The sequence below is a fragment of the Ciconia boyciana genome, chromosome 6 (genome assembly GCF_034638445.1).
Source record: "Ciconia boyciana chromosome 6, ASM3463844v1, whole genome shotgun sequence".
NCBI classification, from domain to species: Eukaryota; Metazoa; Chordata; class Aves; order Ciconiiformes; family Ciconiidae; genus Ciconia; species Ciconia boyciana.
The window spans coordinates 32541762-32685940 of record NC_132939.1 but is presented as its reverse complement, the minus strand read 5'-3'; the positions used below and the strand labels follow the sequence as shown (position 1 = coordinate 32685940).

At 43.2% G+C, this 144179-nt stretch overlaps 2 protein-coding genes across 3 annotated transcripts; one reads left to right on the top strand and one right to left on the bottom strand.

Moving 5' to 3' along the window:
• The first annotated feature begins 18141 nt into the window (after positions 1–18141).
• TTC9 (tetratricopeptide repeat domain 9) lies at positions 18142–54182 on the top strand. Its single transcript, XM_072865551.1, has 3 exons — positions 18142–18623; positions 42591–42773; positions 47922–54182. Exons 1-3 carry the CDS (start codon positions 18260–18262, stop codon positions 47999–48001), a joined length of 627 nt encoding a protein of 208 aa, XP_072721652.1. The 5' UTR covers positions 18142–18259; the 3' UTR covers positions 48002–54182.
• Positions 54183–80071: 25889 nt separating this feature from the next.
• MAP3K9 (mitogen-activated protein kinase kinase kinase 9) lies at positions 80072–143817 on the bottom strand. 2 transcript variants are annotated; one of them, XM_072865442.1, is made up of 11 exons: positions 143300–143817; positions 137308–137721; positions 114888–115068; positions 107183–107331; positions 103468–103643; positions 100728–100968; positions 99432–99554; positions 98492–98645; positions 93595–93707; positions 92113–92928; positions 80072–90860 (listed from the first exon to the last, which is right to left on the bottom strand). In XM_072865442.1, the coding sequence occupies exons 1-11, from the start codon at positions 143598–143600 to the stop codon at positions 90379–90381; spliced, it is 3150 nt and encodes a 1049-aa protein (XP_072721543.1). In that variant the 5' UTR covers positions 143601–143817; the 3' UTR covers positions 80072–90378. The 2 variants fall into 2 exon arrangements, with proteins under 2 accessions (XP_072721543.1, XP_072721544.1); XM_072865443.1 differs by lacking the exons at positions 114888–115068; positions 137308–137721.
• Positions 143818–144179: the final 362 nt, after the last annotated feature.

The following is a 144179-nucleotide window of genomic DNA, read 5'->3' as shown; positions in this document are numbered from 1 at the left end:
GGCATGGCATGGCATGGGATGGAATGGCATAGGATGGGATGGCATGGCATGGGATGGCATGGCATGGAATGGGATGGCATGGCATGGCATGGAATGGCATAGGATGGGATGGCATGGCATGGGATGGCATGGGACAGGAGAACGTCCCTCATCCCAGCACGCAGTCTCTGGCCATGAAGCGAAGGCTTGCGCTGCCCCAGCCTCCCGCCACAACCGCAAGGTGACCTGCTCTTCACGGCAGAATGACAGCATTAGTGATGAAAACTAAATGCATTTTTAATGCTAATTCTGAGCTGTTTGTTCAAAAACAGAGATACAGGCGTTCTATAATTGTTTTCACCTCATCTTGGCCCTCTGGTAATTGCCGGTCACGTTCAAAGTGAGAGAAAGGTGGGCTGCAGGTTCCTGCTGAGCATCGCACCCATCCTGGTCGAGTTGGCTGGGGTAGCCCGGATTTCGATGGCCATGTGGGAATAATATGGGATGTTTGAGACACAACCGTGCAGTCGAAACACTGCATGGTTCCTGTCCTGAGGTGCGGATTACAGGTGGAGAGTAATGAAAGCTATCAGGTAAAATGAGGAATTTATGCACACTGCTTTTAATGTCAAAGAAAGGCACCTTAAGCAATGAATATTTAGATATATTCATTCCATTTGTGTGTTTTAAAAATGCATAAAATACTTGGATAAAAACTGGCAACTTTTCATGCCCTAGTGTTTGGATGTCATTTAGTGTCACCAGCCCCCCCAGTGTAATTATTTTTATGTATTTCTCTGGTCAGAGCTAATGAGGAATCTCATCCTCCTATGCCCCCTCTGCTAGGCACTACACATAGATACACCAAAAGAGACTGCCCCTAATTTACAATGTTCGTTGTCTCCAGTGGGTGCAGGACTGGTAGCGCTGAGCACTCCAGTCATGTTACGGGTACAGTGGGGACACTACCAAGGACTACCAAGGACTTCTATAGTCTCAAATAAACACACCTAAATTGAGAAGTCTACATCTACAAATGGAAGGAAAACCATCTCTGTGCACATCTCTAGCAGTCCATGGAGACAGAACAAATAAACTAGCTAAACGCTGTCAGGTGAAAAGTATAGTGTATTTACCCTTATCATTATACTCTGGGCAGTTTCCAAAACATATTAGAGGCTCCTGAACAAGGAGATCATCACAGCGCTTTGGATTCTGCCAACCTGCGTTTGAACTCGCAGATTAATAGTAAAAAGCTCCAAGTCCCATTCCGTGTTCTGGGCAAATCTAGTTCTGCAGTGAAGCACAAGGGAGATTTAAATTCCTATGCTAATGCAAAATTGCTGGGCTTGAATTACTTATGAAACGAGCGATTTGCTACTGGTTTTATAGTAAATAGGCATGGGAAAATGTTCTTTTAAATGCTTATCTTCTGGCTTTGGGGAAAGACATCAAAAAATGAACAAACCAATGATAGAAAATTATGGGCAATACAAGGAAAATGCTGAAATCACAAAATTGTAAAGGAGGGAAAGGGAAGGTTTCAGTGGGCTACTATGAGTGCATCCCCTTTATTTTGTTTTACCATTTTTGCTGGTGGAATTTCCTTCTTTCCACCCTGAAAACAATGATGATGTTACCAGTACCTTCAGATGGCACTACACATGCAGTCATTTACAGAATAGCTTCCAGTAGGCCTCAAAAGCCATCGTTGAATTGTGCTTTAGAAATCCATAGCATGGCCAAATTGCAAAATTCTGGTTTTTAAATCCTTAATCAGGCACTTTTGCTGACTTCAAAGTCTGTTAATTTCTCCTTTTGGTCAGTGCATCTGCCTGTACTTTTCCTTTTCCTGAGATGCTGTTTTCTGCACAGTTTTTATAAATACCACTAATCACATGCATTGACTCTAGAAAAAAAATAGCCAGGCTTGTGTGCTCTTTTTTTCTCCTGGAAAAATGCCATGGGGAAGATCTAGCTAAAGTGGCTGCAATGATGGCTGCAGCTGGTGTTCTCTTCAAAACTGGGTCCCCCCTCGTTGCTCTCAGTTCTGGGCTGCAAAGAGCAGAGAAGCTGGGGGAGAGTGAGAAAAGTGATGCTCCTGGCATCCTCAGAGCATTTTAATACATCTCATAGTGCTCTATTAGTCACCTGTTCGAAGGGATGCGGAAAAAAAAGATAAAACCTTGCTAACAGTCTAAAAGCTTCCTGAAAACAATTAATCTCCCAATAAACCCCAAAAGGCTATCTGTCAAGAAGTTAATAAAGACAAAATGTCAGGATGCCAATGGCTGCTGACAACTGCGGGCAGGAGGGGAAATGAGCTCCCAAGCAACGAAGCACCAGCTATGCCTTCTCACGCGTGATCACATATTAAAACCACACTGAAGCTCCGGATGCTGGCTTTTGTGTTTCTGCAGGCATCTCTGGTCTTAGCATCTCTGCTGCCGCACTGGCATTATCAACGCAAAAGGCCACGACAGAGAAGGATGCAACAAGTCCAATCTGCAGGTGTTGGATCACCCAGAGAGGACTGGCGGGAGAAGTAGAAGCTGCCCCGTGTCCCGAGAGCCGCGTGGCTCAGACGCAGAGCGATGTCCAGGAAGAGGCAGATCGAGCTGTCAGGTAGCCCTGGAGCACGGCATCCATCCCGCACGGCTCTACTTGTCTGCATTTGTTTGCTGGATTGGGAGTCAGCCGGTGTTTTATTTCCACACAGTTTCCAAAGGGCAGATGATCAGGAGCCTGGAGCAGAGCCCCGGCCCCGCTCGCTGCCAATGAGCAGGCAGTGAGTGACCGCTTACAGCCAGGGCTTGCCTGGGAGAGGGAAGGGCAGGAAAGCAAAGCAATCACCTCCCCATGCATCCCCTGTATTGCACATGCCTAATAATCTAATAATCCCAATCTCCCGACCGCACTACAGACTTAGCGTTTGTAGAATACCTCTCGGTAAGCTTTGAATGCCCTCATTTTACCGTGCGTTATAAACCCTAATGTGGCCAAATTGCAAAGTCCTTGATTTTTATGCCCTTAGTCAGGCACTTGGCTTATCTGAAAGAAGGTTTTAATAAAATAAGAGTCTATCTGATGAATGAAATCAGGATTTGCTTTCCTGGTTTACTGTATTTTCTATTAAAAAACAGGGCTTTGGTCTGGCAGTGAGCCCTTTGCTACCCAGTGGGAGGATGCAAAACGTGGACAGGCTGGCCAGATCAGGAAACAAAAAGAAACGCTTAATTTCATTTTTTTCAAGATTGGAGAGAGCTGCAAAATCCAACAAGCAGCATTGGTGGCAGAACATGAACGAAACCTCTAAAAACCTCTCTGCTTGAACAACCCCAGGCCTTATCATGCTTAAAATAAAGGGGTTTATTTCATTTCAGTGAAGAATTTTTGTCTCTGCTCTGTCCATTTAGTCACATACCTTTTTTTTCTGCACTTTCTGTCTACCTAAAACAGATTTCCTCACCTACTATGCAATCTTAATGTTCTCACTCTGTCACTGTCTCAGGCACGTAAATGGCCAGGCAGGTCCTTGATTGGATCCCTTCTTCCCCGCTCTCCTTTCACATTATTTTTTCCTACCGGTGGTTGCCTGGTAACCCTAACACCTCTGCTTCCTTCCTAGGAATTTTATGTGTTCTCTCCAACAGGTACCGATAAAAACTCATTATTTCCATCCTGACTGCTATGTCCCTTCTTCATCTGTGCCTCCGCACTACGCAATGTTGAAGGCAGACAAGTCACCCAAGCATTGACCCGAGGCTAGCTATCCCCCCGCATAGCCAGGGCTGCTCATCCCTGGGCCCAGAGAGAGAGAGAGAGAATTAACGCTAACGACTGAGCTAACCTAAGGTGGGGAACTTGGTGCATTTGCTGCTAGGCCTGTGAAAAATGAGCTATAGCAAAGTGTTCCTTCTCTGCCGGGTAACACTGCATTACTGAAGGTTACTTGCGAGGTAATTGGACACTGTTTTGGGCAGAGGAAAGTTCCAGTTTGGTAGGGGTGGCATGAGTTTATGGGGGCCTTTCAGCTCAACAGCTACATGGGGCTTTTGCCTGCTTAGTCTGCACAAGGTATTTTCAGAGAGGGGATTTACTCGGTCACTGCAAGTGTGGCTGAGAAGGTATGTGTTCCTCTTTCTTTCCATTCAGAAGCTGCCGCAGAGGGCATCACTACAGGCTTCACCTTGTTGCCCTATAGCCTCTAAGCTACAAGGTCCTCTACATGGTAGGAAACTAGTAGTGAATCAGTGCTCAGCATGGGCTCTGGGAACCAATACAAGTGCATAAGTCTGCTCAAATAGTTCTGGACTGCAATTTGCAGAGGAATCCCATTCTCAGGAGCATCCATCCCTTCTCCTGCAGGACCAGCAAAATTCCTATCACAGGCTGCATTAAAAAATGATGGGTTTTCCTCCCCAAATACAGATTATCTCATCTTTGGCTTCAGTATGGTGCCAAAGAAGTAAGGTTGATCCCTTGGGTATCAGAAAAATATCAGCCCATCATGCTGGTGCTGCACTCTCCATCATCAGAGACTGAGATTAGTCTTGCTCTGCCTCTTCACAGAAACTTAAAGAGGCTGTACTTGTGACCCTGCCCTCACAATGTACAAAGCTGGAAGCAATCTAGCTTGGCAAGAGGACGCTTCCCAGTACATCTTGCATGTGAGAGAAATCTCCATCTGGGGATGGGATATTCTCTCAACCAGATCAGCCAAGAGTGGGCCAGTTGCGAGTATTTTACATCAGACTTTGATAGGAAAGAGTAGGTTAAATTAATTGAGCCCACATCACAGAGATTCAGCATGTGCTTCAAACAAGTGACAAACCTGCACTGATACCAGAGCTTCATCTGTATAATTGAAAGTGCCACAGCACCTCTCTGCTTTGCAGATCATACTGAAGTGAGTAGGTATGTGGCAACTAGCAGAATGTGCTGGGATAGTTACACATCCAGCAAAGAACTAGTCATGTTTTTCTGTCGGTACAATGGAGAGTGGAGCAAGGACACTTAGAGATTAACAAGCAAAAGATCTTACGTGATCAGTCCCCCCACTCCCCTCTCCCCAGTGTTTTAAATATCCCCTTTGTTGAACAGGAAAAAAATCAGGATAGCAAGGCAGGAGATACACGAATATAGCTGACCTACTGGAGAGAAGCCAAAACAGCAAAGCCAGGCATGTGTTTCTGGGGCTCCACTGGGACTCAGAAGCTATCATGATCCAGTGATAAATAATGATAATAGGAACATCAGGAGGTGAATACAGACAAGCTATATGTCCTACAAATCTGTCAAAAATTAACATTTACCATCAGCAATACACCACATGACTGACCTTCATAGCTTGATTCAATGCCATGTAGACTGTTGTCTGAGGGAACAGAAAGTAAGGCAGGGCAACGAGCACCCTCCATCAATAGGGCTGTTTCTCCAGGACAGGCTTCCCCAGTACAGGACAATCAGCAGCAAAGTGTTTCATTCACATATTGAGCACTGTATCTGTAAAAAATTGCATCTGTAAGAAATTGCATTTCTGCCCAGCAGAAAATGCCTTTACATAATCAGCCTGCGCTCCGTACTGACAAAGGACACCATGAGCCTTACCAAGCTATACGGTCTCGTTCACCCAGCCCCAAAATATATCATTAAGCCTTGTTTAGTCTCTGCCGCTTTATCAAATCTCTCAATCATGTTAAATTTTTGTTTTTATTCCAAGTTGTAACAAGATTTGGATTTAAGGAAGGTTGAGCTAAATGAGTTTCCTTCCCTTTGTAAATCCACTATCAGAGCTGTGGCAAAAGTAATATCCTTCAGACTTAAGCTCCAGGTTGACTGGAGCATCTTTTCCATCCATGTTATCCATCTATGCAACTCAGGATGGTTGTTCCTTCCTAAAAGGGAAAGGTGCATGGAAAGGAACATTTTATGGCTTCTGACTTACTAGTCTTTGAGACGAAACCTTGGATTCCATTCTGGGCAGAATAACTGGTCATTTCAAACTGTATCTCAGGTGAGTAGGAAGGATACAGTAGCTGTAGCTTGAATTTTTGTATTGCTCATGGGTTTTCTACTTTGTCGTCCACAGTGGATTTTATGGCAGATCAAATGTCTCCTCTGTCTTTGAACATTTACAATAGTGGACATGGAAAGCTGTATTCATCACACATTTCTCTCTCTGTATGACTCTCATTTGTTAAGATTCATATGTCTACCTATGTTTTATAGTTATTATTTATCAGATTTATCAGTATATTTTAAAATCTCTTTCAGTCTGTCTACAGGAAAAATACAGAATATACTAAATGTTGTAATTTCTTGGTTTTCACCCCAAAGATCTCGGGCCCGTCAGGTCAGGAGACATTGACTTTCCCATTTGTGAATAATATGTTTCTGAAGCCTGACTACCTTTTACTGCTGATGGAGTGGAAGTGACTATATACCGCATTTGTTTTCCAGATACTAGCCATATCGTATCCCATACGAATTTTCAATGCAACAGCTTGTCTCAATGACATCCAGAATCTAATTCTTTTTAGGAGCTGCGTTTCTCATTTCTGTAACCCTGAGACCTCAGTCAGTTGAGCAGATAAACACTGGATTTATGAGTGCAAGGGTATGTCAGAATACCACCTCTCAAACAGGAGAAAAAGAATCATCTATGAAGCTACAAAGACGTTGCTGCTTATCCAGTCTGTCTACACAAATCAACCTTTTCATAAAATATTTGCTGCGATAAAGAAGTGACCTACTTGCTTTCAATCTACAGAAGACTGTGTTACACAATGATCTGATTTGTAACGTGAGCATGACGCTAAGCGATTGTATCAACTCCTATATCCTTAATGCAGCTCAAATATCTCATTTCAACATCTGTCCTAATTGTAAAGCACTCTTAATGCATATGGTAAATATTTAGAAGCAAGTTTCTAAGTACTTTGTCCATGCCTGTCATCTCTTCATTCCCCCATTCACTAGTAAAATGCTAAAAACACATCATACCTTGATAAGGTGGCTTCATATATACACTGATACTGGCCCTAATCCCCAACCCCCTGTAAGAGCTGCGGCTGAGAAGCCTCATCCCAGCAGGCGGTGCGGGACACGTCAGAGGGGCTGGGTCCTTGGGAGAAGGGGGAGAGACTCGGGAGAGAGGTGGGAAGGTAATTCAGCTGAGATGCACAAAGGTGTTGCTAAGAGGTTGGACTTTAACCTCGGGCCCCTGTCACCTGTCCTGGATCACGCTCCCAAAGGTGACTGCCCTGCCATGCCACAGGAGTCAGTCTCTGAAATCAGCAGCTTTGAGAGCTCTGTGCTGCTCGTGAGCGTGTGTTCACCCATTTTGAGTTATCAGCTGATGGGTTTGTGGCAGTCTCCTGTTCTCATGCGTACTTATCTACAGAGGGTAGATTACCTACTTATCTACCTAAGAATCATTTGAGTAAACTGTGTGGCTTACATGGAGCCCTTCACATTTAGTAATGTAAGATATACATATGAGTTACTGTAGGAAGAACCTTAAACACAAAGAAGAAAGAATAATAAACTAAAGCAAATACTAAATGGGTTAGCAAGTAAACAACACAAGGACAATTGCGACATACCCCATTACTCCCAACAGACTGGCCCAATTCCCAGCATCCCCAAAGCCTCCCAATACAGAATAAGCAATCTTGCTAATAAGGTCAAGCATATCTTATTCTTCTAACTGCTCTGTATTTTTCAGTACTGGTATTTCTAAGCCTAGCACTGTGATGAGAATGGTCAAATAATTGTGCAACGCCATAAAGAAAGGCAACAGCCCAGTGAGAGATTTTTCTAGGCTGATCCTCATGAGAAAACTGTCCTTAATTGAAAACCAATGGACTAAGAATGAAATGAAATCTGGATACTGAAGTCAGTGGGTAGTTGATGGGAGATGCAATCAGGGAAGCAAACAGAGGCATGGTGAATGAGTAATTTCATAAATCTATATTAATACAGATATTTTCATTTTAGAGGAAAACTGCCCATTTTCTTTCTGTTCAGTCAGTGTAGATTTGGTTAATATAAATTATGAGAATAATGAGGCCACAAAAAGCCTGGTTTCAGATTAATTCCTTATACACTGCACCTGACTTTGGCATGAGAAAATCCTAGAGAGCTGCAAAGTCTGTTATCTACTGTAGATTTGGCAGGTTTGCAGACAGGCTCTCAGAAAGTCTGTCCCATATGCCCATGTACTTCACTGGTATATGCACAGACCTCTGAATTTATGCAACAGGAATTTTGCAAGTCCATCTTTTATAGAAGGGATGTCTTACTGACTTTAGCTGGACCAGATCAAGCCCCTACAACTTTTTGTCCCTGTTTAGAAAATGAGTTTCCTCCTTAACCACCTTTCTCCACTGTGCCCATCTCGGTAAGTTTGGTTACTCATCTGGGAATAGTATCTCCTTTTTTTATTTGTAGAGATCCACGCCTTTGGAGTCTTGACTACAATCCACCTCTGGTACAATCTGGAAAACAATCAATGCATGTCACTTCACAGGTTTGTCTGAAGAAAACAGTGAGTCAGGGCTCAGACAAATTCTGCTTGCTATTCCTGTCACAAGGGATTACTAAAAAAAGGCTGGCCATTTTTTAAATTAATTTAGGATTAAATCGGCTTCTCCAGAGAACAGTCATCTGGATACCAAATACTACCTGTAGGATGATGACAGATAAAAGAGGTTTGCCCATTTTGCCTGTTTATGCCTCAACATGGATTTTTCACTCCCACCGATGTTTAGCCTTGCTTCCTCACTCCTGTGCTGCCGTGGCCTCTGTTTGTCCCTGCTCTAGAATCCGGATTTGTACAGGTGTTCCAGCCACCAGCTCATCTTTCTAGAAGTTGCACCAGCTCCATCTTCAAACACACATTGCTTCCCCACTGAAGTGCAAAGGTACTGTTTTTATTGTAGTATTTTCCATTTTCTTCCTCATCCACGAACCTCCTTTTAGTTCATCTTTTCCTCTTTCTACTCTGTCTTTGTTCTTTCATATTCTCACTACCTCTGATTTCAAAGCTCCTGTTCAGCTCCTTCTCTGGAGCATCCATCTGATGTTCTCTAGACCACTGATTCTCCATTTTTCAAATCCCTGCTAGAAATAGATTTTCTCCTTTCCCTAGCTAGTATTTAACTGCTATCTGCCTTGAAACCACGCAGTATTTTATAGAAACATTGGGTTGGAATAAAAAATTACTTCCATCCTCCACACCCAACATTAATCAGGACTATATCTCTGTTTTTAGTAAATACTGTATATTGTATATACTAAAGTTTTTAAATAAGCTGTTATGAAGGAGGAAACATATTATTGATGTATCAAGACAGGAAGCTTATAGCTGCCATCCAAGACAAAGGAATTCCCAGCTTTAGATGCTCAGAGCAGCAATTTCCCGTAGTTGTCCGACAACATGTGCTATATTTTTTAATGATTTTCATACTCTGATCCTCTAAGGCAAGTGCAGGGTAGGGAAAGAGGATCATGAATATAGCTTACGATAGCTCTCTTTTTTGAGACATTTGGAAACATTGCATTGAAACTACCTTTTTAACCTGGTGTATTCTGATGACATATATTTTATATTGCCCTAACAGTCATATACAAAGTATTTCAAACTTTGCGTCATTTAACCTTGTATTACCTGAGGGACACAACTTGTACAAGATACTTTCTCCAGAGCAAAACTGACCCATGTAACAGCTTGCCTACATTTTAGATGTCCTAATTTAGAAATAGCCCAAATAGAGCTGCATGAGAGTAATGCTGAAAATTATACTTTTAATGGCAACTGTTTATTTTAAGAACCAAAGTCTTTGGATTGTATTCCCATTGCTGCTGATTTAGCTAAGGACTCTAATTCCTGTCTGTGTAAGTACACATGCACGTATACGTATACAGGACACGCATTTTTGCATTCACCAAGGACACTTCATCAAAAGCCTTCACATATTGCCTGTCAATGATGTTTGGGAGCCAAGCCATCAGGCCAAGGAACATTTCACTGTCACACAAAATGCAGAAGTGAATTAAGAAAAGGCCCAAGGCAGGCAGCAACAACGAAGAAATCTTGAAACATTAGAGAAAACTCAAATGCCAAGACAGCAGCCAAAATCTCCTCAACACCAGGAAGCCTTCCTTTCCTGAGCTGCCAGGACACTCCTGCTCAGGGCTAAGAAATTACTGTGACAGCTGTGCACAGACAAGTGGGCCATAAAGGCTCTTTGGACTCTCCTCAGGGCGATCTTGTTAATACAAGCTGTGCACAACAGCTTATGGGGAAAGAAATACCTTTTCAAAGAGTATAACAATGCAACAAGAGTATGTTGCAGGAACCATTAAATAAATTTTCTGCAGTGAAATCCTCAGTGAGCGTCGATTAAATAGTGATAGTGCTAACCTCTACGTGTCCGCACTTGGGACCTTACATTTGCAACATCACGTGGCCCTTCTAAATGAGTTTGAAAGGCTTTCATAGATCAAGGTCCATTAGAATTTCTCTTCTCTTTGCAGGATGAAGCAATGATGTTTCCTCACTTAAGGTTCACTTAAGCTCCTGGTATACATAGAGTTATACTGATACCACACCGTACTGGCCACCTTCCATCACTGCAGTGTCCTGGGAGATGAGGTCTGGCCTGGAAAGCTGCCTGGATGGGGAACAGAACCATTTTTATAACAAAAGAAGAAAGCCAAGAACCTCACATGTGAACTGCAGGCCTGATGCTACTAGGATCACGAACAGATCGTAAGCCTGTGACCATGCTGCCTGGGGCTTTGCACTCACCAGACCTCACAAATTTGTTTCTAGCAAATCTGGGATTGCACCTCCTCAGGAAAACCCCACATGTTGCAGGATGATGAATGTTGGGTATGCAGCAAGAAGCATTCCTCTTTCAGAGCTTTTCTCCCTTTTTCTGCTTTCTTGTGAGCAGATCACCCATACATGTGGTAAATGACCTTAAAGATCTCCAGTTTCCACTGCAGCTTTCACTCAAGTGGTTTCACTCAAGCACTTCTTTAGGTACAAGAATCCCCATGCTCAAAAATGGATCTGTCTCTAGGATGAAGTGAGCCATCTGCTTAGCTGTGCACTGCAGCACCCTCAGCATGTGAGGAGAGAGAGAAAAGCAAGCAGAATAACTATATCCAACTGGAAAAGCAACTGCGAATGCATTTACACTGAAATTTGACCCAGGCCCTGCAGCTTACACTTCAAACTCAATAACAGCACAAGCGTATTAAAGGTCAGGAGCATAAAACACCTTCATCTCACCTCTCTTCCAAAGATAGCATAGCTAACTGAGCTGCAGGGCCTGCCAGTCTGCCGACAGAGTGGCTAAGTACTCTCTTAGGGGAGAGTACCATTTACTGCATCATCAGCCACACTTCCTGAAATAGGCTGTTTCTCCTTGGAGGCCACTCATCTGATCACCATCTACAACTTGCAGGGACTTTTGAGACCAGGCAGGAAAACAGTAGAAACTTTCCCTCTGATGTCAGCCCAGTCCGGTACGTCTAGCACAGCAAGAGCCTTCCCAGGGGCCTGGGTTTGGTACTCATCAGGCATGACAAAGTTGGTAGGCATTGAATCTTCACCTTAGCAAAGATTGCCCCATGACATAAGACAATAAAAACGGATGCCACGTGTGAGATAATTCATGTAAGCCCTGGTTTTCAAAGACGTCGCCAAACTAGGAACTTTCCAGACAACTCTGCTTGTTGTGAAATCTTAACTCCTTCGCACGTCACTGGAACAGATATTAAAAAGGCAGCCGCTTCCCTAGCAGGTCTGCTTGCTCTGTAAAATTAGTGCTTACAGTTTTCCTCTTTCAGTTCAGCTGTAAGAAGGGTTGGGAATAGCTGTGCCTCGCACTATCTGGCTGTCACGCAAAGCAAGCAATTAGAAGCACAAGCGTCCCCATTTGCTCCCACGCTTCATTTTTAATCTCATAAACAGAGATGGATCCACAAAACTGAGGGAGAGACCTTTTTTCAAGCTTAGGGGTAGTTAGATGCACATTTGATGTGTGTCTATATGTTACCATGAAAGAATTCAGCTGAATGAGATTTACAGCCGTATGCGTGAGTTCAACCCAGGGGTGCTGGTGTCAGTTATGTAGGTAATGGGCAAATAATGACAAATATGCACTTATCCTGGAGTGCAATTGCAACCACTGCTTGATCCTGAAGGTGTAAGCACGATGTAAAGACTAGGTAACAGTCCTAATGTGGACACATAAACTGAGCAGGCTTTACTGCTGGTGGTCACTGGATGGCGTTTCTCTTCTGAGTGCCAGCAATTCAAGATTTATGGGGAGTTAGTGCATTTTAGGATTCTTTTTATGTTGTTCAGTAATTCAATTTCCAGTTACACTCACCTACTGTCTGATTAGACTCAAACCCAAGTGACTTACTGCACACCTGTACAGATCTGAACACCAAGTGTCACCTGGTCCACTCTTGGAGTTAAGTGATCTTTACTGACCTTGAACTACTTGCCATTTACCTGGGCAGTAAGAGGATGCCAGACACGAGCAGCCCTGCAGTAACTGCTTCTGTGCAGTCTCCTGTTCCCCACTAATGCTGCACAATATGCACTCTTTCAGCGTTACAGGAATGAGTGTCTTCACCTGCGTGAAGGGTCAGAGCAGGCACCCTGCCAGTCGTGGTGGAGCAGCTGATGCACAGTAACTCGAGCCCATACTGCCGTGGCACAGCATTAAGCAGTTCTGCAGGTCTCCTTGGGGCAGTGGTAACCGGGACGATAGAGCGAGGGTCTGCTTCCTTAGGGTCTCAGTAAAAGCATTGTTCTCAAGTCAGATCTAGGTCACTGCGAACTCAAAAACCTCACACCGTGCTCCTTTGCCTGGTGTAGATGTGCCTTCAGAATTAGGACAGCCTTGGATGCTGGTAGATAAGATAGAGGAAAAATGAGGGCTGAAAGATACAGGAGTGCCTACTTTGCAGTTCTCAGTATCCGCCTGACAAGAAAGATGTGGGTGGGGTTTTTTCCAAATCTACTCTTTTCACACACAACAGAGGAATCAACCTCGCTGCTCTTCAGTCCAGCCTGAGTAAAGTGCAAGAGCTTTCCCAGAACACTGGGGTTCACTTGAGAGATTATAGCTGCAGCCTGCAGATGGGCTGTCAACCAATGATTTTAAGACATTAAAAGTGTTTTTCAAACTTTGTTGGCAGCATTCCCTTCCAGTGTGACTGTTCTGCAAATCAGAGTACTCATTTTTAATTAAAGTGAAAAAGAAACACTGGGAATTATGATAAATGGTTTTGATTTGGCCTGTCTTGGGTCCTTTAGCCTCCATGGCTAAGCCTCTTAGTTAGCAATTTGTTATCATCTTTATGAAAAAGAGAGAAATAATTCAGTATGTTAAAAACAGAATTTGGAACAGTCATTTTCATTCTGAACAGCTGTTCTGTTTAACCATCTACCTCTTAATATTCTTTATCAGCAAACATTTCTGTGACAAAGATACTGCTCATATACACGCGCAAGGAATGGCTTGTCATGGAGACGCTCTTATTTGATTGCAAACGTTTCTGTTCACCATTCTTCCTTGATTGTATACTATTCCTGGGAAATTCATTGTAGTCCTGATTAACCATTCTCAACCAGGCAATCAGCAGGCACCAAACAGCCCAGCAGGATCGACTGACCGATCACACAACCCAGACTGTGGACGAAAACCCATGCACAATACTAAGTGAAGTGTGTTGCATTTGATGAACATTTGTAAACAAAGGATCTCTCGTGCTAAAAGAAATGGTTGACTGCAACAAATGATATGGAGAGATCAAAGGAATTTGTACCAAGGTGGCAACCTTTTCTTGCATGTGATTTTATTTCCCTTTCCTCTCTTCCTTGGCTATAACTACATAAGACAATCTCGCAAGCAAAGCATATCAGAGGCTTCTCTGCTTTTGTTTTCCCAGGTCTTTCAGAAGCTGTGTCTCTTCTTTTCCCTGTACATGAACTAAAGGCTGTGGTGCAGAGCTTTACATACGATTTGGAAATAAATAATGGATGATTGACTAAGCTGGTGACAGACTGTAGCAGCAGCAGCTGTGTATGCTGGAAGCCTGCTGCAGCTTGGGACTTCTCTTTCCAGCTGAATGGAGGCAGTGAGGAGTCTTCTCTCCCGTTCACAAGAGCTTGACACCATTTTCATCACAGTCTGGTTTTGGCCCATTTAGAAAGGGGTGAGGCTTCTGGTTTGCCTCTGTAAGTATTCATAAAGGACTTGATGAAACAATTCTCACATGGCCAACAGCCCCATCAACACCACTGAATGCACAAGGAGAGCGGGACTGAGGCCTTACAGCCTGCACTGCTTTCCAAATTGATACCTGTTTTTGAATATATACAGACTTGAGTCTTCATAGCAGCCCTTAAAGTTTCAATTTGTAAAAATCTCACCCAACGGCATAAAAGCTACAGCGAATTCACATCCAGCTAGAAAAATGCATCACCAGAGCCCAAGTGCCCAGCCTCCTTAGCTCTCCTCAGAAGCCTTTCCAGTTTCCTTATAGCACTGTCCTCAAATACGAGGAATCTGTTCCACATCTGTCTGTAAATTAATCATCCCATTGGGCAGACACAAATGATCGCAGCTAGAGGAATGTCTGAAGATCTCACAGATATGTGTCCAATATCTGTCTCAATATTTATGGTTTCACCCAAGAACACATCTCCCCACCATGAACAGGACCCCACAAAGACAATTTTCTTCAGGCAAGCTGTGAGCAGGAAATTATGGTTTAGTGAGTCACAGATCCTAAAATATTATAATAATAATAACAATAACAACAACAACAACAACAACAATAATAATAATAAAGCAATGCAAGTGTATGGTTTTGGAATGTGCTAAGGAAATCTCAGTGTGGAGGAGGAGAGACAGGCACACCCAGGCAGTTTTAGACACTCACGGCACCTAGGGGCATCCAGACAGACAGGCATGCCCCATCTATTACAGCATGAGACAGACAAGCACGTTCTGCTTCTATGGACAAAAAACCTCACCGTTGGACAAAAGACAGGCACGACAGCTAATACGGACCAATACCATGACCTCACCTCATGGCATACAGATAATGACTGCAAACTGGCTTCATTTTATCTGAATGTATGCCTTATTTCACAGTCCAGTGTACCTATATATTATATAAACCTACTCTTTCTGATGCTTTCAGGTTCCTGTCAGGTTTTCAAGCTGGATATCATTAGAGGTGTTGACCATCTGCAAGGCTGTATGGGGAGTCTAGTGGGCCCCTGGCAGCTGAAATCTAGATCTGGACATCACATCATCTGTTAAATGAAACGTGAGGTATCTCTCAAGTATAAATCTTGTCTCACTTGGAAAGGTGATAGTTTCTCCTGTTTTCCCTCAAGCACCACGTTCCCCTTGAAAAAGAAACAAACAAAAGCAGTCCCTTACAAGAACGCTCAATGTGGTGACCCTATGACTGACATTGTGATGTTTTCTAAGTATTTCAGTGCAGCCAACACATTATGTAGCTCCTCTCTAGGAGGAAGGAGCTGATGGGCTAAACTGACCTTTGCCAGCCATCCTGCACAAATCTTATGGCAGCTTTAAATTCTCTGGCTGAGGGATCCAGCTCTCAGCTGAGGGATACTGTTTGGTATCAACATAGAGTCTAAGTTGGCCAACAAACAGCAATCATTCAGACACTTCTGTTATCGTCTATTCTCGGATTTACACAGTTGTGACATTCTTCTTCATATTCACCAGCAATCTGTCAGGAAGAGAGCTTGGACATTTCTGGAAGAACTACAAGACAGAAAACTCATTTGGGTGCTTTAGGCAACATTTGGGACTAAGCCACAGTTTGGTATATTCAGTATAGTTCATAATGTGAGGAGCACCCAGTTTTGTCAATATTTTGTGACCTTTTCTGACCACATCTGCACCCATATTGGCAGTGACCACTGCCAGACTCTTCTGTAGGAAAACTTCAGCTTCGCATAGCTTGTTTCAGGCATCCACTGTTGACCAGTAACAAAAGGAAGAAATCTCAAAGATTTCCTTAAGGCTAATGCATAGGGGGGGAGAGAAGGAAAAGTCACCCATGTCTCAGTGCCCCTATACTATGTATGTCCATGGGCTCAGGCAAACTCTGAAAGAGGGAGGCAACATGAACTCCCAATGTCACTTTGCCGCACCGCCCTCCAAGAAACCAGTCACTTCTTCGATTGCTTCTGCAGCTGCTCAGATCTGAAGAATTAAACCTCTGTGGCAATCTCCTTTCCCCTGGCAAAGTCAGCGTTCCAGCACAAGAGACATACATTGTCCTTGTGAATTCTCCTGAACAGCAATCAATAATGGTACGACAAAACCTCTGAAGTTACTAAAACTCACTTTGTGCAATATGACTAGCAGACAGATTAAAAAATGACCCAGCAGAAATTTTCCTTCCTTAATTTTTAGGTTCCACACATCAATTCCACTCTAGCTACTGTGACTAATATCCACCACCACCACACCCGCCTGCCCAGGGTTTCCTGATTCTAGATCACACATACTTTGAGCAAGATTTGTAAGTAACTTATCTTATTCTTGTCTTGAGGTACCTGAAAATGCTGAGCATCCATTTTCATAAAGTACAATTTTGTGAAGATGTGTCTAGTAAGCACCTGGAAATCAAAGCACTTGAAATCATGTAATCATTGCTGAATATCTTAGCTCTAATTTCTCTCATGCAACTGTTTTCAAAATTATACTTTTATCACAAGCATGATGCTATTTGCTTCTCCTTGAGGCTCTGGCTCTTGGATTCAAGTGCGTAGACGTATGTCTCTAGCACCCTGTGACCACCACCTCGGCAAGGTCCAGCAACCCAGCAGCAGCAGACTCACATTACCAATGCATAAAGCCCAACTTATTAGCCCTGCTAACAAGGAATTTTCCAGGCACCAGTTCCAGTCCTGCATTAATATCTTTGCATGGAGCTGTGCTGCACAGCTATCCCAGTTTGCCCAGCACTGCCCCACCACAGGCCATCACACTAGGCTGGACATACCTCAAAGAGAAACCTAAGTCTCCATTTTAAAATGTCTTCCTGGTTGCAGAGGGAAGCTTGAACACATTGTACCACAGCTGCAGCTTTACCATGTAAGAGTTACATGGGTAATGAAAAGATGCCTCCCAATATGTTACTGAGAAAAAAATCTCACTATATTTTCATGCATCCTCTAATTTTTAAGCATGAGGTATGACCTACAGAATATACCGGCACAGCAATGCACCCAAAATACATCAAACTGCTCTAATACACAATGCAGACATGGTGTTTGGCCTAACAAAGCAAAGCCTGGTGCTGAGAGCAGTTTTTCCGCTGTTTGTCTGCACAGGGAGAGCCACTCCCACTGATACCCCCAAACCGGGGAACGCTCCAGCCATCAGTGAGCACCGACCCATTTTTCAGCAGCACATGGGGAAACCTGATTCAGGAAAGTCAAAGTCCCCGAGTGGCTGATGCCTGGGCAGTTGCTGGGCCTTGGCTTTTGATGCAGAGGACACAGCAGGCTTGTTTGCCCGGCACTCGTTTGCCCAGCGATACGGAGTACACACACCAAAACGCCTTGAGGGACCATGAGCCGGTGTAGGTGGCGGATGGCCGCTGGTGGGATCTGGGAGAGGCGAGCGAGAAGGGAAACTGGGGAGAGGAGGGGAAAGGAGGAGCTGGGACCCCGGCCGGCAGCCAGGGACGTGAGACCCTAAGGTGCGGGAGGGCAAGGCACGGGAAGGGGACGCGACTCGGCAACGAGGGGCCGCAGGGAGCCCAGCGTGAGGGGGAGCGGGAGGGCAGGTGGGGGGCCGGTGGGGATGGCCAGCTCGGGGAGCAGAGGGGCCGGGCACGGACTCGCGCCTTGCCGGGCCAGCGCGGAGGGCAGCGAGCGCGGCCGCTGCTCCCCCGCCCCTCGGCTTCGCCCTCGCCCTCGCCGCCCCTCGCTGCGCCGCGCCGCGCTGGGCGGGGGTCGCGGCGGGGCGGGGGGCGGCGGTGCCCGCGGCGGGCGGCTGGCGGCGGGGGCGGGCGGAGGCGGGCGCCCCGCGGGCTGCGGGGCGGGGGAGGAGGAGCGGCGGCCGCCGGAGGATGGGAGCGAGCGGCGGAGCCGGGGAGCGGCGCGGGGGCAAGGCCGGGAGCGCGGCGGCGGGCGCCGCGGCATCGCCCGCGTAGGGCGGCGCGGGAGCCGGGCGGCGCCGCGGCCATGGAGAGGGCGAGCCCGGCGGCGGGGAAGCTGAACGCCGGCGGCCGCGGGGCGGGCGATGGGCACGGCCCCGCGGGGGGCGCCCAGCCGCGGGCGGCGGCGGGCGGCGCGGAGCCGGGGGAGCTCATCGGGCGGGCCCTGGATTTCAAGAGCGAAGGGGCGCAGTGCTACAAGGACAAGAAATTCCGGGAGGCCATCGGCAAGTACCACCGCGCCCTGCTGGAGCTCAAGGCGCTGCTGCTGCTGCTGAGCCAGGAGCCGGCCGGGCAGCGCCCTCCCGCCGCTGCCGCCGCCGCCGGGCTCAGCGAGGAGCAGCGGCAGGCGGTGGAGGCCATCGAGGTTGACTGCTACAACAGCCTGGCAGGTCAGCGGGGCCGCGGGGCGTGGGGCGGCGGGGTCCCCCCACCCTCGCCGCGCACACCTCCCTTCCCCTCCGCAGAGTAGCCCTGCCTCACTTCTCTGCTCGTTTAATCGCCTTTCCTTCCGTTGTCTTCCATTTTTAATTTTGTTCGCACGGTTGGCACAGAAGCGCTGCCGGTGCGCGGCTCGGCGCCCGGCTGCCTCGGGTAGCGCTGGGGAGGGGGCGCACGGCCAGGCCGCTCCTTGCGCGGGGGCTCCTCTGCAGCCCCGCGGCCCCCCAGCCCTTCCCCGGGCTGCTCCAGCCGCCACGGGGTGAGCCCCGGGTCCTCTTCCCCTGGGAGACAGGTGAAAAGGCAGCGGTGCGTACGTGGGATGCTCGGACTTGAGAAATCCCGGCTGGGGAAGCGGCCAGGATCGCACGCTGCGTTTTTCCCTCAGCCCGAGATGTCCTTCGGTCCCCTCGCCACGGCTCCAGTTCTGGTGCCGGTAATTAACAGTATTACAGAGAGGGAGACTCCTTCTACCACATTTGATGTAAGGAAAGGGAAGGGTTTGGGCGCTGCGGCAATAGCTCCAAATAGTACTAGATATAAAAAGAATTTTTTGGCCTCTTAGCAATGAAAGTTGAACGCAAATACAGGACTGGCTTTTCGCTAGCCGCCAGTCACCACTGTGCTCAGTAGACATTTGATCATCACTCCCTTTGCTCCCTGCCATCTGTTTGGAAGTGCTGCAGGAAGATGGAGGGGAGGGATGGGGGGTTTAACTACTTTGTGGTCTGATTCTGAAGTCCTTACAGAGACAGAACTCCTCTTGACTTCAAGGAGCTTTACCCAAGCCAGAACTGCAGGAGCAGAGGTTATTTTTCGTCCCTAGCAGCGCATGGATTTTTCCTTTCCAAGCCTGAAAGCATCTCTAAAACAAAAACTTCTGCCTAGGTACATGCAGGGAAGTGAGTGTTCATAACCTGAACAAGGGGCACAGAATGACAACATTAATAAAGCTCTGCTATCTTCCAGAAGGATGAAGGGTCACTCATTACCCTTTACATTTTGGGGGGGAAAGCTGGCGAAAATCAGGACCTTAGTGTGTCGGCTGTCACCATCATTTGGCTTTTAGCTTTCTAAACAGAGTTGATTAGCTTTGTTTCCTGTCGTCTAGTGCTAAAAAAGATGCAGGATAAAGCAAATGGTTTGAAACACCAAGCCAGAATCTCCTCTTGTCTTAAATCCCTGCCAATCTGTTATACTCGATATGCCTTTTGGGATGTAATGGGGGGCACAATTTAGCCTCCTTTCATCACGTTTTCAAATACTCTTTCTTCAAAAGCCTGTTGAAATCACATAGAGGGAGAGGCAGGTGAGATTCCAGAGCGATACCATAATTGCACAGCTGTAATTTTGTCTCTCTCCAAATTTCTGTTCACAGGTTTATTAAAATCCATTGTATTTGGCAAGGATCATTTAGATTGGCAGGGTTATACAAAGAGCCCATAATACTCTGAACAATATAGCTCGGTGAGTTCCTGAGCCTGAAAAAGTACTCAGGAAATATCTCTGCTAGATACAAATGAGACGTGGTAGGTAGAAGGTAAATGAAGTGGGAGAGAGGGATGCAGTTTGCTTCTGTGGCGCTTTCTGCTGAGTATACAAGTTCCACTCGCTAGAAATGGGTCTGCTCCTGCTGACAGAGTTGTCCTGCATAACGGTCATTGTCCAGCTCATTTATTTACTGTTTTGGGGTTTTGTGGGGAATTTTTTTCACTGTTGGTTGTATTTGATCTCGTCAGTGGCAGCAATCAGTGGGAGAGAGAAACGTGCTCCATCTTTAACCTAGATTTGAACAGATTTTTTTCCTAAATTTAACCAGTGTGAACACAGGAGGAGATGAGTATAATTAACCCTGGAGTTGCAAGCAGTGCTTTTCCTGGGATAACCCCGCAGTGGGTCAAGGTGTCATTTTGCACAGCTGGTTGTCACATGTTTTCGGTAGATGGCACGCACAGAGCAGAGAACAGCATTTGTCTTGGAAATGCGTAGCTTTGCATGTGTCTGCTGGGCTGTCTGCAAGCAATTTTAAAGAAATTCCCTGCATGTTGGAGAGGGGAGTGTGCAGTTAAACTGGAATTGCAGTGTTGCTACTCCTAGCTGTCGCAGAGCTCCCATTCTAGCAGGGGGAATGGTGAATTCGTGTCTGAAGGGAAGGGAAGAGTGGGGAGGGACTTTCCCCAGAACTGTCATAATAATTAGTATACCTTTCTAATAGCAACTTCAAGAGGTGCAGCAGTGGGACTTTATTTTCTAAGTGTGGTGCAGCATAAGTCACCAGTTTCTTTACACAGTGAGCTCCAGCAGAAGCACCAGCGCATACTGTGAGAGTTGAAGTCAGTGTTATTTGACACGGGGAGGAGAGGAGATGCAGAGAGTTTTGCTTCTGAGCGCTGAATGGGGGCCTAGAGCTGTTTTTAAGATAAATAAATCTGCATAGTGCAGAGAGCATAACAGCAGTACATCTTAATTCTAGAGAAGGCAGTTTTTCACTTAGCTCTGATTTATACCCGGTAGCATTAGCAGCTGTCATCTGAGTGTCCTTATTATCAAGTTCTTTTAGCACCTCCGCTTACTCTCTAAGCTTAGCATTTAAGAAGCCCACCTTGCTTTTGCACTGTCATTTTTCATGTGGCCACCACACATCCACCTGTCAGAGATGTTTTGCATCACACATATAGATGCACGCACACACAATTACTTGTTTAGATGCAGCATACCAGTCAGAAGAGAGCATCAACTATAGATAAATATGCACTTTGCCAAATAAGCAGGTGAGAAATATACACCCAAAGGGGATTTGGGGCAATCTCATGGGTGAAGGCTTGGGTTGGTTGTTTTTTTTTTAATCTGACTGGTTACATGAGTAAGGAAGAACATGTGGGCAAAGACTAAACTGTTGTCAGTGCCTGTATTGCCTTGCAGAATGTAAATTTAGGCACAGACGTGCACACAGATTCTTGTTTAGCTCCGCTTCTTTTGTAGAGCACCTTCAAGAGGCAATTCTCATCCTGCGAGGTGGGGTGGTCAACTCTTGTATTTAATCAGAGCCCCACAATATTCAGTGTGTTTTCTGAAGTTCCCGGTTGTTGGAGCTGTGTGGCACCCCAACAACCTAAACTATTAGCCTGTTTCAAACGATCCCAAATCTGCTGGTTTTTAAATTCTTGTGATTTTTTTATATTTTAAATCGGCCTAGGATTTTCACTGCTTGCCATTGACAGTGCTGCTCACATTTCTTTCACTAAGCTACTAGCTGGGCTTCAGTTTAAGCTCCAAGAGTTTTGCCTTAAAGGGACTCCCCCTCACAGCTGCAAAAGCCAGTGCTGCCGCGTTCTTGCACGGGCCTGCCGATACCCCTTCATTTTACCACAAGCCTCTCTGTTAAATGTCACCAGATGCAAGAGCAGCAGCATGGTCGAGGATCCCAGAAGTTGCTAGGGTAGGCAAAGAAAAAGCCTCCCAACAGCATAGGGCCTCGTGGAATGAATGCAGGGCTGTAAGGCAAACAGTCCGTCCTTTATGACTCACTGACGGTCTCTGACCTTGAGGAAGTCACTTGACATCTTTTTGCCTCTCTCAGCCCAATTGAAAAATAAAGAACAGGGACCACAATCTCATCCTGATGGTGCATTCAACTGAGTTTCCCCCAAGTCAGTGGTTTGTGCTCTTTTAAAAACAGGTGAATGTATGAAGAATGCCTGCAGAAAAGCAAACTGGCCAAATATCCCTCAGGTCTCAGTCTCCTTTCCACTCCTATAGCATCTTTGATCTAGAAGAAGCTTAAATGCTTTACGTACTGCATGCAGGCAGGGATAATTTACCTACTACAAATGCAACCATGACTCTCATTAAATGCAATGATAATTTTATTCCAGCACTACTGCCTAAAAGTTTACAGGATCAAAAGGACTGCAGAGAGAAACAAGTCCTAGTCGTTCCAAAGCAGAAAAATGCTAAGGGTAAGCATAGTTTTAAGCTGTTCTGGTGAGGGAATGTTGCAGTGCGATAAGCAAACCTTTGTTGGTTTTCCTAAGCACGCAGAAATGCTAGAGCTAATCCTAGCAGGAGGAATGGAACCAGTGAGACAACTGGGGACGAGGAGTGGGGCTGGGCAATCTGGGTTTCTTCGTCCCTCTCTGTGCTAACCAGCTGCATTATCTTCACCAAATCTTCTCATTCTTCGAACTTCAGTTTATCCATCTGTGTTTATGACCTCTTGGGAGTACAGGAAGGCTTTGTTAATTACATGAATGTAAATTAAGTGCAATGCATTTATATACCTGTTCAGGTATGTTTAGTTTAGTATAGGAGTCTCGGCAGGAGAGCACACATACCTGCCCAGAGTATTACAAAATGTAGCCATCCAAGATACGCCTCAGCCTGGATAATGAGGTTGGGCCTCCTACACTGGCAGAAATGTGCACTGGTACCATTCATGACTGAGAAGGTCATAGCGACAGTGCCACAAAACATGGCACTGCCAGCAGTGTAGGAACCTCCTAGCACCCTTGGGCTCCAGACTGGGGTGTGGGTACTACTCCCAACCATCACCAGTTGCACAGATGCTGGTGAGTAGTCCCACTGAGAAATCCAAGTAAAAATATTTATAATACTTAGTCCAAGTAAAAATATAACTAAACATGAGAAAAGCTGGTAAAACTTGTCTCCACTGACCACCCACTAGGACTCCTCACAAGGAGTCTTTGCTAAAATCCCATCCCAGTATATAGCCGTTAACAAGTACAGACTCTACCAGGACACATGGTGCTGTGGGTGTTAAAGCAGTCTCGGATTGTTGCTTGATGCGAAGCTTTTTTTATGTGCTGCATCAACAAAAAACACCCTCTGTAAGGGTGCCATGCAATGGGAAAGAGAGACAGCAGCAAACAGAGCAGGATGTGGTCTGCACTTTCACTGATTGAGGTGGGAGTTTCCCGACACTCTTGGTTTAGATACGTGTAACCCAGCCAGAGTGCATGGGAATATCTTGTTTTACAGGCCTGATGCAATTACTGCTCCAGGTAGGTGCAATTGCAGCAGAGAATAAACACAGATGACTGTGTGTGATTTTTTTAGTGATAGGCCCAAACCCTGACATGCGTTTAAGAAAGAAGTGGGATTTGAAGCCATTGTCTGAATTACTCTTTAGAAATAACTCTGTATTTACCTATTCCCTTTTATTTTGGAGGACAAAATTCTCCCTGTTCAGGGAGGAGTTTCTTGCGCATTGAGAGGATGGTATGGAAATACATCCAGATGCTGGGGGGCAGAAGGGAGGAAGAGAAAGGATGGCAAGCTGCCTCCAAACTTGGTTTAAATTATAGAAGGAAGACAACTGTTTATTAATGTTGTTTTCAGCTTACTCAGGCGACCATACCAGTGACTAATACTGAGGGTTAGAAATGCTTTGAAAAAGAATCAATATTAACTATCATTAACTAGAAAGTTGTTACTAATGGCTGCTCAGGAATCTGTCTCCTTTTGTTCATTCCTGCACTGCATCTTGGATGGGAAACAGTAAGCTTAGGACATTGATAGATGAATGCAGGTAAATCTTCTCATGGTGGCGTGGAGCGTTGCTATTCTGTCCTCTTTAACAAAGGTTGTAGAGTCAGTGCGGTTTCTGGAAGCTTTGCTGGAATTGCTGAAGGTAGCTTCAGCTGGGGCACACTCACTTGTGTGAGGCTGGGAGGTGGTGGTAGGACACTGTAGCTTGCCCTGTTCTTATGCGCTTGCCTAGGCGTTAGCAGCCATTCAAGGTGGGGTTGGGGTAGAAAGTCTGTCTCAGTATAGCCATTCAGAGTTTAGGACACTGCTAGAAACAGTACTAAGACAATTCGTGGAAATTAATTAGGCGCAGTCACGTTTTCTCTCTGTGATAACCCATGGCAGAAGTGACAGCTGGGAGCAATGATCTTTAGCTGTCAGAGCTTGATGTGCCAGAGCTCATCTGTTACTATCCATAGGCAGTAGCTAACGTCATGTTCTTTACTTCAAAATCCACTCCATTCTCCCCACTCTCCAAAATTCTTGACATGCCATTGCCCTGGGGCTCATAGGCTGGATAGCACCATCTGCTTCTCCTTGGCTTTGTCCCGTGTACCCAGTTTTCCCATCACATTTCTCAGCTCAGGACTCAGAGCTGCTTACGCAGTCCGTGCCTTTCCCCCTTTGAATTCCTCTACTCACTCTCCCAATTGCAATGCAGCCATGTCAGATTTTTTGACCTCCCAGACAAAGATTTGTCCCTTTCCAGGCTTCCCCCATCTCTGTTCTGCCAGTGAGGTCCTCTCATCCCCTTTGTTCTCATACTCTGCCTTACAGCACCTTGGAGCACCTGATTCCTTTGAGCTGATTTTGCCTGCAGTATGTTAGGTCAGGCTGGACCTTCTCTCCCTTCCTGGCTCTTCTCAAGGCCCATCTCTGCTGTGACACCTACAAGAAGCCAGTCATTTGGTGCTGGTTACCTATTTATGTATAACAAGGAGGAGCACCTCTCCACAACAGTGTGTACATGTGCAAGCATGTGACTATATTCCGTATCTTCACACCCTTTGTCATTCACCTTTATAGATTCACCAACTCTTCTGATCAGGGGCATGAATTTTAACACATGCTTGTCCTGTGTAGCCATGATCACAACTTTGCCTGTCACAGCAGCATGTCCTCATCTTTAAAGCCCTAGGTTGTGTAAATCACCACCCCAGAATGGTTCTGCAACAGCCTCCCGACAGGAGTCAGGGGAAAAAGCAGTCTCGTGCTGTTTGCAACTCTAGCAGTTGTGGATCTGTTTGCCAAAGAACCCAGAAATGCCTGATAAGTCCTGTGTCTCAAGCTCCTGACTTAATCATGACATCTCAGTCCTATTCACTCATATGTACCATCAACAAGGCAGGAGCTGCAACTCTGTAGATGTCCCTAGGTGGAGAGAACAACCGTCCTTAGGCTGCTGCATAAGCTTTTCAGGATGCAGAACACCGATTATTGGTTGCAAGGCTACAGCATTTTTCCTTCTCCAATACATCCACATCTGACAAGTCAAATCCCTGCCCTACTGAAGCGAATACTTTTCTCTCCACTGCTCAGTATTCCCTTTCTTTCTTTAGTAGTAGCACTGTCCATTGCGTTTACTTGCTGCCAGTTTAGGGGGCTGTCATGTAGATTGTTCTGCATCAATGGCAACTCCTTTCATATCAGTGGCAGGCAGCAAAACTCTGCTCATCTAGCTGTCGATCTAGTTGCCTGGGAGCTGCTGGAAAGGAGCAGCTGGGTCAGCCAGCAAAGAGCCACCAAACGAGTGTTCCTCAAATTTTGATTCCAAAGCTCTTGTGATGCCCTGATTACAACTGTCAGTTTTCACACCTCTGGTGTTACTCTGGCCTGGCCACATCAGCTCATTTCCTACTTGAGGAAACTCAACTGAGGTATCTACCTTGCTATAAGTCACCTTACTCTGTAAAGCAAGAGGGTTCAGGGCCCTCTTGGTAGAACCTAATCAGGCAGTGGTGGAAATTTGCTACTGGTCTGATGCGTCTGTAAGGCTTAGCCTAACATGCAAAGACTGATTTCAGATCAGCCCAGTTGGATGCTGATTATCTTAGGTCTTTTCCAACTTGAAAGACTTAGCTCTTGACTCCAGGCAGCAGAGCTGTTTACTTCTATCTGAAGCAGATGGAGGGGATAATACAAAACAAGCAGTGGGGTATCTTTGCCCTGCACATTCCCCAGAGTAGTGTGTAGGAGAGGAAATTTACTCCTGGAAGCAAATTAAAAGCAGAGGAAATGTCTGGGACTTGAAAATTTATGTCAGACCTTTAGTGCTTCCTTTGGCCATTCCTGGGCTGATGTGACTAACAAACTTCTACCTCCGGTGTGCTGTGTTATCCCTACAGTCACCATCTAATCTACAAATTCACCCTGATATGAAAAGCATCTTTATGATATAAATAATGATCTTTCAACCAACTGCGGGGAAGAAGCTGTGAGAATTCGCATTCTTCTGCTCCACTCCTGCTCCCAGAGAGGAAGAGGGCAGAAAGATTTGTTTCATTCACTCTTTCAGAGAATAAATGTGCCCTATGGAATGGCCGTAGCCTCTCCCGAACAGGAGCTGCCCAGGGAGGTCATCACCCCACCCAGTTGATCTTGCAGAAGCAGAACGATGAGAGGAGGAGTCTGTTATGATGCTCTGGAAGACCATCATAAGTCAGCCCTAGCCACTGCTCTGCAAAGGCACCTTTTTTCTTGTCTAGTGCTTCAAAAGAACCAAATCAGAATCTCTGCCCCATGTCTGTAGCTATGATTCTCTCATCAAACAGTGTGGTGCAAAGTTAAGCCTCAACTCCTTTAGTCACCATATTTTTTTAATACTAGCATAATTCAAATCCTAGATTACTGTCCTCTCAAATGCTTTGCAGTGATTAATTGCTTAAGACACGGTAGTGCGTTCAATTTGCAAGGAAACCAGAGCAGCATAAGATCATCACCTATATTGGAAGTACAAATAAAATGTATTCATTTTCCTTTACACATTCTCTAACTACTGTGATGGAGCTCAAACTGAGGCAGCTCAGGAGCTTTGCTCATGGGGTGGGGGGGTAAATTAAATTAATAGATTAATACAAAATAATTTTTAAAACCCAGGGCTGATTAACTTAGAATACAGTGCCAGAAGGTATCATGGAGTTAAAGAACGTAATAAGGTTAGAAAAGAAGGCTTAGACACATAACTAATCAGAACATTCACTGCTGTATTAGATAGGATAAAAACTGTAAAGCAAATATTACATTTTCATGCTTGAGAACCACTGCTAACTGGTTTGGATTTACAAATAAACTTCTCTGAGATTTTCATTTCCCTGTCCATGGCTATGTCACATAAATGACTCAGTCATCCTGTGATCAGCTAGCATATTCACATCCTTTTCCTCTTTGGTTGTTTCCAGCTCATGAGCTCACAGATTCTACCAGAAATTCCTATTAGTCCCAAAGAGCATGGTCTTACATTTTGTATTATCGACTTCCATCCCAAATAAATTTACTGCTGTCCACCAGGTCATGTAGTTCTTTTTATATTACATTGTCGTCCTCATCCCTTTTAACAGTACCCTCCAACTTCACACTGTCTGTAGGGCACTCCTACTTTTACATCAGGGGCATTAACAAAAACACTAAACAAGCTCAATTCTGAAATTAATTCCTGAGGTATTCTACTAGTGATCTCTAATTACAGACCAATATGCCTGTCAGCAGAACCCATTTCAGCTTCTTTACCCACCACATAATTCTTATACTGTATCTTCATCTTCCCTAGCTTAACCGAAAAGGCACAGTCAAGACAGAGAATTGTGTTACTGGCCTGATCCAGTACAATGATTTGGGTGTTCCTGGTGCCTGAAAACAAGTTTCCTACTTGGGGTGGACGTTACCCTCCACATGTTCCAAATCAGACATGCACTCCTACCTCGTTCCTCCACTGCCAGCAACGCATTGCACAGACGTAGTTTATGAGGGGTTTGGGAATGATCTGAGATCTTTACCTGAAGTGCTTTGCCACAGTTTATATTAAAAAGAAGGCATCTTATTAGAGGGCTGGTTTATATGCTCCTGCACAGTTCAAACGCTGACTTTCTCAAGCAAATAACATACTGAATCATCCCTCTGGTCTTTAGTTTATTCGTTTTCAGCCTGATTTCCAAAGGAAATGAGTCATAAGCAAGTATGTTTTCTGTGGTCTGCCTGTCAGTCCCCTCTCAATAACTTTCAAACCTGTTGGCCAGCTAGATTTGATGGAGAGACAGATGTCTCAATGGTACTAAGTTTATACGGTATAAATGGAGAGCAGGGAACAGGCAAGGACACTAGAGGCCCAACTACACGAAAGGGTGACGCTTAAGCCCACTTTACATCGTCTGTCAAAGCTCAGCCAGGTGACGCAGCCTGACACAGCCAGGGTTAGTTGGCTCTGTTGCTGACAAACCACACTTCTGTGTAAGTTTTTGTGCATTTTTAAGGAAAATAAGGTTTCAAGAGCTTCGTTTTATACCCCTCTCTCTCAGCAGTTAGTTAGAAAACAGTTGACTCGGGCATCCTCTGCCTCTTTGATTCTGTCAGTTGTTCTCCTCTCCATCCCTCCCACAGAGGCCATAAAGGTTTCTCTGTTTCAGAACATCATTAAAACGGAAAGGCTTTGGGCTACACTGGACCTGGATAAAACATGTGAATGGGTTATTATTTTAATGAAGGAAATGTTCCTTCCCATTTGGCCTCTCCATCTTGCCAGATGAGTCTTTTCAGCTAGGGAGGGTTCAAGGAAAAACCAAAAGCATTTCAGTCCCTATCAATTATACATGGCATGAATACAGAAGGAGGTGGCCCCAGAGACAGCCTGCTCTCCACCCCTTAGTGGACTCTGCAATTGTCAGCTCTTTCACGTGTCCTGGGAGGGGAACTGTGAGCCACCACAGGGCACAGCACACAGATGTCACGCAGCCACGTCATCCTGCCCTGTTTGTGGTACAGGATAAAGTGCTAGCTTTCATCCCAAATTGCACATGCTGCAGTAAGCCAGGCTTGAGGCAATCGTGGTATGCACGACTGTCAGTGACTTAATTCGAGAGCCTTCGAGCTGTTCCAGCTGCATTTCACAGTACTGCTGTCAGTTGTTTGAACCACTATGAGCAAAGGATGCTTTACCCTTCAGTAGAGAAGGCAGCTTGAAATCCATCACTTCCTCCAAAGCGTCTCCCGACTTACAGAAATCCCCTCCTTGTCTCCGATGGGTTTGAAAAAAACCCAACCATCATTCCATTAAGACCTTAATTTCACTGTGTAATATACTCTGGTAAGAATCATAAAATATTTGATAGCACTTGCTAGAGTTGGACTGCTGTTGAACTCCAGGCACTTACCAGATGGTTGTCACCATCTGATGTTGCGGATCTCTGATAAAATTCTGTGTACTTTTCCCTTGTGAAAACGACTCAAGAGACCAGATTCCTCCAGCGGGTGTCAATAGCAACAGGAGGCCAGAGGAGGAAAGGGTACAATGTAGAGAAGGTGCCACAGTGAGAGAGTAAAGCAACACAAAGTGAACAAAAGCAAACAGCAAGGAAGGGGCAGTGGAATAAATAGCAACTGGAACAGCAGATCTGAAGGCCAAACATACCTGAAGTCATATTGACTGAACTAGACTGGACTAGATGAGTACTGATTTTAAAAGATAAAGGCAGGTCAAAGATTACTAGATAAATATAAAGTCAGAGAGGAGGAAACCTCCAGGGGATTTGACCTGGCAGATCAACAATAACAGCCTTGGCAAAAACAAACAGAAGGGACTTCCATCTCTTCTAACATGGCTGCAGGAGGAGCTAGTATATATGGATATATGGATCAATCAAAATTGATCTAGTAGTTAAAAGCTGACTGAAGCTCTTGCTCTACCAGTGCTTTTCTAGGACTTCACTCCTATCTCTCCTGGCTGGGAGAATCAAAGGCATGGAGATTACAAGATGCAATATGAAGATCATCTCCACCTTAAGCTCTTTATTTTGGTAGAATAAAGATTTGCTGGTACACAGCTGGGGGCAGATTTTGGCTTCAGAAAACAATTCTTGTTTGCTTGACATCTAGGTTTTAACTACTTCTTTAATATTACTGTAGCTAAGAATTTTCAGTAAGCCTCTGGTTTTGATTTGAAGGACCAGTAACTACAGGAACTGGCAGGTCAAAATACTCTTTCAAAACAGAAGCTATGAGGATCAGATGAAAAGTTTGCTGAAATTCCCTGCTTCTCAAAGCTTTGGCCCTTTGAAGGAAAACTGCAGTATTACATTACTGGATTTGTGATGAAAAATAACCATAAATCACCACAAACTTGCCTTAAAGTAGCTTAAGAATCATTTAGAAATAACGAACACTTCTAAGGAACTGCGCTCTTGAAAATTAGAAAAGTCTGAAATATGGGAACATAAACACGCAGCAAAGGCAGAAATCATTCATGCTTGCTCTTACTTAAGTGCTTACATATTCACACGTCTGGCTAGGATGTTGCTCTGACATCCTCCAGCAGGACCTTCTGATAGGAATTAGCACTAAATGGCAGCCATCAAGGAGAACTGAGAACCGTTCATGCTCTGAGTGTTAACAGGACAATCAGTAACGGGACTGCAGAGCTGAACAGCAATTCAAGAGTCTTCTATCCATACCCGTGCCTGGTACAAGGGTACAGATAAGACATATCCCAGGTAACATTTGCTTAAGCTGTTCTTAAACACTTCCAAAACTAGGATCCTTCACAACTTCCCCAAGCAGTCTCTTTCAATGCTTCGCTGTCTTCATTGCTAGAAAGTTCTTCCTAGCTGAAATGTGAGCCCTCTTACGTCCCGAGTACAAGAAGAACAGATTGTATCCTGGTTATACCCTTCTTTGCATTACAGGGTTGGTTTGTTGTTTTTTTGCTTTTTACCTATATGAACACTGTTAGCCTGTCTTCCCTCACGGTCTTCTTGAGGGCTTATGTTCTGTCTTCTCTGGACCACTTGTTATTGTCAGGGTCCTCCTGTGGATTACCTCCACATTTTCTTTCAAGATTGGCATCCAAAATGAGACATAGTACCCTCACATGTCTTGCAAACTGCTTCTTTTCATACATGCTGGTGTGCATTTTTCTTCATTAACAGTATAGCCTTGTTGACTTTAGCTGGTGATCCACTTCACTCCCCAGATCCTTTTCAGCAGCGTTGCTCTCCAACCAACTGTTCCCCTGCTGTACTTACACAGTGGGTTTTTTCCTGCCTAATTGTAGGACCTTTTACTTGACCCTGTCGAATTGCATCTTATTTTTATCAGGACACCACCAGTTTGTGGGGATCCCTTGGAATTCTACCCTGTCTTCCGACATACACCAACTCCTCACATCTTGGTGTTATCTGCAAATTGATGAGGCAGTCTGCAGTCTGTCATTTAGGTCTTTATTGACAATACCAAATACCATGGAGCCTAGGACAGATCAGTGCAGAACCCTACTTAATATTGTCTTTCACTCTGTTAACAGAGTTAAGTCTGTTAATTTAGACTGTTCTCCTTCAATTTGCTTAAGAAAATGTCAGTAGAATTTGTCATTTGACGAGTGTAAAAGCCAAGATATGTAACAACTACTGTTTCTCCTTTATCTTCAAGATTGATCACCCTATCACAGACTGAAGTTAAACTGATTTGTTCTGACAGCTCACATTAGCTGTTACTTATCTCCTTGTTATTAACCCTGTGCACTCCAAGGGATGGCAATAGGCAGAGTCCTAGGGTTGGGCTGCCAGCCACGAAAAGCCTGACACACAGGCTCAGCAGCTCCTTTCAGAACTGCTAGATGCCTCTTAATGTGCATGATGGTGGAAGCATCAGTGTATTTATTTCAGTCACTACTACTGTCTCTCTCTCCTGGAAAAGCTAATTGGAACTGTGAAGTCAGGGTCTTTCTTCTGGAAGAGTTATGAAGGATGCAAGAGCAGCAGAGAACTGAAGAAGACCATGCTATGTATTGGAGGAAGGCATGGCCAAGAAGGCAGGATGGGAAGAAGGGGAAGGCGGCTTGGAAGAGGTGGCTCTCCGGGCTCTCCAAACATTTATGTATCCACACCTCATTTAGCACTAATCCCTCCCTACAGAGAGAGACAACCTGTCATACAGTTTGGATTTTAATTTTCCACATGTTTCCCTGCAAGCAGAAACATACGGGCATATTTAGGCCTTTTTGGTACCTGGAGAGGAATAAATGAGAGCCACTGGCTGGAAAGTTGTGCTGTCATTCTGATACTCCCTTTTCATCCCATTAAGGTTGTCCGGGAACTAGGAGTCAGCTGATCAGATCATTGCCAGACATTATCAAGCTGTCTATAATTAGCTTTTTATTGGTGAGAAGCCATAAAATCCTCTTTGTTTGCAAGCTTGGACTATAGAGAAAGAAGAGAAATATTTCATGGAAGAGATTGTTTGGAAACTGTGGATCCTAATTAGTGTCTCAGCCTTGTAGTGAAACTGCATGCAGCATTTGTCTGAAAAAAAGATGCTTGAAACATCCTCTATTGAGGAATGCTGGGTTGCATTCTTGAAAGGCACAGCACACATGGAGCTCATTGCAGATATGGATGCTTTACCACCTCTGCTCTGTTCCCTTGGTGTAGGCTTCTTACATTCCCGCATGTTATATGTCTCCTTTTAGTGCCAATCCAGATTGAAAATTTAATGCATGTTAAAACATAGGTTAAAAATTGGGCTGTGCCATCCGTATGTAACCTGTGCAATCTGCACACTCAGGATCAATAACTTCAATTTCAGAGAAATTTGGATAAGCATTCCAGTAGTCCAGATCTTTTTATGCTGTACATTAAAATTATGGTAGTTTAAGTCCAAGGTGACTTTTATTCTAAGATAACCTTTTACATTTTCAGCATCATTTTATGAAACATTTTACGTGATTCATTTTAGAAGTTAATTACAGTTTAAATTACTAACATATGGCTGAAATTTTCACTGTTGTGTAGTAATGGTATCCCCTTTAATTCCTCAAGTGGACACCATAAGCTCCATGTGCTTGTTGTAAACACCATTTACACAGACTTCAGCATGCAGAGATTAGTGATACATCCATTAGTGACATGGTTAGAAGATCACTGTCTATTCCAAGACAAACATTTTTCCTTTTTTTACCTCCTGTTCTTTTTTGGTATATCCCAATAATTTTTCTTCCCAAACACTTAAATCAAACCAAAACTTATCACTATCACGTTTTCTCTTTTCTGAGGAAGAGCATCACCATGAAGGATGCCACTTCTGAAGTAACCAAATTATGAGACTCTCCTAGTCTGCCCTATTATTTTGAGTCTTAAAGAGATATGAGAACAAAGCCTGTTCAATGATATATAAAGGTCTTAATCAAGTGTCTGAATAAAACCCTGAAGCAGTCATATCAAAGCATCAATCATGTGTTTTCCAAAATAGAACCAGAGCAAGAATATGTACCATCTTCCTGCGATTTAAACAGATTTTAAGTGAGCTGCTGACTGCTATACTTAGGGCGAGATCATATCAGAAAGCAAAGTATTTTGCAGAGTTTAATTGTTATTTCTGGGAATGACACTGTCAGTTTGTGAAATACACATTTGAGTTTGTAGTGGTTGGAGTACAGCGCACTTACTCAAGAGTAATAATCCACATAGGCTGTTAAACTCCGGTGGTGGAGTCAAGAATAAATACAGTAAAGAGGAAATATCCACTTCAGGTTTAAGCAGTAATGGGTTTAGCTACTTCTCTCTGCTTTACAACTGAACAAATCAATACAGGCTGGTTTTTTTTTAAACCACTGGTTGGAACAGTCTCATTAGCCTTGCCCACCTCGCAGTAAACTCTTCAGTGAAAGGGGGCCAAATGCACTAATACATCTTTGGAAGGCAAATCTAATATCCCCTAGATTTTCAGTCTAAGGAGTGGAAAGCAAAGGTCATTTGGATTCAGACCCTTTTGCATGGGTATACGAGAGTGGTTCGACCACATGACTTACTGTTAGCTCTTGCATAGGGCACCTGCTCCAGTCTCCAGGGGATGTTTGCAAGGGCTAGCTTTAAGCATTGCAGGTTAGTATCCCTTGGTGAGTATACTCAGCAGAGGAGAAGATGATTCTGAGTAGGAATGTGATTGTGGTTAAGTGATCTGCTAGAGGAGCTGCTTTCATACACACCTAGGGAGACTAGTTTCCTCTACTTGGATTTCCCTGCTGTAAATGCTCCTCTTGGTCCTCAGGCTAGCTGCACTGTGTCTCTGTGTCCTTAGCACCTTGTCCCAAACTCTTAACTCCACTTCTCCCCCAGATTTTGCCTCCTCAATAGACCTCAACTCCCCACTCGTACACCCCTTTCACCACCCCAACAGTTCTGTGCCTCTGTCCCCATGTGCGTTTCAGCCCCGGTCTCCTCCCCTTGCAAACATCTGTCTCCCTGTTGTTCTAAGACAACCCCTCTCAGCTTGGTTTCCACTTTCTCCTTTTCTTTCTTCCTGTGACCAGTGAGCCAATAAGAGAATTTTCTTGCTCTTTAAGTTTACAAATACCTGCTTTTTCCTAGATCGGATTGTGCCCAGGGTGGACCAAATATTCAATGGATTTGGGTACCAAATTGTAAGGCATCTCTACTGAGTACTATATGCAGTATTATAGTGGTTTTATTTTCATAAGGTTATCAGTTGGCCAGCTATAGATTACCCCGGGCATAACAGAAGGCACCTGCTTGACACAAGTGATATCTGCCAGATTTCAGTTTGCAAAGCCAAACAATGAGAGGGCATGAGACAAATCCGAAGAGACAATCACCAGAGATCTTTAACAAGGGAAAAATAAGATATGTTTCCCTAGCCTGTTTTTCAAAAATACCTGAACAGTCTTGGCTGGCATTTTCCAGAAGCAGACATCAAAGGCAGACATTGCACATGGATTATTTTAGTCCAAAAACTTAAAAGACCAACAAAGTTATAAGCAGCTGACTGTCTCCTACAGTGGAAGGCACAAGGCAATCTTAAAAATAGGCAGCACTACCTGCTTACCTGGGTGATTGTCCTGGTTTCAGCTGGGATAGAGTTAATTTTCTTCCTAGTATCTGGTATAGTGCTGTGTTTTGGATTTAGTATGAGAATAATGTAATAATGAGAAAACACACTGATGTTTTAGTTGTTGCTAAGTAGTGCTTACACTAAGTCAAGGACTTTACTGTGTTACGTAACACCTCACTTGCAGTATATGCTCCCTGTTGTGCTGCTTATCATCTCTGGGGGCTGGATTGGGGTTATCATCTTGCTGTACTTTGTAGCACTGGTTTATGATATGATAAAATGGCTGGTCGTGAGATTAAGCTGGTATTTGTACTCAGCATTGCCGTCATCTCCATACTTCGGGAGCCATCTCTTAGAAACTGTTAATCATTACACTTCTTACCTTTTCTCCTCGGAGAGCCAATTTACAGGGGAGACATCTTCCTTCACCTTCCCCTTCTCCTCCAGGCTAGTTACAACAGCTCTTGAGAATTTTGAATGTCCTTAGGATGTTCAAACTGGCATGTTCCTCTTGCTCCTACTCCTGAATGTGTTTCAGGTCTTGTTTAAAGTTAAACAACTATTTAAGAATACCACCCAGAGATCTACCCAAGCCTGGATAGTTATGAGTGGCAGGGTGTGTGGGATAGTATGGGCAAGTACCTAGGGCAGTGGGCACCTCCAGTGTTTTGGAACTTCACCCCTGAACAAGTGCAGAATCCTGAAAAACTACTAAAGTATTTAGAAAAAGTATGCTGTCACCCTGGCAGCTCCAGAGAGACACAAATCACTGCAACGTGCTGGGGCCTGGCCCATGCCTACCGAGCCCTGCTCAACACTATTCGGAACCCTCAAGGGGAAGAGAAGGTCTCTGGATCTGACGACAAAATGACAGGCACTGCGGCTACTCCAACCCTGGCGACAGGCACTGTGGCTGAACCAGAGAACCAACCCGTGCTGATATCAGCCGCCCCTATACACAAGAAGAAATCTTGGAAGCGAAAGTCAGCTCGTTTAGTAAGGGATGATGACAAAGCAGGGCCATCATGAGAGGAGGAAGAACTCATAAACGAGATGGTAACCACCTAATCCCTATCCATGAGCGAGCTATGAGATATACGAAAGGACTTCAGCCGTCTTCCAGGTGAGCACATGGTCACCTGGCTGCTCCCATGCTGGGATAACGGGGCCAGTAGCCTGGAATTAGAGGGTAGGGAAGCCAAGCAGATGAGATCCCTTTCTAAGGAAGGGGGCATTGACAAAGCAATTGGAAGAGGGGCACAATCCGTCAGCCTCTGGAGGTGACTTCTGTCAGGCGTGAAGGATCAAGGAAGATGTTCCCAGGCAAGTGGACCACCATGGAGAGAGATATCCAGTATTTGAGGGAATTAGCTGTGCTGGAGGTGATTTATGATGACCTGAACAATGAGCAGTTACCCAAAGATCCAGATGAAGTCTGGCGCACACAACCCATGTGGCGGAAGTTTGTACAAATCATTGTATGCCAACTCATTGGCAATACTGACCTTGAAAGATGGAGAGGACCCAACAGTGGATTAATTGCCTGGCCAGCTCTGGCAATACAAAGAAAGTATTTCTTCCTCCCTCATGTAGGCTGTAGAGAAACTGTCCTGGGAGGTCCAGCAACTCGAAGAGTATAGGTCCTACTCTTCACCTGTATGGACCAGTATCTCACATATTAGGAGTAAGCGTTCCTCTGCGCAAGAGAGAGGATATAGAGGGTACACACCATGGGGCACCCTGTGGTTTTACCTGCATGACCATGGAGAGGACATGAGGAAGTGGGATGGAAAATCTGTCTCGACCCTAGAGGCACGGGTATGTGAGTTACAAGGAAAAACAATTACACAAGGGGGTTCTTCCAGGAAAATTGCTGCTCCAGTTTCCAGTGAGCAGTTCCCCAGACAGAGTAGAAGAGCTGATCTCACTTATGATCTTAATGAAGGGACTCCTGACTCATATTTACAAGAAATGAGTAACGAATACTATGACCAAGACTAGAGGGGCCCTGCCTCCAGCCAGGTGGAGGAAGGGGACAACTGGGTTTACTGGACTGTGTGGATTCGATGGCCTGGCACATGAGACCCACAGGAGTATAAGGCTCTAGTAGATGCCGGTGCAGTGTACCCTAATGCCATCAAGCTATAAAGGGGCAGAACCCACCTGTATTTCTGGGGTGACAGGGGGATCCCAACAGCTGACTGTATTGGAGGCCGAAGTGAGCCTAACCGGGAATGAGTGGCAGAAGCACCCCACTGTGACTGGCCCGGAGGCTCTGTGCATCCTTGGCATAGACTGCCTCAGGAGAGGGTATTTCAAGGACCCGAAAGGGTACCGGTGGGCTTTTGGTATAGCTGCCTTGGAGACAGAGGAAATTAACAGCTGTCCACCTTGCCCGGTCTCTCAAAGGACCCTTCTGTTGTGGGGTTGCTGAGGGTCAAAGAACAACAGGTGCCGATCACCACTACGACGGTGCATCAGCAGCAATATTGCACCAAGACTCCCTGATTCCCATCCATAAACTGATTCATCGACTGGAGAGCCAAGAAGTGATCAGCAAGACTCGCTCACCCTTTAACAGGCCCATACAGCCAGTGTGAAAGTCTAATGGAGGGTGGAGACTAACAGTAGGCTATCGTGGCCTGAATGAAGTCACGCCGCTGCTGAGTGCTGCTGTGCCGGACATGCTAGAACTTTGATACGAACTGGAGTCAAAGGCAGCCAAGTGGTATGCCACAACTAATATCGCTAATGCATTTTTCTCAATCCCTTTGGCAGCAGAGTGCTTTTTTTGGTTTTTTTTGCAGCAAACTGCAAACAAGACAGGAGTTTGTGAAATATGAACTCGCAACCCAAGATATTCCTGTAGGGCAAGGGCATTTTCATCTCCCAGAACAACAGCAAATGGAATTCCTGTTATGACTAACACAATGCGCTGAGCCCAAGGAACATGCCACGGGGTAGGGATATGCTAACGTTGTTTGCACAGTAATTTGGCTCACTCTCTTAAGTGTTCTGTAACATGGATAGGTCTTGAGCCTTGCCTACAGTGGGAATTTAGCCATAGTATAAACTGTGTCTGGAGGATTGTTTTGGCATGCAGATTTACCCTTTGGTGAAAATGGCCAGGTAGGCAAGGCTCTTGATATTGTTGTTCAAAATCTCCATATTAAAACCTTTACATCCTACTTCCAGACTTAGTTCTTAGCTCAGCCAAAATTAGAAGCCAGAAGTTTGGGCTATTTGCATAATCTACAGAGGTATTCACACGGAAGAGGTTTCTCTGGTAAGATGCTAACTGACAGCACTTTCAGTTGAACTTCACTTTGAGGGCTCAGAGAACAGCTATACAAGTGAGGAAAGCTGAAAAATATGGGGGGGTTTAGTAAGAGACTCCAGGCACTTCTTTATGCAGACTTTTAAAGAGAAGATGAAGGAGTGACTTGATCAGAGTCTCAGAGTACCAATGCAACAAGCAAATACAAGCTTTTCAGGGTAGCAAAGGTGTGGCTAGTAATTGCACCAGTGGCTAGTAATTGCAGCTAAACAAAACATCAGTATAGAAATGTAGTGATGTTTCTTAAGCAATGGAAGTAATTAACCTTTGGGAGAAAAGGGCTGTCATGGATCCTTTCTCACTGGCACCTGTCAAGCCTGGATATCTTCCTGAAAGATACTCTGGAATTCAAAATTAATTCAGGGTGCAATAAAGTAGAATCCAAAACCTTCAACTGCCAGGATTTTAGTTACATTGCTAACCACAGCTACTGGTAAAGGTTAAAGGTGTAGATGTATTTTGGCTTTACAGGTGCTTTAATCTTTGTTTTGCCTAACCTCGTGTTGAGCAGGGCCACACAAATTAGCTCTAACAGTACAGTTATCTTCTGGTACCACATCTGTACTGCATCTCTCAAGTTGTTGCAACTCATGGAACTGCTGGCATAGATTGAGTCCTGAAATTAAAACTTAGAAATCTAGGCTTTACACTCCTCTTATGAGGAAACCCAGCCAACCTATTTCCTTGCTTAAACATCAGCAGTCAGTTGGGAAGCGTGATGGACAGGGCCCCTCCATTGGAGCTAATAGCATTAACCTTCTCCCCCTCCCCATAGCACAATTCACCCAGTAGTTTCAAAATGACTTATTTTACAGCAGACAGGGAGTCTTCATCACCATGTGACATACAAGGTTTTAAAAATTGAGTTAACTTACTGCTTAAGCTGACTCAATAAATCAGCTGCCAAATTGAGAATGATAACCAATGTCGCAGGCTGCGGGGAAGCGGGACACCCTACATTCTGAGCTGGAGAGATGTAGCCACCGGATGCTGTATTACAATGGCAACGAGACCTGCAGGGAATGGGTGACTGTAGGTTTGCATCTGCAAGTAAAGGCCACTCTTCTAATTGCCAAAGAGCTACTGGAGATGGTGCTGTGCAGGATCAAGCCCATTCAGTTTCAGGAAGGCAGAAGGAGGAGGAGGAGCTGGAAAAATCTCTCGATTCGGTCTTTTTGAGTGAGCCCTGTTCCTCAGAAGGATTCACTGGGGGCCTATTATGAACGGAGAAGGAGGGTGATGAGGTGTTTCATGTGGTAAACAAGGACTCCCAGCTAGAGATGCACATATCTGTTTAGGAAAGCAACACGTTTTCAAAACAATCCTCCCTTGACTGAATTAGGTAGGAAGCACAAGGATTCCATGTCTCTTCCATTTCTGAAAGCTGCATTACTAACAGCCTCAATATTTGCATGGAATCACGGTCCATTAAGATCATTTCAGTCCACCAAGAACCGAAAGCACGCACCTCTAAATATAAGGGAGATACTCCCTCCAGGTTCATTTCCAACAGCCACTTCCAATGCTGGCTCTCCAAATGGCCAGCTCTTCCAGCAGAACTGTTTCCTGCACATCCATCTGCTCGCTTTGTTCAGGCAAACATGCGCCTCTCCTGCTAGCCGCGTGGTACTGACTTCTCGCTGCTGCGTGCACGGTTAGCGGGGATGCCCTGCAGAATCTTCACTGGAAGTGTGAGTCCCAGAGAGAACCCAGCTGGATATCTGGAAGCCGGTTTGGGTTTATGAATTTAGCAGGATGTGGGAGACTTTTTCTTTTCTTTTAAACCAATCCATGAAGCAAGTCCAATAGGGAATTACTGAGTTAATATACATGAATAGACTGCCTGTCATTTTTCACAGAGTCTTTTCTATGACTCCAACTGGAAATACCAAGTAGTAAATGAACAGAGAGACTGAAATCCACCCCCCCCCTAGTTGCTCTGAAAGGCAGTTTCACAGAACATGAAAGGCTGGATCAGATTGGCAGCGTGCAGAAAGCTACTGCCACTGCTGTACGTGCTACTGCTCAGCAGATAAACAAAGCAATCCCATTTCCAGGGCTGTGAAGCCAGCAGTAAATTTACACAGCCATCTTTTTAATAGCTTTGAAAAATAAAGGAAAACAAGGCACAGTCATTTCAAGCTCCATTAGAAACAGAGTGAGAAAAATCAATGTTTGACAAATAGGAAGGGACAAATTCTGGATAAGGAAATGCTGCTAAGCTTGTAGAAACGTACGTGTTTTTTAACTGGAAATCAAATAGCGAGCGACCAGATACCTTTGAAATACCTATGCACTTTAATAGCAGGAGCTGTTAAAATACGTTGAGAGTTCATCATTAAAGCAAATGGGACAAAGCTCTCGTTAGTAATTACTGTGTCACTCAACCAAATATACCATCAGTGGGGCTAGTTCTGCCGGCCTTGTTCAACACATCTATACCATCAATTCCCTACTGGTAAAAGCCTGTTTATGATTGTTCCCAGTTAGCTATTTAAGCTTTAAATGTGTACTTGGGTTAGGAACGTATTCTGTCCATGTTAACTGATCATAGACTTGGACTAATTTAGGTTGGAAGGAATATCTGGAGGTCATCAAGCCAACCTCCTGCTCATGAAATGTGAAGTGAGATACAGAGAGGGTGCAGGGGAAGGGGATCTAGAACTGTATCATATTCCTGACCCAGCATCATGCCCTCTCAGCTGCAGGCTGCAGTTACCATGCAAAAAATGAAGTCTTGGCTGTTCACTGGTGACACCTGAACTGTGACGACTTGGATTTCCAGGAGCAGTGAGTCTCCTCCTTGCCAGAGACACACTGAGTAACGCCACCTGGCATGGGAAATTTCTCTCTGTGCCCTGGCACTTGACACTGCCAGCGTCTGAACTGATCCCTGCAGCGGCATCCTGCCTTCCTTCCCCTTCCCCAAATCGTGTCATTCCCAAAGTTGCCTTGGGTTGCAGCACCAGGTGGGCTTGTGGACAGCACAACTTTCTTCATTTCCCCAAAGACCGTGACTGCACCGTGTCCTGTTCTTGTCAGTGTTCCCCAAACCATTCTTAATGCCCAGTATGCCTAATGAAGTTTAGCCTACCGGAGTAAGCACTACAGTAAGCCACGAACAGGGCTGTAAAGCATGCCTGAAGGATCTCCCCCTTTCCTCTTCATTTCACTCCTAGTTGTGGGAAACTCACTATAGGGAATTTCTTCAGCTCCTTGACATTTATGCAACAATTGTCCTTCAGCACAGAGTCCTCCATGTGCTGTTTCTTCACTGTATTTACCTTTTCCTTTAGGAAGTCAGCAGAACTGACCTCTCGGGATGAACTTGCGTTGCAATACTTTGCAGAAAGCCCACAGCCTAGCACATTTGTTCCTTGCACTACAACTCCAGGTGTCTCTGGTTTGCTAGCAGCACATTCCAACAGAGCAGAGCCCCTTGTTTCCTATAGCAAAACTCCATACAGGACCTTCTGGATAAAAGGCAATTACATATTATTTGTAAGTCTAACAGCCTTGGATTAAAGCAAATACAAAATTTGATCCGATTTAGTCCCTTTTTTCCTTGTCAGATAACTGTTTGACTGCCTTTTTGTACTTTCCTGAGCTCCAGCCCTTAGTCTGAGAAGCGATTTTACTACAAACGAAGCCAGTCGCTGCCACGAGACCGTACAGCGTTCCCGCTCTGCGGAGGGATGTTTACGTTCTCGCTCTCTCCCCCCTTCCCCGCGGCCCCCCCCGCCCCCCGGAGCAAACACAATCCATTCACTTTGAAATGCCAAAAATAGAAGCGTTGGTATCTAAATTGTGAACAATCGAGTTTGGCAAACAATCCGTATGACTGCACCCTTTCTGAATCATGGGTCTGAGTCATTTCCCTCACCTAAGCTGCTCTCTTCCCCTGTGCAGATTGCAGGAGCAGGGAGAAATACGGCACTAATGTTCTCCTGTCTGTCTGTCTCCCCCGCGCCATCCCCATCCCCTGCAGCCTGCCTGCTCCAGGCCGAGCTGGTGAATTACGAGCGAGTCAAGGAGTACTGCCTCAAAGTGCTTCAGAAAGAAGGCGAGAACTTCAAGGCGCTCTATCGATCGGGAGTGGCATTTTACCACCTGGGTGACTTCCACAAGGCCCTCTACTACCTGAAAGAGGCCAGATCCCGCCAGCCGACAGGTATTGGGGGGAGCGGGGACGTGGCTTTGCATTGAGCACTTTTGCATTTCATTTCACGAGACTTAGTCTGTCCCTGACTGGATTGCGTTGATTTCCACAGGGATGAGCATGACTCATGGTATCCTTAGCCGTACTCCCCTCCAAGCACTCTCTTGCAGTGCACCAAGGTTGCAGTGCCCAGAGATTAACCACTGCCGAGGCTGCAGCACAACCTGGAAGATAACAGTGTTGTTGGAATGCCGTCTGTGTGGAGGGGATCCTGCCTCTCTTTCCCTCCCTAGTTTATTTTTGAAGAAGAAAGCAGGATGGGGAAGAGTGTACCCCGACCATTACATTTTCTGGCTCTGAGAACAAGCTTTTTCCCCTTAGCAAAGTCAGGACGCTGTTTGTAATCCCCAATAGCCGTGCCTTCCACCATCTCAGTAAAGGGTTAGTATTTTAATTTGATCAAAGAAGCAGACGTTTACTCACAAAACATTCATCAAGGATGCTTCAACTTTTGCCATTAAATCAGCCAAGTATCTGTCATCCATGTGTCAAAACCCAACAATTCATTTTGGGACAGCAAAGAAATCACATATTCAAACAATTTGGCCTTGCCAGAGCAACCACCTTTATGCCAACCACCTTTATCCTAACCTACTCTACCTCAGAAGGTGGGTGGAAGGCCACGATGCAGAGATGGTGCTTTTATTTTTCAAAGAACTGCCTAATAGGTTTTAAACCATTTCTGTTAAGAGAATTTTCTAATACTCAAAGAAAAATTAAAGGATCACAAGAAAGCAAAACGGAAGCCATGTGCAAAGAAAACCCCACAGAGCAGCTCTTCCACCTGAACCTGAGAGGGAAGAGTGGGAACTGGGCATGAAACGGGAGTGAGCCTGGGCCCTGGCAGAGCATGGTGGAGCTGATGTTACTGAAGTAGAGGAGGCAAGGGAGGCTGAGCTGGCTGTGGTTGGTGTCCTACAGGCATTGGCCCTGCAAGGGCCCTGGAAGAGCACCAGGGAGGGTGCACTTAAGGGTTGTGCTGGGATCTCCTTCCTCTTCCACCTCCCGTAAGGATGCCTGGTCCCATCTGCCGCGCTTGGCCATGGGCTCCGGGCAGTCTGACAGCACAGCTGTGCACCCCACACTCCCTGAGCAAATGTTCTTAAAAGCTCAGTTTAGCCTATTTTAGTTTACAGCGTGCCCTTCTGCTTTCAGCCCTTGCCAGAACCAGGAATTGGAGAAGCCTGTGCAAGAGAAAAAATAGGCAGTGGAAAATAAGAAGTTATTTTAACCTTGAGGTTCTGACTAGGCTCAGATATGAAAAAGTCAGTTTAGCTGAACCACTTCACTTCCATTTTTTAAATATGTATTTCTGTGCTCCCCCCTGCCCCAGTGATACTATTTATTTGGTATCCCTCATTGCTTCTTGAAATAAATACTAATTTATTCAACAGCAACAGCTTCAAATACCACAGCTTGCTGCAAAAACATACCAGAAAGTGTCCCCAAAGGCCCTTAATGTATACAAAAAACAGTTCTGGCCTTCAGTTCTGCATCAGAGACTCTTCCCTGTTATTGTTAGACCATTCAAGGCCATTGTTCCACTGTTTTATTTATGATTATGGAAAACTTGAAGGGTATTCAGGGGGAAAGAAGCAAATACATACAATAAGAAAGGATGTGGCTGTTAAAACACAGCAGTAGGAATCAGGTAACACTATCAAGAATCATTATGTGACCTGGAATAAGTGAGTGTCGCCACTTTCAGTATCTCCATCTGCAAAATGTGATTTTTTTTCTTTATCTGAGGTTTCACTAGGCTCACTGGTAAAAACACTTGGTTATTATTACAGTCATGTTCTGTGTGTTCTTTTTTTTTCTAATAAGGAATGTTTTTGGCACAAATCTTTGGCAGTTATTCTCTTTGGTGGGGGAGATTTTAAATGGTAAAAAGGAATTAGCTAGCAAAGGGTTTTACTGTTCTAAAGGGCTGTCAGCACAGCAAATCCCTTGTGGCTATTTACTGTCTGTCAAGGGTGAGGGTTAGGTCTGGCCTGATTTCTTATGCTACCTCCAAACAAAAAAAAATCACAAAAGCAGATGGAAATAACACAAGATAATTGTATAACCCTCTTTACTAAAGGAGAGAGAAGCTGCTGTTAAGTTGTGCAAAGCATGCATGCAGCCCTCTGTGTCCTCTGTGTCCAGAGGCTGGTGCAGCGTGGGCAGCCAAACATACACCTTGTCTTCAAGCCTTGTTCAGCTCTTTCCCACTGGTGGGGCCACATCATCGATGTAGGTACTGACTGGGATTGACATCAGACCATCAGCTGACCTGGTGATGTCAAACACGCATGGTTATTCTCTGCTGGCCCTGCGCTGAAAGCTCACGTTCGGACATCACGCAGACTGCACGTACAAGCCAGATTTCCCATGCTGCGTGGAGCAGGCGCACGGCTGAGCTCAGGAGCCGCCTTCCCGAACACCTGCCACTCATAAGTCCTGGGAACAAAACCCAGGCCACGGTGTCTGCACAGCAGATAAGCAACTGGGCTCTGAAACTACAGGGAGAAGCAGAAATTACCTTTAAAACGGCAGGAATCCACTCTGCACAAGGACACAGGCATGGTCCTCCAAGCCATTGCAGCTTTGCCAGCATCTCTTTGTATGGGTCTGACCAGTCACCTGAGTTGTCCTCACTTGTTATTCCCACATCAGCAGAAGGGGATCACTTCTTCCTCACTGAGAGATGAGTCTTCTCTTCATTAACATCTACATTTAGCTTTGAAATACTTCTGCAGGCAGAGCTAGTATGGTGCAATACTATTTGATGGAAAACACTTGACAAAGACAGGGTTCCAATTCTGTAAACAGAGTCCTATTCTCATTATTTCTCTTTGGTAAAATAGTGGCCCTCAAAAAGGAAGCAAAACATGCCAAAACCTGCCCAGGAGATTTATAACTAACTCGCAATAGGAGTACCTCCCACCCTCTCTCAGGCTACACCTTATTTTGCCCCGGCTTCCCAGGCATGTGGAAATCCCTCAGGTGAGTGAAGGTGTGCTATCAGCAGCTAGCTACCTTGCCCACAAGCCTGAGGGAGTTGGCAACCTTTCATTGCCCGATAATGCACCAAACCCCCCTCCACCCCCTCAGCCAGGCGTCGAGTCCCTGCAGGCCCAGGCAGGTGTGATTCCCCAACATGCCTACGCGGTTATCACTTACCGCCTGCACCGGGCAGATGTTCAAAGTGTGAACCTCAGCAGCAGGGATGTTTGCCCAGGCTGCAGCCCATCGAAGCCTAGAAAGGCACAGAGCAGAGAGATGCAGTGAGGTGGAGACAGCCCAGCAGGACTCTGGCTGGGCTATGAGCCCTGCCTTTACACTGCTGGGCATTAGCCACCTGCCTGCCACGTGCACTGATTTTATTTTAGGCCTAAAATTCAGGGCTACCCCCTCAACTGAATTTCTTCACTCCGGGAGGCTGCACAACTGAAACCAATTCTGTTTTTAAAAAAGCTGCTTTAAAGTTTGCTGAGCTGGTATGAAATGCTAATGCATGAACAGCCCAGGATGCTGGTGCACCCTGCCTAACAGAAGCAACAACAGAATTTCTTGGCTCATTAAGAATGCTCCAAACAGGGCAGGTAACTTAATCACTGAATCCCACCCTCTGGACTGACTAGGACTTCTGCAGTTGAGCCTGCAGAAGGCTCAGTAGGGAGACCCACCTCACCAGAGACAGCTTGAGAAGTCACAACAGCATTGCCACAGCCCACTGCTACCCCATGGCTTGTTTGTGGAGAGCTCTGTGTGCAGGGAAACAGATCTGTCTCCCACTGTCTCAGCTCTGGCTGAGGGCACAACAGAGAAGTCCCCTTCTCATGTTTAAAGGAAACTTTGCACCCACAACTGCTTTGGTGGGTGCAATACCCACACTTGCTAGTGCTGGACGTGTTACCAGTAATTTGCTCAACTCTTTGAAAGCTCAAGCACTTCTCATTTCCTTAGCTGGTGTGGGGCACTTCGCTGTTTGGATGAGGAGGAGACAAGATTGCCCTCTGACTGTGGACTGCAGTGCACTTCAGATTGGTTTCTGAGGACCTAATAACTTAAATGGACTAAGCTGGCCCTGGTTGGCTGGCTGAGTAAGGCTGTGAGCAAAGAACCATTTTTCAATCAATACCTAAGTGAAAGTGACTATTTTTTTGCTTGCTTGCTTCTGATACCACATGGCTTTTGGCACTATGTGGGTGCCACGTGCGTGGGAAGTCACCCTTATGATAGTAAGTCAGCATGATTTGAGAAAGGACTGACCATGACTGCAGAATCATGAGGTCTGCCTGGGGATACATACTTGTTTAGATCAGGTTCCCTCACTGCTAGGCCCAGGAGGTAAAACAGAACTCACATGTTCTATGTGCTGTGGTGATGCACTGAAATACTGGAAGGAAAAAGATGGCTCAGCTTACCACCTGCACAGTACTGGGATCTCACAGCTCTCTACAGGGGCAGAGAAGCAGTCGTTCTCTGCCCCTAGGAACTTCATTAGACAGGATAGACAAGGCAGTACGCAGCATACCGCATAGGACAAAAATGCAGATAGAGTGTCATGGTGGAAGGACTTCCAAATATGAAATTTAAGGAAAGCAAGGGTACAAAGAGGATGTGAAGAATGCTCTTCCCAATTCAACTCATCATGGAAAAATGTGAGAAGAGTGAAATAGGCTGTAAAAGGGATAGGAGGGCGAACAGGGAGAGCATAAATGTACACAAGATGTCTTTAGGGGCTTGCACGCAGGCACTGAGGGAAGGGAAGCCAATGGAGGTGCCATTCCACAAGAACAAGCAGGGATGACCTGAATAGTTTCAACTGTGTGAATTCAACTCTGCTGACCAAGAGTAATCAGAGAGAAGGTAAGAAGTAGCTGAGGCAAGATTGTGAGCAACAGGGATGGTGAGCACCAATCAGACCAGGTTCTTCAAAACCAAAGCAGGAGGGTTTGGTTCAGAGCCCCTTCCAACTGATGCTGTTCCTGCAGGCAGCACTGGAGCCGTGTTGCTCCCCAGGTGATGCACTAAGGATGAAGGTGCAGTGTGTCTGTCTTTCACAGGGAGTTGTAACCACCATGCGTGTATGTGTGTGCTCTTTCCCTGCAGATACCAATGTCATAAGATATATCCAGCTGACAGAGATGAAGCTCAGCAGATGTTCCCAGAGAGAGAAAGAAGCCTTGTGAAAATGAAGCTACTTCAGCTGAAGTGCCCAAGGGGGAACATTTCCTTCCTAGAAGCCCATTTGGTGGATTTTCCTGTTTGCTCTGCCTCATCCTCATCTCCTCATCCATCCACTCTCCCTTGCTCTTCATTGAATCCCAGTTTTGAAAAAAAGAGACTTAGACGCTGGATATGGCTGCTTGCCAACCGTGGTAGTATCCCTTCCCCGTGGCAGGAGAGCACAATGGCTACAGCCAGCCTTGTTCCAAGACAGCGTCACACATCTGGAGTAGGCAATGCTGGGGGACCTTTCTGGTCCTGAGCTGACTGCCTATTACCCTTAGGGAAGCAACCCCCAGAACAACGACTTCCTGACCAGGCAAGTTGGAGACAGTTGCTGCTCTGAGTGATCACTGGAGCTTGGAAGAGCTAAGAAACCAAGAGAGCCGCTGGTCATTTCACAGGGGATAGCAACTGCCTTTTTACCATCAGTTCCCTCTGCCTGCTTCCTCCAGTGTGTGTTATCAGTCTCCAGTGAGAACTCACATACTCCCAGTCTAATGCCAGTGAAAACTGTTTCTAAACATCCTCTTAATGAAAGCACAGAGCACCCTACAAACCCCCTGCAGAGCTGTCCCGGTGCCAGAGGAGAAGGCTGTGGGCTACCACAGAACGCTGAACGGACTGTGAAAGCGTGGTGTACAGTGTGAGGGAAAAACTGTGAAATAATTCATTAAAGGCAAATAAAAATTATTAATAGACAACAAGTCCAGGCATTGCTTTTCGAAGGGACCTCTTGGGTTCCCCGTGTCCAGACAGGCAATGTTGTCTAGTGGGGGGCAGCATGGGGTGGGGAACAAGGGACATCTCCATTCTTATCTTGGCTCTGCCAATGCCTTGCCCTCTCTGTGCCTCGGTTTCCCCATCTGTACACTGGGGATAATAATATTTCCCTACCTCGCAGGGGTGTTGTGAGGATGTATTAGTTAATGTTTGTAAGTAACAGTACAGTGATGTACAGTGCTAAGTATTATTAGTACATTGGATTGAGGTCTTGATTCTCCCACCTTGTGTTGGTGCTTCCTGTGTCCTGTTTTTTCTTTCATAGGAGAACATGGTGCTGACAAACAGGGCAGGACCAACAGCTTTGGAGCCTATTTCAGCAGCTCATAGGGCCTGTTTAGACCTCCTCCAGCAGTCTGATCACTTCTAAGAGCTCAGGCTCCTTGGCTCAAGGGTCCTTTTCTGAAACTGCCAGTAATGGGATCAGTAAGTGCCACAAACACATTTCCAGTGTGACTGCCCCATCAGTGGCCCACAGAGACCTGCTCCCAGTTGCAGGATGTACATGAGAGGTCTCATTCCATGGTGGTCAGTGTGAAGTGAGTGTACCCGGAGATACTTCACTCAGCCCTCAGCTGAAACATGGAAACTTGAAACACAGAGAGCTGAACAGACAACAGTTCAGCTAAGTGCTGCGTGATTTGGTCCCAGCAGATGTGGTGTCTGCAGGCAGCTGGCTATGGCAACACACATTCCAGCTGTGGTAACTCGCCACATTTTTCTCTAGCCAAAATTTGAGAGAGTTGATAGCGAAATATCAAGAGAAAAGGCAAATCTCTATCATTGTCTCCGAAAAAACTGAGGTCATATTCTTTAGTTCAGGGACACATCCAGCCCACATTGGGGGTGGTGAAGAGACCATCTTAAAATGGCATATATGTCTCTGAGATAAGGTGGACCTACATCAGTTGTGTGAAACTTATATTACCCCGATGGCACCAGAAGTTCATGTTCCTCAGGTGGGTGGTGGAAAGCAGCTGCTTCCCAAAATTGGGAACACTGTGTGCAGCCACTGTGAAGAAAAGGGCTGTGTGCTGGAGGCAGCACGGTCACCTTCTTCAGATGGCCCATGGTTTATACATCTGTGCCAGAAATAGTAAGCACCTCTGCCCACCACTAACGCGTGCCTAAGCAATAAATGAGGCTGCAGCTGCTGCTAGGACAACAATTGACTTAAATACGAAGAGGACAAATGAGGGGAATTCTCTAGGTAATTGTTAACTAGACCAGGAAAAAGGTTAGGCAGAGGTGTGCTTGGGTGTATGTAAGGTGTACCTGGTACTGTATAAAACACAGCTAATAAGATTCCAGTTCTCAGGCGCATGCAGTCCTCCATATCCTAAACACATCACAGCACGCAGCAAATTCAAATAGAGGTGACTCCCACGTACTTCATATTGCTCATGACAGTTCATCCCACAGCTGCGCATGTCTCTTCACCAGGAGTGAAATGAGGATTCATCCTGCAGGCCATGCAGGAGGAGCGGACACCACCTACACAAACAGTCTCTGCCCCAGAAAAGCTCAGGCAAGCAGAGGCAGGCTTGTTACTCGTGAACTTAATGTAAGAGAAAGGGCATTTTCCAGTCACTGGAGATGTAGGTCCATGGACTGTCACTTTGTCTGGAAGCAATTTTAGCCCTCGCAATGGCTTCACTGACATATTGTCACTGCATCAGTCCCATGTATACATTAGTATAAAAAGGGCACAGCAGACTCCAAAGTACAGTCTCCTCAGTTCTCAGCCTCTTTCCCTCCAGGAGTGCTGCAAAGTGTAGGGGAAAGTGGGATGTTCGGGAATGTGCATACGAAAAAGATCTCAGAGACCCTCCAGGTGCTACACAACAACCTACTTTCTTCAGAAAATGGTTGACCTTACATAGCTTGACACTCAGGGTACCTGCAAGTAGTATGCACTCACACCAGGAGCTGGAAGAAGGAAGTCGCCAAAGAGAAAAACGGTCAGGGACTGTTTTGCCAGCTATGTAGCATCTGTATGTTTCCACAGTGACGGAGAGCTTGGGCGAAACATGGACAAAACTCCAGGTGGGGGCCCTGCACATGTCAAAGAGAGAGACAGCAGCAATGCCACCAAAGCCAACAGAGCTCCTGTGGACTGCACTCTCCCATAGTAGCCAGCTCTGCCTTGCAGTATCAAACATCTCGGTAGAGTTTGCTGTCTAATTGGAAAGACGTGCAGACACATCACCACTTCTACTGCATGTGTCGGGGGAGTAGGGAAGAGCCTTTGAAACTTCCTAAAAGGCTTTGTCTTCTGCAAAAAGAAAGAGAAGGCATATTTGACTTCCAGCACATCAAGGGGCTCTTCAGCTCTAGAGGAGCAAGGCCCTAAAAGACCATGGGCAAGTTTATCTCCTGGCCACTGATGAATTTAAGAATACCCAAGGGAGAAACTTGTGGTTTTGTCCAAGAACTGTCTTAACAGGAAACAGAAGATTGGCCATAAAGGGGAGAACCTGTTATCAAGCCCCCAAGAAAGAGGTCTATGTATACAACAAGACCCTCCAGAGTCCATAGTGAAATGGTTACACACCTTTTCCAGTGAGTGGTCCTTAACAGCCAGATGTGGAGGTGTGGGCAGAGGCCACCCAATCCCACCCAAGTTACCCAGCCATTGCTGTAGGGAGCTGGAGAGACAGAGAAGGGCACTCTGTTGGAAGTGGTCATGTCCACTACAAGTCAGTGGTATTTTTCTGTGGAGCAGTCAAATGGCAACGTGAGAATACACATCCTGGAAGCCAAAACAAGCAAACAAGGCTTTAGCTCAGCCAGGTGGTATATGCATATGTCCTCGACATGCAGTACATAGGAGAATGAACACAGGCCCCTCCAGGTAGCCAGCAGGGCTAAAATGTCTCCAGTGCAATGGGAAGTGAGCCCATTTGCCCTTCACATGTGAAAACAGCAGGAACAAAATGGCATGGCAGATGCTAGGCAGAGCAGTAGGAAAGCTGACAGCAAGCAAGAACTGAGGTTGAAATGAGAGAGGGATGAGCTGATCATGGGATACAAAATACAAGCCAAACCCAGGTTCATGGGCAGAATGAGAATTGAACTAGAAAGAACCTGGCCAAGGGCTTAGCCACATTATTCACAGTTCCTAACAAGACCCAGTTTTAATTGGCAGGATACACAGCAGGAAAAAGGGCAGTAGGATTAGAGGTGATTTTCCAGCTGGAGGGGGCAAAAGAGGGGGAGGCTTCCTTCCTCCAGCACAATCATTTTTGAAAGTGTCAGGAGAAGACAAACACATGCTGGCTGCAGAATTTTTCCAAATATGTGTTAACCATTGCGGTTGGTAAAAGTGGCATGGACAGGGTGGAGAAGTCTTTGTTTAAATTAAGAAGAAGGTATGACTGGTTTCCAGAACTGACAGGAAGGCAAAGGTCTGGCTCTTCTTGCTTGCTAGGGAACCCAGGAGCGTGTAAGATGAAGAGGAGGATCTTGAGTGCAGAGCAACCTCCTTAGCCATGCATCTCTGTTTTGCTTTCCCAGAATTTCTCTGCAAGTTTCATCTGTGTAAATGTTCTCCCCAGACTACAGCCCAGCAGGCCCAGGAGCGGCTGTGTTCTTGTGATGCTTCACGTGACATCTCCAGAGGCTTTGTCTGCACTGGGATTTTTTTTTTAATGTTCAGTCCCTTGATGATACCCTTTCTCTTTTCTTTTTCCAAGGGGCAGAAGTGAAGGGGGAGGGTATGCACTGGGCAAAGGGGAAATCAAACCAAATTCTCACAGGACCTGCTGACCCCTCTTCTCTGCTCATTTATTCACCTTTCCTTCTGCACCCTGAAGCACACTGATGTTCCTCCCAAGCTTCTACTGTGAAACTCCTTGCTCTGCACAGTAGTTTAGAGGCTTGGGCAGGGGTTACGTAGGTAAGGAGGAACAGTGGTGGGCCAATGAGCCACCCAGATGGGATGCTTGGGAGGGTGCAGTAAATTATCAGGTCCCTTAATACTATCCATGAGTTCACATAACCAATTAGTAGGACTTTGTATCGCTGCAGCTGGTATGAGATGGTTTCCAGAGATTGTTCTGAGTTGATCTTCTTAGGAGTTCCTCAGTTACTAAATGCTGCAGGCTATACTACCACACCACAACAGCCTCGATGCTGCCTCAGTGAAGGTGGTGAAAAGGCGAGACACCCTCCTGGCTCCTCTCACAGCTATAATTTAAGGAAGGTAAATTCCTTAGGAAGGAATGGCTACTTGGTAAGAAGATGAGAGGGAACCTGTGGCAATACACGACTTTTAGCAGCCTGTGAAGGTGGAAGGGGGTGCAAGTGGTCCCACAGATGTAGGGAGGGGAAAAAAACCCTCTCTTTTGCTTCCTAGAGACAGATGCTTCCTCTGTCACAGCAAGGGGCCAGCTCAAACTCTGTTCAGCAAGGAGAGCTGTGCCTACAGCAACTGTTTCCTGTAGCGATTGTGGTGGGGAATGAGGAAATAAATAGACTCTGTAGTGCCCAGGAAATTTCCTTGTGTATTGGATTTGCGTGGCAAGGTTTTGGTAGCGGGGGGGCTACAGGGGTGGCTTCTGTGAGAAGGTGCCAGAAGCTTCCCCTATATCTGATAGAGCCAGTGCCATCCGGCTCCCAGATGGACCCGCTGCTGGCCAAGGCCAAGGCCATCAGCGACACGGGTAGCACCTGTGGTAACATATTTAAAAAGGGGAAAAAAACCCACCCTGCACAACAGCAGCCGGAGAGAGGAGTGAGAATATGCAAGAGAAACAACCCTGCAGACACCAAGGTCAGTGAAGGAGGGAGATGAGGTGCTCCAGGCGCCGGAGCAGAGATTGCCCTGCAGCCCGTGGTGAAGGCCGTGGTGAGGCAGGCTGTCCCCCTGCAGCCCATGGAGGTTCATGGTGGAGCAGATATCCACCTGCAGCTCGTGGAGGACCCCACGCCAGAGGAGGTGGATGCCTGAAGGAGGCTCTGACCCCGTGGGAAGCCCACGCTGGAGCAGGCTCCTGGCAGGACCTGTGGACCCGTGGAGAGAGGAGCCCACGCTGGAGCAGGTTTGCTGGCAGGACTTGTGACCCCGTGGGGGACCCACGCTGGAGCAGCCTGTTCCCGAAGGACTGCACCCCGTGGAAGGGACCCACGCTAGAGCAGTTCGTGAAGAACTGCAGCCATGGGAAGGACTCATGTTGGAGAATTTCATGGAGGACTGTCTCCCGTGGGAGGGACCCCACGCTGGAGCCGGGGAAGAGTGTGAGGAGTCCTCCCCCTGTGGAGGAAGGAGCGGCAGAGACAAGGTGTGATGAACTGACCACAAGCCCCATTCCCCGTCCCCCTGCGCTGCTGGGGGGAGGAGGGAGAGAAATCGGGAGTGAAGTTGAGCCGGGGAAGAAGGGAGGGGTGTGGGGAAGGTGTTTTTAAGATTTGGTTTTATTTCTCATTATCCTACTCTGATTTGATTGGCAATAAAGTAAACTAATTTCCCCAAGTCGAGTCTGTTTTGCCTGTGATGGTAATCGGTGAGTGATCTCCCTGTCCTTATCTCGACCCACGAGCCTTTCGTTATATTTTCTCTCCCCTGTCCAGCTGAGGAGGGTGAGTGATAGAGCGGCTTGGTGGGCACCTGGTGTCCAGCCAAGGTCAACTCACCACACCTTGTTACCCTAGTTTCATGCTCACTCCTTTTCCTATGGAAAGCATCTGTTGTGCTACATGGACAGATAAGAGGGCAAGGGGGAGCAGGGGGAATGAGGTAGGATGGAAAGAAACACAATATACCTTTTTCCCCTTCTTCCTAGCACAACTATACAGGAGCAAATTCACTGAGCCTCCAAGTCTTTTTCACTTGCTAATGTGAGGACCCATTTAGCAAGTTGACTCATCCACCACAAACTGGGAGCAGGAGGCTGTGGTCCTGAATTTCCCTCCACCACATTGCAATGAGCAGCGAGTGCCGGGGCTGCCTCTGTGCCGGGGCTGCCTCTGCCAGGCGCAGCAGCCAGCACTGCACTTCTCCTTGCCCCGGGACAAGCTTTCCCCGCTGCTTTCCGCTGCTTTCCCTGCTGCTTTCCTGCTTTCCCCACTGCTTGCTTCCGACAAGCTCCAGATCTCCTTCTTGTCCTCTACAGCTGTGCGGTAGTGCAGGCACATGGGCCGAACAAGCAGATGGATTTTTTCCTTATGTATCAAAATTACTGTTTGTGTTCAGTGGGGGAAAATGGTCTGGCTGTAGCTGTGAGCCCTGTGGACAGCACTATTCAACCACGGCAGTGGCAAATGAAGCTGCTCTACAAGAGAGGCTGACTTCACAGGCCCTACCCACAGCCTTTCTCCTTTTTTTGCCAGCCAAGTTTTATAAATAGCAGCAGCTCTGCAACAACTAACTTCCACAACTTTTGTTTCCTTCCAGAGGGCTCCCCTTCACTCCTTTTTGCCCGACGGGGAGCGTGAACCTGTGCCAGCTCATAGCTACCTCTGGCAACTCCCCATCACTGGTGAGGAAATAACCTGTAACATAGCCAGGTGGAACTGGCAAGGACATTAGGGAATAAGACAAATTTGGCTGGGGCTTTGGGGCCAACACGGATCCTCATGCAAGCAGTGCCACCAGATCTGCAGTGATGACATGTGCCCAGACACCTGTTATACACGGCACTCACGAGAGCTCCCTGTTTCCCACCACAGCCTACAGAGGCAATGGGAGATGAGCTCAGAGGAAGGGTGAATCACCAGTGTACTCTCTTCTTTATACTATTTTCTCCCCAGAGCTGAGCTAACAGAAGCATATCAGCATATGTTCTCTTGTCTATTGTCAGAGCTACAAATCAAAACTGTGATTCATATGAAACTGTACATTTTCCGTACTAGACCCCAGCTTACCTCAGTACTGTAAAGGTTTGGTGTTAACTACTGTGAAATAGTGACATCCAAAATGCAAAATATGAGCACTGAAGATGACAGAAAAGCTTTATATAAAGAACTCTGCCAAGAAAAAAAAAAACACTTTAAAAGGAAAGGAAAAAGACCTGGTTACTAGTAACAGAAGCTAGATTTAATATTAAATCATCCCGATCAGTGACTTTGTTTGCAGCATTTACGGAGGCATTCCTCAGTCTATGTGTGAGTGTGCATGCCTGCAGGTGCATGTGGGGTGCAGCCCTGAGGGCAGAAATGTATGAGACGGAGCTGGGCCAGACCTTGTCCTGCTGTCCAGTCCATCCCACAGCAGCACCTGCTCTAGCTCAACCAGTCCTGACACCTTTTTACTGACTACTTGACTCTCTTGAAATGAGAGCAAGGCAAATGTTTGGTTACCAGTTACTGCTTTTATGAGTTCCCAGTTCTGCAGGCTTTCATCTGGCCATGAATCTGCAGTGAACATAACTGCTTACACACACTCCACGTGGAGGGAGAAGATATCCAAAGGGAAGCGAGAGCTTCGTTGAATGTGGAAACCAGCCTGAGTGAAAAGTCTCACAACAAATCAGTCAAAGCAGATCTAATTCACGGGCTGGGATCCTGTTTGGGTGAGAAAGGAGAATGAGAGCATCTCAAAGGAGAGTTTAGGTGGGAAAAGGAACAGAGGAGAAAGAGCCACAGATACCCATAACTGAAAGCCTGAAGGGCCTGGCAGGAGCTCTGATTCCAGAGTGGAGGAGGGGTTTTTGGAACGGGAGACACAACAAGGAGTGAAACACAAGGGAAAAAGGAAATAGGGAAATGGAATATGGTAGAAAAATGAAAAGATGGAGCTGGTACCAAGTATTCCCATCCATGACACAAATAGGACTTGTGCCAAGTAGGACTTGGGCATCTGGGTGAACCAGACCCTACCATAGCTCTGACCCTGGAGACAAGAGGGAGGAAGAGTGAGACCAATACCTTCCTGAGGACACAAGGAGGAGACCCCAAGCAGTGGCTGTCTGCTGGACCTTTAAATGCTGATCCCTTTCTTTTGCCTTTGTATTGCTTTCCATATGGTGAACCAAGAGATAGACCAGCTGCCTTGCCTTAATGTCTTTTTCAACACATGACAGCAGCATCGGAGCGGGGGGACAGGGACAATATGCATAGGGTCATCATTTTAAGACCTGTATTAGCTGGAAGTGGTAACCCATCTTCATTATGTGTTTTGGGGACAGAGTTATTTTGAGACCTGAAACAAAGCAAATGAGAGCTTTTTTCCAAGGCTGATAAGGGAGTTTGATTTTCTTGATGACTTCAGATTCCAGCCCTTCCGCCAAAGTTGTCCATAAAGCAGGCTGCTGCTCCACTTTGGCGGGGGGAGATTTTTGCTGTCAATGCATCTGCTTCAGCAGTGATTCCAACTCAGATGCAGTCGCACTGTGTTTCTCCTGCAGCAGCATCTTAAACTCTTGTTCTAGACAGAAACTGTTGCTGAGCATACGATACTATAATTAAAATGTATTTTAATGGCTGCTAGGAAAAAAAATACATGTTCAGATTACCCAGAATGAAACAGATGGACTAAGCGTTTCTCTGATTTTGCTTAGCAAAGACAGCTGGGGGATTTACAGTTGGGAACACAAGGATTTTCACTTTCTTAACCAACAATGGATGGTTTTCAGCCAGTCTGACTGCCAGTGTTATTCTCATTTCACGATGGCAGCCCAAAGAAAGCAGCTTAGTGTGGCCTGGAACAGCCTCAGGGGAAAGTCACGTGCTGGATGGACTGTGGTGTCAGCTCCCTGAAAAAGGCTGGTGATAGAGCTACAGACTCTGCAGACTTCCTCCACTTCACACAGCAGCAATACTGGGTTACAGCAAATCTTTTGGCATCAGATAAAACCCAGCTGTTTCATATTACCTCCTACAAACTTCTGGTTAGAAAAATGGCCACATGCAAATGGCATATTCCTTCACTCAGAGCTGGTCTCCTGCATCTTGCTGGGGCTGAATCAGATCCAACCAACAGCTTGCTGAATTCAGTAGGTTATCTCTGAGGCTCGGCTGCCTGTTGGCAAGCTCTGAGCATTGACTCAGGGAGAGCACATAAGCCCGTTCCCTAAAATAAGCTTAGCAAGCCAAGATGCAAGCCCTTTCATGGGGTCCTTTAGATGGCCTCTGGCTGAGCGAGATATGGGGGCTGAGCCAGGATGCTCACAAAAAGACAGGTCTCAGCATTGGCCGGGCAGAACAGATGTGTGACCCATTTGTGGTCCAGAGGCCAATCTCTGACATTAGCTCTGCAAGCTGCGGGGGTGGCTCACGAAGCCAGGGCTGACCCCTGACTGGCATATCCCCATTGCCAACAACTCTCACGGTTTTTGACTCTCCCACTCTTTCGTGCTGGGACTGCACTGTCAACCTGAGGTAGAGGTAGGTCCCTGTTTTTAAAAGCCCTTTAAAACCTGAGTACTAAGGACTCCAAACATCAACAGGCAAACTGTAAAAATCCATGAGTTTTTTTAAGCTCTCATGATTCAGAGGGGCTGAGCTCATCACTTCTTAATGTTTGTGGCAGGCAATGCTGCTTGCTGATGTATCACACAGGCCTGGGCTTTCATATAAGCACAGAAAAATAGTTTTCTAGTCAGTGGCCCAGCAAAATGGAAGGGCTGAGCAAGAGAAAAGCCTGCCTTGAACATCACCAAACCAACATGTCACAGTACTACCCCAAACTTAAGTTTTCATCTGAACCTGGCAAGCTCAAGTTGCTCTTCAGCAGACTTAAGTCTGGGAGATCTGATTGACTTCTGGAAAATTATTTCCATATGAGAGAAGAAGATGAAAAGCTGTACACAGGAATAGGGTCTGAATCTACAGATTACAGGTAACTGCACAGCTTGACTCTCAGATCAGTGGCTGGGAATACAACACTGTCAGTTAGGAAAATCCTATAATTTATAGTATACACAGTCAGAATTCGAATCAACAGAAAAATGAGGAACGACAGTGTCATTAGTACGGGTCCCCATTATAAAATGAGCTCCATTTTTCTTCTCAAGCAATGCATCTTCTTCTAAGACACATGCTGTTGTTGAGAGACATCTCTCTTATTTTCAGTGTTCTGGGACAGCCATTTCCCACTCCACCTGTTATTAGTCTAGACACTGATGTGGAGCTCTAGGGATCCCAAATATTTACATCTCTGTGATCCAGTGTTGGATGGACTCAGTTGATGGCTGTCTAATATAAGATGGGATCTCTCCTTTTCACTCATCACCAGTATAAATACAGATTCCCTGCAGGGACTTCACAGCTCTGTTCATGACGAGCAAGCCAAGCCGTGTCATCTCACACCATAAATCTGAGGAAGTACCAGCTCTGAAAATAGGACTGGAAAAGAGCCTCAAGAGAGTGTCTACATCACCCCATCACCTTAAGGCAATTAGGTTAGATAAAGTTAAACTGCTCGAGAGATGTTTATCTAACCTGTTCTTAAAAGCCTCCTATGACAGAATACCACTGCCTTCATAGATGGAAAGTTAAGAGACTTTTTACTAAAGCTTAAGCTAAGTCTCCTTTGTGTGATTTAAACCAATTACTTCTTGTTTCTCTACAGTAGATATGATGAAAAAATTATTCTCTCTCTTTGCAGCAATTCCTGATCTTTGTGAAAAGCTCTTCTCTTGGACTATGCTCTTTCAGCTTCCATCAACAGTTCTGCAACTCAGCAAGTTTTCTGGCTCCTTGCTTGTTCTCCTCACTCACCTCTGGATTTCTTCCAGGTGGTTTACATTTTATTGGAGTGCAGTGCTGAAAGCAGGACAGTTCTCCAGGTGTGGTCTTCCAGTGCAAGATAGAGCAGAAGCATTATTTCAGAAGTCCTATATACGATAGGCCTACTTATAGAGTCTTTCCACTAGCAAGACATCATTGACTCATGTTCAAGTCTCGCCCCAGACTGCTTTGACTCATCCCAGTTTCTCTTCTGCTGTGTCGCCATCAGATCCTTTTGTATCTATCTGTGGAGCCAACGGTCCTTACTGAGTTGTATTGTATTTGATTGAGAAACGATTAGATTCCAGGATATCAGAAATCACAATTCTTTTTCCACAGAAAGAACAGCTCTGCATCTCTCTGCTTTTTAAAGGATACACATGGTCAAATTTCAAGACAAAGCAAAAGTAAGACTCGGCATAAAGTCCCAGCTTTTGGGTGGGGGGAAATCAATATACCTGTTCCACTTTTGTAGTATTGCTAACAAGTTCTACAGCTGCCCAAGCTCTACAGTGCTTTAGCAGCTAAGAAAAACACTACTTGACAGTTGAGAGTCACAGTCTGTTGGGAGCATCACTCATGCTTTTCTTTCACCAGGCAAAGCAACTCCTTCTGCTCTTTTAGATTACCTTGCAGCATCAGGCACATTCAGATCATCCAAAACAAGTAGGATTACTAATGCCTGAGCAACATGGGAGCATTCAAGAACAATGGCACAAATATCGAGAGCTAGTGTGTTGTTCACCACACCCTGCAAGTTTTTTCCCCAGCATCCCCCAGTCAGACAGAGGATAGATGTTTCTTTCAAAACCTTCTAAGCAGAGGTCACAGGCAATGCAACCCATAGGTTTGAATCCCCAGCTCTCCTGGCTGTCTTGGTTTTATAGCAGCTCATGCACCTGACCATGAACAGAAAAAAAAAAAAAAATGGAAATTGTTAATCTATGTCCAGATTCCAGTGAAGATTATGCTTTGGATACTCTTCTTCATAGATTTTTATCCTGTACTTACAGGTAGCAAGTAGCTCAATGTCATCCAGAAAGACATTTGCTTGCAGTTTGCTCTTTCCCAACAGTAGAAAGCATGTGCAACTTGGTTGGGTAGGTCACGGGATTTGAATGCACACATTCCAGTGTTTCCTTCTTTAATGAACGCTGAAGAAATGTATCCCACACAAGTTGCAAGTAGTATGAAGTTTCTGAAGGCATTGAAGTGATGTTAGTGATCTCCTATCATCACTGAACATCTCATTCCAGGGAAAAGCCAGCTTTGAATTGGATCTGATACTCTATGGGAGACCTGTGGCAAGAGCAGGGTCGAATCTGTAGCTGCTTGGTTACATCGAACAAGGCTGTAGGATGCTGTTAGAACTCCCTACCCATTGTGGGCTCCGTGCCCAGGTTCATGTTAAAAGGTGTTAATTGCTGAGACCAGATCACTGCTTGCAGAGTAGGTAGGTCCCTCACTCTCTAAGACTATCAGGGGTGGCATAAAGCCTGTTATGTATTCTGCTATGTGAGATCTTCAGGCAAGCACGGGTTCCAAGTGTACCTTTGAAGTGCAGGTGAAGTGGCCAGGCACAAACATGCAGCATCCGCCTTCATTGAATAGTGTGTTGCACATACAAACTTAGCCTGCCCTCATAACCCGACTTGGTGGGGCTCAGCTTCTGCCCAGAGAGGAAATAATCCAAGCACTCACCACTCTTGATGGCAGCAGTAAGCTAAAGACATCTAAAAAAAATGTTAAGTATCCATGGGAAATCCATGGGAATTTAGCCTGAAAATGAGGGCTGGATCCAGACAAATGTTGGCATCTCCCCAAGGCATTGAAGGAAATAATGCTGACTAAAGAAGCTCAGGATCTGGCACATGGCTACATTGCTGAAAAGTAGCTCAGAGGGGAAGAACAGTTGCATAGAGCACTAGAAGCTGGACTCCTCTCCTTGTTCTGCAGCTCCCTCTTTTACTTGGCCCATGTCAGAGGGCTGTGCTGAGCCCCATTTCTCTCTGCATTGAACTAGCCCCGTTTTCTATTGCTGAGTATGGAAAAATTCAGCAAATGTTTCCAGCATGCTTTTGAAGGGACTCTATGAGCATGAAGTATTGTTGCTGCTGTTGTTAGAAACAAGAACACAGTCTGCTGCTGAATAATTCATTGGATGTGAAAAACAGCCAGCGAGTTGTTGAACAAAAATGCTGTACAATGAGACATAATTACGGAGTGGTTACAGGGAGCAGGACACAGATGGAGCTCTCAGGTTGGCTGGCAGTGACATCAGGCCACAGACAAGCACGGATGTGCGTCAGGTTGCGTACTTCATTTTCTGAATTATTATAACACTTTGCCTTTAACCTCTGAGATATCAAAGGACTTTCTGGTTTGGAGGGACCACCTCTGGTGGAGAAAGGGGATTCAATGTCCCCAGCTTTTTTGGTACTTAACCTTTCCAGTAAGAGTGTAGAAGCAGTAACTAGTGCTAACTGGGAGGTACTGACCTGTCACAGCAATACTGTTTTTCTTGACAGGAGGAACGGGGAGAGCTGCTCATTCCCGACAAACACGCTACGTTGCGGAGACCAAAGCTTTCTGTGGCAGTTTTTTAAAATGCCAAGGAGGTTCCCTACCTCAGAGAGCTGTTTGAGAAAAGATACCAGGAAGCGCAAAGCCCAGCCTGCAGTGTGGGACCTCTAGAGCTAAGTCTCTGTTCTTCATCAAATCACACAGAAAACCTCCCTCTGCTCTGGCTTGGGAAGAAACCCCATTCCTGTCCCTAAGGTTATAGCCTTTCCTCACACATGGTCAACCATTGGCTTGAAAATGGATATGAGACCTCAAAAACTGCTGCGAAACTGTATTGTCATTTACGTGCACAGAGCTGCGGTGCCCTGATTCTCATCCAGGGACTGTGAAAGCTTTCAGCGTACCAGCAAAAAGCAGGAACTAAACTAAAAACTAAACCAGAAACCGACACCTACTTCAGCTCACTTGTCATCAGAGGAAACAAACCCCAGAAATTCTAGATACTACTGACGGATTCAAGCCTGGCTTAAGACACTGAAAGACAAAAGTCGCTCCTGCATCTGCCTGTGAGCCAGATTCAAGGGATGAGGAGCCTGGAAGATATGGGTGGCTTGGAGCCAGGGAGAGAAAGTGGAATATGAGAAGAGGCTTTATCATGCATTTTCTTTATAATAGCCAAAATACCCTTCTGTTCTTTCTCATATATCCTAGAGAGAACACAACTGAAGTGTGAAGAACTGTTTAATGGATTTAGTAATAGTATTGATCTTCTGTCATTTAAAAAGGGACTCGGAGCTTAATCAGATTTGTAGAAGTGTCCCATTATTTACTTTTCAAAGGAAAGGATTAGATATCAGAGAAAGAAAAGGCCCTTCAGCAGGCATGGGTTTGCTCTGCAGGATGAAAATCCATCCATTTACTCTTACCCATATATGTATTTAAATGGGAAAGAGTCCAAACAACTCGCCATGAGATTCTGCCTGGAGGAATTTATACAGCAGCAATAAATGGAGGTAGACTCAGCAATGCAGCAAACCGGCTGTTAGCTTTTCAACACCTGGATTTAGCTCCGTAATCTGGTCACCTAAGCATTAACAGTAGAAATTGTATTGCTGGTAACAGTCAGAGACAGACTGAACTAGTTTTCACCTTCTGAGGTGCCTTCCTGCTACTGAGATACAAAGCAATGTTTACTTGCAAGCTGAACGCATCTGACTGGGAAGTGACACTGAGTAAATAAAGAGTAAATCAGAAACCCTCTGACGCCATTTTTACAGTCACCTTTGAGATGACAGAAAATTGGCTCATCACTCCGTTGCCTGTAATGCCCCCTCAGGAAACACTGAGATAGTTTCATTTCCTTGACACTTGAAGCCATAACTCCCTGATCTGTCTTTCAGAGCGGCTGCAGATGAGATGGCTGGTTTGTGTTGCAGCACTACTGAAGCCGTGCTGACACGGTGTAGAGGCTGGAAAGCTGGCTAGTCAACATGAGCTGGCTCTACCAGAAGTTACCAAAATATTTCAGGTTGGACATAAACAGTGACTTTGCAGTGATAAATTTTTGTTAACATCTCAGAAATTCTCAATATATTCTAGGATAGGCACACACACATATATACTTGCAGGATAACTACAGTGAATAATCTGGTTTGATTTGGCTTGCCAGAGATATCTTAAACAGTTAATCCAATTCCATGCAAACTCTACACCAGTTTTCTACTGCTGAATCCCAGAAACAATAGGGGGAATTCAAGAACCTCTCTATTTCCCATCACTGGAAAGATTTCTCATTAGTTTTCTTTCATGTACTTCTTTTTGGAGACTTTTACTTAAAACACCTCACTATTTAATACGGGAAGCTTGCAGGTGGCTTGCTTTCTTGGATCCGTATTGATCTACCGTGGTCAGCACTGCCATTGTACTTCTTCATCCTGATCCACTCTTGCACTTAGTCGTGGGTTTGTCATTGCCCTGGCAGGTTTGCAGAGAAGATAATGGAATGTTACTTGGGTCCTGGAGGTTTTGGACATCCCCTGTCTCCCAAACCCATATGTGAGGAAAGGGAGGTGCACAAAAACAAATGACCAAGAAGGTGTTAATCCTTTCATTTTCTAACAGTAAGGAACCTTCTTCCAGGGCAGAGGTGGGTTAGCAGGTGAGCAGGGTATCTGCTTGGAACAGCGCAGGCAGGCAATCCCAACGTGGCCTTGAAAGCACGGCAACATTGCTCTCTGAATCAGAGGCAACTTCAGCATGGCAGCAAGAGCTGCTGCCAAATTTTAAGAGAAGCCTGAAAGCGGCTGTCAAGCCCCGCAGCCTGTGCCGAAGTGGCGGAGAGCAGCAGTGGGTGTACTGCTCTGCCGCGGGGAGCTCTGGCATTCGAGGGAGGTCCCCCCAGGCTGGTGGCATGCTCCCAGGGCGAACGGGCAAGCTGGCAGTGACTGCTGGGGAGGCGGGGGTGAGGAGGAAGGGACGGTGGGAGTGTAAATTCTCACTCCTTGTATAACCAGTGGATTTCACCTGGCAGTCACTGACGGATGATAAATTTAGCAGAACAGGAACACCATTTTTTTTACTGTTCCTATTAAGAAGGTGACAGCATTGGAAAGGCACTATTTATTATTTACCTACACTGCAGTATGTTACATACTTTAGTCTGACATTAGAGTCCAGTATCTCAGAGATATTTTATCTTAAAATATCTGTACCTTTGAAATTCTGATGTAGATCCAAAAATCTTGCAGAGGCAGGAGTATCCAGCAGCTACAAATACATTTTCTGATTACAGGAGTCCCAAGTGAAGAGCAGCTTTATCTAAAAAGAAAACTTTCCCCTTCTGCTCAACCATGTATTTTGTACAATAATTGAATGTCTGCTGAAAAACCGTCTTGTCATCTGTTGCAATAAAAAGAATGTGTTTGATCATAGCTTGGCTGTGCTTCCTGAAATGCTGCAGCCCGCAGCCTCGAGGGCAGAAAGCATGACGAACTTCCTTCCCAGAGCACCCCTCATTCATGAATGTTTTGGTCCCCTTGCAGGTTTTTCCTACAGTGCCAGAGCCCTTCCCTTCCCAAGGCAAAAAGTCTTCAAGCTCTGCTTGAAGCTCTGCTTCCACTGTCAGAGTATTTCTCACAGGGGTACCTTGGGCTTTCTATCAGGTTGGTAACCTCCTCCCCAGATTCATGCTCTGTATTATATCCACAATCGATTACAAAAATAGATGCCATTTTTTACTTCCAGAGTTCAGTCTGGACCCTACTGACTTAGCAGGAGTGGGGGAGATGTGGTAAATTCATCTTAGCTTGTATCGTCTCTGCACTGCACATTTTTAGCTGTAGGACAACCCGCCATTTTATGGAAGCAAACTACTGCAGCGTGATCCAGAAAGCAGCTAAATGCTTTACTTCTATTTTTCCATTTGCAATCACATTTAATCTAAATGAAGTCTTACAGCCTGAAAACAGATATTCCCTAGAAGTGCAGAAAAATCAGCAAAAGTAAACTGCTTTTTTTAGAACTGTATTCTATAATAAGCAAGTGTTACTAGGAGTGTTAATATCATTAAGAGCGAGAAGAGAATTTTGTTTTGGTTTTAATTCATGATTCCACGATGCTGAGAAGCGTATCACAGTTGTTCTGGGTTGTTCTCTAGTGGCTGCTGCGACACCAGCTATAACCCCCTCTCGGAAACTGTAAAGAATGGATCTGAGCTGGGTGCGGATGCCTCCCCAACACATACATGCTTGGGTGCACGTGTGGGAAAGGACGTGAATGCTTAGGCGCATACATACACTTTAGAGGTATTTTATATTTCCCTCAACCTTATCACATCTGCAAAAGGAGATTGTTGAATCCTGGCCTCTGAAGCTCAGTGCATAGCTGTTCCAGACTTTCCTTGGCTATTTGCTCCCTCGCTTAAACTGATTTTAGTTCTACATCAGACTTCCCCTCATGTAGATTAAGTTCATCCATTTTTGCTTTGACCTGGGGGACCCAACGACACCAACAGATCGCTGGTGTCCTGCGTGGCCCCTGCTCTCCATCTCAGAGAAACATGTCTCTCAGGCATTTTTCATCAGCTCAGCTATTCCCACTCTGCCCTCAGTCCTACCCCTAGGCAATATGACTGGAGTGCCAAACCTTTTAAATTTTGTGGTTCTTTGGTATGAGCCCGAGGTTGTTTATTGGAGTGATGCCCAGAATATCATCTCTCTTTGTTGAACGCACATAGGTAAGAGAGGGAAAGGGCATAGGGAGAGAAGGACATGCCCAGGAAAATATGGGATCTCTTCCTCCCCTTGCCATTCAAGGTGAGATGCTTCTCTCCTCTCCTTTAGTTTAAAGTTGTGCCAAGGTCTTGACTTGCCTCTCGCTTTCCTATCTACAGGTGCAGTTAGAAGACAGGATGTTATTTAGCACGCCAACCATCTACCTGTTAAGGGAGGTCAGAAATTATTTTCCTCTCCTTGTCCCCAGCTGGAGCTAGAACAGCAGAAAGACTGGGTTTAAGAAGGATGTATTCACCGCATAATGCCAATCAGAGGGACAATAAATGGGAGCAAGACTTAGAAATCAGCACCGAGTAGCTGTTATGAACACCGGGTACTTCACAAAGTGAAGCCCATCTCCAATGTGCAGAAGAGCATCAAAGACCAATTTCCAGGGTAAGGGCAGTTCCAGGATAGACTATGCACAAAGGCAAAAGCAACTTTAGTTCCTTGGGCTCCTGTCCCCTCACTCATTTCCCCTTCAGTGGAGGACACATTAACTTACAATGACAGCTCACAACTTAAGTTCATCTCCTTTAGCTGCTATGCTGGGCCCTAAGTGGTGGTGAGCTGTAGAGCACAGCAGAACTTTTCTTCCCCAGGTTATGAAGGAGAGCCCTGCCCCTTTCTGCACCAAAAGGTATTTTGCCATTTTCCCTTTTATGTTAGCATTCATTGTTAATCCACAGGCAACTCTATTTCCAGACGCAGATCCTTTTCTAAGGTTCTGCTCCTCAACCAGCATTTCCCTGCTCCATGTCTGTAAAGCTTATTCCTTTCCTTTGAATCAATGCAGCTTTATTTAGGATGGCATCTTTCACAGAAACTGCATCCTCAAATGCCTGTGAATAACTCCAGATCATGGCCTGTATCTGGGACAAATTACTGCAAGCAGTAAATATTGCATGGAGTGAAAACATTCAATCACACTATATTTGTTTCACTAAACCTCATGTTATTCCTTACCTTTTCTGCAGCTCATAGATTTCCTATCTGCATACTTTTCCTCTCCCCCCAAACACTGATGTTACCCAGGTTTGTCCTTTATGCAGGTCTGATTACAGCCACATGAAATCCTGAGGAAGGAAGATGCTCTCAATTAAAATATGTGCCCAGCCTATATTTGCAATGGGCATTTGAGATGCTCAGTTAGATAGCTCTCTCCCTCCCAGTATATCCAATCTAATTTATCTAAAGTATTGCTTATTCAGAAGGGGTTCTGAGCATTGACCCCAGGTTATCAGCACTGGTGTGTAACATGCTACTGGAAGAAGTACCAGTATCATACACTGAAGGACTAGTACCTGCCCTGAAAAGGGTACTTTAAGCCCAGACCTGTCTAGCCTTCCCAGGTCAGTAACATCAGGCAAATGGCCAAACTGTAGTAGGAAGAGGATGAAAGGCATATAGGTGGCCTCCTGGAGAGCACTAAAAGGAAAAATGGTGGTTCGTCCCCAGCAAAGCTTCCGACCCATCTATATCCTCTCCCTATACGTCCTATGGCAGCCTCCCAGCCGCCGCCTCCCTGTCTCCACACACAACGCAGAGGTACCAATACTGACTTTTCCAGAGGCATCTCCTGTATGTTGAGGATTGTCCCCCAGAAATGCAAGCAAAATAGAGGGCAAAATGGGAAGAGCAGCCTCTGGCATTAAGATTTGCTTGTTTTTATACGACCAGAGTGTGTGTGAGAACAAGGATTAAAAAGTATTAGCACATGCAGTGAAAACTAGAAGAAGCAAAGACCCCACATACTCTGATCCCACCATAATTTGGGTCCCCTCAGGACTCACTGATGTTAAGAACAGGTTGCTCGCCCTGCCCACCAGATTGCGTGGCAGATAACCACCCGGCTGGGTCCCCGGGTCTGGTGGGCTCAGGAGGCCCAAGGCACTTCTCCGAAGGGCTGGGAGACCCTGCAACCCCCCAACACGGGGGTGACAGTAAACACTGCCCGGGAATCATCCCCGGTGGTGTGCACAAGGGAACCCACGGCTCGGATTACGTGGGCTCAGCACTCCAGTTCAGAGATGCTATGGGTAACGTACAGCACTGCTGAGGAATGCTGACACTCGCTGGATATTTTAAGCTTTGACCGAGAGAAATGCTTCATCATTCTGTACTCACACACCTGTCAGAAACTTCCCTTTTATTAGCTAAAGCCCACAAAACTCACAACAAAACATTTGACTGATCCTCTGGGTAGAATGCAACATTTTCTTAGGAAACAATTATCGAAAACCAAAAATAGCCTCATCTTCTCTATGTCATTTTTCTTCTTAATGGGCCATTAGAAGGCTGGTTGTTCTGCTACATTACTCAGTACCTAGCTATAGCATTCATCACTTTCCTGGTAGTGCTGCTCTTACTGGAGCATCCTGTGCTTCCCTGTAGACCTCTAGAGATATCCAGCCATTTGGTTTTAATATCATCATCCTTGCTAACAACTGAATGTAAATGTCCAAGAGAGCAAGCTAATGTATACCTCAAGTGAAAAACACTTGTAGAAAATCAAAAAGGGCCAGAAAAAGGAATTAAGAGGCAGGACTCCCAGGCTCTACTTTCAGTCCTGCTTAGAGCTTGCACCTTGGGAAATAATTTTTAACCTTCTTTTGCCTCAGTTTCTGAACTGTAGAATGACCCATGGAAGAGGCTTGTTTGGAATATTAAACAGTGTTTGCAAAGATCCTGGATTTAAGGTCTAGAGTGCACACACAAAAAAGTCGGTCTGCACTTCCTGTGCCCCTTAATCGCACGCAACATGTTCATCCCAGAATGGTGATTCTACCCATTTCCTTCTCCCACCTTCCATCCTCAAATTTTTCTTCTTATGAGTTTTTCCTCCTTTTTGGTTATTATGTGCACTCATTTAAATTGCAGCCAGAAACATCTGTAGTGGATGTTGGGAAAGCGAGTCCAACAGGAAAGACAGCAAGGTGATGATCATTTTCCCCAGGAAATAAGCGTGTAGACATGCCTGCCCCACAATTACTCCGTGTCGTTGCCAAGTGTTCTTGATCCTCGGGCCACACGCCTGGAAAGGAGGTCACGGCAGTGCACTGCCATGGTTTCATGTCCTTACTGTCAGAGTCGCTTCGCTGCCGTCTCTCAGCCTTCCTGCCTGCAGCATATGCCAGTTATCTCTCATCCTTCAGCACACGGCTTTGCTTTGCCTCCACCAGTTCCTGCACCCACGGCCAGGAACGACGACGTGCTGCATGGCCTTGCTAAGTCAGAGACGCCATCCTCGTATAGATGTGTGTGTACAGTTCCCTTCCCTGGAGGAATGCAACTTGCTTCAGCGATCTGCACTTATCTGGCTCTCTCCTTGAATCTAGAGAAAACAAAAGTTCTTGGTTTTGAGATGTGTTATGGCTTTAACCACCTCAAAGATGTGTAAGGGTAGTCAAAACACAATTCACAGCTCACTGAGGTAATTTAGCCAGTGAACAACTTACAGAAACCAGAAGGGCTAGGAAGGCATTTTAAGGAGCTGGAAGCACATAAGCTGCACATAATTTTGCATTTGAATCCTGATGCTCACTGCCAGAGGAGATCAGCGCAAGCCTTAGCCTGTGCCTGGGACAAAACTGACAAAAGGCTGAGCCTTGACAGAGAGAAACAGAAGAAAAAAGTCAGACAGGAAAAGCCATTACAGAATCAATTACAGTAAGCAGCTGCAAGAACAAAGCCCAGTTCTGTGGCGGTCATATGCTCACCTTGGTTATTATTTTGTACCTAGTTACCAGTCTGTGATTGGCTCCTATAAATACAGAAAGTCAGCTCAGCTAGAAATAGATGTGATCTACACCAATTAGTATCTCATCCGCTAGAAAATACAGAAAAAGGCACAGCCACATAAGCTGCAAAACTGAGTGCTAGCAGATGAGGCTCTGGAAACGCATCCGAGAAGGTTGGGTGGGAATCAGGAAACTGAATGGGTACACATGGAAGCAAGAGGAGGACAGGAAGGGTATATCGGGAGCACGTGGGGAGCTCATCGCTCCCAGAGTTAGCAACAGGACATAGGGTTTCATGGTCCCCAGTCACCAGACTGGGATGTCGGACACCTTCTGTCTGACCACTGACCTCTTGACCTATGTGTAAGGCTGCTTTGGATGTGAGGACAGGCAACACCAAAAGCCCAGTGGGACCTGAGAAAGCTGGCATTTTGCAGCTTTTGAAGGCAGGAGGTGCATGCTGGCGAGTCCCTGAATGACTACTGTAAAATTCAAGCCCTCGGTGAAATGCAATTTCCGCACAAGCTGCATGCCGGCTGACGAGAGGGCAGCAAGGTGCAGGGACTGAGCACACACCCGTGCCCTGCCGACCCGCAGCTCCCCACCATGCCTGGGTGACACAGGCCAGAGCCCAGCCGATTCCTCCCCAGGGTCCTTTACAGCATCGTCTCATCTCTGTGGAGCACCGCTCCAGTGCGGTTCAGAGTGCAGAACCCAGACGGGAGCTCTGGATGTTTTCCTTTCTATCCACAGAAGCCCTTTTGTTTTTCAGCTGCCAGAGGCATGTGGATCCTGACAGGAAAACAATCAGCAAGTCTCTCTATCAGGCATGTTTAAGCCTCGCTCCTGTTCCCAGCCCTTATCTGCCTGTATGCAGCTGTGTGACCCTTGGAAGAGCCTGAGCTGCTCCCTCACCCTGTGCTACGTCCAGGGTCGGGATCAGCAAACTGCCCAGATCTGCCATGAGGCTGCTGTCTGGCATAACGCCCTGGGAACAGCCCTGCCTTTTCGCCAACCATCTCCAACGAGTGACAAGGGGTGTTGAACAGAAAGGGAGTTGTGACAGCCGTGGGGCCCCTCGTGACTCGTCACCTCCTAGCGCTGTTCTTCCCACGTCCCCTTCATCTGCACTGAACTGGCACCAAGTGACCCACATCAGAGACTGCTTCTTGGCTAATAATCATGCAAGAAACCCTTCATCTGTTTTTAAATAAAGGCTGAGTACTCTGAAAGATGAGGGACTGGGGCAAAGAATATAACTAAAAACATAAAATGGGAAAGAAAATACACACATGTTCCCAGGGTCTTCCAATACAAGCTCTAGAAAGGTTATGCAAGATGGGCACATCCACTTTCTGCTGATGTTCAGAGCTGCTGCATTGTCCTGAAGATAAGGAGCTTTCAGCCCTGGGACAGATGCATCAAAAGAAACATGGCCAGCAGGTTGAGGGAGGTGATTCTGCCACTCTACTCTGCTCTCACAGGACCCCATCTGGAGTACTGCGTCCAGTTCTGGAGCCCTCAGCACAAGAAGGACATGGAGCTGTTGGGGTGGATCCAGAGGAGGGCCACGAAAATGATCAGAGGGATGGAACACCTCTCCTGTGAGGAAAGGCTGAGAGAGTTGGGGTTGTTCAGCCTGGAGAAGAGAAGGCTCCAGGGAGACCTTATTGCGGCCTTCCTGTACTTAAAGGGGGCTTATAAGAAAGATGGGGACAAACTTTTTAGCAGGGCCTGTTGCAATAGGACAAGGAGTAATGGTTTTAAACTAAAAGAGGGCAGATTTAGACTAGATATAAGGAAGAAATTTTTTACAATGAAGGTGGTGAAACACTGGCACAGGTTGCCCAGAGAGGTGGTAGATGCCCCATCCCTGGAACCATTCAAGGTCAGGCTGGATGGGGCTCTGAGCAACCTGATCTAGTTGAAGATGTCCCTGCTCATTGCAGGGGGGTTTGACTAGATGACCTTTAAAGGTCCCTTCCAACCCAAACTATTCTATGATTCTATGATTCGATAGATGCCTTCAGCCTGTCTGGGCAGTGTCCTTCAGTTCTGCCCAGGAGCAAGGCAACTAGCAGTAAAAAGAGCATGTAATCACCTGTGATTAAAACCCACCACCACCATCACACCTACCAGCAAAGGGAAAGGCTTCAGAGACATGATGTCCCCTGCTCCCACAGAGAAGTGTCTATCCTCATAAGCCTCCTGAGAGGGGGCAGGAGCCCTTTGCTTGCAGGGAGGAAAACTGAGGGTCATGCACATTAACAAAGGGTTACCAAGCAATTGCATGGCTGGGCTAGGAGCAGGTCTGTGCAATGCCCCGTTTGTAATGCCCGGATAAAACATCCTCCAGGGGTACAACAGGTCTTGAATGGGGTGGTGGCTTCTGCCTTGTGACTGACTAGGGGAACCAAAATCTGTATAGCACAGGGCCACCCAGTGCTCGGTGCCCAAGAGTGGCTGCTGGTTACCTCATGACCCAAAGCAAAATAAACCCAATGGCGTGTCTGTGCAAGGCTTCTTTTCCATGTTGTCTAATGCCTGTGCAGTAAAGGAAGAGTTTTATTTTTGGTCTATCACTGACACAGCATAGCACTGAGATGTAGATGTGGTAAATTTTCTTGGGCATTAAAGTGATGAAATGAAACAGTCATTGCAGCAAATTTTGTCCTTCAAGTTCTTAAGCAGGACACAGACCATCACAGCCTGAGTCATCCAGCCTCACAGCAGCACAAACTTGCTGTCTATACCCAGGGTTGCCTTTTTACAGAAAATGCACCTCCTTACCAGCCTGCCGTGGCACAAAGCGTTTAGCAATTAATAATATTTCTGCACCGGTAGGAACATCCCCTACAGTTTGAGGATGCAAACAGTTTCTTCCTGGCAATCCACAGTGCCGCTGCCAGAGGCTACGAGTCTGAGCCGGAGCCTCGGTGTTATTTTAAGCCCTGTTCGCAGCTGCAGCAGCACTGTGTTTGCCAAAACCCATCCTTCTAGAAAGGAAGAAAACTATCCTAGCAGTATGGTGACTTTCAGGGAGATCAAGTGTTGACGCTTTCCCAGTGTGTTGTGAGGACAAAATTAATCCATGCTTTAGCACAGCTGGTGAAGAATCCTGCACACCTTGAATGTTCAAATCCAGGTATTTTGCCTAAATTTAATACACATCCCCCAAACTCCAGCCTGATGCTAGGACCTTGTTCATTCCTATCACAGAAGAAATAACGTGGCACAGTCACTGAGCTGTGTTAAAAGCCAAAGGTAGGGACACACCTGTAAGCGAGGATGACTGAGGTCTTCGAGGGATAGGAGGTTGGTATGAGACTGACACAGAGCAGAATGCCAAGAAGAATTTGTGCATTTCTGATGCACCTGTGGCAAAGTAGCCAGCCCCCCTGCACACCTGCACGGACCCAGGTGTGGGCCTCAGAGTGATTTCCCAGTTTATTGTTTTCCTGATTAGAACTGAGGTCGGGGTGGAGAACTCCAGACACACGAAGGGAGCATTGATGCTATGGGGTCAAACTGTGGCTAACAGTGACACCCCGGGAGTACAACCCACGCAGTAAGAGCGCTACAGGCACATGCGTGCTATCCCACACATGGGCATGAGCGAGCAAAGGAAACACACTGGTGTGCTGCACTTACTGAGGGCTCTGTACTGCTCGCAAGCTTGGTGATGTGCACGCATACCTGAGAAAAGCGATTAAGACAAGGGGTCTGCTGCAGGGTCACCAAGCGCCTCTGGCCAAGTCCTGCTGCTTCTCTGCTTCCCTGCCTGCCTTGAAAAGCTTAGACATGTCCGCCAGGTACCTCGGTATAATGGTAGCGGGTGCCAGGCAAACACCCTTGAACAACAAGAAAAGCAATGCACTTCCTAAGGGATGGGGGGCAGAGGCTCAAGCGCAGCCCCTACCGCCTGCGCCCCCTCCTGTGGCTCCTCCTGGGGACACGGGCCGCCCCAGGGACACCCCACCTGGGGTGGGAGCCCGATCTGCACCCCCACGGCTCCTGGGGGAGCTGCAGGGCCCGAGCAGCTTAACCCGCTGTCCCCGTCAAAGCCTCGGGCGGGATGTGAATGGACCTGATGGCAGGTCGCAGGCAGAACCTGCAAAAGCTTTCAGGATGCTAGCAGAGAGGTTTACCTCCCCATGTGCCCAGTCACCACAGGACACGAACCCAAACACCTTCTGTTTTAACTACCCATCAAGAGAAACACTCAACTATCATCTCAGCCAATTTAGCAAACGGTCACTTTAGATAAGTCTGAATAAAGGTGAGAGCCTTGTATAATCTAAATCACGTTTACTCCCACAGGCAGAGTAAATAAAAAATATCTGGTAGATCGTGCACTGCGGTCTACTGAGAAGTATGTGTATAATAAACATCCCCATTCTAAAAGTGGTTAAAGGAGGGGTGTCATGAGCCATCTGGGAACCACATCGGGAAGATGAATCCAAGCTCTCAGCCTCAGTCTGCTTTCCTATGGTGGATCTCGGCAGTCAATACTAGCAACCTGAAGCAGAGCTGCTGGCAAAGAAAATGGCTGTATGAGTTATAGGACTAGGTGATGGCACTTAAAGTGATGGTTTGCATAGTGCTTCCCAAAAGAGAGGCTGATGGGGATGCTGCTGACCAGCATGCCTTGCTCTCAGCTGGTTTTGTTTAGAATATATACAGGCAACATCGCGATGCACACCAAAACCTTGGGAGAAGAATAAGTTTACAAAGGGTCTGCCACAAGGTTAAGACTGCCGGTCTGAGGTGGAGCCCAAAGTGGTAAGAACTGCATCCAAATGAGGCAGTTCGGACGTGCCATACAGCCCCGAGGGGAATTTTCTACTGGATGAGAAAAAACAGGAGTTGCACAGAGCTGGTCAGGTCCTCGGATTTCCTTAGCCATGTAGTCCCAAAGATCTGCTCTTATTCTAGAAAGCTTGTGTGCAAGCTTGCCAACTGTTACCCAACCACCGCTCGGTTTAGATGAGGAAAGTAAAACCTTTTCCAACACCCTTACTGGTGGCTTATGCAATGCTTAACATTATTGATGCTCAAAGGCTCTCACGGCAGCTTCTGCCTTGGCCCTCCTTAGTCCCAAGAGCCCTGTTGTTCTGGAGAGATACCAGATAGCTCTTACGTCCTGAAGACTGTGTAGATACAAGCCCAGAAAGGACTTGCATAAGTAGCAGGTTATTATAGCAAATCCCTAGGCTCTCCAGACACTGTCAGTTTTGCACTGTCCAACAACATTTTTTTAAAAATCCATTCCGTGTTTAGTTGGATAGGAAAGAATTTGTGATTAAGGGGTAGGCAACAGTTTTTGTGGTGGCTGTTTAAGTTGAGGAACCCTGAAGACTAAGTTGCTGTGATGCCATTTCAGTATTAAGAACAGATAATGTTGATTCCTCATCCATGTCTCTAGGCCGGAGGAGAATGACGGACATTACTTGAAATAGCACTGCTCAAAGGTATGTGTATAATCTGGGAGAAAAAAAGTAGCTTGCATGCCCTACCTTGCATGTAATTTGTGAAGGGAAAAATACTTCAGGCTAACACAGAAGAGCTGACATGTGGCTGCAAGAACAGCATGGTCCTAATGTCAGAATTGCATGCAGGTGAGAAATCAGTTGGCACAAAAAATCAGTTGGCACAAAGCTTTCTGATTGCAGAAAAGGAGCTTGGATTATAAAGATGGAAAATTGCATGGAGGAGGAGAAAACCAGCAAAGAATGGTTTTTGATCCCAGCTGTTTGTACTGGAGACATTAAGCACTGAGGCTGCAGGAGCTGCTTCTTCTACAAGACTTGGCAAAAGCTGAGGTTCTGAAACCCGCAGTGGTAGTGAAAGCTCCTGGGTCCTGGCCCTCCTCTCTTCCTCTAACTGCACTTGGTTACTATCAATGGTGAACTACAGAACTAGACAAACACAAACCAAGATAATTATGATCTATAATGGATTTGTCATTGGCTATGGGTACTCAGGGGGGCAGACACAACAGCCTCTGTAACTTCTTTTCCCCCTTCTACGGGTTTGGCTGCTTGGGCTCAAGGACAGCTCAGAGAGATGCAACTTAATTAAGGAAACCAACATGTTACAGATATAACCTTGATACCACTGAAGAGAACTGCCACCAGCAGCAATGGCATAGACAGGCTCTTCAGAAAACCTTCACTTGCTGTGTGACTATACAGATGGTTTTACTAGATGAGTAGAATAAAGTTTTTAAATTAATAAAGCTATGTATGTATACCTGGAAGTTTTGCTCATGAGTTAGCAACATTACTGGTGCAATACCTCCTAAGGAGGGAATTTGGTTTTGCCTTAGGCAGGTCTGAATTTAAAATCCTTTCAGTGCTGACTTGAGATAGTCCTGAAACTGCCCCAGAAATAGCAAATGCAAAAGTAGCAGAAATTACAGCTGTGCTACAGAGCCTGCCTGAAAGGCTCTTCCTGCCCAGAGACACCACTGACATTTGCTTGTTTGGAAGAAGATGCAGTGAAATAATTGGGTCTAGAGAGACAAGGTTCTCACTCAGTTTGACAGGGGGCTAAGACCTGAAGCTGATGATGGGACATCTCTCTCTGCTGCCATACCTGCTTCCTGTCACTCTAGTCTTACCCTGCTCTTTCTACCCTCAGAGATACAAATTCTTTCTACCCTCAGAGATACAAATTCTACCTCTCTTTCACACCAGATAGGGCATGAAAACCCTAGGTTTGGTCTTTCTTGGAAACCTCCTTTCTCTGGCTTCAAAATCACCCTGAGCAGATCAGTATTTCAGGGTTGGCTTGCTTTTCTACTCCAGCAGAGCAGGAACTGGACTCTCCTCCATGGATGCTGCAACATGTTACCATGGGAGTGGTTACCAGTCACCCATGGAGAGAGGATGGCACAGCAGCAGAGGCAAGTATAGAGACGTTAAGGCAATGAACCTAGAGGGCTCATTTAGGAAGGCTCTGGGAGCAGAAGCTTTGGACAGGGTGGAAGATAGGAAATTGGAATTGAGTGAGCAAAGGTAGTCCTGGAAAAGAGCAGAGAAGCAGGCTCTGTGAAGAGTAAGGGCTCTGTCTTAGGATAAGGAGGAAACTGAGACTGTGCTGAACATGGAGGTCTTTAGGACAAGAGCGATTGGAAGTTAGGACCCCAAGTTCTGTTTTGCTGATGGAAACCAGCTGCATGATCAGCTATCAGTCAGGGTATTTCCTCTTCTGTAGCAACTCTACCGATTTCTCCTTATTTCCTGTAGCATCCCAGGAAAGCTCTGAGTCACATTCTTGGTGCTGGTTCCTGTTCCTCCCATCCCTTCTCTTCTGTGGGTAGACAAACATAAAGAAACCATCTCCCGCCTCCCCCCTCCCCCCCCAAGTTCAGAACTCTTCCTTTGCCCCAGTTTCTCCAGTCACAAGTCATCATCACAAGCCATATCAAGAACAATTCTCCTTTAGAATGCCCACCAGCTTAGAAGATACTCTTACCTCTAACCAGATCCTGCAAGATCTGGTCATAGAGATGGGGGTATCTGTAGAAATAACTAGAGCGCCAGATACAACTGCAGGAAGATCACCAAAACCACCAGACTGCTGCAAAAATAGTAAGCTCTTTGTACAATGATCTGTTCTCCAACTACCGACTCAGGGTCCTGTTGGAGAACACGATGGCATAAGACATTCACATCCATCAGAGCTGGTTCTTTTAATATTGTTTGCAATCTGTGACAGGTAACCCATTCATGCTTTTTTGAATATCAAACCCATGTTTTATTATTAAAGTTAAGGTGCTAGAGCATGATTTTTGTAGAAAGGAATAAACTTCAGAGCAAATTTTGCAGGCATGAAGCGTACAGGCTTTGGTTATATTTCGTAACATGATTACGGTTTTGTTCTGCTTTGTGTTGGAGTGCTATCAGTGGATCCTGCCTCTTTTCATTGCACTTGGATTTGTTCTTTGTAAATTAATGAGGACTTAACAGAAAGTAAATCACATGCTATTTAATAAGGTTTCAGATTAAGTAGTAAAGAGCCACAAAGCATGTTGAAGTCTACTTGAAAGACCCACAGCTTTGCTCATCCTTAGTCACAATTGTTTCCCTGAGCAAACTGTAGTGGCAATTGTGTCCAAGCATGAAGATAAAGCTTGTTAACCCTTGTTAAGATACTCCAATGTTTGTTGTTGCCATGTTCACTCCAGCATTTTTCCTAAAGCCTAGTCTCCTTGAGCCTGATACCAATTTGCCTGCAAACCTCTCATGTTACAATTAATTAGGTTCTTGCAAAGCCTTTTCTTCCATGTAAGGGCCAAGCATGTCAAAATTTCACTAGTAAAAACCAATTATTTTATCATATGAGCTGCAAGTGCATCATATAGGAAAGCCTGGGCTCTTTCCCCTTAATCTGCTTAGCCTTGGAAGGCTATCAGAAGTTTTATCAAGGTATGCGGTGGGCTTTCAGAGCACCACTTGCATGTACTATTCCAGCACGTGCCATCTGAAGAACACAATAATGTAACACATGACATCTTTCTCACTTGAGTGTATTTACAGCTGAAGGCCCATGTAAGATCTGTGCTGTAGAATTTGTATACCCAACCCTTGCCTACACATCAACAACTGAAAAACTACTCAGCCTAAAACTACTGGTGTGTTTATCCTGTACCCATGCTGACCCTGGCAGCTTTCCTTTAGGATCCTCCCTCTCTGGTAGAAGTGGTTAGATTCCCCTGCTTAGAAAACTTCTAGCTTTATTTTTGTATTCAGCCCCAGTGCCTTGTGTTCCTGCCATTTTCTACACAGGCTGCATTCACTGGCAGAAGTTTATCTGCCATGATGCATCTAGATTTTTGCTCCTGATGAGGCCAGCTTGCACATTATGGTAACCTCATGATTGTGACAGGTAAATTGACCTAGAAAATCTTATTCTTTTAGAACAGAATCCTACTCTGCAAAACATTACAGAAGGTAGAAATAAAATATTTGTTTTAGTTCGAGGCATTCAGGGTTTGGGGGGAGGGAGGGGAAAGAGTTTGAAAGATAATCCATTGCAAGACACTTTTCGTTAAAACAAGTGAAAAAGCAATTAATTTTGTATGCCATTATTTCTAACTAAACTTAATTGACTGCCTGTCCACTCTCCTCCCAACCTATCACAAAACAAACATCACTACAGAAGTTTGAATGGAACATATGACTAATGATTACCTATGCGTCGTTCAGTCTCTATATCTGCAGGAAGGGTGTAGGATTTCTTGCACGTAACCACATTAGAGAAATTTATTTGCAAAGGAAATTATGAAACTTAAATTCTTGTAGTGCATAGTCCTTCATCAGTGCAGCTGCATTTCTTAAAGCAGAGAAATGTGAAATGGTGGCTTGGTGGCAGAGAAGAGTAAAGGCAAAACCTAGGAATCAAACACACAACCTAGGAATCAAAACCATGTTGTTGTGGCTTTCACACCAACAGTAGATGAAAGACAGCTTGGAAATATCCTTCTTCAAGCAACTGTGTTTCACTGAATGATGTGTCAGGGACAAAGGCACAGCATCAGAAGTGAATCCAAACCATCTGTTAAATGTCATCAGGCACAAAACGTGTTACTGCATTAGCTCCAGATCCAGGCATTCAGATTCACATTCTGGCTGGGACACTAAATAGAGTAGAAAAATCTTAAGCTAACAGAACAGAAATATTAACCTTAATAAAAATGGTATGCAATTAATTACCCTGTTGAGAGAAAAGCCAGAAGGAGGTTAGCAGACAGGTACTGTGTGCCAAGACTGATATTAAGCTGTCTGAGGTTTTGCAAAAACAGACTTCAAAAACCGTATGGAGGACCCAGAGCTGAAATAGCTGATCAGGACTGAGATGCCTAGCAATGAAAAATAAACTTCTTGTGGCACTGGAAAAAATTCTGAATTCCTCAGAGCAAGGTAATGCCACTGCTATTCTAAATACCTGCTCAACATTATTTGAAGCACAAAACCAAGAACTCAAGGCCTAAAGACAATCACTTTTATAACAGTTTTATTCAAGTCTGTGTGCTCTAGTGTTGAGACAAGGCCTAGATCAGCATTACACTGTAATACAATAATTTTAGCCATTGAACCAAGCCTGCTTGGCATCCTTGGTTTACAATTTACAGTACATCCAAAAAAAGAGCAAAGAGAAAAGAAATCCCAAAACGCCAACAACTTTCATTAGCTCTTTGCTTTGCTTAAATATTGTTCTATAACATAAAATAATTTAATACAAAAAAGAACTGTAATCCAAATACACATAATACATTGACACAGAACAGAGGAAAGATACAGTAGATTATGCACAAGAGTATTCAGCTGATGTGTTACCTACAGTGAAACAAACTGGACATTAATATAATTTAGCTATTTAAGCCCAAGAGGGTCAGAGGCAACAAGTCTGGGTCACAAATAAAGCTTTTTAAAAAATAATGCAATCTTCTTTTCCTCTAAACTTACTGCTGTACAGAAGTTAAAGGAAGGCTCCAACAAATCACTTAATTTGACAACATTTCATCACACAAACAAGAAAAACTTGGTGGCCTCCGTTATTTTACTCAACTCTGGGGTACATTACCATTTGCTAATGTAACTGCTTCATTGCAGGTTCTTCGGGCAAAACATACCTTCAGGTGCTAATTCCATAGCAACAGACTTTTGAACACCATGAACAGAAGAGAAGACACAGAGAGGTCTCCAAAAACAGACTGAAATACTTAAGTTGTAAGATGAATCCCAGTCCTGCAGAGTTTGGAGTTCCTTATGAAGTACCCAACACCCTCCACACAGTGATTTCAACACAAGCAGGAACTATCCCATATCTCAAAAGAACAGACATAGGGGAATGACCTTACACTACAGTAATCTACTCACCTGGTTCTTCAGATTTACAACATTGTACCTAGGAAAGTCAGGTCACTGATTTTTGCATCTGGCTTTAAATAGAAGCAGGAGCAGATCCACAATTAATAAGGCAAAAGAAAGAAGGAGCTTATAAAAAGAGGGAGGAAACACATTCTCTGGCTGAGAAATTCTTGGACTTTCAAAGTCACAGAAGAGATATTGTTAAAAGCACAGGTATTTTCCCTGATTTCTCCACCACTGTTGCCCTGCCCACTCCATAAGCCTTTCAACTTAAGTCAGACAAAATACCTGACGTATTTCCAGCTTGTCCTGAATTTATGACAAAGAAATCATATATACCAGCACAAAGTGTTGCGCCAACAGCTGACAAACAACCCAAGAACTCTAGTACAGTGGTGGATGCTGATCACTGCTGAACTTGTCAGGTCTGTCCACCAGCCTGGAGGGATGCATTTTTGAAATGAGAAAAAACACCTGAGAAGAGGCCTCAGGTTAAACTGACATTTGCACATACAACCTCCATGCACCACTTACTGCCCCTTTACAGCTAGTAATCCGCTAATGCAGAAGTTGTTGCTCTTTCTTCCTGTGCCAGAAAATATTCTCAAAGCTTACCCTGTTTATGGTAAGAATTAGCAGTCAAATAGGCATGGCATGTGCAGTCATGGAAAGGCCACAAGAGTCAGCAATCAAACCAGCATTTACCCAGAGGCTTGTGAAGGAACGCTTTCCTCAGGTAAACTGACTCTTTCCTCTGACAATCAAAGTATGGAGCCTCGTCCTTCACCATTAATCTCTACACGACAATCCCCCAATTTAGATTAAAAGAGCTTTGCTGAATTGGGGTCTCATGCATTTTGACCCACAGATACATTCCATTGACTTCAGTGATGTTTAATTATGTGATGAAGAGCCTTCTTGAATTGAGGCCTCTTCCCTTTCAAGTTAAAAGTTAATTATCCTAAATATGAACTTTTACTACTATATGTGCTTGGCTTTACGTGGTTTCTTATAATAACTGCCAAATACGAGGGGCACTGGTGCCTACTGACTTTAAGTGGATCTAGGTATATTCTCCACTTCGAATTTAGCCATCCCCCAGAGACCTATGTTGCACAAGAATGGATTTTACTCTCTGCAAAGAGCACTGACCAAACTCAACCTTTCAACTGGCAAACACTCATATGCTTTCTTTTCTTCCTTTTTTTTTTTGCTGCGGCTTTATTCTTTACAGTCTAGGATTTCTGGATGTTACCGTTGTCAAGATAACCTTGAAAACAGAGCAATGGCAGAACTGATGCAGTAACATCTGCTTGAGATGCAGTGTGAAAAGTCCACTCAGAGGTATGAGCTGCCCTATTCAGATACAAATGTTAACCCTGTTGACATTGTAAGAGCTGCTTACTAAAGCATGCAAGACACAAGAACAAGCCTACTATGAATATCTGGGCAATCAGTCGAGGGTGACAACTCATTTTGTGACACAGACTGGGCCTGGGAGAAAACACATTACTGAAGTTGAGAAGCGGCCACATCCAAGTAACCCAAGTTGAGAATTGGCCACATCCACAAATTCCAGAACCCAAGGAAGAAGCTCAGTTCTCCTCCAGCTGTAGTTAAACTCAAGCAGCTCAGTGTGCAACTGAGCTATGCCAAAGAGTAATGAGAGGCCAGGTTTGTTCTGAAACTCAATGAGGAGAAACCAAGTACAAGGGTTCCCAAATAACTTGTTCATTTATATACTGAAATCTGCTGTTAGCAGCATTCTTATCAATGAAGCTTGGAAAAACACCAGCATGTCTTCCTGCTCCATTATAACCTCTACTGCTAAGACAGTGAGAGACAAAAGCATCAGGACATGGCTAGAACAATGTTTCTTCTTTCTCAGACCCATATGTTGCTCTTCAAGAGAAGGAGGTTAGCTTTATCCAACCTCAACATCTGTTCTTGAGAAAATGCTAAATTGGAACAATCAAGGCAAAACAGGGAGACAGTGTCAATCACTCTGAAATAGCATATATAAAATGCATTATTCTGGTCTTATGTTGGGGTTTCAGCTAACAACTTTTGAACACAGTGTAGGTTCTCACTAGCTATCCTGGAAGCTAAAATTTGAGCATGGACAAGATCCTAGAAAAGTATTTCTGAATAATGAAAGGCCCACCACATTATTTTTCAAATAGTTTATTTTAAGCAAATAAAACTTTGGCATTCCTCCTGCAGATTTGTTCTAAGCCCCCTTTTGCTAGCTGTGCATCCATCTGACCCATCAACTACAGGCCTAACAGTAGCCCACTTCAAGCTGAGTTTATAAATCCACTATACTACACACTGAAGTTGTCATGATTTCTTAACATTAGCTATATTGGGCTGTCTGCAAACTATTAGCATTCAGATACAATAACGACTGTATTAGGATCTGATACGTTAGAAAAACAATACTGCAAATACAGGGAAACAATCAGGATTGTGTGTAGGTCCATTTTAACAGCACACGAGATTATTTAAAAAAAAAAAATCTGTTTTCAAAAAACAGACCTTCACTTTTAAAAGCAGTAGTGACCAATATGAGATCACCACGTTTTGGTCTGTGGACAATCAGCTCTTCCACAGGTCAGAAACCATCAAGAAAAATGCCCTGCCTTGTCATTTATTGTTTATTCTGGAGATATACGTAGTAAAAGCAAGTATAATCTTAATTTACAAAACTGAATTGCTGGTTTTATTTTTCTGTCAGGAATTTGCATGTCAAGGAGCCAAATACAAGTGTTTGCTTCTGTCCTCCCATCATTCCAGCCTCAACTGCCTACCTAGAGCAATTCTTACCAAAACTTATGCCTTCTTCCTGCTCCATCTCTAGAAATGAGGTAGCTCAGGGTAAAATAAAACAAACCGACCAGAAATTAAGTAACTACACATTCCTCAAATTCTTCTTTATGACCCAATTTACCTATGATGCCAAAAGATTACCAAGCAGCTAGTATCCCTCTGTCCTCTGACTGCTTATTACATTAAGGATAATTTCACTCTTTTATTCGCTATTTCCTGCCAACCTCTGCTTTCACTTCTCCCAGTTGTGTCTTACACTTCTGGCTTGGAAACATTTTAGGTCAAAGCATATCTAAAACATGTATTGGTTTCTGTCTTAGGCCCCCAAGTACTATGGTAACAAGAATTAATAACCGGTAAAGATGGGATAGGGGCAGAATTCTGATCAAGACATAAGGAGAGCCAGTGATAGCACACTGCCTTCCACAAGGGTGTACACACATCAGTAAATGGGAGGACATGAAATGTTTACTGTGCTGGTATTTGGCTTGATGTGTGTTGAAGAACACTACAGTACTGAAAGCTACAACTAGGAGTTCCCTCCAAAAAACAACCTCAGGCCCTAGCAAGGAGGCATGTGAGATAGAAGGCACCTAGGAATACAGGATGCACCTAACATACATAGGTATTTCACAGGCTTAAAAAAAAAACCAAAACCAACACAAAACCAAACAACAAAAAAACCACCCTACCAAACAGTCCAAGAAGCCATTCTCAGTAGGAAAATTATGTTCCTGGTCATTTAAAACCAAAGAAAAAAAGATTTGTCACTCATGTACAGAAGGAGATGAAATGTGTTTCTTGTATACAAACATTGATGAAATGCTGAAGACTTTCCAGTTACAAAAAAAGGGAGATCCTTTTTAGAGAGGAACAATAATAATTCTGGTAGCTACATCAGACCCACCACGCAGTCACCAATGGGAAATTACCTTCTACTCAAGCACATGCACCTCTTCGCCTGGGAATGACTATTTTTAACATACAAAAATAAAGCTGATGTAGGTCATTTCAGAAGCTGTACACATCTCTGACCAATGGCAAAGCTGCTTAGAAAAGCTGAGCATGAGAAAAAAACAAAAGCAAACACACATTTTAACTGCAGCAGGTGACTTTCTACTAGTGTGTTCGATAGAGGGAACAGCAGAATAAGCCATAAATGCATTTCTATACTGCCTTGTGAAACTGTAAAAGTAGGGCTGAGGAAGCAATAAGCATAGCCGTTCTTCTTAAGACTCTCTTGTTTGTTAACCACAAAAAAAGGGAAAATCTAAACCACAAACTGGATTGGAAATAGAAAAAAGAAAGATAAAAATTTGGTTAAAGATCCTCTCTGTCCAGCTAGATATAATACCACTGGCTGTGCAAACCACCATATTCTTATCTAACAATAGGAAACTTAACAGAAAAACATAGGAAGGCATTCTTTCCTAATGGTATCTTAAATATATGATCAACCAAAGGTTTATGAAGTCTGAATGTGATCCTCTGTGACAGCATGAGTATGTTTTGGTTCTCTTCGCTCATACATGCTGTATTTATTGGTTGGTTGCAAATATGGTTTACCACATGCCTATCCCCCCACTCTTAATGTCCAGTTTTACCCAAATTATAGACTTAAGTGAGTTATAAATATGGAAGCTAAGAAACTGTTCTGCAGCAACAGGATAAGGACTGGAAATCTTAATTTCCAAATATAGGTGTCCTTGTTTCATGCTGAAAAAAAGAGAAGCCAAACGGAGGACCTGTATCACCGTGCAAGATATAAGCCTCCTTATTTGCCAAAGAGTTGGTAAGAGCTCTTGAGAATATTTCCAAAACACATGGAAAAGGTTAGAAAGCAATAAGCACTTTTTCCAAGAAGAAAGGTTTCAAAAAACCCAAATGAAACAAAACCATTAATATTAGCTTAAAATTACTTATGAAAGTAACAGGCTATCATTGAATTTTGGGATACAGTATTAGGTTTGGTTCCATACATCTAATGGGACTCCAGCTCCCATATTCATCCCACAGAGATGAATTAAGTTTCAAATAAAAGTTAAGCTCAAGATAGAAAGGTGACTCAAGATGGGAGGTTTCCTGTCATTTTCTATTTAACAGAACACTTCAGATGGCAAAGACCTTTCTTTACTTGACCACTACTGCCTCACCTTCAACAGAAGTAGAGGTATCCAGTTTCATGACAAATCGAAGTAACATCTCTATGCAGTATTGTCCATAAAGTCTTAAGATAACAGCATGCTATGAAGAGGAAGGCAACTACTCCCATTCCTAGAGGTACAGAAAAATACTTCATCATAAAAGCATGCCAAACCAGAACAGGTCTTTCCACATCAATAATGAAAAATTCACTTTGCAAATATTCAATTTGTTAGAAAACCATTACGAAAAGAGTATTTTCACTGAGGTTCCCTGCCCCATACTGAATATCAGCCCATTGCAATAATAATCTGAAGAAAAAAACCCAAAAACCACAAACTATAAAAAGTTACATTTGCACCTCTGAAAAGGATTGAAAGGAGATAAAACCTATTTGCTGGCAAAACAGAGCATTGTGCAGTCCATAGGAAGCAACAATATTAGAAAAAAATCCGTAACTATTGTCACCTTAGCTTTGACACAAAAGCTTTCTTCTCTCTACCTGTCCCACACTCAGTTTTTGTGAAACCGGTAGAAATTTATCAAAAACTTTGTCATTTTTTGCACTGGTTGCTATGTCTGTGCCTTCCTCCCAATTTTACAGGAAAAACAAAGAGGCTACAAGGATAGCATATTTTGAAGGGCTGGCAAACTTTTTTCTATTTCCTAAATCAGCACATCAGTTACATAAATTAGCGATACATACTGTCAGCTGACTATTTAAAAGAAAATACATATACATTTCCAGACCAGAAAAATTTATCTCAGGAACAATCTTACTACTATGACTATCAGTTAAAAAATTTGTCACTTCCTCTTTGTGAGCCCTGTAATTACTTTAACACATTTTACCCGATTCTTTTGTCATTATGTTTTAGACTGCTCAGTGATTTTGTGCTCTCATGTTATGTTCCTCATTTTCTCAGGAAAAAAAAAAAGTGCAACTTAGGTATTTAGAACACAATAAATTTATTAGAATTTTTTTATAGAAAGATTTTGCCATCTTCCTCAAGAACACTGCTAGAAAGGTATGTCAATCAACAATATTCTGAAACTTTTGTCCCCCTGACAAATGGGAATACTAGTAACCAGTAGAAAAAAGATTTGTGAGCTGACGGGCTCATATCTTCTCAGTATCTAGTGGACTACAGTGAAGCACTCCTTTGGAGATTTGGAGCACCTCAGCTCCCACAGCTGAGAAGGAAAAAACCCAACAGATTAAGAAAAGAGAGAAGTCAAGCCAGGATGGGATAGATGGATATAGGAAGAGGTTATAAGCTAGCTTAAACATGCACATAGCCTCTGGGCCTCAGGACACCAGTTGCAACAGCTTTTGGGATGCATAAGGTAAAACACCTGACAACTCTTTGCCTTGAAAGCCCCCTCTGCCTGTCAGAGAACACCCCCCCACCTGCTAAAGCCAATAGCTTTGTTTCTACAACAGGCAACTCTTGCTTGATACCTCAGATTAGCCTCACAGCTCTCAAATGGAAGACAGTTATGGGTTGATGCTCAGACTACCTCATTTTGTTTCACATGCTAGATTCAATGAAGATAATTGCATCCAAGGCATGTTTAAAAAAAAAAAACGAACACCAAACATTATGCTTCTACCTAGTCTTTCTGGCAGCTTTGTAATAGAGAATATCTAGGTTGGAAATCCTGATCTGGATCCTTGACTCCTTGTCATCTGTCCTACCCAGTTCCTTCGATGTAGCAATGTCCATTTGGTGTTAGGGAAGATGCACTTTGGAGCAAAATACTTCTAATAGGTCAGCTACACACCACTTTCACCAAGTGATTATCTAAAAGGGAGAAAGGGGGAAGGGGTTTGATACTTCATCCTCAACTTTTCTAAGCAAGAGGTGACAGAACAACTTGGCTTTACAGCTATCTTGCCTGCTGGGAACTTGACAGAAACCTTACAGTTCACTTGGTGAAAGCAACTGGACAACTATCAGGAAGTTTAATGGGCTGAGTTAAAACAATGTGACCTAGAAAGGTAACCTCCCACTCCATGCAAGTAAATGGATTTTAAAGATTTCTGTTCGAATGGAGCTATTCCAGGTGATATCTTTGCAGAGCAGATGATGCTTCCTATGACATTTGTAATTATACTTTTTGGATAGAAAACATTACATTTCAGAACAGCTGATCCAGTTTTGTTTCAGCCTGTTTAAAATTGAAAGGGAGACCATGAAAAAGAGTTTTCATCTCCTGCTTTTAAGTCCCTCAACACAGGCTCTGACTGGGCTTTCCTTGAGTTTGTTTCTATAGCACAATCGAAATTAACCATCTGTTTGGGTGGGTTTTGCCTCTTTTTTAGTCTCTGGATCACAAACTGAGTTTTCAGAAATGGAAAACAAAAGGATGAATGCTTAAGAAATCAATAATGCTAAAGGTCTACATTTAACAAAAGTGTCAGAAATGTAAGTTTTCTTTTTAAAGTATCTTAGCCCCACATCAGAATACCTTGCCTACACAGCTTCAGCAGCTAGTGTAGCATCATTAAGGCTAGCTCTGGAGCATTCAATGGGGAAGGCAGCAAAAAGTAATTCCGCCATTAAACACGTTTCATGGAATGTGATAAACAAGCAATGTGTGACCTTTCTACCTGAAAACATACTGTAATTGCTTGAAAAAAAGGGTGCACTTGACTAATGGCAACATGCTGGTTTTAGCCCTCCAACAGAATTAAAAAACCTTAAGTACAGTACTTCCCCACACATGCTGGTTTTTAACATCAGGTTACAAACATCTCAACACACAGGTTCTCTGTGCTGACAGCTGCGAGAAAGTATTTGGCTACACTGCCTTCACAACAGGACTGGACTGCCCTAACAGGTCGAGCGCTGCATTGGCAGCACTGTCAAATCAGTTATTTGCACCCAAATGGTCAGTAGATTACCAAAATAAGCACAGATCTGTACAAAAAGAGTGAACAGATATGCTGTACCCTGCAATAAAGCAGACTACCCTATTACACTCATATAAAGGCCACATCCCTTATTTATAATGCCGAAACTGGGGAAGAGTGAAGCTCTCATTAAAGCCAGTAAGATATACCTGCAGAGGCACAGACACACTTGCAGTCTCTGTACAGAAAACTGTGAGCATAGGCACACCCTATTTGTGTGACCTCCTCCTTCAAGACAGGGGTCTGTTCTTGCTCCAGAGTTAGGAGTTTTTACATATTTGAACAAGAATAAAGTTTTACACGTCTATAGTGCCTTTCACTCAAAGATCTCAAAGGACTTCATACCTACTACATATGTCCCAACCCCTCCCCCTGTGAGGTAGGTATTATTCCTATTATTTACAGATGGGGAAATTCAGGCACAGAGGTTACATTATTTGCCCAAGGTCACACAGTGAGTCAGTGACAAAATAAAACAGAATCCAGATGTTCTGATTCCTGTTTGCACAATCCAACTACTAACAAGCCTCAATTTCAAAGGAGCCTTAAACAAGTATCAGCGTGCATAGGAACAGTCCTGGGTTTCAAGGGCCACTCCTAAAAAGTGTAAGAAAGGAGGAAAAACAGGAAGGGGAAAAAAAAAAAAAAAAGAGTGAGGGGACACGTAACTTACTTCTGCAAGCCAACACAGCTTTAAAGAAAGAGTTCCTGCTAATTCCCTTCCCAAAACTGAGGCAGCTTGACTATGAGCCTGGGATACAGGAGGTGGGAAAAGGAGGCTGATGAAACCAAAGTTTGAGATAAAAAAGCAAGCTAGAGTAAACAGCCATACCATAAGCCTTCACCTTTTTGAAAGCACAGGGTCATAGAAAAATAGGGCTGAGAGGGACCTCGAGAGATCACTGAAGTCCATCCAACCTGTCTTGAAGCCAGGATCAACTACACCTACTCATTCCCAGTCTAGTTAGTCTGTTCTCAAAGACCTCCATCAGTGGAGATGCCATGCCCTTCCTCTGCAATCTGTTCCACCTTGCACTATCACATGAGCAAAAGAGGACAAGTGAGTTTAAGATAGCTACTTCTGCTCCTTCAGCGGGGGTACCATGATTCCCAGGCCTATTTAATGTTCTGAATACGTTTCAGAGAAGGTAGTCTCCAGATATTTGTTTCTGTCCTGGATTCCTTGGGAAAACATCAAACAATGGTGTCTGCTGTAGTATAATATTTGAGTTCTGAAAATACTGATTAATACCAGGATAGATACCAATATACTTACTGCAAGTGCCAAATCCTACAAGGTCAGTAACAAAGACTTTGATATGGTAATTTTAGCTCATTGCAGATTCAAATTGCAATAAGAGGGCAGGGAAGACTACAGAAAAACCCCACAACAGAAGTCAGCAGCTCAGAGTTGCCAAGTTTCATCCAACTGCAGACAAAAATCAGGCAGTTGAACAACACATCTTCAGCAGAGGCAGCACCATGTGATCTCTGTAGCATCCCTCCATCTCATCTGTCTTCAAAGTGCATTCTCAGTGCAAAAAGTAGGATTGAATTTAGAGGGGCTCACTGTCCCCAGTGGATTTCATACTAAGACCAGAATTCTTGCTTGAGTTCATATGCTGCAGCTTTGTGTGTGTTAAGTTCACTTCTGCATAGCGGAATGGTGCTGTCCTGGCTCTGCCCCTCAGCATCTATGTCCAACAGTGTCCGCTCCTCTACAGGAAGACCCACCTGGAAAGGAAGCAGTGCAGGCAGTCCAGGTCTCTCTTCTACAGTGCTGCTGCTACTAGCAAAACAAGAGTCCAGATTGCTTGGAGTATCAGTACTTGAACTGTTGGCAGAAGATTCACCCTTGGCATTGCTGGGTGACACAAACCACCAGGGATCAAGCCGCTGCCGACTAGCTGCAGGACGTGGCCGGGGCAGGAACTCCAATGTCTTGGGTCTTTCCAGTGTGGGGTCCTGCTGTGCATTCCATCGTCTTGGGGTTGGAGGAAAAACAAGGTTGGGGTCTGGCAGGCGAGGGACCTCATTGGGATCTCTACTTGGACTAGGTGTTTTTAATACACCTATCCAAAACAGAGAATGTAAGAAAAGAGGGAAACACGTTAGATGTCACTGCTAAATGGTTCCAACAGATCTTAGTTTATTGTACGTACACTGAAAACATTTTCAAAGCAGAAAGCCTCCATTCAGAATCTACAAACTCCGCATCTTCAAGATTACACCAATCTGAAGTGAATAACTGCCTTCTTTATCCCTATACTGTTCTCAACACATTGCAAGACACCTGTTCCACTGACCTAGCACAAGCAGCAAGTTTTGTTCATTCTCTCATTTGCTTTCTTCAGTTTTCAGACTGGAAAGCATGGATTTGACCTCCTACCAGAGGTGAGGACTCTCCAAATCCTTCGGAGGACACATTACCCATTAACAGCTTGAATGGATCAGGGAGATGCTTGCACAGCAGGATGTGTGACACCTGTTTGCAGTGAGCAGGACCAGCTTCCGGGAAGAGCCATTTAACACTACCTACTGTGGACGCTTCCTGGTTTGTTGGGTGGGGGATGGTGTTTGGTGTTTTTGTTTATGTTTTTATAAACACAACATAACTTTTAAATTTTCATTAATACCATTTTAATAAGTATTCTCAGCTGCATTAACCCATATTTTACTGCAGACTGCCATTCAATAGACACCCTCACATTTTGTTTTACCATTGGGAAAAGTCTAATTAAATCAGATTTTAATTTATTATTCTAGTTCTTTTTTTTCTCTGAATTACTAGGGCAAGAAAACAGGAAAGCATTTTTTAATGCCACTCCTAAAGACTGCAACAGTGAGAACACTACCTACCCAGGAAGATCCCTCTTGCTTGCAAAGGAATAAGAGCAACAGTGGCACAGCCCCAAACTGCTTTAGAGATCCAGTTTTCACTGCCTTAAAGATCAAAATTTACTTTGAAACTGTAACAGCAATACAAACAAGTATACAAAGGCAATGGAGATGGAATCCCGAGGAACTGCTAAAAATGCGCAATATTTGTACTTTGGTACCATCTTTGTACCATAAGAAACAATACTACCTCTGCCTCACAGTACAGGGGAGCAGAGAGAGTTGCTTAGCACAGAGATGCTGGAACAGAGGCCATTACTGCATTATTCTGTTCATTATTTGTGTAAAGATAGCATCCATAAGCTCTTCTTGTGGGCTGGCCATCACAGTCGATGCTGTATAAGCAACATGTTTACTTCCTAACAAGTAATTATACTGTTCGGGTCTTTATTCTGAAGAGGAAAAGGAAGATGGCTGAAAACCTACCTGCTCCCAGTGCTCCAGTTAAACAGCTACTGGAAGGGCATCCACTGGTTGGGCACCCATTGACAACTAGTCCACTCCCTTTGATGGCCCCATCAGAAGGTGTGCGCCTGTGCCCGCTTTGCTGGGTGTGGGAAGAGACCGTCACATGTGTGGGAGTCAGGGACTGGTTGGGGTCTTGTTTGAACCTCTCAATCTGGACATTGACTAGTGGGTTGGTAATGGCTGGCAAGGGAGCCTTGACTGTCACTGGGCTGACAGGCATTTCATACACCACAATCTCATCGCTGTCTGAACGCAGCAGGGACCGGGTGGAATTACATTCGGAAATGGAAGACAGGGAAAGAAGGGTGAGGGATGTGGATGGCTCGCCTAGCAACAACATGGGATCCTCTTTCTTGAAGATCTTTCGGGAAGGTGGACTAGTGCTCCTGCGTGGGCGCCCAGCTCGCTGGAAAATGCTGTCACGCTTCTTCTTCTCTTCCTTGGGTGCCTCTGGCTCCTCCTCAATCAGCAGCTGACACTTCCCTGCTTCTAAGAGATCAAAACCCAGGCCTGCAGCAGCCAGCACTGCTCCACAGCCAAGCAATGCAACCTCACATCGCTTGTGGTGGGAACCACTACGTTTGAGGCTGTTGGTGGGTGTCAGCTGTGGGGTACTAGTAGCAGAGTTCACAGGGGTGGACTCCTCATTGGCATCACTAGAAGGGCCATCCCAGTCTTCATTCTTCTGAAATGGGATGCAGAGGTATGACTGATTGTGCCCAGGTGAAGGGTGCACTTTGCCCTCCCCATTAAGACATTCGCTGTCTTCATCATCTGGAAAGCAAATGAAAACAGACTTTGCATGGATGTAACATTTTCACTGGCAAATTGCAATGTCTTACAAATATACATGAAAATAAGCTTCTCCTCAGAAGATGCAACTGTCCTCACTGCAAGCATAATTCACCAACTGCCAAATACTCACAGGCTACTGTCTCCAAAGCAGATAGGCTGAGACAAGTAACTGGAAACACTATCAAAGTGGAAGAAGTTAGTGACACATTAATCTATTTGGGATCAATTGCAGAGCAGCATTTCAGAAGCAATCTACACCTCAGTTACTTCTAGAATAAATTTATATGTTTGGGAGTGAGGAGCAAAACGTAGGAAAATTATAAGGATCTCTCCTTTCAAGTGAAGGTGTAACCATGCTGCACTTCTAAATATTAACAGGAAAGGAGCTGAAAGGTAGCATGGAGCTAGAGGAAAATTAAGAGAAGCTTGTTAGCTTGACAGATGAGAAGCACAAGCAGAGAGGTGAACAACAAGAAAATCCAGAAGGAGAAAGTAGTTACTTCACAAAGAATAAAAGAAAAATGGATACCACCAAAACGAAAACATTTTGGTTTAAGGTACCAGGTGAAGGTCAGGAAAGGAGAGATTCATTCAAACATGAATGGAAGTGGGGATGAGAATATGAAGTCCAGGGAATTCCTTTACCCATCTCTGCTAAGCTGGTGAATCCTGGAAAAGCAGGCGCAGTTCTCTGGATCTTCCCAAGGTTCGGTGCACTGGATGACCACTGTTTGTATCCTTCTACCAGAGCTTTCAGACTGAAACAGTAGAAAGATGGGAGAAAATGTACCATGCTCACAACCAATTTTCATTCCCCCCTTCTATATTCTCTGTTGCTCTTAGGGTATGCATGTATCCATCTTAATTACATAGATTTGAAGTCCTCCCATAGCAAGATATTTTGCAACACTTTTACAGCACCTTAAAATACAAAAGGAGTCAAAAAGTCCCTCCCTCATTTGTTACGCCATGGCAGTCAAAAGGCCTCTGCTGATAACCAACAGCTATGAATGCAGAATAATAGAAACTACCACTACAAAAAACAGATGAAACATTTGCTTTTTAAAACAAGGCAAACCTATCATGGCAGGTAAAAAAATAAAGTGCTCAGCAGGAGGAGACGGGAAAAATATCTCCAAAAACATTTCCACGTGAAATACAAATGAACAATGAAAGTCAAAGATCACTCACTGGGACAATAATATGCTAAAGTCATTGTAACAGGAAAGTCATGCCTCTATATTATAAACCCTAATGTTTCCCCTCTAAAGAAAACACTACATAAGTTAAAAGCATAAGTTCTAGATTATGGAAAAATAGGTAACTAAAATAATAAATCATGTCATGGTTTCTTTTACTTACAGACAAAAAACCTCAAAACCCACAAAAACAGACAAGTGAAAAACCCAAAACCAAACCACTATTTTGACATCACCTGCATTTAAAGGTATGTCACCAGGCACCTGAGCTTATTAGTAGTCCCACTCATAGGCATTCATTACCATCATCCTATTTGTTCCCTGCAGTACTTTCATGACATCAGAAACAACTTTACGAAGCAGCACAACTTTCTGGCATATCAATACACAGCCAAGTTTTATTGTTCAGTTATCAATATAGTCTGAACTGGGAGATTTCTGGTGCCTTTCTCCAAACTCCAACGTGAAACACATTGTAGTATTGGTGAAAAGCTGACGTACACTTAGGATAGACAGAAATTGAATTAAAGGAGTAAAAAGATCTGTGGATAGTCTGAATGATCTCAACTGGACACACAAGGGCATCAACTTGTTATTGAAAGAACAGAAAACTTAAGAGATGAGACCTCTTCCAGCTCCATTACTAACTTGCACTGTTCTTTGATAAGACACATAATTCATTACAATCCTTCCCTTACAGAGAAGGATATGAGCATATAGAAGTTTTCTCTCATGATTCTTATTTTCCACCAGAATCACTCTGCATTTCTAAGATGGCTTCCACTGCAGGATTTGAAAGTTTTATTACATCAGGTTTTTTTGCCTTGGTATGTATTTTTCCTCTATTCTCTACCTAACTGAGATGCCCTACTTGTCACCAAACTATATTGGTATAGCAAGGTCACAAGGTCTAAACTTGATTCAGCACATGTTCAGTTGGTTGATGACCGTGCTACAGGCCTTACACTAAAAGTATCCTGTGCAGTTCTCAACTGTCTCCAAAGTCCATCATTTTCCCCCCATTAACCATTCTGGCACATGCAGTACCCTGCTATGAACTTCAATCCAGACAGCACAGTGCTGAATTCTACTTGTCAAGACAGACAACCACATGGTTTTCAATAGAGATGCAATTCAGTGTGTGGGGCTGTTCTGATTTACTCCCTCCATACTATACTCAGCTATGTAACACAACTCACCAACTAATGTATGTTGTATTTAAATTATCCATGTGTACAACATGCATAGTTAGGACAAATACTATAAATAGAGCAGCATATTAAGGGAAAGCTGGTGAGTGAAAACGAACCATGTTAACAGTGTGATCACCTCCAAAAGTAAATGTCAAAGCTCTTACAATATGGGCAGAGCTATTGAGGAAGGGGAGATTTCCATGTTTTCCCATTGAGCTGGGAAAACACATGCTCTGTTCTCTATATGCAGAGATAGCAAAGTTATAAGTAATAGGCAGCAGTGATCCTCAGTTTAGCCTTCACTTTACCGTCATAGTTATCTAAAGGGTCTTGGGAATTGCCCTTTATTGTACAGCAGGACACATCAGCTTAGTTTGCTTCCTTATGACTTCTCAGAGCAATCTTCCCTTGCAAAAAACAGACTAAAGATTTGCTGTTACTGACAAAGTGCAGCTCAATCTGAACAGAAAGATAAATAGCTACCAGAATAATTTCAAGGCCTGCTACATTTGCCTCAAGGTTATAGAATCTTCATCCTCCCCTTTTATTTTTCGCTCCTTCTCTCTCACTCCCCCAAATTACAAGCAGACCCCGAAGACCTGTGCAGAGGATAGCTGCACATCCTCTTAATTAGAGAGTAGCGTGCATTTGAAAGCAATTCAAAACATGCTGACTTAGAGTACGTTCCTACTACAGCAGTATTACCTGTTACTGCTCCAAGGAAACAGCAACTGGAATGATTTGAAAGCACTAGCAGCAAAACTATCTATTTCAGTCACCCGCATGACAATTCAGGAACCTAACGACTTCTTACCTGTAATCTGTTTAGATTAAATAACAGGAAGGTTATTACTCTGTTTGTTTTATTACAGTTGGGTTACTTCTCTGTTGCTTTTTTCTATTGGGAAGTCAAAAGCACCTCTCTTTAGGAGTGATAAGAGGACAAGGCTTATTTGCTCAGCAAATTGCAAAAAACTTCCCTACAACTGTATGACAGCATCTCCAGTGTCTTAATACCATTCTGTAACACCATGTTGAGGCACTAATACAATACCGTCATGAATAAAAAGTGTCTGTTCCCAGGCTCACCCTTATTTAGCTTGCAAGATTTTAAGAGATAACTGCTAAAGGACTATGACTACCCTACATCCACTGTCACCTTCCATAAAATCAGTAACACCACCACCATGAAAACTTAAACAGGGTAAAGATCACCCATGCCATAGTAACAGTCTGAGACTAATCAATGCCAAGTTTAAAGACAATTAAGACTTCACCATATATCCTTGAGAATATACCATAAGATCACAACTGAACTGTCACAACACTAGTCCAACATGAAGCTTCATCCAGTCTTTGCAATTCAGCACAGCAACCTTCTGCTGCTGTGCATATTCCTTATGCTCAAAGATAAATGCAGAAGGGTGAATAATCACTGTATAATCTTTTCATGACTGCCTTTACTTGATGTTAATTATAGGTCAGTTTAGTCATGCTGGAGAATTTCATTGCAATTCCCACAATGTAATTCTTGCATAAATTTGGAATTGCTTCCTGTGGAGAACACATGGAAAGTGATAAAAAAGATGAAGATTCAAGTTCCCTTGATCACAGAGTCGTGTAAGCAGCTGGAATAGCAGCACTGCTGCTACCAGAACAGTGTCATGGAGAAGACTTCAACTGGACTTTTCTATCCTAAGTTCAGCTCTTCACTTTACGCCAATTTTTATCCCCCTATCCTCTAAAATTAGAATTAAAAAATACTAAAAATAGCAAGCACTCTATCTTTTGAGTCACTAACGTCTGCTGCAACTCTGCTCCCTCTAAATTAAAGTCTGCAGTCTGCCATGACCTCAGCAAGAAGCAGTAGTTCATTGTATGTTAACCATACTGCCCTCTCAGCAACACTATCATGTTTCAGATACTCTACAAAATGCCATAGCTGTATTGAGTGACCCTGGAAAAGATGATGAATACTATAGAACATCTCAGTTGTAGAGAGAACAGGATAGTTTTAAGAGCAACCATGGTTAGCAAGCAACTCCTTTCCAGCTGTCTATGTACAAAAGCCATTCAGTGCTTCAGACTGTACAGTAATGAACAGAAAACAGAAGAGCTTCATTCCCAGAATTCTAAGAACATGATTTCAAGGTAGAATTGTTTTTCTACCAGCTTCAGTGATCTCCTGCCCTTTTATATAATTAATGATTGTAAAGTGTGACATTTGTTTTAATTCTATAGAATGCTATACTTCATCTTGTTAACATGTCTTGTTACCTTTGAGGGAGAACATATTTTAATGTCGTTAGAACACTTAGATCCAGGCCCTCTTGCAGAGGACTGCACTAGCAATGCATTACGTAAACATCTATTTTCCAGGAATTTCACACCTGAGCACATAATATTAAAGATAAATTATAACCAGTTATTTTTTTTTCCCTGCTAAAAAATATGGCAAGAGTCAAACTATCAATTTAGCACAGGGAAAAGCTTCAAACTCCACTAAAAGTCACAAGGCATTCAAACCTCTTAGAAGATCAAAATACTCCTATGTTTAAAGCAGCATTTTGGCAATGATCCATTGGAGTCCTGGTATAAATAATTCACACACACAAGAAAAAGAAGCCACAGAACAAGAATCTATAGAAAGAGAGGTACAACCTGTATCTCTGCAAAAAATCACTTTCAGGATGTATTCACTCAAGGTACATGTCCTTTTCAAAAGCCTGAAGAGAAGATATTTGCCTGGCTCCACCAGATACTTCTTAAATAATAGCATTTAAGACAAGAAAAAGCATAGCTGAGAATTGTAAAAGAGAAGTAGTTTCAGATATGATTAGAAAGTTGAGCCTGAAAATAAATAAAAGCTACTGGAGAAACAGTTTTGCACAGCTAAGAAGTTCTACTGCTTACAAATACACATTACAAGGTAATAGCAGACAATGAAAGCATCAGTCAGTGCTGGACCTCTAGTGAGGGACTGAATGCAATGAAGTTTTGTAATCTGTTCTGAATTTCTAACATCTCTGGTACAGCAAATAAGTTTGGAAGCAGAAAAGTGTTTGCAAGAGGATAGGCAAATCTCCTGTGAGGCAGCTCATAACCAGTTTTAGAACCTGGAAACCAGTCTGGTTCCAGGCCCTCTCTTACCCCTCTTCTCCTGCACCTAGCTCCTTGTGACAAAGCGAGCTCGGTCCCCAAGTGCGTCCCTTTTTCTTCTGGCCTCTCTTCTCTTCTTCCTCTCCTTCCTCTTTTGGAAGGACTGAGCTTCGTCCCCACGTTTTACTGCTTTCAGCAGGAGTCACTTCACAAGTGGGAAGAACAGTGGAAAATGGGAAAGAAAAAGAGATACACAAATTAAAGAACTGGTTCCACAGCAACATAAAGAATAAAACATAGGCTGGAACAGGAACAGTGATGAAGACATCCATTCAGGCTTCTTTCCCATAATTCTGACCATTTATGAACACAGATCTAACAACCAGATCCCTTCAAAATTAGTATAGATAGGCTTGACAGCTTTATTCCATCACTGGTTTCTCTTTTAGAACCACCAGTTTGATACCAGACACACAAGTGTCATGATATCCAATACAAACACTACACATTAATTAACATCCCTTTCACACTTCTAATACATGCTTTTCTGCCTAATTCTGATTTATTATGGGAACACTATTTTCATGACAAGCGCCCTTGTTCTTCTTTCCTTCCAACAGTAACTTTATCCACTTCAATAATGTTTCACAGATCTATTCTGCAAATCAGTATTTTTAAAAATTAACCTGTACATCTAAGGAATGTATTTTCTAAACAATCAAACAGCAATATTTCAAGAACTTGGGTAATTAAGGTTTGGACTCCAAAGAAGGTGATACTCCCCCATCACCAACACATTCCATTTTTCTCTCTAAATGCATACATGTAGGGCACAAGGCAAACATTTTAGGAACGGGGTTTTTTGTTGTTTTTGGGGTTTTTGTTTGTTTGTTTGTTTTTTACAGTCCTGTCCTAGATATGGAATCTTGGCATCTTACCACACTGACAGACTGCACATTTCCCAAATTCAATACTACATTGAGCTCCTTACACTGTATGGCCCTGAGTCTGGGAATAATGGTAGGACTTGCAGGAGGGCTGGAGCAGCTACTGATCAAGCTTTTCCTTTTATCCATCGTTGGAGAAGCCTGCACAGTGAATTTATGCTGGAAATCTGTTTACCAAAAGAAAAAGAAAAAAAATCAAAACAAAAGCAGAAAGACACAGTTAAAATTCTTTTTTTAATATAAGGAAAAAGGAACAATAATTTATGGTAACTTTCAAAGAGCACAATTTACAGGATCTATGTAGAAATGAAGTTTTACAGCTAATTGCTATCCCCCTGTCATACATGCAGTTACTTCAGAACAAAGATGTGCGCTCACACTCATGAGGATATATCTTCTTAGTGTACGTGTGAGATACATACACATACACACATAGATCCCCATGTGTTGACTGACATTTATGCCAAAGTATATCCCTGTACAAATTCCTTTCACCTTCTGTTTCTTAAGCTAAGCAAAACCACCAGCAATAGGTGTTTACAGACTTAAAGAAAGGCATAATTAACATGCACATTTTATCATCATTGCTCTTCTGAACAGCCAGTCTTCTCAGAAAGCAAAGAATATAGTGTAAGCCATCATCCTTGAGGTAATGATGAGCCTTAGGTGATTTACAAAATGCACGCTTTTGTTCTTTTACAGGTTTGAATCTCTATACAGAATCCACAGCAGAAATGCTAAGGATTCAATATTTCTGATAATCACCATCTTCACTCTTAAGAGTGACTTCCTGACACCTCATCAATATTTAACATTTCTTCCAGAAGGGCAGTATTAGAGGTCACTTGTGTGTTAATATGAGTTCACATATGACCTAGCAACGTAAGGCTGTAGTCTCACAGCTATCAACATGTTTTTGATAATTTCTAGATTCCTGCACCAAGAAATCCAGTAGATTATGGTTTCCGCTGCAGCATTATGTAAAATATTCCCAGAGCAAAAACCTCCACCATTTTTTATGTACATCCTTTATTAAACTGATCATTTTGAGCATTAACATGTTAAACTGCAACACCAACATTTTTACCGTGAACCATATACAGCCATTGACTAACAAACATGTAACATCTCAAATTCACTTTTGGCCTTCATACTTGGAACTTTGGGGAATGCTAGCCACAAGAGCATCAAATTTAGTTTCTTGATCCCAAAGAGGCATATTTTTCCCAAAGTACATCCAACACTTCCTAAGGTGTAAGTATCAGTATAAAGGAGCTACCAAAGCTACAGGTTCACCTGTTCCTCCCATTTCACCTGACACAGCCTAACACATCACCAACCTGAAGGCAGGCTGATATGATTGCCATCTTTTAACTTGAGCCGGTTCCTCTTGAATTTCCCCATGCGTTTCTTCACCCGAGGCTTCTCCTGACACAGCTGGTGGATGATGATGTTGAGCTCCCTTTCCAGGATGTCAATCTCACGTTCTGCCAGCTCCTGTTCCCGCCTTCGTAGCAACTCCTCATGGTTCTTCTGTTCAACAGCAGCACGAGTCAGCTCTTCTTCCCATGTGCGCAGCTCCTGCAGGAAGGTAAGAAAAGAGAAATGAAAAGTTACCTTGTGACCTGTGCATTAAGACTAACATTACCTATTCTGAAGGTACAGCAGCAATGACTTGTGCTCACAGCACTGCTAGCGCCACTGTTTAAAGGCTCAGCTGAAAGCCAAAAACCTAAAACAATCCTCAAGAACTTCTATGCTTGCCATTCAAGGCCCTTCATATCAGTATTAAAATTTGGACATTGGCATTTGTGAGGCCACACCTGGAATCCCCTGTCTAGTTCTGGGCTGTCCAGTACAAGAAAGACATGAACATAATAGAGAGAGTCCAATGAAGGACCATGAAGATGATTAACAGACTGGAGCATCTCTCCTATGAGAAAGGGCTGAGAGATACGGGACTGTTTATCCTAGCAAAGAGAAGGCTTGGGTGGGGGGAAAGGGGATCTTATCAGTGTATATAAAAACCTGAAGGAAGGGTGCAAAGAAGATAGAGCCAGGCTCTTTTTAGCAGTGCCCAGTGACAGGACAAGAGGCAATGGGCATACATTGAAACACAGGCAATTCCCTCTGAACACTTTTTTTACTGTGAACATTACTGAGCACTGGCACAGGTTGCTCGGAGAGGTTGTGAGTCTCCCTCCTTGGAGATATTCAAAAGCCATCTGGACACGGTCTTGGGCAACTGGCTCTAGGTGGCCCTGCTTGAGTAGGGGAGTTGGACCACATGACCTCCAGAGGTCCCTCCAACTTCAACCATTCTGTGATTCTGTGAAAAGGCACTGAATCCTAAATTCAGTGTCATGAGAAAATATGCTGAATATCCGAAATGAACATGTTTACAAGAGCCATTGGAGAGTGCCATGCATATGGGAACCCATTTCGGAAGATGTATTCATAGCATTGAAAAGAACTAATCCTTGCTTTCCTGTTCAGTAAGTACCTATGTTAACTTCAGTATTGACTTAAACTGTTTAAAAATAACCTTGCCATCTCATGCATCATAAAATAGCAAAAAACACAGCTCTAACGTAAAAATGAATTAAAAAAACATCATCAGGAGTCATTCCCATCATTTTCCAACAAGCATGGCTTCTCCTTAGGCATAAAGATGCATAAGGCAAACTTTTCAATCTTTCCCTTGTTGACAAAATGAATCAACTGAAATTGTCCTTGAGATCTCAAAATGTCTCCTCACTACACTCCTCTCCTCTCACCACAAGGACAAAAGAATTCAGCACTCAGAATAATTATCTCCAGACAGCTAATTCCATTGCAGACAGTAAAAACTGAAGAATTCAAGTTAAACTTCAGATAGATTATTAGATAGATTTTAGTTTCGATTTTTTAAATTTTTTTAATAACATCATTGTTACCTGTCCCATCACCACAGAGGTTTGGTACATTTTACTCATGAGGTGAATAGGATATAAAATTCTCTTTCCCCATTGCTACAGAGGAATATAGTACTCAAAACCTGAGGGCAGTCTAGCTACTACTGTTTGGTCTTCTGTTTGTCTGTTGAAGTTTCTGGTTTTCAAAAACTGTTCCAACACAGCTACGCCACAGGACAACAGCAGCAGGGAAATGCCTATTAGCTATTTTATTTTTCCCAAAAGCTACTGTAATATGTGAATAGAAATGTTTTAAGTATTGTTGTGGGACTTCGCTCCCCTGCCCCAAGGTCTCCTTTTCTTTCTCTCTGCTTCCTAAACCCAACTTCCTGAGCCCAAATCAAGTTGGCTGCGTATTACAAATGTATTTTTAGGCAAAAGATGGTGAACTTAGAAAAATATTATTACTTTAGTGATTCCACTGCAGTATTTCATACCAACAACTGTAAAGACAGTCTCTGTAAGGACCTTAACATAGATGCAGCAAGCTGTGCATTCTGCAAGTATACTTGAAGAAAACTTCAGCTTTTTTACTTCTACTCTTTGAGGCTGATGGTCACATTTCCTTTTATTCCTGCTAACATTTTTGTTTCCTGCTATTTACCCAGATGGACTTCAATTATAACAGTTATTGGACCATTCCCCTGGTAGCACTCATGTTTATTATAGTCTATCCACTTTGGCTGTGCTCAAAACCTGGAAAACACAAACCTTACAGAACCAAAGCTGCAATGTTTACTAGAGTATATATGTTGAAACTACCCCTCCTACTTTTACTGTTAACAGTTATCATTGGGCTTCTCAATTAAGATGCTAACAGTGAAATAGTTATCAGATGCATTAAACAATGAAGACAACTCATCATAGCAGTTTGCACAGTGTATAATGGAAGCTCACTACAATATTAGAAAGAGTAGCAGCTCAGGATGCAGATATTTATTTTACTCATGATTCTGCCCTTGTGTGCATTATAACCTGCCATTGATTCGGGGACTTATTACAAGCTCCAGTAAAGCACATACAAAATTAACTCTGGGACGCACTAAACGATGATCCCTGTTTGAATTATGAAATGGGAAAATTACAACCCAGAGAGCACAAGCATGGAGTGTTTTTCTCTACTTACCTTTTCTTTGGCTCTGAGCTGATCAAACATCTCTTGGATCTCTTGTTTCCAGTCTTCCTGCAGGGAGTGGAAGGAATCTTTGGGCATTTCAAAGAAACCAGACTCTTCTATGGCAGTGAGATGGTCTAGGATACTGGCAAAGGAAGGTCGTGAGTGTGGGTCAGGGTTCCAACAATCTAGAATAGGACAAAGACAAGCAACTGTTAAGCATCTCTCAGTGTGGAGGTTTGAGAGGATGAGTAGTACTTTACTGATCCCCAGTGGCTAAGAGTGGCATGCACACTATCCATGTTACCCCATCTTTCCCATTTCCCACTTGCATTGACTATCGTCCGATCATAAGTCAAGTATGGAATTCATGCTTTCATGCTTATACAATATCCAACATCACTTAAGATCTTGACCTACCTGGTCTCTAGGTTCTATTGCAATAATATGCCAAGTAAAATAGAGGTTTACTAATTTTACAGAAAGTTACATTTTCAAGCATATATTAAAAAAATCATAAATAATTTCCTTAAATATTTTGCTTTAAGTTGCATGTGTTCACAGAGTGGAGATACTATGCAAGACTCTTGCAAGCAGTTCTTTTATCACACTTACACTGCAGAGTTAACAGCCATACTGCAGAAGGATATCTATCAGAGTTCTTTCTAATGCCAAACTCTAATACTAAGCTGAGTCATTATGAATCTCTTCCACAGAACTGAAAATCTCTCCTGCAAAGCAGACTGGGCATAGCTTGAGTGAAAATAGCAGATTCAAGTAAATAATGACATCAAATAGTGCGCTTGGAGCTTTCTTATTTTTAGGGGTTCTTTTTTATTATTTGAGAGAAAGTTGTTTGATCAGGCTTTTTTCTTTTGCTTTTAAGAGAAACCACAGATAAACAAGCTTTTTTATTTACAATCTAATGCAATGACTTACCCAATTACAGAGCTCTAAAAATGCAGAATTGAAGGAACCCATCTTACCATGAGGCAACAGTACAAAAAGGTACTCCTTTTACAGTGATGGGAATTGAACATTGGAAACAAACGGAAACAGAAAATGATATGAAGTAACATCTCAAACTACTAAATCATTAAAAACGTGTTTTTAAAAAGCCATTAAGTCAAAATGTTTGACTTAACAACACTTTTGAATAGGAAATTCTTACTCATTCAGTCCTCCCTCTTACTTCAGCCTTATTTCTACTTCTGCAGAAAACATAACTTTCTTATTCTATATTGTCCTGTACTGGCATTTACACAGGTTCTTGTTCAACAAGTATCCTTATTCTCTTTAGCACTGCTAGACTCCAGCATGCCAAAATTTGAGAAGAACCAAACAGAAAAACTTAGCATTCAAGTTTTCTTAGCATTCAATATTTCTAGGGAATACAGCTTTTGTGCATGAATAGAAGAAATTAACAGATGGGTCTCTCTCAATATGCTTATACTATCATTGCTCTAAATGGTCACTGGATTTAAAGATACACATTACTGCAGCATGAGGCAAAAGTTATAAAAATGTTCTAAAGTTTCCTAGACCTTACAGTTGGAAAAAAGGAAACATTCTTAAAAAAATTTTGGTGATGTCCTAAAAGGCATTCATTCATCAGTTCTGTGGATTGAAATACACCAAGGAGCAGCTGTAATTAAAAATAAATTAACACTTCACAAAATCTGTGCAACTGCTGAAGCTTGCTTTTGCAGGTCTTTGATTTTAGCATTACTGAGATTTTGCATTTGGGAGCTTTGGTTTCAAAACTGCTGGTATCGAGATGTTGGTATTTAAGCATCTGATCAGGTTCTAGCAGGCATAAGCTGGAAGACATTTGTGTTTATGGATTTCAAATTGCTTCTCTTATCAAAACGGAGAACTGAGGATGTTAGAGTGCTCTGAAGGTCCCCTGCTGCTGACCAATTAATAGCAATGGGTGATACAGCTGGACTGTCAGTGCCATAATCCCTGTCTCTTTACCCCAGGTTTTAAGCATGGCAAAGCAAACATGACCCCAAGTAAAACAAAATGCTGCAGCCAGCCAAATGCATGAATGAGTGAACAGGATAACTATGCAGGTGGCCCGTGGCTTTTATTTTCCCAGGCCTAGATCTGCCATTATTTGCACTAATGAGGACAGTTGTAACATACAAGTCTTTTCTGTGAAGAGGGAAAGTTCAGCTTTGTTGTCTCAGTGAAGACCACCAGGGCAGTACTTCGAAAGTAAAAGCAGCATTAGGGGAACAAGAGTTCACCCGAGACAGGAAACAGCCTGTTTGAAAAACAGTTTCCTTGAAGGGGCAGAAAGTAATTGTTTTCTTATTCTTTTCCCCCTGCACATGGAGAAGCCAAGCGTTCCAAAGCCATGTGGACGCTCAACCCTGGGCTGCTGGGTTCAAGTGCAGGCCATATGCCTCTACCCGACTTTCCCAATAGAGGGCATTATTTTTAACCCCAGCAGCAGATACCTCACTTATATTTGAAATCCAGGGTCCTTGTTTTAGGGAACCATGTCAAAATAAACTGCCCTGGCACAACACTGAGCTGGTAGTTCTATTAACTTTTTCAGATGCAGTTTCTTGCTTTACATTGCTTCCAAGCTACTATACCTGCAACTCTGCTGCTGTTTACTATCCAGTAGGATATTTCTTTTTTATCACAGTAGTACGTGAAATTTTCTACTTTAACTTAACTGAAGCCTGTAACCTACAGAAAACACCAGAGAAATGCAAATGTATTCTAAAAGAAGATAAATCCATCAGAAACATTTTCTTGCATAAATCAAATTCCTTTTTTGGGGCTAAAAACACCACTAGAGGCCACAGAATATCAGTTCTGTATTCAGACTCATTCTTTGCTCACTAAGACTATAGAACATGTTTGATTTCTCTTTACCTCAGTTTTTCTTTCTGCCAGACAGGTATAAAAATGTTTATTACATATAAACACCTGGAAATCCTTGGGAATAGGGGCACTGAAAAAAATGACTAAAGGTACTACTGTGAGAGAGGGAGGGAGGGAGGGAGGGAAGGAAGGAGAGAGGGAGGAACAACTGAAGCTCGAGAGATATGTAAGTAGTTGCAATAGCCAGCAGAGCAGGTCACACAGGTACACCCCAAAAGCTACCTCACAGAATCCTTTTTAATAACTACAGCAGCTCTGATAACAAACTCCTATATTTCTTTCATCCCTATGTAGCCCACCTTGGGCCTGAACTATCTCCACACACAAAGCAGAAAATCATATCATTCTGACTGAAAATTTGGGTTGTATTCAAATGTCAAAGCCACATTTAAACCCTCTCCCTGAAATGTCAGTAGGATAAAGTTTGATTCCAAATAAGTCTGATACTGCCTAGCAAGCTGTTCAAGCTATGAATTTCAAAACAAGTTGAAGACTTCAAACTAGACCAACATATGTGAAGTTTTGGTGTTGGTAAGTCTTCACTACTAGAAAACAACAAGCTAGCTGATGACAGCAATAACCCCCATTTTCCTATAAAGCCAGCTGATAAAAAATGGCAGGGAAATTCCTTTCACATACTACTCTTGTAACAGAGTAACTGTCACAGCGCACTAACAGCCAAGCCTAGTTCCCATAATAACTTGCACCATTGTATAAAGCCATTTGAGAAATCTGTGCTCTTAGGTATCAAAACCAACACAAGGAGGCAACGCTCAACAGCACTCTAGAAACAGCACAAACCATACTCACACCACAGCTGGCTTACCTTCCATGAGTTTGGCAAAAGGCTCTGGACACGTGGAAGGAATTGGAAGGGCAAGTTTATTCATGGCAACACCGTATGCTACTGCAAGACCATCAATTCCTCGGAATGGTACTTCTCCTGTTAGCAGTTCCCAAAGCAGCACGCCGTAACTACCAGGAAGAAAGCAGAAAAGATAATAGGTGTTTGACTTCAACACCTTTGTTCTTTGTTAAGCAACATGTGAAAGTTAAGCAACATTTTAAGCACTAAGTTAAGCAACATGTTAAGTACATGTGAAAGTACCTGAACCTATCAGGGTCAGTCTGGTACACTGAAGAAATTGCAGTTTTCTGGACAAGCTCATCATGGCTGCCCAGCTGGTGAAGTGCCTTATTTTACCTGCTTTTTTAAGTAAGACTGAAATAAGATGCCATTTTCTCCTTTTAGGCATAAATAATTTTCTCTTTGGAAACTGGGAACAATCTGAAAAACATTAACATAAATCTTCTAACTAATTTAGCGAATTTCAAACCAGAACCTAGTGAAAGTCTCAAAAACGTGAAGGAGGGTTGTTTGGTGGACTGTGATTTTTAAAAATAAGTGAAAAATACTTCTTCAGAATTAAGTTGTTCTTAAGATGTTCTATGAAATGTTAACTATGAAGTTATGGAAATAGTTCCAGGACTGTTCTCTCCCTAGGTATATGACAAACAACATATCCTCAGAATATTCTCTCTGCTTCTAGGAAACCTGAGACAGAGACAGCTTCTTCATACTCAGTGACCTGACAGTTTTTTCTTCCATTGATCTGTCTTATTCTCTTCTGAACCCATTTACCATCCACTATGTTCTGTGGTAGTGAGTTCCACAAATTTAATGATGCATTACCAAAAAATACTTCTGTGTGTTTGTTTTGAGCTTGTCACTTGGTAATTCCATTTGCTTCCCTGGAGCTCTTGCAATACAAGGAAGAATGAACATATGTTCCCTATTAGCTCCTTCCATGCCATCCATGATTTCACAGGCTCCCACTACATCCTGCCTAAATTATCTTGTCTCCAGCCCCCAAAATCCTAATATAGCTAAATCCTAATCTAGTTACTCTCCTGAACAGAGGCAATTTCATATCTTTTGTTGACCTTGACATCTTCTGTACCATCTCATTCCATTTAAACCTTTCATGTTGGAATGACCAAAATCACATAAAGTTTTAAAGATATGGGGAGAGGCAAAGTATTTCCTGTTTTCTTCTTTATTTCTTTCCTATTAAATTTTAATTTGCCACTTGCCTTTCTGACTCCTTACAAAATGAGCTAGGTTACCCACAGTAACTCCAATATCTTTTTACTTAATCATAATAGTAAAATTTAGAGCCCATCATTGTACATGTGAAATTCTCCCATTGGTACTACTTCGTATTTATTACCATTTCATCTATTTTATCATTCAGTATAGTAAAACTTTTCCTCAGCTCTCTGCAGTAGATTAATTTTTCTTATCCTGAATAACTTGGTATCATCAACAAATGTTACCTAACCATTTATAGCCTTTTCAAATCAATTATGATTATGTTGAACACAGAATTTCCCACCAAGAAAACTGATTTATCCCTTTAGTAATTAAGAATTGACTAAGTGATGGGAAACAGACTTGCCCTCTTTTCCCACATCAATTTACTTTCTTTAAAAGCTTTTGACGAAAGATTTTATTGAAAGTTTTTGTAAATCCAAATACGGTATAAGCAATCTTACCACTTGTCCACATATTCAGTAACTCCTTAAAGAATTTTAATTTTTTCCACAAGATATGATTTCCTTCTGCAAAAGCTGACTCTTCCCCAGATATGCTCATATGTCCACCAGCTCCCCACTCTTTAGTGCTGTTTCTACCATTTAGTAGAACTGAAAATCAGACTTGCTGATCCTTAGGAAGCTCTTTTAAGACCTGTCATCATGTTTGCTGCCTTCCATTTCTCTGGTATTAAGGCAGCTTTAAGCAACAGATTACACAGCACAGCTGTTAATTCAGCTGGCCCCCTCATGTTCCTGTAGAAATCTTGGGTGTTACTGTAAATCCCAGCAATTTGTTACTGTTCATTTTATCAGTCAGTTTTAACACCTCTGTGGACAGTACTTCAGGAAGAGATGTCCTCCAGCTCAGCTCCCTTAAGAGAAATTTTCAGCTTAGAAAGCCTCTCTTTGCTCCATTCTAGCAGACACAAGTCACTAAGTTTTTTCTGCTATAGCCTTATCTTCTTTGCACTCTTACATCTTGGTCACCTCTGGGCCATATGTTCTCCTGCAGGCTTCTCACCTGTGCTGCATTTGAAAGCAATTTATTTTTTTTATGCTTTTCGCCAAGACTCTCCTCAAAACCCTTTAAATCTTCTTCAGTGTTTTACATTCAACTTGCCAGGGCTTAAGTTCATGCCTAATTTTCCTCATTTGGATACAGGTTCAACTTTTTGAAGGATGTCTTCCAGTGGTCTCTTCTACATAGTCTTCTTCATTCATTTAAAGTCTTTCCTATGCATTTGCATTTAACATACTGTCCTTAAAAGATATCTATGTTGCACGTTCCCCTTTTGTGTTTTTACACAAAATTCCTCAATATTGTCATTAATCTCCTTGAGATTAAACACTGGACTAATGGACTAATTTTTCTTAATTGCTCTTGCAAAGATATTGAATCTAAGTATACATATATTTTGACCGTGGTCATATTGTACAATTTTGAAGGCCTCCTAAGCACACCTGAAGACCAAACGAAAAACTGCTTCTCCTCCTAAAAGCTCCCTGAATAGCTGTTCCATGAAACAGTAATTTCTGAAGCTAAAAGATTAATCTCTTCCTGTTGCAAAGCAACAATTGCCCTATCCATTTGGGAGTAATCAAAATTTTCATTACCACAACCTGTGCTTTTGCAATCTCCCCCCTACCCCACCAAATCTTTAACATTCATTTTAACTGCTGCCCCCTTAGTTGGACAGTATTAATACTATTTTTCCTATTTAGACATGGAATTTCAGTCACTAGAGATTCCACCTTTGCTGCTAACATGGTTAATTTACTTTATTAAGCAAAATATCATATTTTTTCACCTATACAATCTTCTGAATTTTTCCTATGTAGTTCATACTCTTGATATTATAATGATAATTATAATTGATTATTGCTTTCCATCAAGGTTCTAAATTTCTTACTGTCTCAAGAGTCTCATTTGGATAAAATAAACAGGAGTTTAAGGATTTCCCATTTCCTTTTTGGCCTCCTAGGATTCATAAGACACTCAAAGAAAATTAATACTGGACTGAATAGATATTTGGCCTGTCTAAATCTGATTGATCATTCATGTTACTCTTCAGCTTGAATGTGAGTATTGATATCAAAAGGTAGGAAAAACTACCAAAGAGTTGCATTGTTACTTTACCACTAGTGCTGGATAAAGCAAGTATTAGATATTTCTCTTAATGGAATGATTAGGAAAGCAATATTGATGTGCTCAAAGCAATTCTTCTGCAGGGTAATTTTTAAAAGACAAAGGAATGGACAGATTGGTGTTTCTTCTAATGTGATACTAGAAGTATATATTGCAGGAGAGGTCACTTTGTTTCTGACAAAACTGAATGCCACCTCTTCCTCACCTACTTACCATTCATTGCCAAGAACACCGCTTCCACAGAACGTGGGAAACATTGCTTTGTGGCATTTGAACAACAATCATCCCAAGTGATTAAACAGGAAGAGAGGTGCTGAACAGAGTGCTTTCCATTAACTCTCAAGCAAGGGATTGGGAATTACAAAGGAAAAAGCCAGAGACAGAAGAGATTTATACAAAAAAAGGCATAGGAGAAAGAATCAAGGGCCCCTCCTCATTCTCAACAGGGAGGAAGAAAAACTGATCAAGCTCATTTACTCTTCCAGCACCCAGTAGTAATTTTTGGACTTTAATTATGAAACGAACCATGTGATACAGACCATGTGTCCAAGTCAACTGACACTTGTATGAATAATTAACCATCTCCCAGTGATCCAGTAATCCCTTAAGCCATTTAACATCAGGTTCAATCCTACACACTGGATTTTCAGGGAGAGGGAGGCCGGAGGCTTGCAGGATTTCACATGTGATTTTGCCACCTCCCTTGTAAGTCTGTGAACTTAGAAAAAAAACCAGTAATTTCTTGTCACTGTTACTGTTCAATGGCATTTTTACCATATGTTTCTCTTACCCATCTCCCTAGGTTCAGCACTTTCCATGAGAAAGGAACCATCAGCCCAACAAGGCGATCCCAGCAAAAACAGAAACTAGAATATTACTTTTGTTAAGAAAAAAAAACTTCATTACATTTTAATGGCTATTAACAGTTCGCATTTTGCATGTTATTGGGCTGGCAGTTCCAGACATGACATTTCCTGCTTATTTCACAACAGTCAGTTGCGTACACTTCTTCCACATGAGCTTCTACCAACATTGCTAGTCAACATTTATCTGCCAGGTACTGAAGTCTTGCAGTGCTTCATTACACACAGAAGACTACAGAAGCCTGCAAGCAGTCAGTTGTGGACAGAAATGCTTGACAACACTTGATTTGAATGAAATATTCTAATGACTGAAGTTCCTACACCCACCACTGAATGCCTGAGCCATCCTAATCTGCTAATCAGATGGTTTTAGGCAGTTCTCGTATTCCATTCCTAAATGAAATTTAAATTCCTAATTATTTCACTGGTCTCATAGTAGATACATCTTAAAAGCACCTAAATTGAGGAACTCAGGGAACTCCGATGAAGGTTGTACAGTGGCTTTATATTCCGCATACCAATCATATTGACCACATGATTATCTTAAGCAGCACAAGTCAAAAATGAAGTGTGCAGCAAACAAGAAATACATTTAAGCAGTTAAAATGACAGGGAAATTCGAATTATATTCCTACTAACATTAGCTTGCTGTACAGTACTGGATAAGCTGCAATATCTGTGCTTCAACTTCACCCCTGTAAATCCAAAGCAAATACATAACTCTCCTCTCAAACACATAAATAGATTTACAGGAACTGACATATTTAAATAGAACTGTAGCTTCTTTGTCCTCTGTGCAATATAAGCACAAGGTTTCTGCTTTACATCTAAAGCTTGCAGGTACAGCACAGAAAAATTCATAGCAACAAATTTTCACCAGCAAGATGTACTAAGTACTGTTATTATCAACAAGCTTTACAGTGGCCCAGACCCTGGTGATAGACACCAGTGTGCGGGAGCATTCCTCAGCCTTGTAAGTTCTTTGCCAACCCTCCTTTAGAGTGGGACAAAAAAAAAAAGTTTGAGTTTTTTAAATGGAGCCTGATACATGTTTTGAAAGGAATTGCATGAAACAGTTCTTTATGATGAGATAAGACTGACTCAGGAAATTTCAGTCCTGGCAAGCATCTTCTTCAGCATCCTCTTCACCTGTTTGTGCGGCGAGAACACAAGCAGAATAAGATTCTTATTAAAAGACTAGGCAACAATTCAGCCAGAAGTATTATTCTAATAAGCTTTAAAGAAAAGGTGTTGAAATAAAAGGGTTTGTGAATGTTAGAGACAGACACAGCCAATTTTTTTGCTGCCGCACAGACCAACTGGAAGGTTGTCAGGTAAAAAACTCCCTCAACTCCAGTGATTAACCAAGAGGTTGAAGTGGACAAGAGGAGGGGCAAGTCTAATAGGATAAAAAAGTTCATCCTGTTAAGAATTTCAAGTTACATCCTGTCCCCACCCAAGGATGCATTACACATGTCCATGGCTGCTTTTGTAAAATCCAGTGTTTATAATCATTGACACACCAGTAGTGACCACACTGGCAAGTATTTATCCTCTGCATACATGCCTCAAACACCATGTTCATTTCAGCTTATTTAACTCTGGTGGCCAAAACCTTGAGTCATAGACAGAAGGCTTATTCAGAGACAGTGTAACAGCTCTCAGTGGTGATGACCCTCTGTTTAAGGAAGAGCACTGAGAGGAACTCAACCTGTTTTCAAGGGAAGACTGGTAACTATAAAAAGAGAAAGTGATGAAGGAATCCTAAAAATAGAAATACAATATTGTATGAAAAACTAACAAATAATTTATTTACAATCCTTAAGTCCTGAAGTGATTCACAGTGCTTAAGTCAATGACCAAACTGGTATTTTTGCAGAGGTAGAGAGGCACTTGAGCTACATTAATGAAAATCACCAACTGACCTATTAAGTCTCATCTTTTTTAAAATTAGGTCATACTGGTACACAACATCTACTGATCTGTTCACAGCATGCCTGGATTAGTAAAGTTACCATCACAGGGAAATGTTTCCCCCTTACCTTCTCCCTCTGCCCCAGGTTACCCTTAAAGGCCATTCCTGGCACTCTTTCAGAGAAGAGCAAGTTGAGGTTTGAGCTTGACAAGCTGTGTACAAACCAGTACTGTAATCACGTGCACAGAAAAGGTGCACAGCCTTGAGGTTTTCATTTCTGCCAGGCTTCACCCAGAATAAAAGCCTGGTTCTTGCTCAATTTGTCTCAGATTAACTACAGAGGCTACCACATTTAATTACAGAGTCAGAACTTTATCCACACCATTAGTGTGCAAAATACAAGTCCACAAGACTTATCACAAGGCAATGAATACATTATCTATTCAGCAAAACTGTATAAGGAAAATGAAAATCCCCACACCAAATCTCTGCCATAACAGCCAGACAATTCTGCCAGCTGGGATATTTCTTTATCCTGACAGATTTCACAGCATGCACACACTTGTGTGGGAGCATTACTGGCCAGCGACAGAATCTTACTGCTCTAAAGACGAAGTCACCCTGACATTTCAATACCTCTCTCCCCACAGGAAAAACAAAATTCTGTCTACTTCATCTGTTTCAGATGTTCAGTACTAATTCTGTGTCACACAGCATCCAGAAAGTCACTGTCCTAGAACTATTTACTGAACTCTCGATTTACCAATTCACTTAATGGTTGTATTCAAACTCAATTTCTAGAAGTCTATGGGCCAACCCTTACACTCCTCCCCACCAAAGTAGCTCCTATTCTCAAAAATCCCAGTGCATGAATGGAAAAGACAATATATACATGCAAATTACTACTTATGGATTACATACTCAGATGGGCCTAGAGAATAGATTTATTATGTGAAAGACTAGAAGGGTGGAAATATTTCATAAGATTATTATGAAAGTGAAAAACATTGTATTCAGGTTGAAACTGCACGGGGAATTTGATTGGTACAGTGTGTTTGTGTACATAACATCAGTGACAGATTACCACCAAAACATAAAATGACCTTACTGTTGGTAAAACAGTAAAAAAAAATAGTAATTTTAAGTACTTCACAGATTTTTTTAATGGCCTTTGATTATGTCAGCCAATAGCCAAATAAGTACAAAAAGTTTTAGATAAAGCAGAGGGAATTGGGATTATGAATCCTAGGATAATCTGAATATAAATTTATAGAACAACAAAAATTTAGAGGCATGCAGGAGCTGGTCCACCACTTTCTACAGTAAAAAAAAAGTTTATAATTAAAACAAAGTAGTCTGAGAGTCTGATAGATGGAAAGCTGGTGGATAAAGTTTTCTTAAGACCTGAATTTTAATACTTGGTTCGCCATTACTTATTCTTAAATAAAAGAGGTTTCCTGGCAGGTCTAGTTACTCTTTAGTATCCAATCACTTAATGCCAAATCAATACCTCCACACATCGCTGCCTTTGGAGAACATGGAGGAGCGGATGACCTCAGGAGCCATCCAGGCATATGTCCCAGCTGCGCTCATTTTGGTAGTTTTATGCCATTCCCTGGCCAAGCCGAAATCCGTGATCTTCAACATCTTGTTGCTCAGATCTCCATTTTCCACCTTTTCGAGTATCAGTACTGGAGAAAAGGGAAGGGGGGAATAAAAGGTATGCAGAGTAAAGCTAGTATTTATGCAAAAGAAAATTGTCCTGGACATCTCCCAGATTTCAAGATTCTCCCTGACTTTTATTTATTCAAACATACCACACTCCGTTATAAGTTATTTCAAGCCGATCCTTTCATCTGACAAGTGAAGAGCTGTCAAACAAATAACTTCAAATTTAACCAAAATACCAAGCCCCAGAGAACAAATAGATAATTACCTAATTATTTAATATAGTGCTGAGTATCATTCTGTATAGTAATTCTCTGCTAAGAGGAAGTGAACCACTGTAACTTCTAGAAATCCAGATAAGGGAAGACATTGCCTAATTAATCCTCTCTCAGCAAGCCAGTAATAGCATCTTTTTCTTGAACTGCTTAAAGGACTTTTTTTTTAAATCCAGATACACACACAGGCTGGATATACCCTTCATGTAAATGTGTTAGGAGTGGAAGCTCTATGTACACAGATTTTTTTTTTAAAGTCACAATTAAAAAAAAATTGATGATCAGTAATAACATGCCAATTCAAGACTTCATATGTACCACCATGTTATAGATTCCCTCCCCCATCATCATGAAACTAATTTTTTTAGTTAAACTGCCAAAAGTTTCTACCATGTTTCAATGGCAAAGGAGTCTATACCCAAGAACTTTAAAAAAACCTTGAGGCAGAACTCAAGAATGCTTTGGTATAAGGCACATATTCCTCTTTACCCAGAAAGCTGTACTGTCACACCACTGTGAAATGAGTGTATACCAGAGGCCAGAAGTATCCACTCTGCTTTAGCAGCACCTCATTATCCTCTTTCTTTATCCTAATGTAAAGTGACCACACAAGTTGCACCAGCAATGTAACATCAAGCCACAGAATATAACAGGCCACTAAACTTCCATAACTAACGTAGCCATAAGCCTGTGAAATTATTTTCAGCCACTTTGTAAAGGGTCACAAAGAAAAAATATTTGTATTACCATTAATCCAATGACTTCACAGCAAAAGGCACAAGCCAAGTATCAGTCTCAAGCTAATACACAGCTCTTTTTTTTTTTTTTTTGGGGGGGGGGGGGGGGACGGGGGACGGGGACGATGGGATGGGACAAAAATAAAAATCTTACATTCATTCTCATACTTCCCTCCAATATTCAAAAATGGGATTTCCCATGAAATAAAAGCCAAAAGCATTATTTGAACACTTCTGCATAGTAAGTAATACACATCTAAATGTTAAAATACTGCACTTACTTTATTAAAAGTTAAACAAACTGTCTATTCTCTGAAAATTAAAAAAAAAAAATCAGCTACCCTTTCTACAAGGCTTCAGAATTCACAAAATACTACTTCATTAAAGATTTTTGTGGGCCATCTCAAGTTGTGGATGAACTAGACTTATGGTTAAGCTCTTGGTTCTTGCTGCTTTTGCAAAATTCCTTCCTGACATTACTGAATGCTTCATTCTCCTAATTGCACAGGAAGGAGGAGTTTGAGGCCTAGAGTTACTATTCTCTTCATTTGGGCAAAAGCATATTTATTTTTAGAACCACACTTCAACGCAGAACAGAACCACCACAAGAAACAAAGGTACAGAAGAAGGCTTCCTTTGTGCCTCTTCTTCTACTAAGCCTAACCTTTTTCCTTCTTTCTAGCAGATGAAGAACTGCTAAGAGAAATTACTAACAAGTCACTCATTGATTGCAAGAGTGAAAAGCTTCCTAGAATATATGTACCATATACCCACTCTGCCTAAAGAGCTGGCAGAATAATAAAATCTAATTTTAGATTTAAGTGGAGTAATATATAGATAGACAATGAAGTTGTAAAGCTAAAGTAAAGTAAAACTTTGAAACAAGAAAACATGGGTTTGGGTATTTTTTGCTTCCCTCCATAAGCACAACAAGCACCAAGCAAATTTGTTGTTCACAAGGTAGATCATATTCTGTCTGAATGAGCTCAATAGCAGGACAGAGCGCCAGATATCACAGTTGGGTTGTACATACCTTCCTGGCAAGAGGTTATTTAAATCTAATTACCTTGATTTGTATTAAGTTCTAACAAAATAATTAGTACTTACACAGCTCTTTTGTATCCATGAACTTGTTCTTTTGTCAGATGTAGGCTAAGTAAGATAAATTACCATGACAAAAGACCACAGAGAAGGACAATGAAAGAGCTGGATTTATTGCTAGTCCTTGATTCCCAAGTTACATCCTTGACCCCTCTTCTATTTCCTTGTAATAACTACTTGGGATAACAATCCTGCAGCCCAAAATTGTAAAAATTGATTTTAAGAATCATATCTCTCTCCAGCATCTGTTTCAGTTCTCCTTATCTTGGTCGGTATCAACAGGCTCACTTGTAACTGCTAGGAGTCTCCCTAGCCCATCTGTCAGATTTTCAAACCAAAAACCTCGACTCTCCCTCTTGTGTTTTGCTCAGATTTCAATGAATAATCTTGTAAATAGGTGAAATATGAATTCCTTTCAGTTTCCTCCTTAAAAATCTTCTTTATGAAGAACACAAGCCAGGTTGCTAGGCCACTGCAAATGCATTTTACTCATGCTAATCAACATGGTCTCATTTGCTTGTGAGCTTTATATACAACCAGTTATAGCCTCTTGTTTAATACTTTCAGTGCAAGTTCTCTTCTGCAAGTGTTATTTCTTCTGCACTCGTATAAGTCTACCACGATACAAAATACTAACAAGCAACATACTTCCTACACTTACAGAGTTAACACACCTTTCCATCTTTGAATAGATTTGGTCACTCAGGACAGAGCTAACAGTGGCCAGATGATCAGCCTAACAAAAAAAATTCAGACACAAATACAGAGCACCTACACCAAAACCACAGCTAATCTACCAAGGCAGTACATATTCACATTCTGGTCTCTTGATTTAAAAGGTCTGCATGAGATAGAGGTTTTTAAAAAAGGTAGAAAATTGAATTGAAAATCTTTCACATTCCCAGCCTTAAAAAGAGAAATTGTTTGGCAGCAAAGATACTGGGCCTAATTTTCAGGCAACCAGGGAACAATGAGAGCCAAATCAGCAGGAACATGCCGAACCTGTGTCAGCTTGTTAATGGTGGATCACCGTTTCCCCATTCCAGCAGGGCCCATGCAAGAAATCTCTTCCTGCGTGCATACACAGAGCCAGCCAAGTTGTAGATGAAGGTGTGCTATGTACTACTGCTCCTAAAAACTCAAAAAACACCTTTTTCCTCTGTAGCACAAGCTCAAAGCTGATCTCAAGTAGCATGGGTAGGAGCCAACTGGCAGTGTGCAAAAGGGACTGGTGAAGCAACCCGGGTATGACACGCACATTCAGACAGCTTTGAGGATCCAACTGCTATAGCAAAACAACTTAATATAGCAAATCACCAATACCATGTACTTTGCATGCTGCAAGTGCAAACCAAAGCATGGTGGCTTAAACTAGCAATAAATATTGTTAGCAACTTTAGGTGAAGGGTATCATGAACATGTGTGCTTACAGGAGTAATAATCCAGAAGTGCTCGCATACATTTTCATAGATTCCTGAAAGACGTGGAACTTGTCCTCTGGAAAATAAGCATTTGACAATGAGAAATTAATTACAGCTCAGATGAATTCTGTCCAGCAAGACAGCTCTTCCATATCTCAAGGTGTCCCAGCTGAGACAACAAGAAAGGAATATGATCCAAACAGGCCTTGGTATCTCCTAGCAAGACCTTCACTGGATCAGGCAGTCATCCAGATACAGGTACATCTCATTTAGATGTGTAATTTCAGCTACCAAGAATTTATTAAGAACTTTACCACAAGGACTCTCAAGAATCATTTACTGGTAATGATTTGACCCCACTGTTTAACTTCTTGAGAGACAGGCAGACTTCAAGTGCTGAAAGACAACAGTCAATCAAGACTTGTTAAATCTGAGCTTAGAGAGATACGAAGGCAGAAATTAAACACTGGGCCTCCTCTTATCTAGGTTATGATGAAGACCAGTCTTTTTTCTTTGAAATGAAAATGTCTGTTGATGTTCCTCCATATTCTTTCAGAACATCCATGGTGCCTTACAAGAAGCATCAAGGATATTTTCATATCAGACTCTTGTGAGAAAGTTTCCTCAAGTACAGAGAAAGGAGGCGGCACCATATAAACAAAGGGGTGGGTTAGGTAACCAAAGGCAATAAGCCAACACTTACTGGTCTGATGATGAGACAGACTAACTAGCAGAATAGTATAAGGCAGAATTCAAAGATCATTTGACAAGACTCAGTCTAGTGCAGTCCTTAGTCATACTGTCTGACATTACAGCAAGTAAACGAAAAACTGTGTATTGCTAGAGATGAGAAAACTTGTTGTCGTTATATTTTCAGTACTTTTTAACACAGGTTTCCATCTATGTGATGCTTTGGCTTCTAGTCAGGACAAAAGAAGTTGCAGTAACAAAGAGGAAAGGCACTGCATAGCTTGCTTTCATCACTAACTTTACAGCATTTTCAGTTATCTCCGAGTAGTTCAGAGCTGTAGGTGGCAGTTGGTAGCCTACTCTCTGAAGATTTAGGACACCCTATGCTTGGGACTTTGATACTTCATGGACAATTACCATCATGCTCGCAGTACTAACTGTAGCACCCAGGCCTGTAAGACCATCCCAGCTACTAAACAGCCTTTCTTAATTGCATCCTTTAATTTGTCTTTGTTGCCATGAGTGAATTCAGCAATCAAGATCCATATTATCAGAGAATCATCCTTAGTCAACAAGTCCTGGCATTTACCCCTTCAGAATCACAGTAATGTGGACGAGTATTAATTTCCACAAGAACAAGTCCAGTTGCTTAAGATATGTTTTGATTGAGTTGTTTTGACTATTGAAGCAATAGTTAAGAGGCCAGAGCCAAAGCAGACTGATAAAGTTTACAAAGAACATCTTCAGTACATTCTGCAGATCATTGAATGCTGGCCATTAACCAGACCTTTCACCAGGTCTAATACTCTTCAGTTAGTAGGCAACACCAGATGCTGAAACACAAGTGTCATTAGAGACTTTCCTGATATAACTGGAGTTTCTCATTCCAGTCTCAATCTGCACAAAGAGTGATGGGGAGTTAACTCAGCCAGTGCTGGTACCATTTAAAGATGGTTTCTTAGTTAGTAAGGCAGGGGGGAAGAACTGAGGATGTACCCAAGATCCTCTTATCCTTGTTTGTGATTTGAGCTAGCAGCTTTTCTAGCAGAGTTGGAAGTAATGGAAATCAACTTCTTGAGGTCAGGTGAAGCCAGTTTACCTTCTCCAGTTTAAGTATCATTCTGTATGTGTATTAATAGCTAGCAGGCTTTTGACAGAACCCAATGTCAGTCTTACTGAAAGTAATAAAGTCTTTAGAAGTACACAGATCCCACTGATAACAGATCCCAAAAGGGATGATTCTCAGTTTCATGAGTCACAGTTGTGTATCAGTGACATCAAGAATGAGGGTTTTTTTTTCTAGAGCCAGGGCCAATTCAGATGCTTTTGTTGTTTAAACAAAGATCTGTACTGAAAATAGACCTCACAGAAACAGACCCACTGAAGTATGACTGACACAATGGTATCTGACACTGAGTCAGCTCTTCCTCCTGCTCCACCCCATTCCACATTATGCTTTACTAGAAAGACAAAAACATCTGTCTTAGTATTCAAAGCAATACTAAGCAACTCAATTAAGACTTTTAAGATACCATTATATCCTTCAGCCTTCATGTAGTTGCCTCTACTGGATCCTCAGTTCTGTCTTGTCATCACAAGTCATTATGAGGATGCCCGCTCTGTGGGGCACTAGACAGTGCACAATTACTTAATAGAAGGACAGAGTTAAGGCTGTTCTTGCTCTAATGAGACCTTTAAGGACAGTTCCAAAGGTGGATCTTCATGTTAGAACATTGAACTTTCACTAGCAACTCATGAACTTGCACTAGTGTGTTTAGAATTGGGACTATACGTATCTAGGACTATTCTATGTCCTTTCAGAAGGAGAAATCCCTGCAGTGAAAACACTGAAACCTGCAGCTTTAAAATTTTGTTACTGCAGGCATCTTGTACTAGTACCCAAAACCACTGGTTAGTTCTAAGTAGGCAAAACAGAGGATCAAATTAATTCTGAAGGAATACAGACTGGAGTTTAAAAAAATAACAGATTAAATGCTAACCAAGTTTCAACTCTGCCATAAACTATAAGATAAAACTACAGACGGGCTGCCCTGGAGGCAAGTGATAAACATTTTTAGAAAGATTAAATTCTGTCTTGCATGCATGGAAAAGATGCACACCTACCACAGCCTCACATGTTCAAAAGGCGAATTTCTTCCCCTTCCCCCTGCTCCATCCTCATGGATCATTACAGTGAAAGCTGGCTTGGATGAAACAAACTCACAGCATCTCAGAAGGCAGCCTTCCTAGGCTCCAAACACAGTCAGAAAAGACAAAGTCTCTGCAGAAGGGGATTCCAAGCGTAAGTCTAATATACATGCTCTGAGTTACTTTCTACAGGAGCCTCTCTTGATTAGAGGCACATCTGTGCTAAGTGCCCAAACTCAAACCACATGAATCTGTGGTCTGGTATAAGTAAGCAATTTCAATTAGGGAAGTTCCCCAACACACCAGATGTTAGAGAGCCATCTGGTGAAAACCAATTTACTCATAGTTGCAAGATTATCTCAGTGTTCTGAACTTTTTTAAAATTAAGTTTTCAGAAATATATTGTTCTATTAGTAGGACAGCTGATATAAGTCAAACTGGTACTACTGTTAAATCAGTCTTAAATAAAACTGTACCTTGGCCCACAAAGGCAGCTGGAGGTCATAATTCATTGCATCTTGCACCACTAAGCTTAATGATCACTGAATCAATTGAAAAGTCAATGGTGAACATCTTTGTCAAACACACAAAGCCTTACTGCAAGGAGAACTTCGTTTCCGTATATTAAACAGTTGTATTTTCATTACTCGTACATCTACCAGAAAGACACGATATCAGATATACAAATACACCATGACAGGGTAAAGACAAGGTATAAAGCTGTATATCCTTTGATCTACTTGTACCTACATTTTAATAAACTCTAAGAGGGCTGGGTAAACCACACCTAATATGCCAGTATCACTCCTGCTTCTTAGCCATTGCAGTAAGAAGTTTAAAACTGCTGAGCAAACTTTGTTTTGGGAATATTCTCAACTTTATTATAGTGTTCCAATGCAAATAATTGCATTGTTGATATATTTTTCATTCTGCTTAACCTAACTTATTTCTATTACAACATGTTTTGTCCTCTTTCCAATTATGCTAGAAGCACTAATTGGTCTGGATCTCTTCCCTGCTGCCAGAATATACACATTTCTATCCCTTTCCTTTAATTTTATTCTCAAACCCATCTACTCTTCTTCCAAACACACTCCTCTACCCTACATAAACAGATAAACCATCTGTACTGAATCTTTCAATCCGATCACTGAAACAAACATGATAAAGCTTTACTTAGGTTCTAAGTTGCCCCCTTTATAAAACCTCAGTAATACACCTCCTATTTTTCATCCAGCAACATACTACCTCCAGTATGCATGAAAAGCTAGTTTAAAGAGGTAGATTACTTTCACAGAAAGAAAGTTTTCACACGGGAAATTAAGAAAAAAATTTTTTTGCAACAAAATTAACAGCTGCTGTTTTAATCTGCTGTTCTGTTCATATTATACCGGCAGATCCATAAAACATGTTATAACCTCCTCTCACAAACACAAACTTCCCCTGGAACGCAGTAACACTGTCAGATTTTTTGCTTGTTTCTTTTGGAAGGGTTATTTTAGTTTTCAGCTACACTTTTGGACAGTTAGGACAGCATTCTTAGTCTCCAGTGGGTGAAAGTAGTGGGAAAGAGCAAATAGGGAAAAATAAACACTAACCCATGCTGATCCAGTTGCTAGTAACATCAAAAAACTGGTAGGAAGTGGCTCCTCATTTCATCTCACGTATAATTGCCTTTTTCTGGTTTCTCAGCCTAGAGAAAGGATTAGGTTTATCTGCATAGTGTAGTGCTGAACAGAATACTCCTTTGCTTGTGCTAAAAGCTGACTCATCACTTCAGAAACAAAACAACATTCAGGGAGGAACTACTACAGCATGATCACTCACAGGAAAAATAGCCCATTTATATATATGAAGGTAGAAAAAAGGGACTGCTGTCTACTGCACAAAATAGTATGAACAGCCAGGCATACCAAAATTTTCTGGCTGTACTGGCTTCCACTTCAACTACTCCACTGTTGTATTCCCAATTTATTTAGCACACAGCACACCAAGAAAATAACTTCCTGACTTAAGAGGCAAAAATTGGTAATGACAGAATACCAAGGAAAGCAAGATTACCTTGCAATACTACCACAATAGTTAACCACCAAACTGCCCATCAACCCCATATTTCATGACAACAGCTGTATCAGCAACTTCATGCTCCCTTTCCCAGTCCAGAGTGTGTGTGTATTAAGAAACACAAAAGAAATTGCAAACAAATCCAAGACAGTCTCTTGGATGGTAAAGCTTACAGTTTACACCAAGTCATGTAGCTGTGCATGATGCTACTCAGTAAGCCTGGCACACAAGAACAGAAATCTATTAGCTAATGAACATGAAGCCTGATGGAAATGGTTACAATCTGTAAGTGAAGGGAGAAATTAAAAAGAAATAAGAGAGGGACTGAGTGCAATGTGAACTGAAAGCATACAGGAAGAAATACAGAAGGGAGCAGGCTAGAAGACAAAGATCCCTACTGTAGGGGAAAAAAGCTGGATTTGTTGTCTGTGGTACACCAGGATGTATCTCTTGACTTGATGGATGATTGCTGGCTTCACATTTAACTTCCATATAACTTTTCCCCAACTGAGACAATACAGTCAGTATTTTAGTGCCATAATACCTGCCATTCTTTTATTTAAATACTACAGTTCTAGGCAGACCATGAAACAAGAGGGCTACTACCTAGTGATAAAGCAACATTAACTCGTGTTCTATTGTTATATTTTGAAGCTTTATCAATTCTTCAGAGATGCCTACCATTAACAGTGTATCTAGTGTGCTACGGTGGATAGTGGTGCTTTGAAACAGGTTGGGAGAACAATCTAAAGAAAGTATCAAAAGCTTGTTTGCCAGAAACATAAGAAAATCTGATTATGAAGGTACTTCAAATTAGCTTGAGCTTAAAGAGAGCTCCCAGACAGAGGGGGTGGTGGAGGTCTCAGGTGAGGCCCTGACTGCAAACTACCAAACAGACACAGCAACTTGATGATGTAGAGTTGAACAGGCCTGAAAAACCCAAAGGTGGTGGAAATATCTGAATACCTGTAACTGTCAGTGCACTTCAGTAGTTCTGTTTCAGTCTTCAATGTTAGCACTGCTGTGGGTTGAATGCTTTGCCATCCAAGATTTCAGGAATGAGGAAAGCAGTCATATCAAGACATGAGGAAAAACTCCAGCAAAAGGATTTAGCCTGCAAGCACATCCCACTCACACCCATTCACAAGAGCCCCTACTCATTATTTTGTGCTGTACTCTGTCTCCTTAGAGCCACATCAGCTGGCTACAGAGTCTAAGAGGTAGATGGCAGCAACAGCGATGGCTGGGTGAGAGTGACAAGAGGAAGGACTATAAATAGGATAAATATGTCATCTTTGTTATTTTACTTGGTGTAGAAACATTTTTTAACACTTAAATCATTAAGTAGCCATCCAACTACCTGCACAGACTTAGTGAAGTTTCTTCCCCAGTCTCTCATATTCTTACCTGGACTCTCAACTAGACTTCTCCTTTAGTCCCAATGCTTCACCATATCTATTCTTATTTTGTTAGATTGAGGAGAAGTGAGAAGACCACTACTTAAGACCTCAAAGGCTGAAAAATGACAAAGGAACTCAAACTCACACAGAATGACACTTCTCTACCTAACTTATCTTTTCTTTCCCAGAATAATATCATGCATTTTTGCTGTAGCTCGGTGTTTTTGCAGATCACTCCAGAGCAACTCAACTACCTAGAGATACAACAGCTTAGTACCAGATTTGTTTTCCCATAGGCCTTTGCTCATCTGTTACTGTATGATCACTGTTTTCAACAGCAGTAAGGTGAACAGGCAGCTACGAAGAGGGGAACTAGTGCTTACCCTGTCATAGCTGGAGTGTGAAAGACCATTGCTGCAGCTGAGTACTCACTGTGGGTGGGAATATTGGACACATTTTATTTCTTCCTCCATCCTGCAAACAGAACAGCTTCCTGTGGATTCACTTACCAAAATGCAAAATAGGAAAAGTTTTGTCAGATAGTGGATAAGCATCAACCCATCCACTTCCTCCACTTAGATAATTCAAGTAGTATAAGGAGATGTATCAGATACCGAGTCCATCAAATCCCAGAGCTTTACAGAAAGGAAAGAACACAGTAAAACCTTTACGGAAACTAATGCTTTTTCACTCTGAGACCCTTAAATGCAAAACATGAGCAGTTCTAAAAGCTGCAAGTCTTTTCCATGGTAGGATTTAAGAGCAATCCAGACCTGTATGAGGAGGCACTACCATTAAACTTCTTCCTGTCAGCAATACAGCAGAAGTCTTAAGTGCAAGAGTTGAATGAGACAGAGAATATTTCTATTTCAAAACAATTCCAGATTTATCAAAGAATTGCTTTACACAAGTTTCAGAAGTCAACTAAAGGCTTACTGAAGCTGAAGGTGTGTCAGAGAGGAAAAAAGTCTGATTAATATCACAGGATCCAGCCTCTCCAACCCACCCACATCTCCACAACCAAGCCAATCTGTTACAGGAAACCTTGTCTTGAACAAAGAATCTCCTCACTCAACCCCATACGTTTTCTAAGGGTTTGTTTTTCAGACTACAGAATAAAGTTATCCAAGCTAGGACAGCTCTGAAGGCATTTTCCAAGAACTTCTACTCCTAGCCAGAGGGTCCATGAACACTAAAATACTAATACTACACTTAAATTTGAATTTCTTCCCTGACAGACACACCCTAGAATTTCACAACTGGGACAGCCAATTTCAGTTTACAGTATTTTTTGTACTCATCTCCCCACAATCTAGGTATAATCTTCGCTTTGTCCAAATCCCTTTGACTGCCTTCTAGATCTACGTCCAGTTCAAACACTTTCAACTACTGGGAAGCTGTGAAATTCATGCAAATGTAGATTTATTTTTTTAAATGGAGACTAATTCAGAAAAATGAGATAAGCAACTTTCGCCTCTTGCATGGGCCAATTACTACTTTTTATACTTGCTTTTATCTGAAAATGAATAAAAACTTCCACTGTGCTCTGAAGAAACGCAATGCATTCTGAAATCTTCAGGGTTCTTATTTAGAAGGTACTATAGTAATAGCAAATATTAACCATAGTCCTATAGTTTTTGAACAGTCCTTATTTGAAGGAGAAAAGTATCCATCGATCAAGCAAAAATGCTCTTGCATAGAAGATGGCTTCACTGAACTTACTATAATTGTTCCAATTCCATTTTCCCCTCCCATGAATAAGCAAAACTTCAAGATACATTTCAGCTCAGATGGTGGTGGTGGGAAATACTGGATGTTAGATAAAAAGATAACCTTAATATATTGCTTCATGCTGCTGCATTGTCTGAGAGTCATGGACTCAGAGAGCCAGAAGCTAGCTAGTAAGTCTGCAGTTTGCCTAACAAGTCAAAAAAGTAGCATTATTGCAAAGGGGACAAGGGACTGAGCTTGCCAGGTGTTCCTTTTTTTAATAATTAAGTCTTATTGGCAGTACACTGGCATACTGCCTTGAGGACAGAACTAAGCTTTTGGGAAAGGATTTCAAAAACTCACTCCAAAATGAGACCTCATATTGTAGCAGTTTGCCAAAATCTAATTTGCAATTTTAGCTCTACCTTCCATAGTCAGCCTGCACAGCTCTGCTTCACAAGTATCCAGATAATGAGCAATCTGCTCTTGATCCTGCATTCAAAGTACTTAAAGTGATTAACAGATCTGCACACGGACTGAGGCCGGGCTTTCCGCATGCAGCCTTTACCTACCTTCTGTTGGGTACTCGGCCGTTCATTTCAGTAGGACTGCATCTCTATTCTAATATTTGTTTGTGGTGCAGAAGGCTAAGTGTTGCCTAAGATCCTGTAGACCACAGAATTTAAGACTCACTCAAAATTTCACCTCTTAGAAGGAAAAACAAAGAATACAAATACTGTCTCTAGTAATAAGCAAATATTTTCTCTCTTTTATCATTAACCATCCAGCAAAAACACATTTAAAAAATAGACACCTTGGAAGCAAAAGCTTTTTAATTATTTGGTAAGCATGAGGGTTCAGCAAATCCATAAAGCTGGCCGACTGTCCTCTTCCATCAACCTAGAGGAGGTGATGGATGTGACAGCACAGCAGTTCTTGGATTTTAAGCCGTGCAGTACAGTAACTCTAAAGAGCTAATGCATAATGGGGGAGGGGATAGGAAAGGCATCCAGAGCCACGATATATTTAGAATCGATCCTTTCACCTAGCCAAGCTGAAAAAGTCTTATCACTTTAGTGATCTGGTACAAACCACTTTGAATGCTCCGGAGAACACTCAGGTGAGTTCCTGGAAAAATGGAGCTGTTCAACTCTGGTTTCAGACTAAATCCTACCATACTGCTTACACTGGAACAATCTTCTAGCTCAGGCATGGATTATTGTACTCTTCATAATCAGTTAAATGCTCCAAGGAAAAAAATGTAATTACATCTGTACCCAACACAGTGCTTCACCAAATCATATCAGTTTGAAAGCTTGCAACAAGAACTGTATTAGGCAACAATAAAAAAAGGAAAGGGAAGAGTAGAATCACAGGAATGACATTCATTCATTGTTGCTCAAGAGACTGTCAGAAAAGAGATTTAATAATAATGCTGGTTCAGTGGGAGACATTTCCAGGCAAATAGAAACATGAAATTCATGATGAAAAAAGTAGCACAGAACTGTTTTGCTTTGGCTTCAATTAAGACATCTCTATGAAACAGTCAAAAACACCAAGTACTATTCATTCCTGGAACAGGATGGTACTCCACAATCTAGAAGGTAAGGAAGACATAAAAACTTCACAGGCAGCAGCACAAACCACACCAGAAGCTGGTTTTTTTGGTGGTTTGTGGGGTTTTGGGGGGTTTTTTTTGTTGTGTTTTTTTTTAATCAGATTTAATTAAAAAACCTTAAGCAAAGGAAGAGAGGTGTATTTTCATTCATCAGAACAAATGTTAAAAGGTTCCGAGATGCACAATCAACACCAAGCTACAGCTGACAACAGTGAAATTCAGACTTTCTTGAATACTGCAGAGTTTTACCTTAAGCTGAGCGGAACAAGTTGCCAGCTGCTGAGAAAGAGGGTAGTCCTGCACTGTTGCACATGAAAGTCCATGCAAGATAACAGCTCATGCAGTAAACCTGTCAGAAAGCTGTTCACTTTTTGATGTGTTAGATTTCTGTTAGTTTTCTGACCCAGCGTACTCTATGATCAAAGAGTATTAAGTGACTACACAGTACCCTGATGCAGCATTAGGAATATCCCCCAGTTACCAGATGACCATATTCATATCAAAGCCTCACACTATGTGACTGATAACATCAAACAAGAAAAAGCAAATCAATAAATCCAAGGGCAAGACTGACAACACTTCAACAAGCAGAATTATGCACATTGAGTTCTATTAATCAAAGTTATGGGATTTTTCTTATTTTCAGGATCCTTGAACAATACAAAGTCAAAAGCAACTAAAGGCTATTCTCTCTAACATCTTTTCCCAGGCCCATACTCAAAGATGAGAAAACAGTAGGAAATGCTGTAACACTTTTGTGGCAGGTGGACCACATGGCCTGGTTCACATACATCCCACTGCCCTTACATATTCCATCTTCACAGCAATTACCCATACTAGCACTTCTTTATAGCACCACAAGAACCCCCCAGGAATCCCCAATTTAAGCACAGCAATTGTTGCAATAAACAAAATCTTAGTGGCACAAATATTTACCTGTTACTACTAAAGGGAGCTATTGGCACACTGACTATTATTTGCCACACATCTAAACAATAAGTCTATAAATCAGCAAGGTCGAAGCCATGCTCACATTTTAAATTAAGGTTTCCAGTTGTAAAATGAACAGCAAATCTTAACATTTCTCAACAGCCAAAGCAAATTCCAGAAGCCTGTTTGATGAAGCATCAGAGGAAGATGTTGTACAGCTAACTAGGAGCTTGGCTTGTAGCTCTAAAAATCATCCAGGACTCAAGTAGTACAGCATTCAAAGCACATACAGGTTTTCAGAGATAATTTGGAATCTATATGTGCGTTAGATAAAGTTTGGTGTTTTGGGAAGGTATTTTTGTTTTTAATAAAAAATGGTGTTATAAGAAATACTTGAGTAATATAACAACGCTTTTAGAAAGCGGAATGGAAGGGCTGTGTGCAGTAGTAACACAAACAGTTCATAGGAGGGCTGTCTATCCTCTGGCTACTTCCTTCTGAAGAGAACCCTAAACGACACTGCACCATGCTGTCATTACCACCATAACGATTCTGCTACAGGCTGGGACACAAACATTTACTGTTATGCGAGTGAGTCCTCTTCTTCCTGATCTTAAGAAACACTGATGAAACCAAACAACATAATTATAAATCCTTATACATTGCGATAGTTTCTCTTCTTAGTGCATGAGGTTCTGTTACTATTTCTTTTTCATATCTGGAAAAAGTTCAGGTCTGAGGATGGCTGAATTTACCTTTCCATTAGCAGGTGGACAATTAAGAAGCAATTACCAGATATGGCAGTCAACTTTGGCAACCTTTTGGAAATCAAAGTCACACCAATCTAAATGAAACTATTCTAGAATCAGAAACTAAACATGTACCAAAAGGCAGCTTCTTAAAATCACGTGCTATATCCTGTATTCTTTCCAACAGCTTAAGGCTTTCTTTGTCTTGTCATAAGGGAATATGCACCGTCTTCAAAATGGGATATTACTTAAAATTAAGGAATCATCTTGGGTGATGAATCATCACTTCAAAGAGCAAGACTGTGCTTAACTTGTGATGCTTCAAGAGTGAGTTCGTTTGCTTCGGATATGTTGAAATTCTGAAAGGAATTTTTGATGAGAAAAGCAAAAGTGAAGCTGCTGACAGAAATACCTCAAAATTCAAATTAAGTTTATTGACATGGGAGCAACAGAAAAAAAAAAAAGTGGAGCTGAAAACGTTATTCTAGTTTCCCGGAAATGCCACAAGGCTGTTCTCACCCTTGACTTGCTATTAGACATTTCAGAAAAACACAGATTTATCCCAGCTCTGTCACAGATGGTCAGACAGTGAATTCATGGGAGTGGCACACAGATGCCTAGGTACACCTCCTGCATGATGGTGCTCAGGTCTGCTCATATCTGTTCTATGGTTCCATATGCAGCATTTGGAGAAAGTGCTTAGTGTCATAACTCTTGGTTATTTTTTTCTTAGGAGCAGAAAGAGCCCTGCAGAAAAATATATGCAGTGTCACAAAGACATGAGAAGGATATTAGCTAGGTTTTTAAAAGTAGTAGACACAATTTCACTTCTTAAAAATGAGAGGAACTCTTTCCATTCTTGTCTACAAAGATAAGGTATTCCATTTGTGAAATTGCCTTTTTGCTACTTGGTGTGAGCAGGAGAATACCAAAGCGTTATTGTGGACATTAAGCTTATTCCATAAAATCTTTCTATTTTTGACTTGCAATTAACAGTGAAGACATCAATTAATATTCAACTAAAACAAACCATTTACAGGAGATGTATTTTTATTTTGGAACTCTCAGAAATCTACTAAAACATACTGAAAATGAGACTGCAACATTGAAAGCATCTGTCACACCTCTCAGAGAGGAAAGTAGTTGCACTAATTTAGACAAGCTAAGGAAAAAAAAAACCCAAAGTAAACTGTCACCCTACTTCTGTGAATTACCCATGTCTCAACAGCTTAAAAATTAGCATCACTTTCAGGTATAATTTACATCTTCTGAACTAATAACACATGCAATTAAAATTTTTTTCATTCTGTTCAACAAAAAGTTGTAGTATTACTGGCATGACTTTCATCATCATATTACCACATGCAAAAAATTATAGATATTTGGAATTATTTTTAACCTCAATACAAGTGACCAGGATATCACCACAAAGGCTGATACTCTGGGGAGACAGAGAAATAAGCAGAGTAACCAGAACTAGGAGTTATGCACCATTAGCAATATTGTATAGCATGTCCATAGAATCAGATAATTACTTAAGGGCAGAACCTGAAAAGTCATCTTTAATCACCTTTAGGAGTATATCAAGCCTTTCAAACAGCCTGAATTTCTACTGTACATACTTTTTAAATCTTTAAAAAAAAAAAAAAAGAGGTTTACTGATTTACTGATTTTTGCTCCCCGAAACTGAACTGGAAAACATCTGCATAAAATTAATCTCCCAGCTGTTGTCCCCCCCCAAAAACCCTCGCATTTTTATCACTTTCCTCTTACAGGGCAAGGGACCACCCAACTAAGGCCAGATCAATTATTCACCCAGTGTAAAGCATTCAGATGCCATTGAAATAGTTTCACTACACTTTACATGAAGCATTACTCACACTCATTTAATTGCACTGACAAAGGAAATCCATTCTGATAGAGGGTACAAGATTGGAGAGTTAGTCAGCAAATTACACTGAAGTACCAGAAGCAGCAGTAATAGTGCAGACTTCCACACTGCTCTGCCAACATACTTTAAGCAGACCCTGGAAGAGCTCTCCTCTATGGCGCTGCCAGACAGAGGAAGAGGTTTACATTAAGTGCTTTTTCTTCTCTGAAAAGGCCAACAGAAGTGTCAATTATGAATGGATTGGGACGTGAATACTGCAACAAGGAATGAGATAACTAATCACATGTTATCAAGACTGATATGTAACATTCCAGTCCTGTTGTCCTTGGGTTGGATTTGAACTAGTTGCAAGGAACCCCTGCTTCCAAATTCTGCCCATACTTTAAAAAAAAATAAAGAACAAGGAATATTGTAAGTCCTAGGAACAACTGTCCAGAGACCATGTTAAAGTCAGCTTTATTAACATCTTTATGAACAGAAAAAGGCTTAACAACTGCATAAAATAAATAAGCAAAGCTATAGCAGATTTTTGAATTCTTTAGAAAGCTAGAGCTTTGACTCTCAGTATACCACAAGCTTACCTTGGTGGTCCAAAAAGTAGGAGAGATAAACATCTTCAAAGAACTAGAAGAGAAGAACTACTGACTTGACTGAATCAGAATTGTTGGGGTTTATTTTGAGCTCTGTCCTTACCTCTTTCTTTGACCTTGGCCATGTCACTTTGCTGCTAATCTTCTGTGCCACTTTGTGGAACACAAACATGGTGACTTTTGTAAAGCACTTTGCTAACTGGCATGAACACCCTCAGCAAAATCTTTCAATGTAGTGCAAATAACAAACATATTTTGCTGATCCAGTCAAAAAAAAGAGCAAATATGCTTTTGCTAGTTCTCTGCAGCATTAGTTAACTGCCATTATTCCTATAGCAATGCTGGCATATCTAACATTGACAGACAAATAGAAACAAACAGGACCAGCTTCTTTATTTACAATACTTCACTAAAACCAACAGGACTGCCCTTTTTGATCCTAAGCATTATATGCCAAACACCTTCCTCTGGCCAGATCACAGATAAGAGGTAAGAGAAATGGAAACTCTACAAGCTGTGCTAAACATAGTGATGTTGACTTCAGTGGGCACTCCTAGTTGCTTTTTTTCTATAGCTCAGCATTTAGACTAGTTAGGAGCCTTCACATTGGGAGACGCCTACTACCAATTCTGTAACATACACTCAGTGGAGCGCCAACATGCAGCTGAAGAGGGAAAGGTTAGCAATATCACCAGATAAGGAGAAGAAAAAGAAGCCAGAGAGCATTCTGTCAGATTAATAAGATTAATTTTCACATGGAATAAATTAAATCTCTTTAATCAAATGCCAAAAAAAAAAGAGAAATACTTATCTCCTCACACAGCAGAACAAAATAGCTTTCCTGGGTTATCTTCTTTCTCTTGTGTAGTTATACAACTGACATGCGAGTTGGTAATGCCACTGGAACACTCGACTACCAGACTCACTGCCAACTGAACTGACACTCAGCAAAAGAATTTCAGGGTCTCTAAAAATAAATCACAGGTGTGCAATTTGTTCTGTGAACATCTTTATGTACTCATTTCCTGATAACATCCCCAAAGCAATGAAACAGGTAGCCCTCGGAGCCTCCAAGACTTACAATAAATGTCTGCCTCAAACAAACACAATACTTAAAACATACAGGGCACTTTTCCTACATTCTAAATGTATTAGCATTAAACGTAAAGTTGTGATAATGAAAAGGAGAAAAAAAGGAAGAAAAATGATGGAACAGAAAAAATGTCCACCTTTTTGGTTAAAAGAAGGAAAACAGACAATTGGTTTGGCGAGTGCTTTTTGATGAGGAGAACCTCAAGAAACACACACCTCCTGGAATCTTCAAATAATCCCCTGAAGTTCAGTCCCTATACAAGACGAAGGTACCTCCCAAAGCAATCAATACCTTATGTTCTTCACTATGCCATCAGAAATGTTGAGAACTATTCTGAGTGTTGTTTTGGTACCCACTACTTGAGTCCACAAAGCTGTGATAGTTTAGATTAAAAAGGATATTTTATTTTTTTTCAAATCCTTATACATATATAATGGGGTAATTTCTCAGACTTGTATTAAGGTGCCCACTTGACTTATTTTACTGTTCAAAGTGTAATGTGACCTTCTTAAAAGGTTCATCATGAAGTACCATCCTTATGCATTCTGTATCTGCCTAAATATAGGCAGACATGTAAAAGCAAGGCATTCTCTTATTTTCTTCTATTCTAGTAGAAAATTTCATTTTAAATAAGGCAACTCTGTTCTTTCCCACTCCCCCATCTTGTTCGCTAACTCCCAAACTAACTCATCCTGCAGCTTCAGATGGATAGTGCAGGTCCCAGCTGGTGCTTGAAGGCAAGATGAGATGTATGAGAATCACTATCAATTACTAAACGTAGGCAGTACCAATCAGTAGATCAATACAGCTGATGCTCCCATGACAGCTCTACAGTACTTGTAGATGTTTAGTATATGAAAGAAATGTGTCTGCAAGAATCTTTTTGAAGTTCTTGCAAGCAGAAACTGTTCCTTCTGCAGAGACACATTACTGCCTATCAGTTGGTGGGTGGTAACTTGTGCAAAGAAAATGCTACAAGCTTGTAATTCTACAGGCACAAAGCTAACCACATAACCTGTTCTTGATTATCCACAGTAACTGAGAAAACTAAGTACATCAGAAAAACACAGAAAATGCAAACCATATATAAATCAGGATGCAATAATATACTTAGTCCACTAATCTTTACAAAACTTGTAAAAAGCTTTCCATAGAAAACAGAGCAGAGAAATTTCCAAGACGCTTATTACATATAATGGAAAAGGGATTTTAGCAATGCAGTGACAGAGTATTCAGGAAATACATGACTTGGCCAGTCCAAAGTTGTTTATCCTACAGATAACCATGAGTTAAGTCTACCTGCATGTATAGGTAATATACACTTTTGGGGAAGAAAAAAAAAAAACAAACCCCAAACAAACAGAAAAGACCAACACTCCCTCCCCCCCCAAAAAGCTCCACCATTGTCAGTCTACTATTTATGATACTTGCTTTATAGATACACCCCAGAAAAGAACATATATTTTCAAATGTTTAAAACAGTATGCATTTTTACAGCACAGAATGAAGAACTCTGTATTGCCAAACTAAACAGCTGTTGTAACATGTCAATCCCATACCTGAGGTTACTAATTTATCTTATTTCAAAACAGAGTTACAAAACAATTAATTTTTCTTAAAATACCTGAAGTCCTTCCCTCCAGTACCAGCTCCTACATTTATGTAGTTTCCCAAATGTAATACTGCTTTCTGTAAACTTAGCTGGGCTAGAATTTTCCTATGCCCATCATTTCTGTACTAGATTGGATGGTATCTTTGGTCAAGACCACCATGTAAATTCTCTACCTCTCCCCTCCAAACATAGGACGTCTTTGAATCCTTCCACAGGCATTCCCACTCATTCTTCGTCTTTCTTTACTATTGCTTCCTCACAAATGAGGAAAATGCTAGTAATATATGTAGCAAAGCCCTCAACTTCTCACTGACAATTTACAGTACAGCACAATTACATACTGCTGATTCACTGTGACAAGAGACATTTACTCTTGCTGCTGACTGTACAGAAGTTTCCTAGCATCCATATCTGTGTTTGGCTGGTGACACTGTGCACTGGTGTCCCTCTAGTTGGGCTGGTCCTCTGGTTGATAAGTTTCCCTTTTACAACTAGCAGTCTCTAGTCCGAATAGAACAGTGAAATACCGGGAGCTAACAGCTTTTTATCTTAGAAATAACTTTCATTCTAAACCTCAAAAATGTTCAGATAGCATAAGCAATTAAGTCTTAATGGCCTGTTAGCAAAATAAGCAAGTAAATATTTTCTTAGGCGAGGAGGAAAGGCCCAACACTTAAAGGCAACTATTTCTTATTCACAGATGGAGCCAGTCATCCATTAACCAAGCCAATCAATCCTTCATTTGACAGCATTTATCAATATGCCCATATATACTGCCATCTGTATGGGAACGGTTTAGATATTAGGAAATCTTTATAGAGCAAGGCAATCTTAATGTCTAACAAAAAGGGAAACTTCAATAGTATAAGAATAATATTATAGAAACTAATTTGAAAGCTCTCATAGTTCCTATTTTCAAACTCGCTAACAAGAGTTAATAATACTTTTTTTTTCCTTCACAAAAAACTATGTAAATTCACTGCCACAACATTTGAGGCCAAAAAACCATAGGAAGATTCTGCAAGGCCTGGAAATTTACAGCATTGTAATGGTTAAAGCTAGCTCTAGTGAATCTATTTAAGATTTTAAAATTCCCATCTGTCAGACCTCTTTGCTAGACATTACTGCCCTCAAAGCAAAAAAGAACATGTGCCTGCATCCCAGCCACTCAGTTCACAGCGCTTCTTATTAACTTGAGTCATAAGTGAAAATGAGTTCATACTAACACACCTATCTAAACCACTGCAGCCAACACACAGGTAACGCGTTTGCTTTTGCCATCTAGACATAGACAAGCAGAGAGAAAGGCTAAACAGTTGCATGCAGGCATCAGGAAAGGAGATTATGATCTTTAAACCACTGCAGCAGTTTGCTCCCACACTCAAATAATGTTCTATGCATGCATTTGATTTCAAGGCACTTTTAAGCTGGGGAAAACAGACACACTACAAAAACAATACCCAAGTGGCAGACAATAATGCTATTAGTATTACAGAGTAGCTATTCACCATGATTTCCACAATTGTAACCACCAAAGTTCAGTCCCCATGCTCTAATGGGTCAGCTGCATCCCATGTAAAGCACCACAAACATCAGCTGAAATCTTGGGTGTACAAGGGAACCTATTGGGACATTTAATTTACCTGAGTTAATGTTTCTGTCAACACCAGCTCTATGGGAGATAGAGAGAAGATCCAATTCAGCAGGAATGGGTTAAATCTCCCATAGGGAAGACAGGCTTGCATCTCATCTATACAGCAAAATCTAGCAAGTACAATGAAAGCTCAGGAGCATTTATCTTTCCAAAGGAGCATTTATTCACAGATGGAGCCAGTCATCCATTAACCAACCACATCCATTTTGAATAACCTTCCAAAAAGTGGAAGAACAACACACATTTTAAGTTCAACAAGACTTTCCAACACACAGGAGTCTGCTGAAATGCCCATAAAACTGAGACACTATATTTGAACTACTAGAGAAGTATGCTCCATTTACAGTTACTTTTGCATCCAATCATTTAAGTTGCTTCTACAAAGTGAATGCATTTACATGTTTCCTGTGGTCTGTAGCACCATATTGTAGAAAAATAAACCCCTCTGGGATTGAATTAGAGGATACAGTGGTTCACAAGAAAGGATCGCTAAGTTAACATTACAGCCCTCTCTTCTTTGTACGATTTCTTTCCAAAACCCTATCCCAGCACCCTGGCTGTTCACTGTGTAGCACTTACTGTTGCTGGACTTCAGGTCACGGTGAATTATGGGAACAATTGCTTCCTCGTGCAGGTAGTTCATTCCCCTCGCAATCTGTACTGCCCAGTTCACCAGTATGTCAGGAGGTATCCTTTTACCAGACAACACTCTATTTAGCGATCCTCCACGGGCAAACTCCATGATCAAGCAAAGATTAGGTTCCTTCAAACACACACCCCTGAGGGCAATGATGTTGGGATGCTTTAACATTGCAAAGAGCTTGGCCTCTTGGCGGACATTCTCAATGGTCTGGCTGATGTCCTCATCAGGGTCATAGCGAGCTGCCTTGACAGCAACCTCATCTCCTATCCATACAGCTCGATACACTTTTCCGAAGCCCCCTATGCCAATGATTTCCTCCAGAACAAGCTCTGAGAAGTCGATCTCCAAGACTAGGGAAAGAGCAAAAAAAAGATGTAAACATTTAGCAACTACACAGCCTGTAGATCAACTGAAGGTCCATGTTGCCCAGCCTCACTCTTACCCTTGGAGGAAGGGCCAATCTTCACTCCAAAACAATAAAAATGAAAGCAGTAGTCCCTTCTGACAATCTTTCATTGCCAAATAGTGTGGTAAAACAGATCTTGCAGTATCATAAAACCTGTACGAAGTACTCACTGTGATCGGTGATGAATTTGACCTGATGGTGGTGAATGACACACTTAATAAAACAGCCTCCTCTTAACACACTTAAAACCTTATAACACTGACACCCCCTTAAGGATAAACCCTCATTTCCTGCTCTCAATGACAGTACAAGATTCCAAAAAAGAAAAACACACCCACAGGCTAATCTTCACTGGCTTGACTACAGTGCTTAATGTGACATAGCTAAAATTCAACACAAAATGCATCTGTTCCTGCATTTGTCCCTCATTTGAACGTCTCTTATTCAACTGCTACTAACAATCTTTTAGTCCTTCCCAAATCATGCTTATTCTTCCACATCTCTACAAGCTTTGCAGATTCGTTCCCCACCAGAGATCTGCTAATCAATTCTGACACTACTGATGATAGTGTGACAAACAGATGGATCAGACCACATACTGAGTATGCAGAGATAGCAATAAGAAAAACATTTTTTGATTAATGCATACTGCATTATTACAGAAATTATATGAAATAACAGAATCATCATTTTCCATTCCCATGCACTCACAGCTATACTTTACAGGCTGCCACAGTAACTGGTGGCTACTTCACATTGTATAATAAAAATCTACGGATGCAGATGTCTTAATTCAGCATATAAATTGCATCTGGAGCAAACCATGTGAGAAAATGTATCCTGTACAACTGTACACTAAACATGGTTTATGCTCACAGATGGCTAAAAGAACCCATCCAATACTGACTAATGTAGAATGGGAACCCCACATACTGACTAATGAAATAAAACATGCTGACACAGCTGAATTTACAGTAGTGGTAGGCCACTGGTGAGATACCATTGATGCTCATCTGTCTGATATTTTGGGGGTTACCAACTACAATCAAATAAATGTTTAAAAGTTTTAAAGGAAAAATACCGTAATGCAAGGATTTAAGCAGAAAGTCACCAAGACTTATAATACTTCTCTGCATTTGAAATGCCAAATCTGACATGGTTCCCCTGCTTTGTCTAGTGGAAAGGAAGTTAAGCCTGTAATGGACTTACTTGATGTAGGTATTAATTCAGAGTACTGTACTATATTACTGGGTTTTGTAGTTACCGATTGTATATATAAACCTCTCCACTGTTTTTAAAAGAAATTACCTTGTCATATAAGAACATATAAGGGAGCAGGTTAGATTCCGCTGAAGTAAAATATTTTAGTTATTCCAATCAAATGTCTTTCCTAAGTATAAGCCTATAGTACAAGACATTGTCACAAAACTGTATGGAGTTAATACGAACTCTGCTGTCCACAGTTGCAGACTTTTTTATTCTTTGACTGAGCCCTACCCTCCATGAACATGACTTTAAAAAGTCTGTCTTACTTTTGTAAGTCAGTCAAACCTATGAGCTAGGAGTTGACTACATATAGGGATTATATCATCAACCTTCCTATGCAGTCCAGCCAATACATCCAAATCCTTAGCTAGTGTAATAAGGATGCCCATGTTCTTTTTCCTAGTGTTCCATGAACAAAAGCTTAATGGGAAGCAAGATAGAAAACTGACCAGGAAAGTCTTCCAAAAGGAGAAAAGGCCCTTTCCAGTCCAGAACACAAAAATAATTTATTTGTCTGTTACTGTGAGTACATCTTTTGGGGAATGCTCTGAACTTCAAGGATTAACACACCAAGGAAGGTTTCACTCCTACAGTAGCAGCCTTGGTGTTCAAATGGTCATGAGTGACAGACTATTAGAAAAGACGAGGGAGTAGATTCTGACCAGAAACACTGACATTTTAGAAGAAGACTGTAATAGTAACTCCAGATATGAGACCGCCCTGTCACTGAGAACACACAAAAGGAGCTGCCCTGGTATTTCTCACTGATAAAATAGCTAAAGAAACCAGATGCCGAATCCCATCACCTTCAGTCAGTAGAATTTCAGCACCGCTGGAACGCTCACTTAGCCTCCTCCCAGGGACAAGGTCAATTAAAAGACTGAAAACGAACAAACGCATAAGCCACAAACCAAGCTCGACAGACCGTCCCCCGAACTCCCGGCACACCACATGCTGGTGGTGTTCACAACCCGCGTTTTCCTCGGCCATTTCACGGATTCGGAAGGCGTTAAAGACAGGCTGAGCGAGCGCTCCCCGCTGGCCCGCAGCTCGGCGGGGGAGCGGCGCGGCGGCGGCGGGCAGGGCCGGCGGTGCTGAAGGGACAGCTCCGGCACGGCGGCGGCGGCGGCAGCGGCGGCCCCGGCCCCCGCCCCCGCCCCGGCTTCGCCCAGCTCCTGGTGCAGAAAAGAAGTGCGACAGGCAGGTGGGAGGCAGAAGAGGGAGACGGGCAAAGGAAAACCGGAGACATGGAAAGCAAAACTCTTCCTGTACGCTGTCACCCACTGCACGGCAGAAAAAACGTACCCCTGCTGGGTGCACCGGTGAACCACTCTGGGACGTAAAATGGGGAGATTTATGCTTCCAGATGAAGTTTAATGTCTTACACTGCAAGTGATTTTGCAAATAAAGTTTTCTTTTATTTGCAACTACGACCTTAGCTTTACTTTGAAAATGTATGTTTCTCTAAGGCAGACCAGCCAGCTCGCCCTCATGGGTAGCTTACTCAGAAAAAAAACAACTCATCCTTAGAAAAGTTTTGTTTGTTTTTTTTTTAAAGGTATTTTGTGTTTAATTAGTTTCTTCATTTTCACAGACATAGTTATACAGTTACATTTGTGCACAAAATACTTATTTTTCTTCACCTTTCTAAACACACTAACCCCTTTTCTGAACTCCAGTTTAATTTGGCAGACAGGCTGTACTGGACCGTAAGGGCAACAGGAATGTTTAACATACGTTTTTGCCTTAGAATTTAAGAACGGACATGCTGTTGTTCCTCTGGGGACCAACAAGGAATTACAGAGCCTGCACACCATGAACGTGTGGCCATGCTGACAACTGCAAAGTAGTTGCTGTTTAATCAGCATTATACCATATGATTAAGCTATTTAATTCAGTCTATAGCATGTAAGAGCCCACAGCACAGATGAGGGTCCTTCAAGTTGGCCCACTGCTGACAGCCTCAATAGGCTACTGTTAGCATTCATGGTACCCCCACTGAGACAAGATTCAAGGACGCTACGTGGATGGCTGAAAGACAGCATGCAATTACTAGCTACGCTACTACAGCTCTCAGTGGAAGCAGAATCTCTAGGACTTCATCACCTTCCACACCTTCATCAAATATGAAGACAAACTTTAGGAATGCAACTAAAAATAGCTTCTGCACTGAAGTGCACGTGTCTGGAATGACGCCTTGCATTACTCCAGCAAAACTTTAATACTTCACAGTCCAATAAACAAGTTAACAGTAGACTGTTATTCCAAACATTTATCAAACTGACATTACCAGCTCTAAAAGTGGGTATCATTCCTTGCAAGGGGATTTCTAACATTAAAGTTGAAAATCCAATTCAACAGCAACCAACTTTACCCCCTGTCCAAATTGCACTGTTTCTTTCAAAAAAGAAACATACTCCTTCAGCATATTAAAAACTTATTGGAAGGCAATAAATTCTACCCTGTCATGAACATATGGTTGATGACTTGAGAGAACAGAAGTAGTGTAGTCCTGTTGTGGCACTAGAAGGGAAAGACAAGGATAAAGGGAGAAGGTGCAACTCCACAACCGTTCCTGAACTCTCAAACCACAGGATGTGCAATAATGCAGGAGAATCCATAGTTACAAAGCCTGCACTTGAACAGTCAAAACAGGAGGGGAGCTGAGGCTTCAAGAAGTTCTGCAGAAATGGTTCTCCTAACTATCTCAAAGGCAAAACCTAATAAGCATTCACAGTGTTTTCTGCATGTGAGGGAAAAAAATAATTTATCTATACTGTTCCAGAATGAAAGAAAGCACCACCACTGCCCAACCTAGTCCCTTCACAATCCCAAGGGCAATACTACGAATTACTGAGTTTTTACCTAAATGCTTTCAAGCAGAACACAGAATAAGAAAAAAGCTATTAGTTGTATTCCTTGGAGGTACGTCCTAGATAGGACAAAACATCTTTTTACTCATTTTACTTTCTAGAAAAGCCTACTAGTTTGAAGATTTTTCTCTGCCCCTCCAAAAAAAGCTTTGCCCAAATTGTCAATAGTGATAGATAAACAGGATCTAGAAACTGTCATTCCACACTGTTTCTCTTTCTACAATTGTACATAGTGGGTAAAAAAAATGTAGAGATGAAATGGCCCTATTCTCTGGCTCCAACAAAGGCTTCAAAACTGCACTGAAGTTCACAGAAACAAACCAATCCCTTCGTGCCTTCAGGATCGCAACTTAGCCAAGCAACCCTCGAGCAGGCCCAGATATCCAAACTTGGGTAAAACTCATTCACAGGTATTTTAGAACAGAATTTGTAAGAAGGCAAAGGACTAAGGAGCAACCTGGTAACACAAGTCAACTTAGGAATTTTTAAGGCAGAAGTAATAAGCTTTTCATTAGGAGAAAGGAAGACACTGAACAAGTATTAGCAGTGAATCAACACTGCAGAAAGCAACTGCTTCCTATCCAGCAACCTCTCCTTAAGGATGGATATTCTTAACGGGAGAGGCACCAGAGCCCCCGGCGACTCCACCACTGCCTAGCCACCAAGCTTCAGCCGTTTGGTGAAAATTTATCAGCCCCTGGAAGCACAGGACTTAACAATGGGAAACAGCTCCTGGCGCCGATGAAACCCTAACACACGGAGCTGGGTTCGGCCTCCCCGGAGAGGCGCGCTAGCCCGGAAGACAGAAGGGCGCTGGAGCAGCAGGAATGCGGCTGCGGATGGGAAAGCGAACCGGACCGGAGTACAGGGCCGGGGCGGCCCTGGCCCAGCCGAGAAGGGGCCGCCGGCCTGGGGCAGCCCCAGGGCCGTGAGGAGCTGGGCCGCCGCAGCCCCCCCCAATCCCACGCGAAGGGCCATCGCGGGGCCCACTCGCCCCTGCCTCTCCGCCGCCGGCCGGGCCCCGCGGCCTCCCACAGCCGCTGCCCAACGGGCCGTGCCTCCCCCCGCCGCGGCGGTCCCGGCTGCCGTCAGGGCCAACGGAAGGGCCGGGCCGGGCCGGACCGGGCCTCCCTCTGCGCCGGCGGCGGCCCCGCCTCCCCTCAGGGCCCTCGGGAGGGCCGGGCCGGGGCTCCCCCCACACCATCCCGGCAGTCCCGGCTCCCGCCGGTCCGGTCCCCCCCACCACCGCCGGCGGCCCCCAGCACCCCCCCAGGCCCAGAGGAGCGCCGGGGCCGGGCCTCTCCCCGCCTCCCCGGCTCCCTCCCGCCGGGTGGCGGCCAGGGGCCGCGCCGAACCCCCCGCCCCGGGCCCGGGCCGCCTTACGCTGTATGGCGGGGGGCGGCGGGTAGCGGGCCCGCAGCTCCGGGCCGGCCCCCTGCACGCCGCTGCTCACGTAGTTGCTGGGGAAGATGCCGACGCGCTGGTCGATCTTGCCCGTCCACCAGCCCTCGTCGCCCGACACGTGCGAGTCCCGGGACAGCACCTGCACCACGTCCCCCGGCCGCAGGCTCAGCTCGTCCTCGCCGCACGCCTCGTACTCGAAGACGGCGGTCCAGAGCGGCCCGCCGCCCGGCGGCTCCCCGCCGCCCGCGCCCTCCTGGCTGAGCTCTGTGAGGGGCTCCATGGCGAGGCTGCTCCATAGGGGGAGGCGCCCGCGGCAGCCGGGCGCTGCGGGGGGCGGCGGGGCCGGTACCGCCGCCTATTGTTCATGCGGCCCGGCGCCTGCCGGCAGCAGGTGCCGCCGCCGGGGGGGGGGCCCGGCGCGGGGCCGCCTCAGCCCAGCGCGGGAAGAGGCGAGGGCAGGCAGCGCGTGCCGCCGAGCCGCCGCCGTATCCCCCCCCGCCGCCTCCTCCCCCTCGCCCGCCTCCGCCTGCCGCCGCGGCCGCGCATCCCGGAGCGACCTGACTCTCTGGCAGCTTCGGCGGCGGGAGGGGAAGGGGGCTCCGCCTCCTCGCCGCCATTGGCCGCCGCTACCGCCCGTCAACACCGCCCTCACCTGATTGAGGTCCCTCACCCTCTTGGCCACGCCCCCTCCCCGCCCAGCCCCCGGCCCCGGAGACCGCACTCACCGGTTTCCCCCCCCCCAATTGGCCCCGTCTCGTCAGCTTTCGCTTCCCATTGGGCCTCGCGGCGCTTGTCAGTTAAGCGCTCCAAGCTCCGCCTTCCGCGCCGCTTCTCATTGGCTGGGGAAAGGGGCATGACA

Coding starts and splice junctions, on each gene's coding strand:
- MAP3K9 (XM_072865442.1), bottom strand. CDS start 143,600: ATGGAGCCCCTCACAGAGCTCAGCCAGGAGGGCGCGGGCGGCGGGGAG. Junction 107,332..114,887: donor AAAGGCAGCGATGTGTGGAG/GTATTGATTTGG, acceptor TCTTCCTGGTAG/TTACGGCGTGCTGCTTTGGG. Junction 90,861..92,112: donor AACTGGAGCACTGGGAGCAG/GTAGGTTTTCAG, acceptor TGTTTTGGATAG/GTGTATTAAAAACACCTAGT.
- TTC9 (XM_072865551.1), top strand. CDS start 18,260: ATGGAGAGGGCGAGCCCGGCGGCGGGGAAGCTGAACGCCGGCGGCCGC. Junction 18,624..42,590: donor CTGCTACAACAGCCTGGCAG/GTCAGCGGGGCC, acceptor CATCCCCTGCAG/CCTGCCTGCTCCAGGCCGAG. Junction 42,774..47,921: donor CAGATCCCGCCAGCCGACAG/GTATTGGGGGGA, acceptor CTTTCCCTGCAG/ATACCAATGTCATAAGATAT.